Raw genomic sequence first — 144179 nt, 5'->3', positions numbered from 1 at the left:
AGAACTGTGCCTTCACTGCATTTGAAACTTTGGCGTAGAATCTTGAATGTGATTAAGTCGTTTACTGGGAGGCAGTGTAGGCTTCTGAAATTGGGTGCTATAGGTTATATTCCTTAGCCAAAAATCAGTCTTTGTTCTCCATTTTGTACTTCTTGTATACATTCAGTAATTTCGTAGACTTAATTTAACCGCATGCGCGCTGCAGCGATTTCCGCGCTGCGCTGCTTTTTTCAAAAAGCCGCGTTACATGACGAGCTCAGCTCGTCATCAGCGTGCGAGCGGCGCAACTGATGACGAGCTCAGCTCGTCATCAGCGCCGAAGGGGTTAAGAAGCAGCCGGTATCCAGTTTTGAGTTGATAAGGGCCCCACTGCCAGGGGTGATGTTGGAGAAACTCAACATGTTGTTGGAGTTGGCTATTGCAAGGAAATGCCTCTTTTTGTAAGGTTAGTCCCAAAATTTTGGACAGATGCTGCTGGTTTTTCGACTTCAAAAGTGCAGTGCTGCTTGCTAACCAGACCTCTGTACCAGTGCCCTAATCCTTAAACATGTATGTTTGATTGGCTCATACCCAATTTTCACCACCTAACTTACTCCTAAGATCTTAGTACATGGCACCAGGGGTACCTATGGCCTATACGTTAGAGGGTCTCTTAAAAAATGTTGTCTAATTTGCTAGTGCTGGGTTACGATTAAGTGATAAATCCGGATTTGTTGTTTCTTGTCAAATCTATTTCTCTGATGGATCTTTTTCATTTTGGTGTCCATAAATTTAGTAAAATCTAATCTATTTTTTTATAAATTGGTGTCTGATTTTGTAAGTATTGAGTTTCTATCTTTTTCAATTGTTTTGGTGCGGTTTCTAAATGTTTAACACTTTTTCCTTTCTGTACGCCTGACTGCTCACAGCATAGCTACCCAGGGTTGGCCTAAGTTTTAACAGTTGTAACCCTAAAGGGGTTGGTAGTGTATGCATGGTGAGGTCACACAATATAACTATATAATACACCCAACCCAGTATTAAATTTGAGCCGATGGTTGCCAGTGGGGGGCACAAGCACTTATTTTTGGGGATCGGCACTTACTTCGCCACATCACATTTCCCGAGGCCAACAGAGGGGAAAAACAAACTAAACAAAAGACGGAGGAAAAGAAACACCGAAAATCCATCACCAAGGAAGAAAACGGACACCTTTAACAGTGCGATAAAGTGGCAGGGAGTGACTGTCGGTGAATTAAAGTAACCTGAGGTGGATTCGGGAATGTGCACCCTTGCTGTTCACGCACTGACATTGTATAATGCCAGCCGCTGGTGTCCGAGCAGAGCTTTGCGCACCAACACCTATAATTTGAAAAATAAAGCACTGACTACACCCCATTTCTTCACAGCTATAAACATCAAACTGTGGAAAATGTTTGGAGGTAGCAGCACCGCCACACCATAACATCATGAAACGGCATCGAAGATGCTGACACTGCACAACACCAAGGCACTTCAAATGTGTTCAAGCCACAATAGCAGGGCTCTGTGTCAAGTTCCTTTGTGTTGCTGCCACATTAAGCCATTGTATTAGATTCCTCGCGTCATTCACACCATTAAGGCACTATATCAAGATACTTGACCGCTGCAGCTTGAAGGAATGTGATGAGGCGGCTTGATATCAGTTTTTCGGAGGGGATAAATGCAGCTATGTGTTTTGGCACAGTAGTTTCACATCACAGCAGCATGTGCAGGCTTGATGCCGGTGATGGACAGCTTAGTGGTTTGAAGTAATTTGTTTGGATGCCTTGAGGTTTCAGCAGCATTGAGGCCTGCCAACAACTTTCGCTCTATGGCCTAATGGGGTAAGTATTGTAAAGTACTGTGCAGCTGCTTTATAGCACAGATGAAAAGAATGTTGCTCACCTGCAGCATCAAGTAGATGCATCAAACTCCTTCCCAACCCTCCTGCTTTAAACTAATCGGATAAAGTTCTCTTCACTTTAAAACCTCAAGCTGAAGCATCAGATTCCCTTGCTCCTGTAATGGCAACATGATGATCCAAATTACTAACCTGCTGTTGCAGAGTCATGTGCTTGCGCCAAACTCGTGCACACACTTCAGTGACACGAAACCAGTGCACCAGATTCATTCTCAATAGGCCCCGGATCCCCCAGCATGCTCCACACCCGCCTCCCCACCAAACAAGCACTTGAGAACTGGTGGGTTTAAAAAGGCCATGTTTAATTACACTTCATAAACATGACATGTAAATAATTTATACATCCCTCAAATTATGAGCAACATCCCTCCTTTATTATCAACTCTTCTTCATCAACTTTATTATACGTTTCAGCTTGCATTTATTTTGCTCATAACTTCTTGCTTCCCCCAGCACCAAGGGGCCTTCAGGTTCGCATCCCCCAAGTAAAGATGCCCGCGCCAGGTGCAACCCACCTGCGCCCCCCGAGCGATGGGCCCCAGCCCTCGGGTCCTTGTCCGCCATTTCCAGGGCCCCACCTCTCATCCACCATGCTGCTAGGAGGCTCGTACCGGACGCCCTTGCCTCCCCAGCCGGTGGTCTCCATCCCCCTGCGGAGAGCTTACCCTCTCTCCCCTCAGTGCTGGCCTAGGGAGTGCGCAAGGCGGACTCCACTCCATTTTTCCAGTCTATCAGTGTTCAAATGTCTCTTTTCCGCAACACACACCTCCAAATCACAGCCTTAAGGGACGGGTGGGTGGGAGATTGAAGCTGGTTAACTAACGGACAGGGAGTGGGTGAGCAGGTCCGGCGCTGGCGGGGAAAGAGGCCGAGTTGCCCGTGACCCAGACCTAAATAGGTCATGGCCTCTGCCCCACGCCCCCCGGACGTGCGTCACCCCTCCCCTGACCCGGAAGTACTCCCCAGGCTGGCTGCCCATAGGGCAGCCTCCTGGGACCTACGGCCAATAGCGGCGTGGTGTGGGCCGGGGGGCCGGGCCCTAAAGGCGGGCTCGTCTAGCCTCGCCCTTGGTAGTTGCAACGCCAAGCTGCACTTTCAATGTAGTTTGTTTCAGGGGCTTCGTATCATTGGGATGCAAATTCACCTGACACAGTGCAAAGGAGCTTACCGCCTGATTCATCAAGCTAAATTGCACTCGCAAAGGGCAAGATTCTCAGAATCTTGCCTTTTGCGAGTGCAATTTTTGCATTTGGGATTCATCATCCCAAATGCAAAATTCGCTATTTAAGAATTCGCACATTTGCGAAGAATTGAATTTAAGGAATCTCTATTTGAGATTCCTTAAATGCAATTCATGAAGCATTTTAAAATTGCGAAAATGCAATTTTGGGCCGCTATTTACCGAGAGGTCAGACCTCTCGGTAAATAGCAAACACTTAGAAAAATGCTTTTAAAAGCATTTTTCTAAGTTGCATGTTGCGCACACACACATGTCCTTTGGACATGTGTGTGCGCAACACCTGTTTCAATTTGTATTTAAGGGGTGCTACAGGGTGTCCTTTGGACACCCCTGGCACCCTTTAAATCGCTATCTTATTTGCGATTAGCTAATTGCTAATCGCAAATAAGGAATACTCCCCATTCATTCCTATGGGCCTTTTGGCCCATAGGAATGAATGGGGAGTTATTCCTTATTTGCGATTAGCAATTTGCTACTCGCAAATAAGGAATGTGTAGGAATCGCTATTTATTTAGCAATTCCTACATGAATACCGTTTTGCGAGTCCTTAATAGCGATTCGCTATGAATCGCTATTAGGGGCTCGCAAAACGGCCCGTTGATGAATAAGGCTGTTAATGCCGTCACTTGATTTCACAGAGCTACCACGTATTTTGATACAGCTATTTAAAGAAAGCAGTTCTAAGGAATGTGTAGCAGTTTGATGATTTAGTGGTGGAAAGGACTTCGACACTGGTTTCCGTCTGGAGAAACGACGGTTTATCTCCCGATCTCGCCCTTGATCGCTCTTCTGTGAGCCAGAGCGACGCGTTGGGGCAGCTGCCGTCCAAGCCACGCCCCCCTTGACACTCGTTTGATATTTTAGCAGAACGTTTGTCACAGCAACTTGAATTTGCAGTGTACAAATAAGTTTGACACCGTTGCTTGATGCCACAGCAGTAGTAATGCATATAAGCAGTGGTTTGTTCCAGTGCTATATAAGAGTTTGACTCGGCATTTTGGTGTTGTAGTAGCAAAGAGGAGTTTGAAAGGGCAACTTGATGCACCAGTAGAACACTGGAGTTTAATGCAGCAGATTAATGCTACAGTAGTTACACGGAGTTTGATGCAGTGACTTGAAACACCAGTTGAACAGTGGAGTTTGATGCTTTGACATGAAGCACCGATAGAATGGAGTTTGATGCAGAGGTAGAACAGTGGATTTACACATAATATCTTGATGCTGCAGTAGATCAATGGAGTTTGAAATGGTGGTTTGAGGGCTGTAGCATTGGAAAAGGTTTTGATGCAGTGGCTGTGACAGTGCAGCAGTGCAAGGAGTTTGGCTCAACAGTTGATGTCCTAGAGGTAAAAAGAGTTTTTCAGTACAAGGAATTAGATGCAGCACGCAGAGCCAGGGACATCTTGAAGATTTTGAGGGCCATATGCCACACATGTTTTGCGGCCTTCCTGCTCGGAACAACTCTGAATTTATTATCCCTTTTAGGCTCCTTCGCGCTCTCCGCGACTGTGGCCTGATCATGGAGAGCCCTCTTCTTTGGCCTGCGCTGGTCGTGGCCCAACCTTGGAGCAAACAGCGTTTCTCAGCACCAGAAGCAGGAAGACTAGTGGTGTAAACAAGCCTGCTGCAAGTGGTGCGCGGTGCAGTGGCCGGGTGTTTCACCCTTTTGGACTGTGGATATGGAGGGTGCTGTTTTTGTTAACTGAACTTTAGTCCCTGCTCCGTGAGGAACAGGGACTCTGAGCCAGGTGACACTAGGCTGAGTCCACCAGCTTCTTCATGCGGACAGTGCAGTCTCGGAGGGGGCAAATTATGCCCCTCTGTACTGCACAACGGCTGATGGTCTGTCCTCCAGTAAAGCAGAAATACTTTTGATCCGACCAAGCTTTCTACCTTCAATGTGTGTTGTAGTTCGTGTGACATCACCATGTGGGCGTACAGTGCTGATGGGTATTTTGTTTACTGCACTGCCCGTGCTGCGTGAGACGTGTATTCAGACTCCGAAGGCAGCAGGCTGCGATTGAAACTGGTGGCAGCAGCTTCACGAGGATGATGGGAGCACACAGTGCACGCATATCTTTACTTTACGCACTTGGCACATGCTGAATAAAGGCAAAGGCCGGTGCAGCTGGATTCGGCCTGTGCAGCTGGACTGGGCCTGTGCACTGTAAAAGGTTGGAGTACTTGCTGAATAGAACCAGATCAAACGGATATTTTCCTTGAACTCCCTTTAGCTCTCAGGCAAGGGGGTACCTGACCAGAGCCTACATTTTTTCGAAAGTAAGTAAACAAACGGGTTATTTTTAAAATTCTCGACGGTCTAGGACATACCTAAAGGCATCCGTGAGGGGGAGGGGGCGCTTGAAATTGTGGGGCCCTGCGCCAGAACCCACTTTGCCCGTCCGTGCCTTTAACAGTCTCTGGCAGCGGCTTGACTTTACTCCAGCGCAAATAAATTAGAGCTCGGAGCGGCGGTGCGAAGGAATTTCACGTTGACGGAGAAGGGTGTTTTGTGCCCCTGTGACTGCAAAGGAGCCATCTGTGCAAGAGAAAGGGATTAGAGGGCGTGCGCGAGGGTGTGCGCGGATTACTGCCAGCCGGGGTGTGCTGGCCCCCGGGATGCAGCCAGCCGAGACCGAAAAAAGACGCGCATAATTGCACTAATGAGGAAGGCCTGAAGTGGGACCCACCCAGGCCACAGCCGGCTTACCTCTAACACCGAGGCATCCTTGGAAGTAATCCTCTCAGCTCCCCGCACATTCCCCGCCGGCTGCCTTCACAGACAGGCCTCCGCCATGTTAGCTGACCACAGAGCCCCTGACTCAGCCAGGGCTGGTCTGACGGGGCCTGCTGGAATTTCTTTTAGTTGAGGCGATTATCCCGTCTTTGAACCGTCTGACCTGGACTACAGGAATGACCTCTATTTCTGTGTCCTGGCAGGAATGTTGCATTCACCTCTTGGCGGTCTGACCTGGGTGGTAACGAGGAGATTGCCTACATTCTGGTGCCACGGACAGGCCTGGGGGGCCGAGGTAGAGTCGCTACAGTACCTCGCAGGAGCTGGAGGAGTCCTTTACATATGTGACTTATTGTCCCCCCTCACCGGCCGCTGGCAGGCCTGCTGTGACATTAGCGATATGGAGCCTTTAGGTTTTATCAGCCCTCGCAGTGCATCACCTGAAACGCGTACTATACGGACCAATGATAGACCCCCTTTTGTAGGGAAAAAAAACATCGGCCATTTGTTTAGTTTTTGCTGCTGTGGAAGGGGCAAGAACTAGCTGGTAAAAAAACTAGGTATGTAAAGTTTTCCGTATTTCGTGATATGGCAATTATCTCTCTGCTTGCTTTAATAATAATATAAATCATTTAGACATCTGAAATTATCTCTCTGCTTGCTTTAATAATAATATAAATCATTTAGACATCTGACGCATTTGTATAGGTGTCTTTGTATTATAAGAGGCCATTTTTTAGGTCTCGGGCTATAACGCGCTTGAAAGCGCGTTCTCGCCAGAGAACTATAGTCGGCGTCTCAGCAGTCTGAGAACGCCGAAGGGAGACGAGACCTGGCCGCGCGCAGCGGTTTCCCATAGGATAACGTTGTGCGCGCGGCCAGGTCTTTTCTCCACGGTATTGCAGGGCAGACAGGATCGCGTCGTGCGCCTCTCTGGAATGCAGGGGGAGTCTGCAGAGAGGCGCGCGGCGCTGATAAACAGCCATGTTTTTTTTTGTTTTTCCGTCCCGTGTGTGAGCTTGGAATGCGGCTACATTCAAATTACAAAACATGCTGGCAAGACTCGTATCAAAAATGCAGAGACATAAAGCTGTTCTGGAGGATAAATAAGACCTGGCTCCTCAAACAATTTTATAAGTAAGATAAAGCGATTCATTGCAAGTTATACGGACGGCAGATTGCCCGGAAAGCTTAGCCTTCTAACTGCGACCTGCCAATCACCCGTAGAAGAAAATGACTTAGGAGGGCGACTGTAGGAATCGGACTATAGAAATAAATCAATTTAATGAAATATCGAGGACGCATGGTGACAATCACGTGCAGTAATAACCACGATAAAAGCCGTTGCCAAGTGCAGTTCGTTACACATGTGAACCTTGTGACGGTGACGAGCCGAGTCAGCATAACGGTCCCGGGCCTGCAGGTTACACACAGATCTTTGAAACCTGTTTGTTGATTGGCATCTCATCTTGATTAAAACTTGTTACCTGTGGAATAAACGTGCTCTTTCTCGTCCCCCTCACACATGCCATCTCACACATCTTCTACTTCAGGAACTCCTACTTCATGAACCCCTGCTAACTGCCTAAGTGCTAAAGGGATTCCAAAGTGGGATCAAGTCACCCCGTCGCTACTGACCTCTGCCCTCCTTTTACAGCGCTTACCTCACTTCAAGATGTGCTGCAGCCTCCTCCACTTAGCATTAAATGGTGCTATATATGCTCTGGTCAGAGAGGTACACAATCGGGAATGTTCCCCATAGCGCTGCTTTGTTTCCCAGCCTCTCTGCAAGCTAACCACGGCTCACGCCGCTGGTGCATGGGCCCGCTGTGCGCTGCATTAGCAACTGCTTCCTTTCCACCAGCACAATCTGAGTATTAATACTTTGCCCCCAGCTCCCTCACTCCTCGAGTTTGCACCGACCTCTGTTGGGTTCACTCACAGTTTTAAGCAACGCAGCTTTGAATGTAACATAACCACTGTTACACTGATGCGTATAGCGTAAAACAGATACCACATTCACAGGGTCTAGTCCTGATCGAATCCTGCCTGATAGGTCACCTGTATGAGGCAAGGACAGACGGGGGGCGGGGATTCAACGGTTAGAATACTGCCACCCGGTGCGCGAGCCCTTACATAGTGGCGGGACAAATTAAAATAGAAGTGCTTGGACCACCGCCTAGAGTGTAGCCACGGCAAGCGATTTCACAGCCTTAGTTGGCAGTTCTATAGCACATGTACTGCCATTAACATGGTGTCGGGTACATTTGATAGTCGGGGCGGGGCGGCGCAATCATACCTCCCGCCTTAACAATGTGCTTAAGACCGCACACACATGCAAGCACCCACAATAACACATTTCTATATTGCCATGCAAGTACACAAGCAAACCCAAATATAAGCCCACAGATGCATACACACATATATAGGCACTCACGCAGGCGACACAATTGCAAATGGTTACAATCCGCTATATAAAAACGCACACTCAATGCCACACAGAAACACGTAAAAGTTTGTTTAGATATGCCACGTGGATCCATGCACACACGAGGCATACACGGTCTCAAGCCAACACACACATCCAAACGCGCAGACATGGATCCGTGCACAATGTGTCACACACACACATGCACGGGCAAACACGACCACCTGTTCACACATTCATCACTGCTCTTGTGCTGCATGGAATATTACAGTTGGTGTTGCAATATTTAGCAATGCCAATAGCTCAAACTTAATTAACCCGAGACCTATTGCATTGCAAATGCTTGTTTATCCTAACATTGACAAACAATTTCAGACTGGGCTTGTAAAATACCCGGCGGGTGTGCCATACCAGACATAAAAGTGAGCTGGGGCATAGGGGCACATTGCCTCGTGTTTAGACACATTCAGCTGACCCTCTCTAATCGTGCCATGCAGTTCTGGGCAATAGTGTTTTACTGCTCACCTTTGTTTTGGGAGAAATGTTTACATTAGTGAATTGACATTGGACAAAGGCACCCAGAAATCTGCCTTTCTGCTCTTTTCAGTGCACTAACCTTAAATTGTTTGCAAAAATAAAAGGAGAAAAAGGAACCTGATTTTAAATCTTGCTTTTCACAAAGAAGCTTAGGTGGTGGATGACGTGATTCTATCAGCAGGCAGTGTTTTTCAAGTAACAGCATATTGCATTGTGGGGCTTGTAGGTTTGCTTTTTAGCATTAGGCTAAAACGCTAGAATTGGTTGACTCTATAACTCGACTTGGACCAACTTGACAGCTATGTTTCTACAGTTATACATATTGTTCTAGTGTGCTTCATTCAAGGAAGATGTGCTGACATTTTGTGAGGGTTCACCCTTTCATTCATGGCATTCGTTGAAACAAGTATTGACAATGGCGTTTTTGGCTCTTTTACAGTGAAAAAGGTTTATATGAAGCTTCACTAGCACCCATCAAATACAATATAGCCAGCAGCAGTGCAGCCTTCCCTATCACAAAGGATAGTTAAATGGCAGGAGAAGCAGCACAATATTTTGCCGCATCCGAAGGACAAGTGCAACCCAGGTAGCAACTGTGCAAGCTTCCTCTCTTCACAGAATAGGTACAACTGGAGCAACATTGCAATTGCCTCTTCCTTAAAGAGCAGGTACAGATTGTGCAGAAGCAGTGGAAACCCAGCTTTTTGCAGCGTGAATCTTTTATGGATTCACATGATAATCAATATATTCCGCCATCTTGTGGTTAAGTCTGGAATTCTCGAATATACTAGAAGTTCTTTTTTTGTTGTTGTTTCTGGGAGTCAGGCGCGCAACACCCATTGGACTCACCGGGCTTCAGCCCCCCCCCCGTCGTGTGTGTCAGCCCGGGATGAGACAGATCCCGGGCACACACACAGCCACACTCGAACGTTTCACAGGTCTTTAAAAGACCGTTTGAATGTTAATTAGGCCTTGTTGTTGTTTCACCCCTTGTTGGAGGCCCTGCAGCTCCACTCTGCCTACTGATTAAAGGTTCAGCCCCCCTGAAATTTGTTCTCCCCCCCCCCCCCCAATTTGGCTCTAGTTGCGCCTCTGCTGGGAGTCAATGGTCCCACCATTTGGTGCCCTATCCAGCCTCCTCTGACGTAATACTGAGCCTGTAAGCATAGCTAAAGGCTCTCCAAAGGCTCTCCAATCTGCAAAAAACAAGAAATATGGACAAAATTTGTCGGTGAAAATTTAGAAGAACAACACCGGCAAGAGATGCCAGAGGGGATTTATATTGGCAATTGAAGATTTTTAGACTATTTCGAGGAATGAAAGAATAGGAGGCTACTGTTCCGCATGATGGAGAAGACTCCTTTCCAGTTCTGCTCGAAGTGCCTCCATGAGTTTTCTCAGACAGGTCAACATCAGATGTGTAACCTCTGTCTACCACTCAACCATAGGAGTGATGACTGCGAAGCCTGTGTGGGATTCAAGATGAAATCGCTGAGGGCAAGAGACCAGTAGAGACCAGCACACTAAGCCACTCTGGGACAGAAGCAAACTCCATTGCTAAAAGACCTGGGTTTGTCGAGGGACGATGAAAATAACATCACCGAAGGGACTGAAGAAAGCTGGGTCGAGGGAATTGCACAAGCAAAAAATATCCCATGTAACTCCTAAAAAACATTAATGGAAAGTCTCAAAACACAGAAAGGGGCCTAGACGTCACAGACTGCTGATCAAAGACAAATCAAACCAAACAATCAGTTGGCAGGGACACTGCAGGAGGCAAAGCCTCCGAAATGATGACAATGTCAAAAGACGATCATCGTCGAATGAGTCCTCGTCATGGAATAGGAATAAATAGAATGAATAAAAGCTGGTATTACTCCAAAAATGCTGGTATTACTCCAATAATAGTCTGAAAAGAGGTGAACAGGCCGGATCTGAAGAGTTAAAAAAAAAGTGAGCAAGGCCCTCCTTAGCGGACGCATCAAATATTTAGTGAATTCTCCAATATGGAGTGGGAGATTCGTGTTTAGCAGTGAGTGAATCTTACTTGCGGTTCTCACCTGCAATTCGAAGGTCTCTCAAGCTGATGTGACTTGAAACAATAGTGCTTTGAGTCTGCTTAGCTTATTGAAATCTGTTTTCGAAGTCTGAATGGAAGGCCAAAGCGAACTATCTACAATCCCATGCGGGGGTGGAAACAGGATATTGCTGCAACATGTAACACGTTGTGAAACCGTTATATATACAGGATGCCTGCTCATAAGCAGCAGCAGTCCTGGTTATTTAGAATAAGATAAGTGCCATTAGAAAGCAAAGTCAGTGCAGGAATATTCGGTAGCACCGGGGTCCCTTAAAAAAAAAAAACAGCTAAATTAGGGACCTAAATGTTGCAGGCACCGTGAAGCTTTGCTTGTTTGCAGACTAGGGAGTTTCCTACTGTGGAATCACAATCCTCCCTGTAAGGAAAATCTCCTTATCAGCTCGCTGACATTGAAAGGTGAAAGGCAACATCCGTAATTGATCAATATAGCTACTGCAGAGGGGCTCCTATCTACCAACCAGATAGGGTTTCTTGCAGGCCGTGAACTGAAAGAGTGAGCTGGGCAGTGAAATGACCCCATGGATTAACCACACAGCTGAATCCGCCTATGCCACAAAAAATGGTAACTGTTCTAGTTGTTCAATGTGTAACATTTTTAATGTTTTCTGTCATTGACATCAATTTCTGTTTATTTGTCAAATTAAATGGCAAAACCAGTCAAGAAGCATTCAGGTAATCCCATGGTACTTTTCCACTTTTGAGTGTTTGCAAGGTCCAACCAAATTGCATTACAGAACGTAACTGATTTTGACCATGGTACAAAGTAGCCACTTAATTTTGAACAATGTCAATGACTGATGATACAATATTATCTAAAGAATATATATGAGAAGACATTGTATTTATGCTCTTGACTACTGCAAGAACGTTTTCCAAATTATCCTGGTCAATTTGGCACAGGCTTACCACAGCTTCCATTTGCAATAGTTTATTAAAATTCATTATACGCTGCATAAACAAAACCTTTTGTGCGAGGGGACTTTGGACCTAAAAGAAAACCAGTAAGATCTAGGTTACCGGACAACAGGAACAGATACTCTTTTACAAATGACAATGTGGAACGTTCCAACCACTGTTGACATAATTTACCTACAGAATATGTTTTAACTGATGGGAATGTGCAAACCGGGGATTCGGTTTAGACTGGGTAAACCCTTTTGTAGTATTCAAAAAGTGTAATTGACATGCTTTAGAGCTCGTTGACCACATCACCTATCCCAAAGGGGTCAATATTCGAAGAGTCGAGTGAGCCGTTCTGAAACTTGACAGTTAAGTCTTCAATTGTGTAGTTCGTATGCGTTTGCCACGTGTCTTAAGCGTCCAGTAACGGAATGGAGGGAGTATTTAGATTTCTGACCGTGGCTAAACGATAACAAGTGCTCTTATGTACCGTTTCATGTAAAAATATGAGCTGAGACTGTATCAGACATGCACAATGCAATGATTCAGTGCCCTGCATTTGCCGATCTTTGGTACCCCAAATGGATTTTAAATCAACTGTGTCCTTCCAGTAATTCTAACCTTTCACGGACACATCATATATGGAAGACAAGGAGTAGACTAATTTAGTATGGGTCAGCATAAATTTGGTTCGGGTGGGTATTTTCAATTTGCAAAAATAGGACACAGGGTTATAAAGATTGTAACTAGTAAAACACATAAATTTACTTTGTTAGGTCTTTGAGCTTCCCGGATAACGGGGTTGGGCAATGTTCCCGCTGGGTATAATTAAACAATGGTCTCAGACTATTGGTTTTGTGTACAAAAATTACGGCCATAATGCTGGTAACAGAATAAATCTGCAGAATTCAAATACAAATAGTCAGTGTCAAAAGCAGTGTAATATTTCAAATCTGAAAACCATGAATAAACAGCGTTAACATCCCAGTCATCAGAGTGTATTCCAGGCAAAACCACATATCCTAAAGAAACCGGGAATACATATGGAATGTTTAAAGTCTTGATCGGGCCATGGATAGCTAATGGTACTTTATCCCAAGCAATGCCATCAACAATTGAGAATGCTGAAATATTAACTAGGGCTTGATCTCGTTTCTTTTTATGAGATGACTCCATTAACCAAGTTCACCGCAGAGCGTTCAGGTAGGTAATGGTCACTACACAGTAAAAACAGTCACAAACCCAATCCACATGAAGAGGAACACCATCATCATCAGCACCATCCAGATGTATGTCCAGGGTGGGACCACGTAAGTATTTTTAAACCAGGAGATAAAAACACTACGGATACGTGTAGGGGGTTCTGTGACAGACTATGACAACGAAGATCTATTAGACAAAAAGCTATTACGGTCCATATAGTAATCACTGGACCCCAGCTGAAACAACGGGGGTTGTTCTTCATTGAAAGGTGAATGTATCGTACTTTCAGGAATGTCAATTATAACTTCAACTGGTGGAGAAGAATACTCATTATCCGCAGTTGTAGATGTTGAAGTCAAAACAGGCAACAAATCAATTGAAAATTCCACCTCCCCCTTCATATGTTGGGGATTTGTCGTGAAAAGGGAAGCCATAGGATTCAGTGAAACATCCCAGTGCGGAATGCTTGTGGGCCTACTATTCAGAATCGGTCATGGTGTAACTTGACATGTTCGATTGAAATTTATAGATTCTCCTTACGACCAGACTGTAGAGGCAGGATCACAGTACGGATGCCTTTCAAACCAAGGACTCTGACTGGAGCATGGTATGATGGACCACATTCTTTTTTGTTCTCCACTTTCTCCTATGCCAGATCTCCATTTTTAGGAAGCCAGCCAAAACCGGAATCCTCACAGCCACATTCATTGAAGAGGGCAAATGGGCTTTTGCTTGTGTATCGCCAGCCTTTTAGATCCTGTAACATAGCACAAAGCTTATCTACGTCAAACGATGTGGCAGCCACCAGAACGTCTAGACCATAGAGGTCTGGCACCAACATTTTAATGCCAAAGAGCATTTCGTATGGGGTCCGCCCACCCAGAGATCTAGGGAGATTAAGTGCATGTTGGACTCCATAAAGATGAGTAAGCCAGCCCCTGCCAGTACCTAATACTCTTACTGTTAAAGATTGCTTTAATTCACGCTTCGTCCGCTCCATACTAGAATTTCCCTCAGGCCGATCTCGAGATGAAAATTGCACCTGCTCCCCCAGAGACTTCATCACATCCCTGTAAGCCTTAGAGGCAAAAACAGGACCGTGGTCAGGCTGGAAGGTGCCAAGGGCAAATGTCCATACATCGACATGCAAATCTTTTATATAACAGTTCGAGCCTCAGCACTACATTGCGGCCAAACCCAAAGGAATCTCATGCACAAATCTACTGCAACCAAGATATACTTAAAAGCATTATCAGATGTTAACGGGTCGCAGTGATCAAGATAAATACAGGTAAACAGTTGATTTGAAAAGTACAGTTGAGTGTGGTGTGGACATGAAACAGTTGAGGGCCTAATCTGTTGTCCCCTTCATTGAAAGTCACATAAGTGAACCCTAATGCTTCTGGTACAATCCTTATGACCAAATTAGTACTAATATCTCTTGTTAACAAGAATTGATTCACAAGTAGATCAGACTGCTAAGGCCGCAGGACTGCTGTGTGTTCCGGAAACAAACTGGAAGTCATAAAAGAAGGTTGTATCAACTCATATAGCGGCTTGATACAGTGGGAATAATCAAGAATGTAAGTCCTGCCAAAATAAAGAAATGGTATCAAAAACAATGGTCCCTGACCAAAAGTAGATTTTTGATTCAATCAAACTTGTAATTGTGATTTCCTAAATATGAGCTAGCCTCATTTGCTCATAGCATTCAATACACAAAATTAAAAATGCAACAACCCAAAAAAGTCATAGTGGAGAATAAACATTTTTATTCTACCATCTTCCAGAAATCCTATTTTTTCAATGGTTCTAATTATTTAGGTACATAGAGAGGATGCTCAAGAGAACGTGCAGAAAAGAGGGTGCTCAAGAGTTGGAAGGTGAATAGACGGGAGCAATAAAAAGTGACAATTTTAAAAACATGGAAAAAACATGGACTGGTTTACTGATTCCAGTCTACTAGGTCCTGGCTACAAATACTATTAACACATAGTACAATTACAATAGGAATTTGTATTTTATGCACGTCTTTGATTAGGACTATGTGTGGTCCAAGATGGTATAGGAGGGGCGTCGACGTTTCGACCCGGCTTAGTGCTTGGGGGATAAATGGAAACCTCAGCTTGCGGGTCTTCTTCAGGACGTGGGGGCAACCTCTGTACCAGACTGCTATCAATTACCCATATGGAGGTCAGGGTAGTCGAGGTACTTAATAATCCAAGTTGTACATCCTATGTAGTCAGTTCAGTTCATAAGTCTTTATTTCGATAATAAAATCATAAAAGACAGAGATCAGGGACATGGAAAGAAGAAAATTTGATAAAAACCATCATTACAATCATCTCTAAAAGATATATTAAACTGTATAATAAGACTTTGTAAATATAATACCACATAGATCATTTCCATATTAAAATACGTTTGGATTCCTGGTGCGAATAACCCATGCCCACCCAAGGAATTTTGCAACACCAACCACTACCAACTCAGAAGTATTGGTGCGAAATATCTTCATGGCTTCAGTGCTCCCTTTGATTTCTAACCTACAGCAAATAGGTCTAATCCATTTCAATCTTGGGGCATGATATGCAGGGCAGGCGAAAAGGAAATGGCCCGCACTCTCCAAATAGTCTGAACAGAAGGGGCAAGTATCATTTGAATTAGCAGACCACTTTTTTGTAAAAGAGTTAATGGGTAGAGACCCAACTCGGAACTGGTGGTATAATTTCCGGTCGAGAGTCTTAGTGATCACGTCCCAGTAGATCTCTAGGGAAGGGGTCACTTTATGGGCCAGAAAAAGACGTGTTAGACTAGTAGCATCTGACTGAGCAACAGCTGAGTGTTTAACTGAAGCCCAATACAGATCTTTAAAGTCCTGTTTAGAGGGGAATGTGGAAGTCCCCGGGGAGACCCAAAGCTGGTTTAGACCCATCTCTTCCAACACCAATTTCACTTCCCTCAGCCATGCAATATTTGATGCGCCCCATAATGATTTTACCTCGGCTAGTTCGTTGGCAAAGAGGCTAAGTTCTGAAGAAGTCCAGATCCGTCGCCACAGCGCCACCAAACGATACCGAGCCAACTCATTGATGGGCTTACAGCCCAAATCTAGCAACAGAGGTTTGATAGGTGTGGATTGAGGAAGACCTATCAAATTCCGCAAGAATTTGTTTTGGGCTTTGACCAAAGCGGTTAGATCTTTAAAACCCCAAAGGTCGGCACCATACAGAGTGGCTGCATTTATTTTTGCTTCGTAGATCTTGAGTACTGGGGCAATACGTTTGGTGAAGGACTTCTTGTGATCCTGGTTTAAACAACCCGTGAGGCGTGCAAATTTAAGATATAATGCCTCAACCTGGGGTTTCCAGCAGAGGCGGTAGTCTAGTGTCACGCCCAAATAAGTCATTACCTCCACTTGTTCGATACAGGCACCATTTAAACTAACCGAACTTTTAATGGGGCGGTTTTTGCTGAAGACCATGAATTTAGTCTTACCAATATTAATTTGCAGATCGTTTACCCTGCAAAACTCATCAAATCTGTTGAGTGCTAACTGTAGCCCCCTCCGAGTTTTCGAGAGAAGCAAGGTATCGTCCGCAAAAATTAACATCGAATAATTTGTCCCATCCAGGGTTGGGGCATCAGTCGGGGTGTCAGCAAAAAACTTAACTACCTGATTAATAAACAAAAGGAAAAGGGTAGGGGCCAACACACACCCCTGACGGACGCCGCGTGTTACTGGAAAGCTGTCCGTCACCTGCCCTTGTTTTCCCCATCTCAGCCTGGCAAAATTATCCTCATGTAGCCTAACCACCATGTCCAGGAGTTCTGGCGGCAGGCCCATAGATCTAAAAGCATCCCACATTTTCTCCCTGGGCACAAGGTCGAAAGCCGACTTGAGATCCACAAAGACGGCATAGATTGCACCTCCTCCCACCAGGACAACCTTCCAGTACAACATGGTTAGTCTGAAGACCTGATCTATTGTGCTGGTGCCTGATCTAAATCCGGCTTGCATTGGGGAGAGTATGTTATCCTGTTCCATCCACCCCTGAATTCTTGCAAGGACCATCCTAGCGGCTATTTTTTGGATTGAGTTGATTAAACTTATCGGCGGTAATTTGCCAGGGCTGATCGGTCCCCTTTTTTAAAAAATTGGTAAAATTTCCGCCCCTTTCCAAGAATCCGGGATCCTTGCCCCTTTAGCAATGGCATTAATGAGCATGGTTATGTAGGGAACCCAGATGTGAGTGTTAGTTTTAAAAAGGTCTGCCGGTATTGCATCCATTCCTGGGGCTTTCCCAGATTGTACTACTCTGAGGGCCTGCTCTGTATCGGAAGGGGTAAAAACAAGCGTGAGGCAAGAGTTAGAGGGTGAGTATGCTCCCTTCATCTGCTCAGTGTGATGATCTTTTTTTAAAGCCCTGAACTGAGATGAGTAAAAGGCCGCCCAGTCGTCAGGGGAGACATGATTAACCGGAATTCGAGAGTCTGGGTTCATACCCCACTTTACGAGTTCCCAAAACTTAGTTTGGTTAGATGATTGACACGCCGATAGAAGCTCGGACCAGTGGTGCTCATCCCACTCTTTCTTCGCGGCCCATTTGGCTCTTTTATATGTTTTTCGCGCTATTTTGATGTCACCAGTGACTCGAGATTTAATCGCCCTGATCAGACTACAGTGCGCTACCCTACAGCTCTTGTTATACCATTTATTTTGGAGACCTGGTGCCTTTTATTTCCTTAGGTTTAACGGTTGCATTAGAAGGGTTTTAAGTTTCGAGAAGCACTGGTCATGCAAGTCACTAATCTGAGGGAAACCCCCCGAGAAGGATGGAGAGCTTTCATGTCATTCAGTGTTTCTGAAACTTCCTTGTCTATGTCATTTATTAGGGAAGGGTCTTCGACTACCCTGGACCATCTAACTCTTCTTCTATCGTTTGTCAAAATAGCCTCAGACGTTAGACAAGGGGTTTTAGGAGGCCCACCACTATCACCTTGGAGCTTCAAACCTAACGAAAGGGGGTTGTTACCGCTCTCTGGGCGAACCACAACCTCCATGTCAATCACCATAGACCAAAATTCTATTTTAACTAAGATGTAATCTATTCGGCTCATACTGACCCCATTATTGAAGGTGGGATGCCCTACCTTGTCGGAGGTCGTGCGCCCATTTACTGCTCGCAGACCCCTCTCCAAACACAGCCCTAGCCAGAGAAGTGCCGCTTCAGTAGCCTTTACACCCTTGTTTAATAATAAAGGCGGGATATCCAAGACAGCGTCTTCCGCTACCCCCAAATCCTTACCCACACTAAGCAATGGTTCAAATGAGCAATTTAAATCCCCGGCTACGAGGATAAATTTGTCCCTACCTATTGCCTCAAGAAGCAGATCTAGATCATCCATAATGACCGGCCTATGACCACCTGGACGTCCACGGGCATACATATTTATGATTACTATGTCCTGTTCATTAGCCCTACTAAGCTTTATTCCTAATAGGTCAGGGTTGGTGTTGGAAAACGAGGCAGCATCTGTGAGGCCTGCACAAATAACATGACACATTTGTCCTTCACTGGGAACCAAACACCCTAGGGCAGCGCCTGACTCTCAGAGGGTAGCGTTGCAGAGCAGTCTGAGGCTTACTCAAGGGAGGTAGTGTGGGCTAGTAATCGCCATTTGCAGGTGTGCAAAAATAACACTCAATAATTGATTGTCCAGTCTGTACTTTGCTTTATAAAAGTAAGAGTACATTTATTAAACACACACATCACTCAATACTATACACCAATTTACAAATATACATAAGCTGTTGGAATTACTTTGTGACATTGCATAACATCTCCATCCCTCCAGCAGGGGGGGTGGGGGTCTAGTACCACCACTCCCATGTATGCACATCATCTTGCCCCCAATGCAATTAGTGGAACCTATCCTGGAGCGAGGGCCCTGCGCACTGGCACCATCCCAATGGCGTCCCCCTCCCATTACTTCAACAAGCATTAAACAGGGATACACCTGCCTTGGTGACGCATGACCCTGACCAAGCATCTCCTACTGACCCTAAAGTATACACCTCTACATCTTAAGGGCTAACAGTCTGGGGTCTTCACCTAAGTGCAGCAGCAAGACTACATGTTTACGCACACTTTAGAATGACAGTACTCAGCACATTTGGATATCATTAAAAATGCATTGCAATTACAGCCCCGAAAGGCATCACAGATGATCACAGGATTAAGTTGTAAATACCGTCAGACACCCTAGCAGGAGTGTCTAGCCACTTAAATCCACTTTGCTTGTGACATCACCTTACACCAGTACTTCACATTGAACATCAGTCCCTCTAAAAGAAATAACCATTAATAAATGCATTTCAGTGCAATTACGCCATTTCACCTCCAGGGGATGCCCTTCTCGAGACATCTCCAACTCAGCCCTTCAATCTTTGATGCACTTCTCAATGAACCCCCAGCTGTAGAACAAAAGTTCCAGCCTAGGAGATGATGCAATCTTCGCTGAGAGTTGAGGGGTTATTCTTTTTAAATCCTCAAGAAACTTAGGGTGGAGCTTAGCTTTGTGCTGGGGGAGAGACAGCGCTGCTCCAGCAGCTCCCCCCAGCACCTTTTCACACTCAAGGGTGACTCCTCTCCTCTGGGGGCCACCAAAACGCCAAAAACAATCTGTTCCTCAGGCCTTGCAAGGCATCATGCGGCGCTTCGAGCTCCTGCTGCTTTCTGGGGCCTCGGTGGGGGGCCCGGTCCCACCTGGACCCCCGGGTAAGGGTATGCGGCGCAGGGAGCCCACACCCGGCCGCTCCGCGCTTTGGTCTGGGGCCCGGTCCCACTCAGGCCCCTGGCTCCTCCTTCCTTGTTCGTGGCTCCGGTCCCACCCGGGACCCCCGCAGGCTCTCCACGTTGGAGGGCAGTCCCCGGGACCTGACCCACCCCGGGGGCCTTTCCTGGACCAGCGGCAGAGCCTCACGCGCTTCACCGCCAGGGGGCCACAGATCCAAGGTCGCTCACCTTCTGGGGGCCATATCTCAGCCCCTGGAGGTCCGATCTGCCCCATTTTCGCATCTTCTTGCTCCTGGCGGCGCCCCCAGCCACTGGAAGCACTCTCCTTCACTCTCCGGGTCTCCAAGAGGGTGCACTCTGCAGGGAGCGGTCTGCACTGGCTCCCTTCGCCAGCCTTTTGCCTGGCTCTCCTCCTACGCCTCTCTTCTCCCTGCGCAGAGGCCCCTGCTTCTGCGCACCGGTCCTGGGCGCTTCTTCTGGTGCTGTTAGGGGCCTGGGTGACAGTCAGGGGGTCTCTCCTTCCAACTGCCCATTGCCAGGCTCCAGCACCTTCCACCTCAGCAGACCACACCCCAGAGAGAGCTTCTCTTCCTGTGCAAGTACTTTTTAAAAGTTGAGTAGGGGGCTGGCAGAAAGTCTCTGTGGGTCCTATCAAACAGCGACACATCACTTCCCTGCCCCCTCCTTCTTGTCCAGCCTCTGGGTTTGTTCAAAATGGAGTCCTCCAGTGTCTCTGGCCACATGGCCTCTGAAACCCAACTCCTTCCCCCCTTCACTGCCTTCTCTCCTGGGTGCAAACTGGTGCCTGGCACCCAGTGACAGCTGCTAATGGATGAGCCTGTAGCCCCACCCATCTTCTTCTTTGTGGAGAGGAGGCCTTAGCTTGTGGAAGAAAGGTTATGAATCCATCCAGCTGAGGTCAACCCTCAGCCTCGGTCTGGTCATGGCTGGCTCAGAGAAATATGACAGTTCTGTATGACCCAAAAGCAGTACAAATATGAATTTGGACTCTGCAGAATACTTATTTTCACCTACTCTACAATGGACTTTAGTGCATGTCTGGAATCTGTAGGCTTTGTGGAAGTCATTTTAGCCATGGGCCCCACATCCCCATTGGGGAATAATGAAGTGAAAACACGGTAAAACACACTGACTTTCCCTGGCATGTTCCTTCCCAGGGTATAAAGCCTATTCCATGTCACCGCCCAATTGTGCATAAGTCCTGCCACACCATTCACTCTGTAGCTGCTCCTGGACTGCGCACGCTAGGAATCTCCCCTGCGCAGCTCCTACACGTGTGCACACGTATGTACACCCGTGTCTGCATGTAACCAGCACGGTGTCCCATACTCCAGCTGCTGCGCAGCGGCCTAGTCAAGCCAGGCGGACACCAGTAAAATCTCCATGCAGTCTCCTTCATTATGAGTTCACTGTGGATGAGTCCCAGATTATGAGTCTCCCCCACAGTAAAAGCTCCATAATTAGGTGCTCAAAAAGCAAAAAATCTGGGCGGCCCTAGTGTCAGAACCACCTTCTAACAGTTGGCCACTGTAATTTCTGTCGGTCTATATCCAGTGGACTGCCTCACCCAAACCACTAGACCTCCTGAGGCTCTGCCCTTAGGGCCCTGGATCGCTGGCTTGAAAAAATTAAGGTACCCTACTCGATATATAGGGTCAGGGGCCCAGCTCTCCTGAAGGATGACGATATCAAAGGCATCGATAAAAACTGCCCAATCCTCTGAATCGATTCGACCCTTTAATCCCGCAATATTCCAGGATACAACCTTGAGCGACCCAACCTGTCTAGGAGATGTGTTAGACTCTAATACGCACAATTCCTCCTCTGTAGTTACAGCCATTCTAGGAGGGGAGCTAAATATGTGGTTAAAATCATTTGGGCTAGCAATATCACTCACTTTCCCTATGAAGCCCTCATTATTACGCTGTTCTGGGTTGTAAATCACCAAGTTGGTACCATCAACTTCTCTACATATATTTTCTAACCCTTTGTCTGATTCCAGTCAGTCAATGCCCTCAAGACCGGACAGAGATTCAAACCGGTTTGACAGACAGGGATAGAAGGGGGAGTGGGGTATCCTCTCTACCATGTTCCTCCCTACAGGTCGGTGCATTGGAAAACAATTATGGCGAGGTACACCAGGTCTTTTGGGATAAAAATAATTCAAGCCCAAGGATTGCACATCCCCCAACCTCCCAAACCTGGCCTCTCTGCGAATATGTTCTACCACCCAGGGGTCCCGAAAATTTATAAGGATGCAGTCGCCTTCTAAATCCTTCGTGCAATAACCCACCCAATCAACTCTGCGAACGGTCAGAATCTTAGTTGGAGAGGAAGGTGGGAGAGAACGTTTTTTATTTAACCAGAAGGCGACCTTATTCATAAGATCGCCATGGGATTCAGAGTGACCCTCCCTTAGGGGAGCGACCCCTGTGAGAACAATTGTATAGGGCGTAGCATCTATTGGTAGGTCCGCTGGCGGGGGACCCCTTTTAAAAGCTTTCCTTGGAAGTTGAGTAATATTAGCCTTAGCACACCCAGCAGCAACACCAGAATTCCCTGTGGGATGGGAGGAGGGTTTAGGCTCACCCTTCTTAGAGGTCTGGGCCTGCGTGTTAGTTGCTGGTTTAGAGGAGCTTGGCTGTGGCAAGTTATTGGATTTGAAGGTTGCCTTCTTATGATTTGGAGCATGAACTACAGTGGACGGTGATAGGTTGGGGGCAATATTTGATATTAAATTCCCACCATTAAGATCCACCCCATTGGGATTAGTATGGGACTGCCTGACAGATGGGGGAGCCTGGGTGGAAGTAAGTTTTTTTCCCTGGGGCTTAGTGATGACAGGAGCCAGCGGTACTGCTGGATCGTTCACCAGTTTTTTGAGTAAACAGGAATTGGCAGTTACAAGATTCTCAAGACAGTCTAATTTTAAATTCATCAACCTGGTTCTTTCTAACACCGGCAACAGGAGTGTCTTAAATAAGATTTCCATTTTTGCAAGTATGTCAATGTCACTACTACTCATACTTATTGGGCAAAGATTCGGGACCCCTGATGGAACAATGGGAGAAGTGGCATGGTCACTAGGAAGCAGGAGGTTTTGAGAGCCACTAGTTATATCGTGGTTGTTAGCTGGCAGGGATTGACAAGCCGTTTTTGGTACTTTTGACACACCCCCTCTCTGACGTCTCTTATTTCGCTTCCTTTTACCAGCGAAATTACTTTTCGGGAATTCCCCTTCAGAGGACGAGACTAGCAGAGAAGGGCTGGCTGACAGCGCACTACCTTCCACCCTACTCCCTATTGTATCGACATTATCAGAGTCGATACTACAATGCAACAAGGAAGGACTTTCAGCTTCACGGTGTACATCTACTAAGACAGGAATCAAATTAGGACTTGGAGAAAGTAATGGTGGGGGTAACGGGCTGATTACAGAAGCAATAGGCCCCAAGGACGACCGTTTCCCACTAATCGGGTCTAGTGATAGCCTTTTCTCTACGAAGGCTATCTCCTTCTCCAAAATTCCCGTGGCTTTGGTGATGAAAGCATCCAAAGGACCAGAAACCACCCCCTTAGAAGTCTGCAGTGTAACAGAGCGGTCCTTACCAGAGCGTAGGGGCATGCTTGGGGCGGATCAGGCTATAAAAACAGTTAGTTAACACAACACAACACGTTTAGGTAAGAAGAATAAAAAGGATGAGTAAACCGCCAACCCACTGTACCTAGTAACAAGTGTAGAGAAAGACGAAAAGTCCCGTGTCCAAGGCCCAAAGGGGGTGGCCCAACCCAACCACGGCCGACCCCGGACGGCCACAGACGGCCCCGCCCTTGTCCCGGGCGCGCTCTCGCGCAGCGAGAGGGCCTTCTTGAAAATATAGGGGTTGGGTGAAGTTAGAGGGCGGAGCAGAGCAAGCAGGGAGAGTGGCTCAGGTGCCGGTGATGATGGCTGGCGGGTGCTCCTGGGATTTGAAGTCCAGGGCCCGCTGGTCACTCGCAGCCCTGCCTGCTGTTGCAGCACACCCTCATTTGATGTCCTGTGGGCGCCTCCAGTAATATTTTCAAGTCCAGCCGTGCACTAGGGATTTCCCACGAAGCGAAGCGGGTACCGCGAGGAGTGGTGAGACAAAGCCAATAGCGCAGAGTCCCAGCAGATGTCCGGTTTAGCAACACAGCGTCCCAAGTTGTGTCCGGTGACTGGGGGTTTTACACGATTTCAGAGGGCGGAGCAAGCAGGGAGAGTGGCCCAGGTGCCGGTGATGATGGCAGGCGGGTGCTCCTGGGATTTGAAGTCCAGGGCCCGCTGGTCACTCGCAGCCCTGCCTGCTGTTGCAGCACACCCTCAGTCGATGTCCTGTGGGCGCCTACAGTAATATTTTCAAGTCCAGCCATGCACTAGGGATTTCCCGCGAAGCGGGTACCGCAAGGAGTGGTGAGACAAAGCCAATAGCGCCGAGTCCCAGCAGATGTCCGGTTTAGCAACACAGCGTCCCAAGTTGTGTCCGGTGACTGGGGGTTTTACACGATTTCAGAGGGCGGAGCAAGCAGGGAGAGTGGCCCAGGTGCCGGTGATGATGGCTGGCGGGTGCTCCTGGGATTTGAAGTCCAGGGCCCGCTGGTCACTCGCAGCCCTGCCTGCTGTTGCAGCACACCCTCAGTCGATGACCTGTGGGCGCCTCCAGTAATATTTTCAAGTCCAGCCGTGCACTAGGGATTTCCCACGAAGCGAAGCGGGATCCGCGAAGCGGGTACTGCGAGGAGTGGTGAGACAAAGCCAATAGCGCCGAGTCCCAGCAGATGTCCGGTTTAGCAACACAGCGTAGTCTCACAGGAATGTCATTTGTCAAAGTCCATGTATATGACTATGGTTCTTTATCCAATTCCAGTGAATCCAACCCTTCTTGTTTGGGTGTGCGATACGTTTACAGCAATAATCTTTCGTGCCCAAAAATTTATGGAGAGTGGCGTGGGGCAGGATCCTCACCCCAATAAGAAGAGGTGATGGCTTCCTCCTCGCTGCGAGTGCCGGGTGTGGTCACTATTAGAGACAATGTCTCCACTCTGTTTGCAATTTAGGATACGAGAAAAGATAAAGAAACAGCAAAGACTTCAATTTTTTAAGGGGAGAGGGAGGCTACAATTGAGCACATTTCTCCAAAAAATGGGGGCCAATCTCCTACCTTTGTTATGGAGTTTATAACTAAGTAAAAGCACTGCCAGAAAGGCAATGCGTGATTTAGCAAAATTACATTTGTGACGTAACTTCGCAAAATGAGTGACAATGTGATCAACGTGCATCAGATGAGGAGTCATCTCATCATCAGCCAAATAAATGTCACTGAAGTACGAAAATCTATCCGGTCAATCTCATGTAAAATTGAAACTGTGTGCCGCAAACACGTCTGGGCTATTCTTATATGCCAAAGGCAATCTTGCATATCGGCGCTGATTGCCTAATGTACTGAATGCGGTCAAACCGCGGTTCTTGGAAGACAAAGAGTGGCTGAAGAAGCCGTTGGAAATATCCAAAGTGGTTTTATTCTTTATTCGAACAATGTTGTATACTAACGCAGAGCTATGTATGTTCTGTACTGCAGAGGTAGGAACATGACTGTTCAAATGTCTGTAATCTAAAACTAGACAATAGGAATTGTCCGGTTTCAATATCGGAAAAAGAGGATTATTCATTGATGAAACGCATAGTTTAATCACAACTTGATATTCCATTTGAGTCAAGATGTCACTTACAGATGCCTTAGCGTTCTCGTTTTGGATGCTGTGGTGTAGAACGCTAATGAATCACATGAACCGGGAAATCCTTGTCCCAACCTGCCTCATTGTGATATAATGCTCGAGCTAGGGACAATGCCCACTTCGAGGCATAAGCCATTTTGTCGTTATCAGGAACATATTGCAAAATAACATCTTCCCCTCTGGAGGAAACTAAGACAAAAGGGGGTGGTCAATCAACCTCTGCCAACAAAATATCATGAGAAGAAGTTAGATTCTCTCAAAAGACTGCTTTAATTGGTTGTTTTATATCTCCTTCAATTTGGAGGCTCATTTCATAAAGCCTATATGGAGGGGCAACTCGGAGTATCAGCTGTCTCTACGGTAATGAAAGTGTCTGTTGCTTTCGCCTTCAGATGCTGGTGGAGTGTCTGCCGCACTACGGTAACCTCCGCCGTGCTGTTGAGGAGGGTTACCGCCCAACTCCCGTCGAAGAGCAGGGTTCTCACCATCTGAGGCATACTTTGCAAACTAAGCGGCAACGTTTTTCTTCTGAAATGGGGGATGATATTGAGGTGGTTCCTCCTGCTTGACTTTCCCATCAAACTAGCGCTGCGAGTCATGTCTTGCTTGCAGAGCCTCGCCTTGTCTGCGATCCTGATGCCCTCCTCTGCCAAATTGTTGATCCAACGATTCCTGAAAGGAACGAGGAGAACAAGGATCAGGAACCTGGAATCTCTCGGGGTTCTTAATTTTTGAGCGGTCATGCAAATCGGATCTACTTTCAGAAGTGTCTGGTGAAGGCGAACCTGCACGTGAACCAGACTTCTGTTGCCACTGGATCTTGTTCCAAGCCTTTTTAGGAAAGACTGGATGACCCTCCTTATCAGGAGGGGGTTTAACTTGTGGCTGTGTAAATGGTCAATACCCCAAGCTATTGCGGCTTAAAGATGTATACACATCCGAAATAATAATCGGGAACTGTCTCTGCCGATCTCCGTCCGACACCGCCGCTAGTCGTTGACAAACTTGTAGGCAAACTGCCTCACCTTTAATTTTGGCCAGAATCATATTGGAGACAATAGGAAATATTTCCGCTAGCTTCATCCCCAAATCCAGAGCTGGACCAGCCCTGTGCTCATCCTGTACCTTATCCTGTACCTTCTTCAGGAGTAGGTGCCAAAGCACAGTGTATACACTGAAGCAAATACCGTCCCCAAGGTGGTGCAGTCAGCCAAAGCAGGAATTAGACCACTAGGCATACTCATGGTAAGGGTTCTATGTTTTTCTATAGGAGTCGTGTGGGGAAAAACTGCCTCCAGCTGCTCAAATTTTAGTGTCCGGCAAAATGGCAAGTCATCTTGATTCTGAGGACATTTGCCCATCACCAAGTGACTGGACTAATCACAAGCCCACCTCCAAGTCCTGGTGTCAGGGGAGCGGCTCCAGCTGGAGCAAGTTGTAGGGCATGTGACACAAACTGTATGACACGTCTATGAAGATGAACCAATTGTGGGTGCAATATACGTAGGTCTGCGACTGTCTGCTCTGCGACAATAATATATCATTTGGATGCGGTGTAAAACCAGCCAAAACAGGCCATGTGGCCCCATCGATGGACAAGTGGCCAATTTGAACAAAAGAAACACGATGAAGCAGGGTTCCATTGGTTTTTTCCCAGGATGTCCGCGCAACTTTAATCAATGCATAAGGATGATACGCTGCTGGAGGAGCAGCGGGCACATAGTCATGAAATAAATCCCAAGAATAAAATACTTCAAAGCAGTATGCTGGATCAGTCTCAACTAAGAAAATAATGTTTGCCCCTGCATTGGGGACTCCGTGTGCGGCAGTTACAGTAAGCTGTATCTGCCGCACTGTAATGTGCCGCAATAGCAGCAGGTTGTGACTTGTCCATAAAGAAAGCAACTAGTAAAACGGCAAATCAAAACTGGGTCAAAAAAACCTTTTAAAATCCAAGCTTGAAAAAACTTATTGAAATAGGAATACCCTACAAATACAGGAGGCTAAGTCCCCCCCACCACGGACGTCTCTGGAAACTGATGAGAGGGTATTGTGGACAAGCACAATCGCTACTCAGTGGTCTTGCGAATAAGTACCAGTACCAGACCAAGTGTTGGCTGCGCCATGTTGCAGGGATTCTGCCCAAAAAGAGAACTATGCGCAGGATTATAGGACCTTGGTGTATCGGGACTGAGTCATCCTACCACCTTAGTACCCATAAGCCCAGGACTGACTTACTATAGTTTCTCACTTGCTCTCCTACTCGCTCACAGAGAAACAAATGCTTAGATAACCCAGAACACAATACTTCCAGATCTCTCAGGAATCGCGGTAAGAAGGCACACCCTTTCGCTCGCTCTCTTGTACTTGTCCACAATAAGATCTGACAGAGACACGGAAAAATTTAAAATATTTATTTTAACGTGCCCGAACAGGCAGTATACGTACAACAAGCAGAAAAATGCATAATACAAATACAGTCGGCATAGCAGCTGATCCATAAATCATAAAGGGAGATATCATGGAAAGGCGATAGAGCCTAACCTCCCTCCCCTTGCTAAGAAGTAGTATTTTTATATATTAGAAGATCTCTGGGCTTTGTCAGCAGACCCCATACCTTAGCCTATAGATGGTCCCTCTCCAAGTGTGTGTTACACATTCATGTATTCCAATAAAACCAAAGTACATTGTCCAAACAGCTGCATCTGTATGTTTTGTCTAGGTGCTAAGGCCTGGCCAGAACAAAATAACAAGGGGCATTGTTGTTCGACCTTGCTCACAATGTTCAGTCAAAATCCCAGGAACCTGCGGAGAGTGAATCCAGCAATGAGTTCTCATGTGAAAACAGCCATAGAAATTATTGCAAAAATAAAGTTGTGTAGTAACTTATGCAAAGCGGCAGGCCTGCAGCGTGCTCATGCTAACTTAGACAAAACGACAATGTCCCCATGGCCCAGGTGACAGTCTGAGGATTCAGAGTCTGCAGAAACACAGTGACAGGATCTGGAATCCGATTCCCCGAAGGAGGGGATTGACTTTTATCTCTTCACCCCTGATTGTATCCAGGTGTATGGGGGTGAGGGGAATACTGCTTCTGGGCTGAGTAAGTTGAAGAGCCAGGTCTTTCTTGAGCTCTTATAGTGTGGATGAAGTGTGGAGGGTGTTCCAGGACCTGGCTGCCAGGTGTGGCTTCTGCTTTTGTGAATGCAGGCGGAGTGGGACAGGAAGACGGAAGAGGAACAAAGGATGTGGATAGGTTGGTGGAAGTTTAACCTGTGGCTGAGGTTGGCTGGACCCTTGCTGTAGAGGTCTTTGAAGGCGTGGGTGAGTAGCTTGAACTGGCTTGGTTTGCGATGGGGAGCCAGGGTAGAGTTTTTAGGTAAAGGGAGATGTGGGCCTGCTTCAGGAGGCCGTGGATAAGCATGCCTGCTGCTCTCTGGATGGTCTGGAGTCTATTGAGTAGTTGGGCGGTGATTCTAACTTAGAGGGATTTGCCTTAGTCCATGCGGCTGGTGATAAAGGCCTGGGCCACTGTGCGTCTGATGTCGAAGGGAAGCCATTTAATGATTTTTCTGAGCAGGAGCAGGGTGAGAAACCAGGCGTAGGACACATTGTTGATCTGCTACCTCATGGAGAGCTTTCTGTCGAATTATTCTGCAGTTCCTTGCATGCTTTGTGGATGCAGATGCTTGGCCAAGCTCTGTTGGTCACCAGGAGTTGTTCCATAGGGTTTTGCTGTGTCCAAAGATGACACTTTCTGTTTTGTATGAGGCATCTACTGTGCATCGAACTGGGAATGCTGATCATGCACCTGTGGAAGTTCTTTAGTATTAGTTAGGTCTGCAGAGAGTGAGAGGATGATCTGGCTGTCATCTGCGTAGGAAATTATGCTCATGTCATTGGATCTGACCAGGGTGGCCATGGAAGCCATGTACATGTTAAAGAGGGTTGAGCTTAGGGAGGGTCCTTGTGGGACACCGCTGATTATGCTTTTTGGTTCCAAGCAAAAAGGGCTGAGAACAACACTTTGACTACTACCGGAGCGGAAGGAAGCGATCCATTTGGTGGAAGCCTTGCAGGAGGGTGTGGTAGGAGACAGTGTTGAATGCAGCAGAGAGATCAAGGAGGATCAGGGCAGCGATTTCACTCCTGTCTAGAAGGATCCTGATGTTGTCTGTGGCGGCGATCAGGGCGGTCTTGGTGCGTTCGCAAACAAAGAACGAGTTCCTCCCAAGGGTGTCCAGTATCTTGGATCAAGGAAGAGCGGTATTCAAGGAGCCTGCAAAGTGTAGAGCTGTGACACCGGGGGCAGAAAAGAAATACAGACATTCATCCAAAAGCTCCTCTATATATAAGGGGAACAGTACCAACTGATTCCATCATTCCATACTTGGCAATGAAAAGAGTAAATATTCCTACAAGCACTGGAACCCTGCCAGACAATGAAAGGAAAAGGTGATTTATGGGCAGAAAATTTTAGAGAAGCGTGGCAAATCAGTGGAGAAATGCCAACTCTAACGCTCTTCTAAATAGATAGGCTTACCAATGTTGGGAAGAGATCATGAAGCACCTGACAGACCAGGCCAAAAAGTGAGTGGTAAGTCTTGCAGAAGAAGGCAAGAACATTGACAATACATGCCTGAAGTCTGCTTTAGGTGCAGCAGACGCTGCTAGTGACCATATAATTGCAGGACCTACACTAAGGCATCACTCTTGGTTATGAATCTCTGGTTTCAAACCAGAAGTACAAACAAGCATCATAAATAGTTTAACGTAGGACAACTTTTTGGCAGCACGGTGTAGGAAACCCTGCAGCAGCTCAAGAAGGATAATGAGACTGCCAAGTCAATAGGAGCACTGCAATTCAGAAGAAACATGCAGGGAGGAACAGCACCACCACGAAGACCGGCAGGAAGAGGCAGTTTCCCTAGTACCACATCACATCAAGGGTTTCAAGGTACAAGTCAATCACAAGCACTACCAACAACTCTTTTGGGAATGTGCACGAGGAAGAACTCAGCTTCACATGATAGGTGCAGACCCCACCAGTAAGAGACCTATAAAACCGCCAAAATCTCTCACACACAACACCAGTGGCAGGCAGAATAAAAGTTTCCTCCAGCAGTAGAGGAAGGTGATGTCAGACAAATGGATGTTGAACTTTATAAAATTTGGATACTACTTAGAACTTGCCGAGTCACCACCAGCAATAAGAGAAGAAAAAAGGTCCACTCAAAAGAGGAAACATCCTGTCTACTCAAGGAAATAGAGGAGTTGCTGGGAAAGAGGGCAGTAGTAGAAAGGGTACTCAGGAAAGAGATCAAGCAGAGAAATTATTCAACATATTTCTTAATTCCAAAACCAGAAAGAACTCTATTTATTTATTTATTTATTTAAACTTATAAGGCGCACAGCTACCCGCAATAGGTTTCCCGGCGCCAAGGGACAGACTGAAGAAGAAAGAACTGCCAAGCAAACAGTCAAAAGAACTACTAAAGAAGACTGCTTCAAATTACTGCTGGAAAAGCCAGGTTTTTAAACCCCTACGGAAGGAAAGAAGATCCGTCTCCAACTTCAAGGTCACGGGCAGGGCATTCCAAGATTTAGTGCCTAGATGAGAAAAGGAGCTACGGCCTATACATGCCCTCCGGTTTATAAAGACGCAACAATTCAAGATGACAACACTAAAAGAAGTCCGTACCCAATTACAACAAGCATTTGCAATGCAATAGGTCTCACATTTGCGAGACTTTGAGCTACTGGCATGAAAAAACTTTTATCTATGTGTTGGTTTTGAAAACATATAAATAAAAGGCATTGTCATTTACAATAACAATAGCTAAAAATTTCGCTAATGCGAGACCTATTGCATTGCAAATGTTTGTTAATTTTGGCATACAAATAAAACTTCAACTAAGCAAAGGCTTTTATTTGTATTAGGCTGAGCTGTTCACAGGTAGCTGGAGAGCTATTGGTAGCTCACGAGCTATAGCAGAATCTGAATGGTGTCAGCTTGATACATGTCTACTTGCCAACCCTCCTGATTTAGTAAGATGATAGCAGTTAAATCCGCCCCACATGATGCAACTTTTGTCCTTGTACCCGATTCCTATGTCAGCAGTGTGTGTAGATTATAGTGTCGGCATCCTTTTTAAAAACTGATCTGAAATAACATTTTGCACTAGTTTTAAATACAGTTTGTGGCTGGGTGCACCAAATTTTAGGTCAGCTTTTTTTTAGTGGTCATGTGCAGGATCCCTACCATCAATATGCAAGTTAAAACTATAGCGCGCTCCTGTGAGAAGTTGGCCTGATATGCAGTGCTCACTATTCTAGTGATCACTATGTATCAGTCCAAACGACCCTTATTGATGATTGGTTGTAAGTCAACCTGATAGACCAGTTATCCTAGTAGCATGGACAAGAGCAGTCTTTAGGCTAAACTCTAGAGGGCGTGTTAAGCCAGCTGTTTTACCATCACATTTACCACTTGAACACCAAGTGACAGGACACCACACAAGTTGTTATGAAAATAAAAGTATATTTATTTATAACAGTACTACCCTGAACTCTTTATGAGTCAGGGAGCTAAGCACAATACAAAACTCTTAAAGAAATACTGAAAGTCGCACAATTTACACAAATGCCCGAGGGGCACGAAAAACCATATACAACAAAAGCGGAATGCAAAATTACTAGCAGGTAAGTACTACTCTCAGAGACTTTAGAAACGCTGGGCCTACAATGCTGAACCTTTGGATTAGAAGCAGGAGGCCTAGGGACGTCGTGTGCAGAGTGGAAACTCTCACGCGTAATGCGGGACAAAGCCTATGGATACTAGTAAATGCAAAAGTTAGCGTTCTCGGGCGAACCCGACTAGGTAGGTCAAAAACGAAAGTGGATCTAGACACTTAGAGAGTGGATCTACGCTGGAGCACCGTAGTACTCGGTTTACCTAGCCCAGGGGCTGCGGCTGCATAGGGTTCAAGTGTCGTCGGGAATCCTCGTTGACGAACCAGGAGCCTGAAGTAAGAGTTGCTGGCAGGCGACCAGTGAAGATGTTCCGGGCTGATCCAAGGACTGGATCGGTTGAAGAAGAGTACCTGTAAGCAGAGGGGACCAAGTTCTGAATCACTAGCCAGTGATTAGGTGGGCACCAGGATGGCACCGGACGAGGTCACTCAGCCAGGCGAAGAGGTGACACTGGATTCTGCTGCTGCACGGACCAGGGTGCTGATGTCGACCAGGCTGGAGGTCTGTGAGCTGTCCCACGTCGGATGTCTGCTGCTGGCGGTGCTGGATCCGTTGAAGGAGGCAACAAGCCTTGGCTAAGGCAAGCCCACGTGGCGACACAAAATGGCGTCTGGGGTGGACCAGGAGGGTCCGCGGAAGTTCCCCTTCAAGAGGAGACAAGGGCCAGTCTAGAGGAGCTAGACCAGCGGTGAAACAAACGTAGGACGTCGTCTGGAGGGTCACTAGCCAACGGGCAAGTGACCGGACAACGTGGCAAGCAACACAGAAGCAAAAGGGGCCCCACGCAGATCTGGTGGATGCTGGGGGGCTGGACTTCGGTGCTCGTACTGCTTGGGGTTGGGGCTTCTCTTACCCCAGTGCACCCACTCGAGGGTCCCTCGGTGGTCGTGCTGGTTCAGTGTCGTGCTGGTTCTGATGGTCGCCGGGTCCTCTGGTCTCGTCGCACCCACGGTTCTCAGCTGGGCTGTAGAGGCAGGTTGAGGTCAGGGAGGGCAGGGAGTCCGGGTCTCGTCGTGCTGGTCAGTCTGGTTCCGGAGGAAGGACGTCTTAGCAAACCGCAAGATACTTAGTTGGTGCCTGCTGCTGCAGGGTGACTACTCCTTAGTCACAAGGGAGAAATCTTGAGAAGAAGTCTTGAGTTCCTTTCGTAGAAAGTAGTTTCAGGATTCAAAGATGATCTGATTTGGAAGGGGGCCTGCTCCTACCTTTATCCTGAGAAAAGGGTCTGGCACGCGACTAAGTCCTGCCCTATGGGTGGGACTAGGAGGGGGGTGGTTACACCCCTCTCCTTTGTCCGGTCTCTGCCCAGCTCAGGGGCTGGTGTGCCCCAGGAACTGGTTTGAGCCGGCATATGCACAGTGAGCAACGGGGTGCCACTTGCAGTCACCTTCCTTTCAGCCCTGCCTACCTGGGATACACAAAATCCTGTCTGGGATGGTGCTAGCACCACCCCTGACAGGAAACCCTTTGTCCAGGCCTCCGTTTGCTGGAAGGACTCTCAGCAGCAGGAGGGCAGACTGGTGTCTCGGTGGCAGCATCCATTTTGTGGAGCTGAGGCTGTGTTTAGCTTTAACCGGGGTTACAGCTACCAACATGTCTTCTCCCTCTAGAGGGGTGGAATGCTACCCCCGTCGCCAGAACTGGTGAGGGGGTAGTATTCCAAAGCGTATGACACCTTACACGACATGTTTAGATAATGTCAGACCAAAGTTACCATAACCGCGAGGATTATAAGGCACTTAAGAGTATATGGTCTGACGCTATCATGGAAACGGCTAAGGGATAGATCCCGAAGGCCGCAGACAGGCTCAGCTCATGCCAGAGCACTATCTCACACGATTCCAAGCACTCTGCCTCCAGGATTGCTAAGGCCTGCCATAGGAGTGACTGATAGGAGATCTGTGTGCCCATTCTAGGTTTAGATATAGGTATACTATATCTAAAGAAAAGGGTGATTACACCACCTTGCTCCCAGCTGTCAAGCAGCCAGTTGTGTCTGTTTAGTTAGTCAGCCCAGGGGTGGCATAATACATGCTGCAGCCCCTGGGAGACCTCTGGGTGCACCTCTGCCCTGGGTGCAGGGACTCAAGAGAGGGCCCAGTGCCAATTCAGTACCTGGGTACAATTTGGAATATAGAGAACAGCTAGGCTGTGGGTCTGATTAGCAGGCCCACAGCCAGGGAAAGTCGTAAACCAGTGAAGCAAAAAGCAAAAATCTGGGTGATCATAGGATTGCAGACCCTACTCTCCTACATGACCCCCCCCCCCAAAACTTTGGGACAATAAGCTAACCTTGACCAGGTGAGTCTTCTTGCTCTAAGTGGAAATACCTGGAGAGCCCATCAGCATTGCCATGATCAGTACCAGGTCTATGCTCCACTGTAAAATCCATCCCCTGTAGGGAAATGGACCACCTAAGTAGTTTGGGGTTTTCACCCTTCATCTGATTTAGCCACAAGAGGGGCTTATGGTCGGTCTGAATTTTGAAGTGAGTGCCAAACAAGTATGACCTCAACTTCTTCAGGGCCCAAACCACAGCAAAGGCCTCCCTCTCAATAGCTGACCAATGTTTCTCTCTGGGGGTCAGCCTTCTGCTAATAAAAGCAATGGGCTGGTCGTTACCATCAAAATTCAGCTGAGATAGAACAGCTCCCACACCCAACTCAGAAGCATCTGTTTGGACAAAGGCCTTGGAGTAGTCGGGACTCTTTAGGATAGGTGCTGTGCACATGGCCTGCTTTAGGTCATCAAATGCTTTCTGACAGCTTGCTGTCCACTGAACTTTCTTTGGCATCTTTTTACTTGTCAGGTCATTAAGTGGAGTCACAATGGACCCATAATTCTTGACAAATTTTCTATAGTAACCAGTCAGGCCCAAGAAAGCTCGAACCTGAGTCTGGGTGGTTGGAGGAGCCCAGTCCTGGATGGCCTGTATCTTGCTCTCCAATGGCTGAACCTGGCCTCCACCTACAAGGTGGCCCAGGTATACAACCTGTGTCTGCCCTATCTGGCACTTGGTGGCCTTGATAGTGAGACCTGCCTTTTGCAGTGCCTCTAACACTTTCCTCAGGTGGACCAGGTGATCCTCCCAGGTGGAGCTAAAGACAGCTATATCATCAAGATATGCTGCACAGAAGTCATCCAACCCAGTGAGAACTTGATTCACCAGCCTTTGGAAGGTGGCAGGTGCATTTTTCAAACCAAAGGGCATTACCACAAACTGATAATGCCCACCAGGGGTAGAAAATGCTGTTTTGGGTTTGGCCTCCTCAGCTAACCTGATTTGCCAATACCCAGCTGTCAGGTCAAATGTACTTAAGTAGTTGGCAGAAGCCAATCTATCTATAAGTTCATCTGCTCTTGGTATGGGGTGGGCATCAGTCTTAGTGACTGCATTGAGGCCTCTGTAGTCTACGCAAAACCTCATCTCTTTCTTACCACCCTGGGTGTGAGGCTTTGGCACTAGAACTACTGGGCTAGCCCAAGGGCTATCTGAGGGCTCAATGACTCCCAGCTCCAACATTTTCTGCACTTCTGTCTTGATGCAGTCTCTGACATGTTCAGGCTGTCTGTAGATTTTACTCTTGACAGGCAGACTGTCTCCAGTGTCAACCTCATGGATACACCAATTAGTTTGACTGGGTGTCAGAGAGAACATATGTCTAAAGGATTGCAGAACCTGTCTACAATCCTGTTGCTGATGTTCAGAGAGGCTGCCACAAAAGACAACACCATCTACTGATCCATCATCAGGATTCTGAGTGAGCAGGTCTGGGAGAGGGTCACTCTCTTCCTCCTGTCCCTCATCTGTGGCCATGAGCAAGCCCATGTCCTTCCTGTTGACATATGCCTTGAGCCTGTTTACATGGAGCACCCTGAGGGGGCTCCTGGGAGTTCCAAGGTCCACCAGGTAGGTGACCTCTCCCTTTTGCTCAATGATTGTGTGGGGCCCAGACCATTTGTCTTTGAGTGCTGCTGGGGCCACTGGCTCCAGCACCCACACCTTCTGTCCAGGCTTGTACACAGTCAGGACAGCCTTTTGGTCATGCCAAGCTTTTTGGAGTTCTTGGCTTGCCTCAAGGTTTTTCGATGCCTTTTCCATGTACTCAGCCATCCTGGAGCGGAGACCAAGTACGTAGTCCACAATGTTTGTTCCAGGCTTTTTGAGAGGTCTCTCCCATCCTTCCTTTACCAAACAAAGGGGTCCTCTTACAGGATGCCCAAACAGAAGTTCAAAAGGGCTGTAGCCAATCCCCTTCTGTGGGACCTCTCTGTAAGCAAACAAGAGGTAGGGTATCAGGACATCCCATCTCCGCCTGAGTGGTTCAGGTAGTCCATGAATCATCCCTTTGAGGGTTCTGTTGAATCTCTCAACAAGCCCATTGCACTGTGGGTGATAGGGTGTGGTGAACTTGTAGTTGACACCACATTCCTTCCACATTGCAGTCAGATATCCTGGCATGAAGTTTGCACCTCTGTCAGAGACGACCTCCTTAGGGAAACCCACTCTGGAGAACACTCCAATTAGGGCTCTTGCCACAACAGGTGCTGTAGTGGTCCTAAGGGGTATAGCTTCAGGATACCTGGTGGCATGATCCACTACCACCAGTATAAACTTGTGCCCTGATGCTGTCTGGGGTTCCATTGGACCAACAATGTCAATCCCCACTCTCTCAAAGGGTACCCCCACCACAGGTAGTGGTATGAAGGGGGCCTTTGTTGTGCCAACTGACTTACCACTGGCTTGGCAAGTGACACAGGAGCGACAAAACTCCTTGGTATCTTCATTCATGTGCGGCCAGTGAAAGTGTGTGACAAGCCTGTCCCACGTCTTGTTCTGGCCTAAGTGACCTGCAAGCGGAATTTCATGGGCCAAGGTAAGAAGGAAACCTCTCTGAGACAAGGGGATGACCAGCCTCCTGGTTGCACCAGGCTTGGGGTCTCTTGACTCAGAGTACATGAGTCCATCATCCCAGTATACCTTGTGGGTACCTGTGGCATTCCCTGCAGCCTCAGCAGCAGCCTGCTGTCTGAGGGGTTCAAGTGAGGGGCAGTCCAACTGTGCCTTTCCCAGGTCTTCCCTGGAGGGTCCCCCTAAGCCCAGAAACTCAACCTGATCAGGTTCAAGTTCTTTAGGCTCAGTTTCCCTCAGTTCTTTGAGATCAGCCTCCTCAGAGACTTGATCCACAACCTGGGGCAAGGGGGAAGGCAATACCTTAACCTACTGCTCCTCTTCTTGGGAGGTGTCTGGTCCATAGTTCCAGGATCCAGCACCTGTTCAGTGGGGCATCTTTTGGCCTGTGACCTGGTCACAGCAAGGACATGTGCTGGCAAGCCTAACATTTCCATGTGAGTCCTCTGCTCCACTTCTGACCATAGGGATGTTTCCAAATCATTGCCCAACAGACATTCTACTGGGAGGTCTGAACTAACCACAACCTTCTTTGGGCCACTTACCCCTCCCCAGGAGAAATCAACAACTGCCATACTATGATTGGTAGTGACCTTGCTGGCATTGGTCACCAGGTAGTCTGCACCTGGCATGATCTGTCCAGGGAACACAAAGTTAGGTTTCACCATTGTGACACTGGCACAAGTGTCCCTGTAGGCCTGAGCCATTTTTCCATTAATTAAAGGTGTCTGCCTGTATTTTCCCAAAGTATTGGGACTGGCATCAGGGGATATATCCACATCCCCTGTACAGACAAGGACAGCCTGAGTGAGTGTGCCAACTAAGTTGTCAGACCCCTCAGTTCCCAAGGTTAACCCAACTATTCCCTTGGGAGGTGCACTACCACTACTGACTGTACTAGGGGGTGCAGTTGCCTTAGGGGCTGTAGTGGTAGGAGTTTGCCCTCCTCTCTTGGTGCACTCACTAAACCAGTGAGTCTTACTTTTACAGTATTGGCACCACCTTTTTGACTGGCCTTCTTGAGTCTTCTTTTTCTGCTGTGAAGCCTGACCCCCACCCTCTTTGGTTTGTTGGGGACCTGTTGAAGACTTCTGGTCATTTTGCTCACTCTTGTTACTACCCTTTTGGTCTGCTTTCTTCTGACCACCCTGGTTCTGAGTCTGGTTCTGCTTGACCCTTGTTCTGACCCATCTGTCTGCCTTCTTTCCCAATTCTAGGGGAGAGGTCAGATCTGAATCAACAAGGTGCTGATGCAACAACTGGTTCTGACAGTTATTTAAAATCTGTTCTCTCATGATCAGATTATACAACCCTGTGTAATCAGTAACCTTGCTGCCCAGCAACCAGCCTTCCAAAGCCTTAGTGGCACAATCAACAAAGTCATTCCAATCCTGAGACTGAGTTTTCTGGGTGTCTCTGAACAGCAACCTGTACTGTTCAGTGGTTAAGCCAAACCCATCAACCAGTGTGTTCTTCAGGACTTGGTAGTTGTTAGCATCCTCAACTCTAGTAGTGAGGAGCTTATCTCTACCTTTGCCTTCAAAGGAGAGCCACAGTATAGCTGCCCACTGACTCTGGGGGATGCACTGGACAGTGCAGGCCCTCTCCAAAGCAGCCATCCATTTGTGGATGTCATCCCCTTGTTTAAAGGGGGCACTATCTTACTCAGGTGTTTAGTGTCTAAACTCCTTTCTTTATCTCTAGGGATATTGATGCCACCAGTGGGGACTACCCCACTCATCTGCTGCTCTCTAGCAAAGGCAAGCTTCTCTTTGGCCAGGGCAAGTTCTTCCCTTTCAATCCTTAGATTAGCCTGTTTCATCCTTGCTTCATGTTCTCTTCTCTGAGGGGAAGTCAATCTCCTCTGGGGAGAAATCCTTCTCCTTTTAGAAGAGGCATTAGAGTGCAGAGATCTATTGGAGTCCCTAGAAGGAGATCTATCTCTTCTAACTCCAAGGTTAGGCCTCATTAGGTTCAGTACCGGGGGTCCCCCAGATCCTTCCCTAAGTAGGTCTAAGTTGGCCCTTGTAAGTCTGCTGACTAGCTCAGGCCTGTTGTCTGCCTCATCCCCAGAGAGCTCCTCTTCTTCCTCCTCCTCAACTGCATTTTCAGTGTCAAGGAGGTCTGGATCACCAAGGGTATCCTCTAAGGCTGGCATATTCCCATCTGTATGAGAAGCTTTCTTAGCATCATATGTCTCTAAGAGACCTATCAGAAAGGGAATGGTGGGGTTAGACCCCTGTTTCAGTTTCCTGGAGGTACACACTTGTCTCATCTCCTGGAAACTGAGAGCTGCATATCTTGAGATGACCTGTGGAGGGTCACTAGCCACTAGGGGAGTCTCTGAAGACTCTCCATGGGTAGACATGCTTGTAGTGTGGTGTAAGTGATGCACCTACCTACACTATGGGTTTACCTACTGATCCCTTGCTAGAGTTGTAGTTTAGGGTGTGCTAAGCCCTAACACACTACAACAGCGCTACGGGTGACCGCCCGGACTCGTTCCTGACCGGTTGCTCCCTCCTCGCTCCTCTCCCATTGCTGCTGCCTGCCCTTGGTGAACTTCGCACCCCTAACTGGACACTACGGTATCGCCTGCGCTTTGTAATATTAGCGTATTGATATTTTAGAAGCTGATAAACATAACGTAGGCTCCGCATTGTAATTGTATTGTTATCATAGCGCATGGAATTGTAGCGCCGCCCGCCCTGCTTTGTGCACAGTGCATTGTGTACGCGACTTTGTGTGTTTACTTTTACCAGCAACTGCAAGTAGTTCGATTGCACTCTCGGTGCCACAGGCGATTTGCTGCCCCTACCTCGCCTCCCCTTTGACCTCCATTTTGTTCTGTCTTGTTGTTCCCAGGCACGCCCCTCCTCCCCGCTACCGCCTCCCAGCTGCTGACCCTCCCACGCTCCGCCCCCTCCACCATCCATTAAATGCCAGATGTCCCAACGCGCAGCGTCCACGCGCAGCGTCCACGCCGAAGGTGCGCCAAAGGTAAGCCCGTCTACGCCCGTCCGTGCCTGGACCGCGCCCAGCGCCCGTCCCCCTGCTCTTTGCCGCCCCCAACCCCCCAGAGTAACTTATGATGCCGCTACTCTCCTCGCCCTCAACCCCGGACGCACCCCACTTTGCTGCGAAGCTACCCCAGGACGTACCCACGGCCCATTCGCCTGCCTCTCCTGTAAGTTCAACTGCTTCAGGACCCTCACCAAACACACTTCCTCCACGCACAGCTCCGAACCCAACGACTTGAAATGCATCCTACTGAACACCCGCTCGGTCCACAGACATGCAACCGAACTCTGGGACCTAATCGACACTGCGTCACCTGACATAGCCTTCCTTACTGAAACATGGATGAATGCTTCTTCTACCCCCGACATCGCCATAGCCATACCGGACACTTACAAGATCATTCGAAAAGACCGCACCGATCAAACTGGAGGAGGCATCGCCATCGTCCATAGAAACACCATCAAAATTACATCCAGCTCTGACGACAATCTTGCAACCGCCGAACACCTCCACTTTCAGATCCACACCGACCCCAGGACCACACTTAGAGGAACCCTCATTTACAGGCCCCCAGGCACCCGATCTCAATTCAGCGACGACATCACTGACTTCGTCAGCCCGCACGCCCTCGCCTCCGAGAACTACATTCTTCTAGGAGACCTCAACTACCACCTTGACAACATTCTCGACAACAACACCACCACCCTTCTGGACAACCTGTCCAATCTCGGACTCAAACAACTTGTTGACACCCCCACTCACATAGCCGGACACACGCTCGACCCTATCTTCACCTCCAGCAAGCACATCTCCTTCGATCACACTACAGCTCTCCACTGGACGGATCACAGCTGTGTTCACTTCAGCTACAAAACAACCCTGACCCACAACCGTCCACAACCCATTCCCCGAAGAAAATGGAACAAAATCACCACCGACCAACTCCTCACATCACTCAGCCAAAACACTCCCACCCTAGCAACGGACCCAGACCTAGCGGCCACCAACCTCAGGCATTGGATTACCCACAGTGCGGACAAACTAGCACCCCTGAAAAAACACCAGTCGAAATCATCCAGCAAAAAATCTCCCTGGTTCAATGACGACCTTAAAAAATCCAAGAAGACATGCCGCACCCTGGAGAAGAATTGGAGAAAAGAACCAACCTCAGACAACATGGCCTCCCTCAAGACAGCAACCCGCAAACACCACCAACTGATTCGATCCGCCAAGAAATCAGCATTAAAGGACCGTCTCGACAACAATTCTCATAACAGCAAGGAACTCTTCAACATCGTCAAAGAATTCACCAACCCCCCCGCAGCATCCAACGACATCACTAACTCCCAAGACCTCTGCGATGCGCTATCCTCCTTCTTCTACAACAAAATTGCCGACATCCACAACAGCTTCAAGAATACTCCCAATGACCAACTCACCCCACCCCCTTCAGATCCCACCCCTCCAACTAACTACCTCAACTCCTGGAACCCTATCACCATTGAAGACACCATTCGCCTCATGAACTCAATCCACTCTGGCTCACCTTCTGACCCCTGTCCCCACTACATCTTCAACAAAGCTGACTCCATCATCGCTCCCCAACTCCGCGATGTCATCAACTGCTCCTTCAACTCCGCCACCTTTCCAGAAATATGGAAACACGCCGAACTCAGCGCCCTTCTGAAAAAACCAACAGCAGACCCCTCAGAACTGAAAAACTACCGACCCATTTCCCTCCTCCCTTACCCGGCCAAAGTCATCGAGAAAGCCGTCAATAGCCAACTCGCAGCCTTCCTTGAATCCAACAACTCCCTAGATCCCTCACAGAACGGCTTTCGAGCCAAACACAGCACTGAAACCGCCCTCATTGCGGCGACCGACGACATCCGAACACTCCTGGACAGCGGTGAAACAGTGGCCCTCATTCTACTCGACCTCTCCGCCGCCTTCGACACGGTCTGTCACAACACCCTCATACAACGCCTCAACAACATCGGCATACAAGGAAAAGCCTTGGACTGGATCATCTCTCTCGTTCCTAGCCAGGAGAACCCAGAGAGTCCGACTCCCCCCTTTCTACTCAGAGCCCACCGAAGTCATCTGCGGCGTACCTCAAGGCTCCTCACTCAGTCCCACCCTCTTCAACGTCTACATGAGTCCCCTCGCCTCCATCGCACGTCAACACAATCTCAACATCATCTCCTACGCCGACGACACCCAGCTAATCCTCTCCCTCACCAAAGACCCCAACACCGCCAAAAACAACCTTCACGAAGGTATGAAAGAAGTAGCCGAATGGATGAAACAGCCGCTTAAAACTCAACTCTGACAAAACGGAGGTGCTCATCCTAGGATCCTCCCCCTCAGCTTGGGACGACTCCTGGTGGCCTTCCGCTTTGGGATCTGCGCCCACACCCACAGACCATGCACGTAACCTTGGCTTCATTCTAGACTCCTCCCTCTCAATGTCCAGACAAGTCAACGCCGTATCGTCCTCCTGCTTCAACGTCCTCCGCATTCTCAAAAAGATCTTCCGCTGGATCCCCCTCGAAACAAGAAAGACTGTTACCGATGCACTGGTCACGAGTCGACTAGACTATGGCAACACACTCTACGCCGGAATTACAACAAAATTGCAGAAAAAGCTCCAGCGCATCCAAAACGCATCAGCGAGACTCATATTAGACATCCCGCGCCGAGAGCACATCTCCGGTCACTTAAAAAACCTCCACTGGCTTCCCGTCAACAAAAGAATTACCTTTCGCCTTCTTACCCACGCACACAAGGCCCTCTATAAGCTAGGACCCGAATGCCTCAACACCCGACTGTCCTTCTACAATCCCATCCGCCAACTAAGATCATCCAATCAAGCCCTCGCCGCAGTCCCGCGCATCCGAAAAACCACCATGGGTGGCAGATCCTTCTCCTTCCTGGCTGCCAAGACCTGGAACTCACTCCCCACCCACCTCCGCCTTACTCAGAATCACATCTCCTTCAGAAAAGAACTGAAAACATGGCTATTCGATAAACAGTAAACCCCTCCCTCCAGCGCCTTGAGACTTGAACTTGAACAGCTGGTTCAGTAGAACTCAGAGTATTCTAAGTTAAGTTATATGTACCTATGTACCTATGTGATCTTTCAAATGATATTCTTAGGATACGTGTGTGGTAAAACAACAGCAAGCTCAAATCCCAACCGCTGCTCACCAATGTGAGAAGTTGGCCTGATATGCAGTGCTCACTATTCTAGTGATCACTATGTATCAGTCCAAACGACCCTTATTGATGATTGGTTGTAAGTCAACCTGATAGACCAGCTATCCTAGTAGCATGGACAAGAGCAGTCTTTAGGCTAAACTCTAGAGGGCGTGTTAAGCCAGCTGTTTTACCATCACATTTACCCCTTGAACACCAAGTTGTTATGAAAATAAAAGTATATTTATTTATAACAGTACTACCCTGAACTCTTTATGAGTCAGGGAGCTAAGCACAATACAAAACTCTTAAAGAAATACTGAAAGTCGCACAATATACACAAATGCCCGAGGGGCACGAAAAACCATATACTACAAAAGTGGAATGCGAAATTACTAGCAGGTAAGTACTACTCTCAGAGACTTTAGAAACGCTGGGCCTACAATGCTGAACCTTTGGATTAGAAGCAGGAGGCCTAGGGACGTCGTGTGCAGAGTGGAAACTCTCACGCGTAATGCGGGACAAAGCCTATGGATACTAGTAAATGCAAAAGTTAGCGTTTTCGGGCGAACCCGACTAGGTAGGTAAAAAACGAAAGTGGATCTAGACACTTAGAGAGTGGATCTACGCTGGAGCACCGTGGTGCTCGGTTTACCTAGCCCAGGGGCTGCGGCTGCATAGGGTTCAAGTGTCGTCGGGAATCCTCGTTGACGAACCAGGAGCCTGAAGTAAGAGTTGCTGACAGGCGACCAGTGAAGATGTTCCGGGCTGATCCAAGGACTGGATGAGTTGAAGAAGAGTACCTCTAAGCAGAGGGGACCAAGTTCTGAATCACTAGCCAGTGATTAGGTGGGCACCAGGATGGCACCGGACGAGGTCACTCAGCCAGGCGAAGAGGTGACACTGGATTCTGCTGCTGCACGGACCAGGGTGCTGATGTCGACCAGGCTGGAGGTCTGTGAGCTGTCGGATGTCTGCTGCTGGCGGTGCTGGATACGTTGAAGGAGGCAACAAGCCTTGGCTAAGGCAAGCCCACGTGGTGACACAAAATAGCGTCTGGGGTGGACCAGGAGGGTCCGCGGAAGTTTCCCTTCAAGAGGAGACAAGGGCCAGTCTAGAGGAGCTAGACCAGCGGTGAAACAAACGTAGGACGTCGTCTGGAGGGTCACTAGCCAACGGGCAAGTGACCGGACAACGTGGCAAGCAACACAGAAGCAAAAGGGGCCCCACGCAGATCTGGTGGATGCTGGGGGGCTGGACTTCGGTGCTCGTACTGCTTGGGGTTGGGGCTTCTCTTACCCCAGTGCACCCACTCGAGGGTCACTCGGTGGTCGTGCTTGTTCAGTGTCGTGCTGGTTCTGATGGTCGCCGGGTCCTCTGGTCTCGTCGCACCCACGGTTCTCAGCTGGGCTGTAGAGGCAGGTTGAGGTCAGAGAGGGCAGGGAGTCCGGGTCTCGTCGTGCTGGTCAGTCTGGTTCCGGAGGAAGGACGTCTTAGCAAACCGCAAGATACTTAGTTGGTGCCTGCTGCTGCAGGGTGACTACTCCTTAGTCACAAGGGAGAAATCTTGAGAAGAAGTCTTGAGTTCCTTTTGTAGAAAGTAGTTTCAGGATTCAAAGATGATCTGATTTGGAAGGGGGCCTGCTCCTACCTTTATCCTGAGAAAAGGGGCTGGCACGCGACTAAGTCCTGCCCTATGGGTGGGACTAGGAGGGGGGTGGTTACACCCCTCTCCTTTGTCCGGTCTCTCCCCAGCTCAGGGGCTGGTGTGCCCCAGGAACTGGTTTGAGCCGGCATATGCACAGTGAGCACCGGGGTGCCACTTGCAGTCACCTTCCTTTCAGCCCTGCCTACCTGGGATACACAAAATCCTGTCTGGGATGGTGCTAGCACCACCCCTGACAGGAAACCCTTTGTCCAGGCCTCCGTTTGCTGGAAGGACTCCCAGCAGCAGGAGGGCAGACTGGTGTCTCGGTGGCAGCATCCATTTTGTGGAGCTGAGGCTGTGTTTAGCTTTAACCGGGGTTACAGCTACCAACATGTCTTCTCCCTCTAGAGGGGTGGAATGCTACCCCCGTCGCCAGAACTGGCGAGGGGGTAGTATTCCAAAGCGTATGACACCTTACACAACATGTTTAGATAATGTCAGACCAAAGTTACCATAACCGCGAGGATTATAAGGCACTTAAGAGTATATGGTCTGACGCTTTCATGGAAACGGCTAAGGATAGATCCCGAAGGCCGCAGACAGGCTCAGCTCATGCCAGAGCACTATCTCACACGATTCCAAGCACTCTGCCTCCAGGATTGCTAAGGCCTGCCATAGGAGTGACTGATAGGAGATCTGTGTGCCCATTCTAGGTTTAGATATAGGTATACTATATCTAAAGCAAAGGGTGATTACACCACCTTGCTCCCAGCTGTCAAGCAGCCAGTTGTGTCTGTTTAGTTAGTCAGCCCAGGGGTGGCATAATACATGCTGCAGCCCCTGGGAGACCTCTGGGTGCACCTCTGTCCTGGGTACAGGGACTCAAGAGAGGGCCCAGTGCCAATTCAGTACCTGGGTACCATTTGGAATAGAGAGAACAGCTAGGCTGTGGGTCTGATTAGCAGGCCCACAGCCAGGGAAAGTCGTAAACCAGTGAAGCAAAAAGCAAAAATCTGGGTGATCATAGGATTGCAGACCCTACTCTCCTACAGCTCCTAAAAATGTTATACTCGCTAACTACTCCAGAAATTGTGCAGTTTAAAGGTGTCAGCTTCAAAACGCAAGAACAGGTGGCAGAAAACTCAACACTATAAACACGTTTAAATATGCTGTCTTTCTCGTTTCTCTTTAGAACAAAATTACAAAAAACCTTCCTACTACATTCCAAGAAAAAGAAGCCAAAAACGCTGACCAAGCTAAAAGGCTGGCAGTGTACGCCAGACCAATGGTTTAGCCAATTAATATCTTTTGTTAATTAAAGAACCTTCTATAAAATCAACATGAATGTAAGAGCAAATTTGCAAAGGAACATAAGTATGTTCGTATTTTGTGCACACTGCAGAAAAGAAGTACCCCTGTTTTGGAACTAAAAGGTGGGTCTCGTTTATTCAGCACCATCCAGATATTTTTTATATAAAACTTGGGTATAGTTTCAGGTCTACTCTGTCCATGCTGGAGGGTCTGTAAGCATCACTTTCCATTTAGAATACGAAAAAGGCCTGCAATACTATGCAATTTATTTTCAGTATGCCAGTGTCTCACTAGGGACCGCTTTAGGAGCCAATACTTTGAAATAAAAGACAGATAGATGCAAGTTGTTTTGGGTTTTGTCATTGAGGAAAACCGAAGCCTCTGTTACACCTTTCTGCTGCTCTGGAGAAAAACCAGGTATGCACCTCTTGCAATAACAGTGCATTTAAATATTTGATTAATATTGTTGTGATTTGTGTTTTCTTCTATGTACATACGAGTAATCACTAGTCTGATGAACTCACCATACAGAACTAATTGTATATCTATAGTACTTTCAGCGTATCTGCACATAATTGAGATGTACCCAATGTATGTACGTGTCCGCTGCAAAGTCTTTCACGCCCAAATCGGGATCTCTGTTGGAAGCAAGAGAGGACGTATTTGCTTCTCATTGGTCAACAGTTTTTGATAAAGGTATTGGCCAGGTCGTTTCTGCCTTGTTCTAACCTGTCCTGCATCCCCACCACCAATCAGGTTTGTTAGCTTGCGCAACACACCATTGTTCAAAATATGGATCGTACTACTGTCTATCCCGCGGCGCTCAGACATGAGAAAAGTGTGATGCAAAAATATTATTGACACAAACATAATTCTAGGGAACACTGCAGATCAACAGTGTGTTGCAACAGAGGCAGTGAGGAGTCCGTGACAAGCAGCTCAACGAACTGTGTGTGTTTTTGAGAGGAGCGACGAGTCCATGCAAAACATCACTGCTGGCCAAGCCTGCCCGTCTGTAGAAACAGCAAGCCCTCGCCTCCTTGTAAGCACGTATCTCACGGTGCAAGCGGACGCAAGTGGGACCCATGAGAGCCCCTTTTAGTTCTCAGCAGCTCTCTGATGTGTGCATCCCTGAGCCAGGAAGGGGTGTCCTGACCTTCTCAGAGTAGGAAAACGGCGCTTCCTTCCTTACTGCCTCTTCGGCGGGCAGGGCAGTGCCAGGAGATGTTATGATATGAAGAGGATTTCCACTTCCGCCGTAATGCCTTGGGCAGGGGTGCAAGTCTGCTCCTTGGCCTAGTCTCCAAGGCTTAGTGATGTGAACATCTCGGCGAAGCCACTTCAAAGAAGCATTGGCCGCGCGTTTGAAACAAAAGACTCGTTCCCATCCTTCAGTGATAATCGCTGGTGGGGGCACAGCAGGGCTGTCAAAAAGTCAATAACAATAAATTAAGTAAATAACGAGATGTTTCAAAAGTGGCATGCTTTGGGGTGGGACACTTCTTTTGGCTTGCGGTTATGGTTGGAGTGTGGTTGGTGTTTTTAAAGCGACCTGCAGAAGACAGACAAGCGCAAGTCTCTTGCGGCAGCAGGAGAGGGGGGGCCTGTGCGATTCCCTTGCGGGAGCGTGCCACCATATGGCACCGCACGCTCCCTCAAGGAAATCTCCAAAATGTGCATGCGTTGCATTGCAAGCAATGCAACCCGTGCACGTTTTTGTCCCAAAAGCTGTGGCACTAGCTATATGTCTCTTTCCTAAGCAGCGCATGCGCGCTGCATAGGTGAGACCTAAAAAGGGGATTTACATGGTAAGTATAGATCTAAAGCAGTGGTCTTCAAACTTCTTAATACTTCCTCCCCATAAAAAAAAGAATTTCTTGGCCCCCCTCAATTTGGTTTACAATTATTCTGCTAAATTGGCAATGTTTAAATATATTTAAACATTGCAGTTAAGCTCTTTGACCCCTTTTTGCGCATACTCCCCTCCCAGTCAGGATATGAATGACAAAAGTTGTTAGTCATGGTCCATTACGTGGTGGCTAGCTTCAGATCATGTTTTTAACCCTGAAGTCAAAGCATGATGCTTCTCTTGGCCAGAGACTGGCGTTCTCCCTGAGTTCACTTCAGGTCTCGCCCACCAGTTTGAAGACCTCTGATCTAAAGGATGCTTCCTAGCACATCCCAATGAATTCCAAACACAAATACTTGCAATTTGTAGTGGACGTCACACACTATCAATTCAGAGTGCTGGCCTTCTAGATAAAGTCTGCACCAAGAGTGTTTACAAAATGCAGCAGTGGTTGCACAGGTGAGATGGCAGGGGATGCATGTTTATCCTTAACTAGACAACTGGCTGGTGAAAGCAAACTCGCTAAACAAATGCAAAGGAGACATACAAGAAGTAATAACTCTTTACAGGCTGGGATTCTCAATAACGAATAACACAAACCGTTAGGGAAGGGTCCTAGGGAATGTTTAGAGACCTTGCATGGACACAGCCCCCAAATTCTGACTATACTACACAAAAATGCCCATAGGTCTAGAGAAAAACGACAAATCTACCTCAAAGATACACTAATCCAAAAAACCTGAAAGAGTCTGTGTATATGTGAAAAAGAATCTCCTCAAGAGTAAGGATACCCATCAGTCACCGCTCGGTGCCGCCCTAGTCATCATCTGGGCCTCCTCTTTGTACTTCCATTGTGAAACATAAATGAGGGACCTGGTGGTTATGTCCACCACCAAATTATGAGTCACTGGATAGCCCCTAGATGTCAACTGATAGTGATTCGTGATGGGTGAAAAAATTATTTTGCAGTGCAGAATTTTTTTATCAAAAAGTGACTTAAAATTGGGTAAATGAGAGAAACATTATGTTTATTGGTAAACACTGTGCAAATGAGGCAGTTTTAACAAATACCTTCCAGAATGGTTAATAGGTCGACATGTTTCGGCAGTACATATGGACTGTTGGACCTGGCCCTTTTCTGGCAGGTTCACCCCGAAACTTTTTGCTTTTTGCTAGCCTGTTTCTGGAACCTGGTGTTGGTGATTTTAGGCCTTTGCGCACTTTTTCACTGTGGTACAGTGTAAAGTGTGTGAGCTCTCTGTGTATGTGTGGTGAGTGACCTGCCCTCCCATAGGAATACATGGGGAATATGTGTGACCATGGTAGTTCCTGATGTGTGGGGAGTGCAGGGTCGACTTTGGTATGTGCGAACTCGTGAGATTGAATGCTGCGTAATGATGTATGTGGCATGAGTGTGTCTAGTGTGGAAATGCCACTTCTAGAAATGGGTGTGGGTGTGTAGTGAGTCTGCTGGCACGTGATTGGCTCGAGCCTGGCCCCAGGAGTGCCTGGGCCTGCTTGTGGATCAGTCTGGTTTGAGGGTGACAGGGGCTGGGGAGCCCCCAGGAGGTTGTCTGAGTCAGCCCTTGGTTGAATGACTGCATCTGCAACTAGAGTGGTGGGAGGAGATAGCACCTGGGGGTGAATAGGGCTGTGCCTGCCTGCCACAATGCTGGCTCCACCTCCTGCTGGGCGGCTGTCGCCTCTGCCTCTCACACTGAAAGGAGTTCCCTATAACCAGTTGTAGCTGGTTCTCACACTGCCTGCACCCTGCTAGACAAAGGATGTTATGGTATAAAAAGGGGCTGTGTCCACTTCCAAAATGTTCTTGTTCCCAACTTGAATCCTGCCAGGGGCGTGCTGCTGCTTGGGCCCAGGGGAAGGCTTGCCTCCCTGGGCCCTGCCCAGCCCCTGGATACCTGTTGGACTTTTCTTGGACATGTTGCTTTATCTTTGAGGTTGCCAAGACTTTGTTACAGCCTGCCTGCGTGCTATTTGCAGGCTGAGCTCTTTTATTTGATTTCCCCAGGAAAAGGAGAGCCTGGGAGCTGAGCAGCTCGGTGCTGCAGCTCTTCCCCAGGGAATCCCCCTCGTAGGGATTCCCCCCTCCTCCTTGTGCCTTGCGGGTGCCACCTCGCTTATGGGATCGTTTTATGGGGCGCAGGTGTCTACCCTGCATGATGCCCGTGTTTCTGTCATTTCTAATTACGGGTGCCACCCCGTTTATTTAATTATTTTATCCTTCGAGGGTGCCCACCCCTCATTGTTATCGCCGAGAAATCACCGCCGCGGCACCGAGGAGAATGCCGCCCAACCTGGAAGTCCGGCCCATGCCCGCCTGACTAGGGGCGGGGCCCGGCGAGCGTGATTTCTGCTTCCCCCTTGCCTGGGGGAAGCCTGTGCCCGTTTTGCCGGTCTCCCGTGTGAAGAGGGAGACTGGAGATGCTGCCCGCCGCGCTGAGAGTGAAGAGTCCCCGAAATTAGGTGGGGGCTAGCCCGCGGGTCCCGCCGCAGGCAGCACAGACTGAGAGAAGGAAGAAGTCCAGCAAGGCGGCCATTGCGGGGCTCCCGGGAGCCGGGGAGAGCCCCGAGGCTGTGGTGAGCAGAGGCGGAGGGGGCGCGAGGCTGCCCCCACCGCGAGCAGCAGATGTCTTGCTGCCTACCCGGAGGAGCCCCGCCGGAAGAGAACAGACCGGTGAGTGCGGGAGGGGGCTCCGATTGAGGAGCGGCCCCGGATGGCAGCGGGTCGCTCCTCTGCTAAGTGGGGCATTGTGTTAATTAGAGCCCACGGGAGGCTCCTGAGCATTTTGGCATTTTGAGTCCCCAGCGAGGGACTCCAGCAGCTCAGGAGTATTCCTTTCGAGCCCACGAGAGGCTCCAGAGCTGGGGGCATGTTTCTTTTCAGAGCCCCGTGGCTCCCACGATGGCCATTAGTTGTCCAAAGTCCCTGTGAGGGGCTTGGGGCCCCCTTGGTGTTAAAGAGCCCGAGAGATGCCTTCAGGGCGGCCCCGTTTGGCAGTGGGTCGCCCCAGCATGTTAATGGCAATGTCCAGAGCCTGTGTGGCTCCAGCAGTGGGCGCAGTTTGCTTCTAGGGGCTAGAGAGAGCCCCTGTCGCCGTTTGTCACAGCTGCCCAGCAATTAGTGGGCAGCTGCACCGTGTAGGCCCTTGTGATTGTTCCCAGGTGCCCAGCAAGTAATGGGCACCTGCAACGTTTATGTTTTGCGCTTGTGGCGCACCCCTGACTGGCGCAGCTTTGGCAGCGCGCCCTGACATTCTGGACACAGGGCTTTTTGAGTCCCCTTGTTGGATGGCCAGTTGGCCAGGGGGCTGGTATGTGGGTAGGGCGCAAGGCCCTAATGTGATTTCTGCGCAATGTGATTTCGCTATGTTTTTGATAGTAATTGCCTAAGGTGATGTTTTGCGCAATTGTGTTTTCTTGCACCTCTGAATGTTTCAGGCATCATGTGTTTTCCTTCCCTGCACCTCTGAATGTGTTTTGATGATGCATCATGTGTAATGTGTCCTTGCTGATACCCATAAATGTATTTTATTCTTAGGTGGTTGGGTTTTGCCTAGTATAGTTTATACTAGAGAGGTTATGTGTCCATGTGTGATCTAGGCCTATGGTTAGTAGTATTGCGTAGTATGTACCTACCTTTACCAGTAGTTACTGGTTGTGACCTATGATTGTTCTTTTGTGTTACCCTTATTCTATGATCTACAAATTGCTATTTCTAAAAGTGTTGATTCCTGACAGTGGCCCATGTGGCCCTGTCTTGTACATAATCCCTTGTGAATATTGCCCGTGCCAGTTGGCACAATGTACATGTGTGATTTCTATCTGATGTGTTTTGACAATACAGAAGTTATTTTTATATACCCTTGTGTGGAGTTCCTTTTGTGGTGTGCCTAGGATGTTGTTGCTGTTGTGTACTTGCGCAAATGCTTTACACATTGCCTCCGGGGGAAGCCTGTCTGCTCGTGCCAAGCTACCAAGGGGGTGAGCAGGGGTTATCTTGGCGTGTGACTCCCTTGCCCTGACTAGAATGGTGGTTTCTGCTTGGCTTTGGAGTCAGCCTTAGCCTACCAGAAATCCCAGTACTAACATTGTTGGACAGCGGTGAGGATTAGGACTTGTGTTTGCGCAGTGCCACAGCGACAACTGGCTACATTACAAAACTCTGCATTTTTTTAGATAGTCACATGTTTGGGATTATTGTTTGTGATTTTGTTTTTCCTCAAGAGTGTCATTTTCAAATGGTGTTCCTGCGCTTTTATGTTTAGTGGCAGAAGAGAGAAAATGACAGGGCGGGACGCCAGTAGAGGGGGAGGTTCCCATAGATTAGGAATTCCTTGCTGGGTCCAGTGCCCAATCCCTGTTCCTGTCCCTGTGTGGGTAGATGGAAGAGAGGGAGTGTGGAGGAGAAATGGCTTGCTCAGGAGGGTGGTTATCCCCTGAGTGTAGTGTGTGTGTGTCTGGATTCCCCAGTATGGTAGGATCCAGTGGTGGCAGCTAAAATGTGTCCAGTGCTTGAAGTCCCATTCCCAGTTCCCAGAGTAGGGTGCCTGGTGCTCAGTAAGAGGGGTACAGGTTGAGAGTCAGGGACAGTGAGGAACTGTCTCACCAGTCTGGAGGGGGAGTGTGTGGATGAGTGGTGTGTTGAACTGGAGGAGTTGGTGTGAGTTTTTTTAAAGGAGCTTGCACGGGAGGTGTACCTCTGGTGGTGTGCAGGAGGTCCTGCAGAGGCACTGGACAAGAAGGTGGATGTCTGGCGGTGTGCTAGATGTCTTGCAGAGGCATTGGGGAGTGATTCTAAAAGTAATGGCTTGTGTATCTGATGATCCTGTGTAGGGGAAGAGGTTCATGTGTAGCCCAGCTAGGTCCCAGTAGGATGGTAGGGGTGTAGGGGCTCACGTCCTGTCTCAGTGGAGGCGGAGTGAGTGTGGGACGGTGTGTCCCACGTTGGCCCTAAACCCTGTCTCAGGGCCTGGAGGGTTCCCTAAGGGAGCGCCAGGTCAGGGGCCTAGGCTGTACTTACAAGTCATTTGAGGAGGATCTTCCTGTGTCTAGAGGATGGGGAGTGTCTATCCTTCGTCCCTCATTCCGGACTTAATAAATTTGAACTCTACAATGATGTTATGTGTTTTTTCCGTAAAATCCGTCTCAAAAATTATTTTTCAGATAAAGGACACATAACAACTGAAGACAATAGGTCAGGTCTAGCCCCTAAATCAGTCTTTACACCTACGCTAGACCAAGTGGCCCCTGAAATACGGATCTTTGAACAGGTAGTTATGAATAAACTACAGACAGCAACCAAATACATACCCAATACTCCCTATAATATCAACAGAGAGGAGTACAGTGCGTTGCAACAGTTAAAAAATCTATCTGAAATCACCATAAAGAGTTGCGATAAGGGAGGCGGGATTGCAATCCTCGATACACAAAAATACACAGAAAAAATTGAAGAGATGCTCAGTGACAACAATTTTTATTGCAAAATACTGAGAGATCCCACTCCAAAAATCAGAAGCAAAATCCATAAATTGACAACAAAAGCTCTGCAGAATGGAGATATCTGTAGAAAGGAGTACGAATACCTAAATATAGACAATCCTAGAATGGCGAGTCTGTATGGTACTCCCAAAGTACATAAAAACGAATTTGATCCCCCTTTCAGACCCATTGTCACTACCATCGGTAGCATAACAGAACCCATATCAAAGTACCTTGATGCCATCTTGCGTCCACATATCTCTAAAATACCTGGATATATACAAGATACTCGACAGATCATCAACCAATTGGAAGGAACAGCTTTTAACACCCATAGACAATGGATGGTAACTCTTGATGTTGAGAGTCTATACTCTAACATCCCTTGCCTAGGTGCTATTGATGCCACGCAATGGTTTATTGAAACATACAATATCGCCTGCAATACTGAATTTATCTTGGACTGTCTCAAAATTGTCCTAGATGACAACGTATTTGAGTTCAGAGGCACCCTTTATAAACAGACCAAGGGGGTCAGTATGGGCGCGGCCTGCGCACCGACCATCGCCAATATCTATGTTGCCTTTTTTGAGAAAACGAACATTTTTAACGAAATGGCTCCGTTTTTCGAATCAGTTTTTTATTGGTCGCGATATATTGACGACGTCATCTTTATCTGGGATGACACAGAAGATACCCTGGCTGAATTTGTTCTTTGGCTAAATGCTTGTGATCCAAACTTGAAGTTCACCGCACAAATCAATAACAATGAAATAGAATTCCTTGATGTCACGATAAAACATGACCAGGGTCAGCTATTCGTGGACCTTTTTGTAAAACCCACAGCCCGCAATACAATCCTCCATTATGATAGCTTTCATCCGTCTAACCAAAAAAACAGTATCCCTTTCAGCCAATTTTTAAGGCTGAGAAGGAACTGTTCTAGACTCAAAGATTTTGATGAACGAGCAATCACGATGAGAAAAAAGTTCGAGGAGCGGGGTTACCCTCATCGATTAGTACGTGAATCCTTTAAAAGGGCACGGTTTTACGATCGGCAACATCTACTGCAAGGCACAAAACCTAAACAAATCTCGAACTTGGTGTTTGTTTCAAGACATTCCTGTCTTAACAACCAAGTACGCCAGATAATCTATTCTAACTGGCACATTTTGAATACAAATAAGACTACCAACGAAAATCTGCCTAAACCACTTTTTGCATATCGCAAAAATAAAAATCTTAAAGATATAGTGGTCAGGTCACGCATGCCCCCACCGGTAAAACTTACCCAAAGAAGTCTAACCAATTTAGATCCAGTCACCGGAAACTATAAATGCGGAACATGCAAAGTATGTCCCCAGGCGATTGAAACAAAGGAAATGGAACACAACGGAGTAAAAATCCAAATTGCAGGTATGGTGAATTGCAAAACAAAAAATATTGTATATTTGCTCCTATGCCCTTGCGATTTGGGTTATGTTGGTGAGTCCTCGAGGTCCTTATACACGAGGCTCACAGAACATAAATCTGCAATCAGAACCCAGAAATTGAATGCACCCATGGTGAGTCATTATGTTGAACAGAATCACAAACCAGAAGATATACGTTGGATCATCCTGGAACGTATTGAGACACGTGAAGGCCTATGTCCAGACAAAGTCCGCAAAAAACGGGAGGTATTCTGGATTTTTTCTTTGAATACATTTACACGAGGCCTTAACCAGGACATTCCATGGGAACAAGCGATTCTGTAAGATTGGAGATTCCCTTCACTATAAGAGATATGCATCAAAGCTGTATCTAGACATATCTATACATTAAGAACTCTATGCTTCTTGAATATCCCGCAAGTGGTAACTTTAATTCCTATCTCTGCCTGGGATATTCGTTTAACATCCTGCTCTGATGCTGGTACATCTATTAGTATGGTCACCCTGGTTACAACTATCATATCTGTGCCCATCTGCCATCTATTAGTATGGTCACCCTGGTTACAACTATTATATCTGTGCCCATATATACGGCTTATATGTACCGTCGCTTATATCCTTTTTTTACATACCATTTTTACTTATATATATATATATAGATATGGGTTGACGCGCTAAATACATTCCTATGTATTAATGTCCTAATAGTACCTGCTATCCAATCTTTATATGAGCAGGGCATTACAACTTTACATGTACAGCCATGCGAAGTATAACGAGAGAGTGCAGCCTCTAAGGATTGGGCTATACTAACTATACTCATGACTATCCATATGTGAAGGTGTTCCTATTCTTTTTAAATCCATTGGGCTAATTCCATACATATAGGCCGTCTTTGTATTCGTTCTAACTAGAATTTGGTCGTAGAAGAGTCCGCGAGAGTCCGTTGTTTATTTTTATGACACCTAGACCCAGGATTACTACGTCTCTGAATATGCGCCATTGGGCAATATCTAAATATATAGGCCGTCTCTGTATATCGTTCAACTAGAATTTGGTCTTAGACGAGTCCGCGAGAGTCCGTTGTTTATTTTTATGACACCTAGTCCCAGAGTTACTACGTCTGAATATGCGCCAGGTATTCACCGGCGTCAGGTGCAATCAATCGTACCTCTTTTTGGTGGGCCGTTGTGAGTATATATCGCCGGCTTAGTACCTCTATTGTCCTGGAACCACCGGCACGTCGAGGGGAGGTCTGGCCACAGCATACTAGCCTGCAAAACTAAGGTAAGCAAATCACGGCGACCACCCTCGTGAGCACCATCTTTGTGCACTGTAGACGCTCTATGGCTGATTTCGAGCTGGCGTTTAATCTGCCGCCTTACATCTTTTTTCTTCTAGCACGGTTTGCCCACTAAATTTAAATGATGCACGTCATCCTTTGCTTGAAATACGAAGAGACTGCTCTCTTTCATCTCGTTTAAGGTAATACCCTATTCGGATATTTTTGAGGCTTTATCTTTACTCCATTTATATCGAGTGGCTTTTGATATTCCAGGGAGATATATATTTGTCTGTTCTTATCTCTAACAGAAAAAGAAGAGATTATAAAATTATATTTGCCGGCCTCCAAATACGACGTTTCAAGCCCTCTTTTTCGTATCTAGGAAAAGGTAACCCTTTCCAATCATACCTTTTGAATCCAAGAAATGCAAAATATATGATGCAGACTGCAGACATACAAACATTATGTATATGTATTTATATTTCCCTTGTGACATAGACATTGTTACCACTCATGGGCCACTGAGCACAGGCCTTGAATCTTTTTAGAACAAGCATCTCGACCACAGATTGGTCCCAGAACCATGTACTCTCAGTACAAACAACTATGAAAACGGTAACCATTTACGTGGATTTTATATAATTCGCATGTTTAAGTAAAACAGTGACTAATGGCTAAATTCATTTACTATCCAGACCTAATATTCTACAGCACAGATAGATATATTCCATTAGTATTTAAAGGCAATAAATGGAAGGATTAAAATTATCTACTAGGATTATATCCACTCGTAGACCTAAATTCTAAGACTATAACGTGAAGTATAAAGTTTCTTTAAATAGGACACGTCAATAATTATGTATCCGCTGTTTCACTTCATTTAGAAACTAGTACGAGTACTTTATTGATGAAAATAGATGTGGACCCTCAAACAAATCTCACCACCATCTACATACCGATATTATAAAAGGTTGGTGATTCCTTTAAATGACTCTATTATATATACTGATGTTACTGCTTTTAGTGACTTGTCCATACCTTAAAAATATGAGAAGACAATAACAACGTGGAAGTCCTTAATCACCAATAATACATATACCCATTCTAGTTATATACAGGGAACTATATCTTTTGGTTTTGTCCTATACAATGGTCTGATATGAAATGTGCCCAAATTTAGAATTTGGATTGTTAAAGAAAGAGATATAGCATGTTTTCTTTCATTAGGATCGCTTAGACTTGACTATGTGCCATACAAAATATGTTTCAATAAATAAATGTGTCCTAATGTAGATCTTATTACTGAATATATAGAGACATTTTTTGAGCTGCATGCAAGACCGGGGAAATAAATATGGAATGTGGGCTGACCCTAACCTAAAATGTTATATCTGTGCTACCATCTGTATGGGTATAAAACGTAGGGCTAGCCAATAAAGAACCAAGACTCCAATATATGAACAATATGTTTCATGCTAAGTCTACATGCTAACTGTCTCATGTTATCTGTTGGACAAACAACAATTAGTTACATCTGTCATGTTGAGATGGTCCCTAATGATTGATGGCGAACGTAGATACCAGATCGATTGACATTCATGTATAGAAGTAGATAGCAACACTGTCTCACACTGGAGCATACATAAGGGCAAATTCAATTCATGTTATGAGCTGCTGCATGTAAATAATGTATATTCTTGTATGTAAATAATGACCTACACCCTCTCGAAATAGAAATTGTAAATACCATTATGCTACGACTTTTTAAATTTCTAATATAATTATATGTATGCTTTGTATATTTTTTATAGTTTTTGTTGTCCTGTACAGTATACACGCGAATGACGGTCACCTGATGAAGGCAGAATGCCGAAACGCGCGTAGTCAAAATTCACCGCTTTTGCCTACTACAATAGACCATTGACCGACTTGTCTTTTTGTGATATGTGTTTATGTTTTCATGTTTTCTTTAAATGTGTATACCATTATCAAATGTAATATTGAATTTTGTATTATAATCATCTATTTATAGAGTCTATATAGGACATTCAAAATAATCAGACAATTATTGTTATAAAATAAAATAAAAAGGTTTTTGAAAATCAAAATATACATCTCTTTGTTACCATAAACATATAGGATTATGTGAATGTCGTAGCTTTATACACACTAGTGGTTGAATGAGAGGTTTTGGCATGTTATTATCTGTTTGCTATAATTTCTTTTCAAAACTGGGGAGTGTCTGTAACCAGAACTCCGGCGGTCCTGGTGTTGGGCTGTACCGCTCCTAAGTGGAAGGTGCAGAAGTCCTGGTTCGCTGGGCATTTGACCGTCCAGAGTGCTTGACCATTTGTGGGGCCTCTGGAGGTCATTCCCCGAGGAGTGGGGAGGCCAGGTTAAGGTTCAGCCTGACCTGGAGGGAAGGGCATCTGTAATCAGTGTCCTGACCGGTTTGGCTTCCCGGGGTACCGCTCCAAGGTGGGAGGGTGCAGAACTCTGGAAGGGGTTGCAGAGGGACGGTGTCCTTGTCTCTGACCCCGGTGCAACCTGAGGGTTTAGACCCTAGGTTGGGAGATTAGGAAACTTCCAGGTCAAGGAGGAATCTCTGCCAAAGTAGATCAGCTGAAGAGACTGAGGGGGCTGCCCTTGCTGTGTGATCTGGGGCTCACCTGCAGTTTGTTGTTTCTACTAAGGTAGAGGAAAGGGGACTTTGCTATGTGCTGTGTAATGTAAATGTAAATGTAAAAAGATTTCTAAAGCGCATGGTTGCCCTTAAGCGTCCCAGCGCTGACAGAAGATCAGGCGAGAACAAGAGAAGGAGGTTACGGGAAGAGCCAGGTCTTTAGAAGTTTACGGAAAAGCAAGAGGTTGGGTTGGGCACGAAGGTCATACGGGAGTGAGTTCCACAATTTAGAAGCGTTATAGGAAAAACGCCGGCCTCCAGAGCGCGACTTCCTGACCCTAGGTATCATGGTTAGGTGGGTATTGGAGGACCGGAGGGTTCTGGAGGTAGTATAGGGAACGATGAGGTCTTTAAGGATAGGAGGGGCTTTCCCATGGAGAATTTTATGTGTCAGGCAGAGGGACTTGAACTGCACTCTCTGCAAAACGGGCAACCAGTGCAGTGCTCTGATGGCTGGTTTGGCCGTACAGCGATTCTTGGTGTCAGTAAGAATCCGGGCAGCAGCAATTTGCACTACCTGAAGCCTTGTTATCACCTTCTTCGGAGTGCCAAGATACAGGGAGTTTCCATAGTCCAATCTGGACAGAATGAGGCCCTGTATAAGAAGCTTTCTAGATTGACAAGGGAGAAGCGGTAAGATCTTACGGGCGGTGCGCAAGAGACCAAAGCAGACTCCTGCCGTTTTCCTTGCTTGGGTGTTCAAAGTGAGATTTTGGTCAAGCCAAATCCCGAGGCTTTTGATATCAGATTTGGGGATTGGAGGCGGGCCCATACACGGGGGCCACAAGGATTCCGGGCGGAAATGAGACTGATTGCCCATCACCAGTATCTCCGTTTTATCGCTGTTAAGTTTCAGGTGGGACCTATCCATCCAACTGACTATATCTCCCAGACAGGAGTACAAATCGATGGTAGAATTTTCCTGCTGACTGAGAGATACAACCAGCTGGGTGTCATCCGCATAGGTCAGAAGTTTAATTCCATGGGTGGTGACAAGCCCCTCAAGAGGTGACATGCATACATTGAAGAGCGTGGGGCTCAACGAAGAGCCCTGCGGCACTTCGCAGCGCAATGGGGTTTCTTTGGAAATGTAATCACCCTCCGCCACCTGGAAGGAGCGACTGTGAAGAAAAGATTTTAGCCAAGACAGGGCAGTCCCGGAGATACCAAGGTCACTGAGCCGCTGAGCTAAAATATGGTGGTTGACGGTGTCGAAAGCCGCACTGAGGTCCAGGAGGATCACTGCCACTGATCCTCCTGCATCGACGATCTTCCTAGCCTCTTCGACAACCGCCACCATCGCTGTTTCAGTACCCTGGCCCGGACGAAAACCTGTCTGAGAATGTGTGAGCAGTTCATTGGATTCCAGGTAGTTGGACAGCTCGACGTTAATAAATCTCTCAACTATCTTGCTGGTGCAAGGAAGGAGAGAGAGCAGTCTGAAGTTAGTCAGGTTAGGTTTTTTGAGCACGGCCCTGACCACCGCCTTCTTCCAACTGGGGGGAACCGTTCCGTCTGCTAGTGAGGCATTGATCAGGTTCACCATCGAAGGAAGAATGATGGGAGCAACCTGCTTTAAGGTCTTGACTGGGACTGGGTCGCGCGGGGAGCCACTCTTAAGTAATTGGAGAATAGGCGTTAAGGTGTCCTCACTGATGGGAGTGAACATGTCTAGTCCATTATTCGAATTCTGGGCCTGTATCCGGCAGAAATGTGAGAGGTCCACAGGGGTGAGAGGAGGGAGTTGGAGGAGTATATTTTGGATCTTTTGATCGAAAAATGTGGCTACCTCATTGCAATGAATGTCCGAGAGATCACTCTTGCAAACTGGCTCCGGGGTTTTTAACAGTTTTTTTACAATTTGAAAGGTTTCTCTGGACGAGCAGGATGCAGTACTGATTTTTTCATTGAAGAAAGCTGTTTGTGCAGCTTTCAGAGCTTTTTTATAAGTGAGGATAGCCAGTTTATAATCCCTTTTGTGGTTAGGGTCAAAGTCTTTCCTCCACACTCTTTCAGATCTCTTACAGAGTTTTTTTAGCAGGCGGACCTCGTGTGTAAATCATGAGGTAGGCTTTTTTCGGGGTTTCAGATAAGGTTTTTTGGGGAGGACGATATCAAGGGAGTTTTCCATCCAAGAAGAAAACTCGACATCGGCTAGTTCGGGGTCGGTTTCATAGTTAGGCCTAGAATGCTCCAGAGCCTGCTTCCATTTGTCAATATCTAATTTGGCCCATGGATGAGAGAGTCTACCCGGTGCTTGGTTGGGGGGTGGAGTGATAGAAATCAACCAGCTGAAGGGGATAAGCAGGTGGTCAGACGAAGGCAGTGGAATGGGTGCTCTTACTTTGAGGTCAGGAATGTTGCAGAAGATGGGATCAAGCAGGTGCCCCTGATTGTGTGTGGGTAGGTCGTTCTGTAGATAGAGTTGATTGGCTGTCAGGTCTAAAAGCAGTTCTGAGGCCGTGTTGTCCTTGCTACCATCGAAGTGGATATTAATGTCCCCTACGATTATAAAGTTGGGCAGGGTACAGGCCATGGCTAAGGAGGATTCCAGAAGTGAGCTGCAAAACTGTCCCAGAGCCCCTGGGGGCCGATGGATGAGAAATCCCGAGAGGGAGTTATGTGGGGATATTTGGATGGTAAAGTGCACATTTTCACAGTCCGAGAGGGGACTGTCTTGCAATCTGCACGATAGATGGTCTCTGTGAATAATGGCTATCTCTCCTCCCCTGCCCTTGGCTCGGTCCAGGTGCTGTATGAGGAAGCCATAGGGCAGCGCTTATACAATATCTGAGTCAGAATCAGGGGCGAGCCATGTCTCCGTGAGAAACAGGATGTCCAGTTGCAGCTCTTCTAGGAGCATATGAATTTCTTGGGCATGTTTGGGCAAGGATCTACAATTAATCAGGGCCATGTTAATGACCATCTGTGTAGAGTGTCCGGTCTTAGCCGGAGATCAGCTTAAATGAGCAATGGGGGCAGGGGGAGCGAGGACACTCACCTCTAATGGATTGGGAGCATAGGGACTGAAGGGGCCGATTAAGTTGGCATAGGCGTTCCCTGGAATAAGATAGCCTCATCTGATGGATGAATTTCGAGGTGCCTGGCCCTGGGCCCGTCCTGGCGCGGACGGGCGCAGACGGGCTTACCTCTGGCGCACCTCTGGCGCGCCAACGGTGCGCCCGCTGCGCTTGTCCGCTGCGCGTCCGGCGGGGAGGAGACATTTTGTAGTGTGAGGGCCTAAATCGCCCACAACACTAGAGCGCCAACCGGACTTCCCAAGATGGCGGCTGTGAAAAGCGCTGTTTTTGCCTGCCTAGTACGCGGTCCAAGAGACCCTAAATCGGCCACCAGCGGAGCGCGGGATATCGAGGGAGTCACGAGGAGGCTGGGGGAAGGAATAAGCTTTTTAAAAGAAACTGTGTCTGGCTTTTAAAATACTGTGTCTAACTCACACAGCGTTCGAAGTGAGTGTCAGAAAAAGTAAAAATAGGTCACAAGGAAAACAAGAATAACAGTGCAAACAATTTAAAAAATAAAGCCCTTGGCTCCCGGCTTCCGCCTCAGGAGTTGCAAATTCTGTCATTGAGTCTTACCTGCTTGACGAGGGACTGTGCTGTGTGCTTTGTACAAGTTTCAAAAGAGAGAGTTACCCAGAGTACCAGAAAGGACTGGGTGAAAAGCAAACAAAAAAAGAGAATTCCTTTCTGTGTAACTAGCTTTTAGTTTGTGACCAAAAGGTCTACACACTAATATGACCTTTTTAGTGTTGTAACGTGGCACGGATAATTATATCTGCACAAAACTAAGGTATCTTTTTTGTCTCACAAAGTTTATTTTTAGTTGTGTTAAAAACATGTGAATTCATTTTTTACATAGCATTTTCTAAAAACATTACATCAATCAAGGTTCATCCAATGCCCTGTGCCCACTAATTGTATTATGTTGGGTAGCCACATTTATTTATTTATTTATTTATTTATTTATTTATTTATTTGCATGTTTGTATGGCGCTGTGAATCGACTCCCAAGGGAGTATCTCCGCGCCTTTGGCAGCAACTAAAGGACAGAAAGCTAGTCATGATTTAGTAAATAGCCCTAGGATCAACTAATAATTAAAGAGGAAGGTTTTGAGTTTTTTCCTAAAAGGGAAATGTTCCCTGCATACTCTAATATCCTTCGGAAGTTGGTTCCACAACTTGGGGCCAGCTACTGATAAGGCCCGTCCCCCCTTTCTTGCCTTCAGGGCCCTTGGAACACATAGCAATTCCTGATCTCCCGATCTCAGAGATCTAGATAGAACATAGGGGATGAATTTTTCAGTGAGGTAACCAGGACCCTTTCCAATGGGGCATTTGTGGATGACACAGCAGATCTTAAACATCACCCTCTGCCTTACTGGAAGCCAGTGGAGTTTGGCCAACAATGGTTTTGAGGGAGTACGAGGCGGGACATTTAGAACCAGTCGCGCAGCAGTGTTTTGCACAACCTGCAATCTGGCAAAGACACTCTCATTGGAAGCTAACATCCACCCGTTGCAATAGTCCAGCCTACTTAACACTAGAGACTGGACCAACGTTCTCCTGGTGGTATCCGGTAACAGAGGGAATACTCTCCTGAGAAGCCCAATAACCTGGAAACATGAGCCTACCACTTGATTAGTTTGTTGTGTTAGGGTAAGCTCATGGTCCAGTTTCACTCCCAGGTCTTTTACCACCATTTTGGGCTCAGGGACGGGGCCAAGATCTTGAGGCCACCAGTCCGGAGTCCATAAGCGTTTGGCCTCTCCAAAGAGCATAACCTCGGTCTTGGAGACGTTGCACTGCAGGAAGTTAGCTGCCATCCACCGTGCCACCTCCTTCATCCCCCGGGCAAAGGAGTCACGCACCTCAGGAGTCATGATTTTAAAAGGGAAGAGGAGTTGGGTATCATCCGCGTATGATACTGGAATGAACCCGTGGGATCTCATGATGTTAGCTAGGGGCGCCACATAGATATTAAATAACGTAGGGCTCAAACAAGAGCCCTGTGGCACCCCCTTCGAGATCGCCACCACCTCTGATTGGTATGGTCCCAAGATGACTCTCTGGGTGCGTTTGATGAAAAAGCTCCTTAGCCAGGCCAGAGCCTTGCCTTCCAGACCGATGTCAACTAGTCTGGAGGTCATGATGTCATGTGACACAGTGTCAAACGCCGCTGACAAATCTAAAAGTACCAGGACAACGGAATAGCCCTTGTCCTGTAACATCTGAAGATTGTCAGCGACGGACAGCAAGGCGGTCTCAGTACTGTGCCTGGGCCTGAAACCCGACTGGGAGGGGTCGAGTCCACCCGCATGTTCAATAAATTTAGACAAATGCTGATTCACGTGTCTCTCAACAAGCTTCCCTATAAAAGGGAGAAGAGAGATTGGTCTCAGATTTGTCAAATCAGACCAGGGGATCGAATTGTTTTTTCGCAGAGGTCTCACAAGAGCCTGTTTCCAGTCTAAAGGGACTTCCCCAGTACACAAAGACAGATTGACTACATGTTGCATTCCAACCCCCAAATCCTCCAGCAGAAGTGGCATAATACGTGCCGGGATGATGTCTGTGGGGCACCCACTCTTTGCTTGCGTGACAAGAACAGTCAATTCTTCAATGGAGATGGGTGGGAAAACGGCAAGCTTCTTAGCCTCATTATCTGTAGTCATAATATGTGGCTGGATTAGACAGTCAGTTGTTACTGGATTGTTAGAGATGGAGTTGGACGTTAGTATCTTAGTATAGATGGCTTCAATTTTCCTAACAAAAAACTGTGAGATATTATCACAGAGTTCTTGGGATTCGATCCCCTCCGTGTCACAGGCAGGGGGCTTAGTGAACGTCTGCAGAATTTGATACAAGGTTTTTACATTAGTGCCAGCAGCTGATAATTGAGCTGCTATATGTTGTTTCCTAGCAGCTCGGATTGCTTTATGGTAACCTTTGAATGATCTCCTAAAGTCCTCCTTATCATCTGCCTTTCGCGTGACTCTCCATTTTTTCTCTAACTTTCTCATGGTCGTTTTTAATTGTCTGAGGTCCCCAGTGAACCAGACTTCTTGTTTTGGGGCAGGTCGGGGTTTATAAGTTCTGAGCGGGACCACATGATTGATGGTTGTTAACGCAGCTTCACTAAATGCGCTTAGGGCTAAAGTGGCATTTTCTCCGCATGCTTCCCATTTAGGTTCAGAGTAATTTTCCCTAAAGTCTACTGGGGTTAATTTGTTCCAGGGCCTTCTAACGTCAGCCATAGTCCTCTGGATAACTTTAACTTTATAGTTAGAGCGAGTGTAAAACATAATAACAGAGTGGTCTGTCCAATCAACTTGGTTTGGAGTAAGACAATTAATAGCTGTTGAGTTACAGAACACCAGGTCTAAAGTGTGGCCCGCAGAATGGGTAGGCCCCTGATTCTTTTTATTAAGTCCAAGTGTGGCCAAGTCTGTTAACACAATCTGTGCATCCGTGCACGTGGTATTCTCACTGTGGATATTGAAGTCCCCCACCAGAATAAACTCAGAATTAACTTGCATGTGAGGTGCCAAAATTTCCAGTAATTTTATTGAGAAGGTCCCACACGGGCCAGGAGGTCGATACACAAGTGCACCCTTCCTGGTTTCCCTAGAAGTAGGGTTGATCGTAAAAATCATGAGCTCCATTTCTGGGGTACACACAGTTTCAATGACTGCAATCTCCATCTCTTGTTTGAACACAATAGCTAGCCCTCCTCCCGTTTTAATCGGGCGATCCAACCTTACTATTTTGTACCCTGTCGGTACCCCCAATGTTATGGCTGGAACTGTGTGAGGCTTAAGCCAGGTCTCCGTTAAGAAACACAGCTGAGGTCTCTCTGTTGTTATAAGGTCCCAGACCTGTGTAGCATGGTAGACAAGGGAGCGGACATTGCACAAAAGGTTTTTACACGTTAGGGGCGGATCATTAGGGGCATTGGTAATTGATGTTGCAGAATTGGTGCTCAGAGCTGGCCTGGCACACTTTAGATGACAGGGAGTGATTACCGCAGTACTGGTAAATTGCGTGTGACAAACCGAACAAGAGAAAGGTCCCCCCACACTGGAACGGGTCCCATAGGGACACAGTGTGGTAACATACCTGCCTATTTCCAATAGAGTCTGGCGTGAATAAGAGTGAGGAGTACAATGACCCTTCTCTGCTGGGAGGGTACAGCCCGTCATGGCCCCCTGCCCCTAGCCCCGTCCTGTCGCGGACGGGCGCAGACGGGCTGGTCTTTGGCTCGTCTTAGGCGCAGGCTTAGGCGCCACACTGCGCGTCAACACTGCGCGTTGTGCCGACGAGTTGCTTTATAGCCCTTGAGTTGGGAGAGCTAGAGCGCTAACCGCTCGCCTCCCTAGATGTTCCTGGCTGTGCCCCGCCTTCCGCACCCGTGATAGGCTGGAGGGTCGGACTGGGCGTGCAGGCACAGATCGACTATCAACAAGAGCTGGTCCCTCAGTGCGTGTGGGTAAGCGGTATTTTAACAATGTGCAAACTAGTTTTCAGTTCTCAGACAAACAGGCAGTACTTTCCCAAAAGCAGTGCTTTCACAAAGTAAAAATGATCACAGGCTCACGGAGCTACTTTCTTCAGTTCAACAGTTTTAACAGTTTTTAAAATAATGACGAGCAATAATGCTCTAAAATTGGCGCCAAGCGGGTTCAAGGAAAGCTGCCACCGTCCCCCTTACCGCGCTGGCGAGTGCCTCCTCGCTACCTTTATAGCCCTTGAGTTGGGAGAGCTAGAGCGCTAACCGCTCGCCTCCCTAGATGTTCCTGGCTGTGCCCCGCCTTCCGCACCCGTGATAGGCTGGAGGGTCGGACTGGGCGTGCAGGCACAGATCGACTATCAACAAGAGCTGGTCCCTCAGTGCGTGTGGGTAAGCGGTATTTTAACAATGTGCAAACTAGTTTTCAGTTCTCACACAAACAGGCAGTACTTTCCCAAAAGCAGTGCTTTCACAAAGTAAAAATGATCACAGGCTCACGGAGCTACTTTCTTCAGTTCAACAGTTTTAACAGTTTTTAAAATAATGACGAGCAATAATGCTCTAAAATTGGCGCCAAGCGGGTTCAAGGAAAGCTGCCACCGTCCCCCTTACCGCGCTGGCGAGTGCCTCCTCGCTACCTTTATAGCCCTTGAGTTGGGAGAGCTAGAGCGCTAACCGCTCGCCTCCCTAGATGTTCCTGGCTGTGCCCCGCCTTCCGCACCCGTGATAGGCTGGAGGGTCGGACTGGGCGTGCAGGCACAGATCGACTATCAACAAGAGCTGGTCCCTCAGTGCGTGTGGGTAAGCGGTATTTTAACAATGTGCAAACTAGTTTTCAGTTCTCACACAAACAGGCAGTACTTTCCCAAAAGCAGTGCTTTCACAAAGTAAAAATGATCACAGGCTCACGGAGCTACTTTCTTCAGTTCAACAGTTTTAACAGTTTTTAAAATAATGACGAGCAATAGTGCTCTAAAATTGGCGCCAAGCGGGTTCAAGGAAAGCTGCCACCGTCCCCCTTACCGCGCTGGCGAGTGCCTCCTCGCTACCTTTATAGCCCTTGAGTTGGGAGAGCTAGAGCGCTAACCGCTCGCCTCCCTAGATGTTCCTGGCTGTGCCCCGCCTTCCGCACCCGTGATAGGCTGGAGGGTCGGACTGGGCGTGCAGGCACAGATCGACTATCAACAAGAGCTGGTCCCTCAGTGCGTGTGGGTAAGCGGTATTTTAACAATGTGCAAACTAGTTTTCAGTTCTCACACAAACAGGCAGTACTTTCCCAAAAGCAGTGCTTTCACAAAGTAAAAATTATCACAGGCTCACGGAGCTACTTTCTTCAGTTCAACAGTTTTAACAGTTTTTAAAATAATGACGAGCAATAATGCTCTAAAATTGGCGCCAAGCGGGTTCAAGGAAAGCTGCCACCGTCCCCCTTACCGCGGACGGACATTTGCGCCCCCAATTTGTGCACTGGATGTAGATATAATCTCCTCCCCGAAATATTACATGGCTGCGCTGATAAATACCGTTTGGCTTTACTTAACTGTCGCTCCCTACCTAAACATGCGACTGAGCTCGCTATGTTGGTGGAGGAACGAGATTTAGACGTACTCTTCCTCACAGAAACTTGGACAAATGACTGTTCTCAACCGGATATTGTTCGGGCTCTACCTCCCAATTACGCCCTACATAGAGTAGACCGTCTTCATGATCGGGGGGGTGTGATTGCCATTATCTATAGGAATATCTTTGGATGTCGATTTGAAAATCTTTCCATCTCTGGGGCTGAAAGCATTAAATTTGCCATTTCCTTCTCTCCCATTAACACCTTTTCTGGAATTCTGCTCTATAGACCTCCTGGCCCATATGGTCAATTCTGTGAAGATCTTGCCTGCGTAGCTAGTAATTACTGTACCATCCACGCTAATTTTACCATCTTGGGAGATTTCAACATCCATGCAGAGGAAGTTGATGCACCGGCCTCTATTAAATTGAGCACCGGTCTTGAAGTTCTCCACCTGAAACAACTAGTCACGGACCCAACACACTCAGCAGGACATATTATTGATCATTGCTATACCAATGTCGAGCTCCTGAGTTATGATAATGCGATCAGGATCCCGTGGTCCGATCACTTATTAATATTGTTCTCTATGCCCTCGCAGAACTTACCTGAACCTGCTAAACGCATAAAAAAATTCTGTCGGATCTGGTCCAAACTACCTATTGAAACTTGGGATGCCAAACTGAAGAACACACGACCCGAAATCCCCTCTGATCCTTTACAAGCTGATATGTCCCTCAATCTGTGGCTGGAGACCTCTTTGAATTATGCCCTACCAAAGACAGAATTATCTCATAGAAGTGGCAAGAACAAGAAAGCCTGGTACACGCCTGACCTGAAAGTACTAAAACTTGCATGCAAGCGACAGGAAAGACAGTGGAGGAAGCATTACTCCGAAAGTGACAAGGCCAAATACAAACTTGCCCTGAAAAAGTATAAGGATGAGATTAAAATCACCCAATCTAATTACTATCAGACTAAGATTAGTATGGCTGCCAATTCCCCAAAAGAAATCTTTAAAATTTTTAAAGCTTTGGTCACTACTCCTGCCCCACCTGAAGATTCAGGATTGGCTCAGGTACGTTTTGAGGAATTGGCTAAATTCTTCCTCAATAAAGTAGACACCATATACTCTTCCTTCCAGATTTTGCCCACTGGACCCCCCCTGGTCCTTCATAATGACCTAATTCTACTCAATGAGTTTTGTCCGATAGACCTCCCCACAACTCAGTGTCTTTTAAAGAACCTAAAATCAGGCTCCCCGAACGACCCCGCACCCCCCACAATACTTAACCTGGTATCTGATACGGTGGCCCCAGTCATCCAAGAGGTGATCAACGCCTCTCTGACTTCAGGCCAGGTACCATTAACCTGGAAGCAGGCTAAAGTCAAGGCCCTGTTAAAAAAAGCAATCTTAACCCCGAGGATTGGGCCAACTATCGCCCTATCTCTCTTCTGCCCACTGTCAGTAAACTGACTGAGAAGTATGTCAATTCTTTATTGGCTACCTTCTTGGAGGATAATAATCTCTTCCATACTACGCAGACAGGGTTTAGGAGAAATCAAGGCACTGAAACTGCATTGATCACAGTGACTGAGGAAGCAAGGAAGATCGCTGACAGTGGGAATCATGCGGCCATATTATTATTAGATCTTAGCGCGGCCTTTGACACCGTGAACCACTCCATTCTACTTCATAGGCTGGAGGAAGTTGGTGTCTCAGGCCACGCTCTACAGTGGCTGCACTCCTTTCTGTCTAACAGGACCTTTGTAGTCTTTGAAAACGATGCATCCTCTTCCCAAATGTGTCTTAACTGCGGTGTACCCCAGGGCTCATCCCTCAGCCCTACCTTATTTAATATCTACATGAGGCCTTTGGCTGAGGTGGTGCTTCCCTGGGGAGTACAACTTGTTACATACGCAGATGACACGCAACTAATCATCTCACTATCTACCCAGGAGGCTTCTTTTGAGAGACTTTCCAGCTGTCTCAATAAAGTCCGGGAATGGATGGATGAATCCTTCCTGGAACTAAACGGGTCAAAAACGGAGGTGATGATGTTGGGTTATAAGGCTCCAACTACAGTGGAGGGCTGGTGGCCAGACAAGCTGGGTCAACCTCCCAAGCCGAAGACCCAAATTAAGAGCCTTGGGGTATGGATGGACCCTGCTCTTAATTTCTCAGTCCACGCCCGTAAGGTAGCTGCTACATGCTACGCACTTATTAGGCTACTGAGAAAGATTATCAGTCTTCTTCCCTTTGAAGCCAGAAGGATATTAGTACAGGCGTTGATTTTATCACGCCTGGATTACTCCAATGCGATGTATCTAGGCTCCCCCAAGGTACAATCAAGATACTGCAGACTGTTCAGAATTGTGCAGCACGCACGCTTCTGAACATACCGCGAAGGACATCAGCCAAACCTGCACTCCGTCAACTGCACTGGCTTCCAGTGCAGCAGAGAATTGAATTTAAAACCCTGGTTACGGTCCATAAAGTAATCCACAAAAAAGCCCCTTTACTCATGCAGTCACTATTCTGTCCCTACCTCCCGAAGCGGGAACTAACATCCTCTAATAAGAATCTCCTCGCAATTCCAAAAACTAGGAAAGTGCGTATGGGGGGCAGACGCTTCTCCCTTCAGGCTTCCAGACTCTGGAACAATCTTCCACTCTATCTTAGAATGGAAAGTAACCATCTTAGTTTCAGGAAGTCACTGAAAACCCTCCTGTTTGTTTGATCCTGTTGAGTTAACGTTGTCTCAGCGCTGGGATGCCTTCGGGTAGCCATGCGCGGTATAAATACGTAATCATTCATTCATTCATTCAATGCATACAGTTTAAGTAATTCTACTACAATAAAAACAATCAATACAAAATACTATTCACATATGTAGAAGTTTTAACAAAACATTATAACATTAAACAGAAGAAAGTCCTTTGTTGACGCGTTTCGGTGCCTTAAAGAGTTCTAATACCTTCTTCAGGACAGACTTTTAATTAAAAAACAAACTTCTTCAATCTAAAAAGAAATGCATACAGTTAATATCATATATTTCTGTGAGTACAAAATACATTACATTAGTGCGCATGGTTGCCCATGTGTCACGGTATCAGCAAAGAGAGATTGTCTTACTTGGAAATATGTTCTTGTGGATCTTTATATCTTATGGGATTCCACACACTAGAGGACAAGATGTCTCTAAATCCTCTGTGTAATATATGTTTCTTTTTTATTCAGTTTCTCTAGGAATAGAGAAATGCCTTAATTAGTTATGTATGGCAAGTTGGAGTTTAAGGCTACATAACTGGATTATCCTTTCGTCTTGGTAATAATTTTGCTTCATACCATAGTACCCGGATGCCTCTGTATTTCTTTGGTAGGGTATCCTGGATAAAAATATTGATATCAGTATACTGTGATTCCCTTATGCCTGTTTTTTTTACAACACTGTTTTTGTGATGATCGAATATGAGTGAGCTACCGCCTAAATTTGGAGCCCACTAGTTTAAATTAATCTACATTCTTGACTTGGCTACTGGCTCAATATAGCCAGACATCTCATGTCTTATTGGGGTGTATGAAATTGATATATTTCACCAAACCTCCCTCCAATAGGACAGCACTTTTTATCAAATGCAGGGGATGACAAGTGAATTTGGCAGTTATTTACAAGAAGGAACACAACTATGTATTGATTTACAAATAGCGTTTCCATTACATTGCTATTAGTCGATAAGCCTTGCTCAACAGTAGTCTGTCCAGCTTGCGCACCCTCCCCGGAAGTGCCTGGCCCCTTACCTCGTAGTCACGAATGCCGTAGCGATGGACACGTCCTCTCTCCCGTGAATGAAATGAGAGAGGGACGCGTGCTACGTTTATTTATACTCGCGGCCCTCAAGCCTAATTAGTTAATTGGTTATTCTAATTGTTAAAACATTCGCCGAGGACGTGGTTACCGTCGGCCATGTTTGTAGTTTATGGGCATATTTGTATTTTCATGCGGTGAGGGTGTAGATCGCATATTTCGATCTTGGATTCAATGAATATCTGTTGTTTTTTTCACAATACAATCCTAGATTTGGCCATTGGTGCCCCCAGTTGTTTGTGGCCATGTCTTAAGCAGTAATGCCTGCTGTTCTAGTTTCGTATTATTCATTATCGGCACCATATTTGTAGTTTATTTACATTATGTGAACTACAAAAACGTAGGACGGGTTTACCTAAATGTATGTCGCCGTCACGCCTATACATGGTCAAGCTAAGTTATATAAATTGCTTGTCTCCGTATATTTCACACTATGCGCCCCTATGTGTGCTGCTCGTATTACCTCTAGTTCGCTCACAGTGCCATGTTTGTAGTTTATTTATCTCGTGAGAACTACAGATTCTCAATGCAAGATTGACTTCGATTTGTATCCATGTCAAGCACATACATAATCCCTTCAACTTATGCTTGTATTTTTTCAATATACTATATTGTCAGCCCCCACATGAACGCCAGGACAGAAAGCTGATGTCTTAGTATGAGTCCGTCTATCAGTATACACACGGTACTACATGTCCCTGTTCAAGATACCTAAATGTTCGGCCTTTCCTAACATTTGGATCACATCATTTTTCATGACATAAACTATATAAAGTTGAGAATAACAACATAAAGTAACAACACAGAAAGTCCCATTTCAATATATATACATTTCCCACAACGATCTCAATAACATATCAGAAAATTTATGTAATATATAGGGATTACAGGAGGTATTTACATTATGAGAAGATCTATTACCGTATTAATACATTTTCATTGATAGACGGGATGATACATGCTGCTTTATCGTGTTGCCATTCTTAACATTCATGCTGGATTATTTTCTAAAAAGTAAAAACCTCTCGTGTTAATAGGGAAGGTTTATCCAAAACATTCCCACATATTCATTGGTGGGTAAGGTATTTGCATGCTATTTGGTCACTGTGATATTCCTAACAAACATACTAAACTGTTTTTTAGAAAAGAGAAACCTCCCATTTTAGTAAGAAGGGTTATCTAAACATGTTTAAACCGACTGTCACTGATCTTAGGCTGTTTCCTGTTGATGTTTATCTTGATATTCTCGACCCCTCTTACAGCTAGATTTCTATTCTGGGGGGTCCACTATGTGACAAGTTGAGGGGAGTGGAGTTTTACCTAATTATTCTCTCCCACTCTTCTCTACAGTTCAGCCCTGAGTAGTATGTTTTGAATTTGGACATAAAAAATTGTTCTCTTTGTTTACGTTTTTTATTTATGTCTCCTCCACGGACTGAGATTCTGATTTTCTCGAGAATGAACCATTTGATGTCATTAATGTCATGTTTTTCCGCAATCCAATGCTCCACGAGTGGTGCATTCTTTTTAAGGTTTTTTATTGCGGAACGATGTTCAGTTAGTCGCTGGTGCATTTCTCGCCCTGTCTCGCCTACATAACACTTATTACAGGGACAGATCAAGTGATACACCACATTGGTGGTTCGGCAGTTAACATGGTCATTCATCCAGTGGGAGATGCCGTTGATCTCTAGCCTGTCTGTTTTCACAATGTTCTTATAGTGTGAGCAGGTGCCACACGGTAAATTTCCTCTGATGGGATTGTTGTTAATTACATTTCTCAAGCTAGAAGGTTTAGGTTCCCTAAAAGTTTGTACTAAATGATTCCGGATGGTTTTATTTCTTCTATAGGCATAGATTGGTTTAGGTATAGGTGCTTTCCCTATTTTATTCAGTAAGGACCAATTTTTGTTTATAAGGTTCTTGACCTTATTACTGAAGCCATTAAAGTCAGAAACCATCACAATTTCATTTTTAGATTGTTTTGATCTTTCGTTGGTTTCGAAGAGGCTGTCTCTGTTATAGTATTTGGCGCGTTTGTATGCTTGCTTTATTAATCGCTTGGGATAACCTCTCTGAGCCAACTTTATCTTTAGTGCTTCTGCGTGTTTCTCAAAGGTTTGTCTATCACTACAATTGCATCTAATCCGCAAGAATTGGCTAAAGGGTATTCCATCTTTTTGGCATTTCGGGTGATAGCTGGTGTGGTGAAGGAGGGTGTTTCTGTCTGAAGGCTTGACAAACAGTTCAACATTCAAAACACCCTCCTTCTCTCTGATCTTTATGTCTAGGAAATCTACGGCCTGTTGGCTTTTGGTCGATGTAAACCTTAGGTTTTGATCTCCACAGTTTAGCCACTCCAAAAAACTATTGAGATACTCTTCACTGCCTTCCCATATAAAGAAAATATCGTCTATGAACCTAGACCAATTTTTGACACTTTCATAAAAGGGACTCATTTCATTGTAGATGTGGCGTTGCTTAAATTTTCCAACATATAGACATGCCAGGCTGGGAGCACATGTGGCTCCCATACTGGTGCCCTTGATCTGACAATAGTAGTCCTGTTTAAATAGGAAGATATTATTTTTCAGAATGATCTCAATGCATTCAATGATGAAGGTGTTCTGAGGTGTCAGTTCTCCCTCATCATTTTTAAGACTGTCTTCCATCATCCGCACTGTGTCTTGCTGCGGAATATTTGTATAAAGAGATTCAATATCTAAACACACGAGCCATTGAGTGTTAGTATTGAACTCTATCCCTTCTACCTTAGAGATCATGTGGGTCGTGTCTTTTATATATGAAGGTAAAAGGGCCACTAATGGTTGAATAAAATGGTCTACGTATTTGCTTAAAGCTTCTGTTAGTGACTCCATGTTTGATGATATTGGACGCATCGGTGGGTCCATCATATCCTTGTGGACCTTCGGAAGCCCATATAGGGCTGGTATTTTGGGGTGGTCGTTTATTAGGAACCGGTACTCCTCTTCACTAATGATGTTATCTTCTTTGGCATAACTGACTACATCCCTAACTTTCTTTTTAAGGTCTTCCCATTCTCTAGCACGCGACGATCTATAGTGTGATTTATTTTCTAACAACGTAAGCATTTTTTGGTCATAATCTTCAGTTTTTAGAATCACTATACTACCCCCCTTGTCACCCGGCTTAATTGTTATGTCATTACACTTTGACAAATTTTTTGGGCCTCCCTTTCGATTTTTGACAAGTTGTTTTCTGTCCATACTTTTTTGTTCAAAAGTTTTTCTAGACCACTTATAACTACCTTCTCGAAGGTGTCAACTTCCTGACCGACCATGCCTATATTAGGTGTCCATGTTGATGGGGGTTTTAGGCCTGATTTATTGTCGGATATTCTCTCTTCTTTACCTTCAAAGAATTTTTTTATTCTAATTTTTCTGAATAAGTCTCTAACATCTCTTTCTATTGCATATCTACATCCCTGTGTGCTTGGGGCAAATCCTAATCCCTTTTCTAAAACACTAACATCATATGTGGACAAGGTTTTGTCTGAGAGATTGATGATTGGGGCTTTAAAGTTTCCAGTCTCTATTCCCAGTCCTTGTGACTGCGGGTTCTCATGTATGGTCTCCTCATCGTTTGTGTATTGCCAGGACGGCCGCTCCCCTGTGTTCTGAAACCCCTGGTTTGGCGCCTCTGTTGTTGGCCTAAAAAAGCAGGTGTATATTCCCTACTGTTACCGGCTTCATCGTCTCGCTGGTCTTTTTTGTTTCTATTGTCCCCGTTTCTCTCTCCCTCTGAGTCTGAGCTGGTATACGAGGTATCTGAGAAAGTTACATTCTTTTTATGGAATCTGTTTCTATTGTAATGAAACTGTTAGCCTCCATATTCAGTAGTGGCTGGTTGGTCATAATAGTCTTTCTGAATATAGGGGTAAACAGTCTCCACCTTATAGTTGGCTATGTCCTTTCTTAGTTTATTGGATTTTTTATTAATCATATATTCCTGATAGCCAGTGATGTCTTCTTTAATCTCATCTAATTTTTTCTTGGCATCATCGAGGGCTGTGTTGTCATTAAGCTCCTTCTCTAGTTTTTCAATTTCCTCTCTTTCAATTATTATTATATCTTGAGCTGTTTCGATTATAAGTAACATCCAATCGTGACTGCATCGGTTCGCGATGAGTGTCCAGTTTTCCTTAAACTTTTCGTTGTTAACAAATAATCCTGGCTCATTTTTTATTTGAAGACCCACAGGTATGATTCCTTTTCTACAATATTGGATGATAAACTCCGAATGTAATTCGGTTCGAATAATCTTTTTCTTCAAATTCCACAGTTTATTCCATCTTTCTTCATCGTCTCTAGATAGAGTCAACGAGTTAATAGTTTTCAAACTACCTCCCGTGAGTTTCTTAAATTGGTCTTCGGAGAAGCCGAAGGTCCGTAAAGTATCCATAGTTTTAACTCAAGCGTACCTAACTCTCCAGCTACTAGAGCTGTAGAACAAGTTTCAAAACAGAGAGTTACCCAGAGTACCAGAAAGGACTGGGTGAAAAGCAAACAAAAACAAGAGAATTCCTTTCTGTGTAACTAGCTTTTAGTTTGTGACCAAAAGGTCTACACACTAATATGACCTTTTTAGTGTTGTAACGTGGCACGGATAATTATATCTGCACAAAACTAAGGTATCTTTTTTGTCTCACAAAGTTTATTTTTAGTTGTGTTAAAAACATGTGAATTCATTTTTTACATAGCATTTTCTAAAAACATTACATCAATCAAGGTTCATCCAATGCATACAGTTTAAGTAATTCTACTACAATATAAACAATCAATACAAAATATTATTCACATATGTAGAAGTTTTAACAAAACATTATAACATTAAAACAGAAGAAAGTCCTTTGTCGACGCGTTTCGGTGCCTTAAAGAGTTCTAACACCTTCTTCAGGACAGACTTTTAATTAAAAAACAAACTTCTTCAATCTAAAAACAAATGCATACAGTTAATATCATATATTTCTGTGAGTACAAAATACATTACATTAGTGCGCATGGTTGCCCAGGTGTCACGGTATCAGCAAAGAGAGATTGTCTTACTTGCAAATATGTTCTTGTGGATCTTTATATCTTATGGGATTCCACACACTAGAGGACAAGATGTCTCTAAATCCTCTGTCTAATATATGTTTCTTTTTTATTCAGTTTCTCTAGGAATAGAGAAATGCCTTAATTAGTTATGTATGGCAAGTTGGAGTTTAAGGCTACATAACTGGATTCTACCCCATTACACTTACTTTGGACTGGGAGAATAATATCATTTGTGTCTTTTTCCGGATTTGCGGCTTTAAATCAGCGCCTGGTCATATGGAATTTATTGACTTCGGTTCAGTCTGAAAAAAGAGCGTTTATATTTATGCATCTCTTTTTTTATATATACATTTTATGAATAAGTGTCTACAATGTCAGCAAAACACTGGTTCATCACATACCTTCGAATTTTATCGGTACTTTAAGACGGATTATCCTTTCGTCTTGGTAATAATTTTGCTTCATACCATAGTACCCGGATGCCTCTGTATTTCTTTGGTAGGGTATCCTGGATAAAAATATTGATATCAGTATACTGTGATTCCCTTATGCCTGGTTTTTTTACAACACTGTTTTTGTGATGATCGAATATGAGTGAGCTACCGCCTAAATTTGGAGCCCGCTAGTTTAAATTAATCTACATTCTTGACTTGGCTACTGGCTCAATATAGCCAGACATCTCATGTCTTATTGGGGTGTATGAAATTGATATATTTCACCAAACCTCCCTCCAATAGGACAGCACTTTTTATCAAATGCAGGGGATGACAAGTGAATTTGGCAGTTATTTACAAGAAGGAACACAACTATGTATTGATTTACAAATAGCGTTTCCATTACATTGCTATTAGTCGATAAGTCTTGCTCAACAGTAGTCTGTCCAGCTTGCGCACCCTCCCCGGAAGTGCCTGGCCCCTTACCTCGTAGTCACGAATGCCGTAGCGATGGACACGTCCTCTCTCCCGTGAATGAAATGAGAGAGGGAGGCGTGCTACGTTTATTTATACTCGCGGCCCTCAAACCTAATTAGTTAATTGGTTATTCTAATTGTTAAAACATTCGCCGAGGACGTGGTTACCGTCGGCCATGTTTGTAGTTTATGGGCATATTTGTATTTTCATGCGGTGAGGGGATAGATCGCATATTTCGATCTTGGATTCAATGAATATCTGTTGTTTTTTTCACAATACAATCCTAGATTTGGCCATTGGTGCCCCTAGTTGTTTGTGGCCATGTCTTAAGCAGTAATGCCTGCTGTTCTAGTTTCCTATTATTCATTATCGGCGCCATATTTGTAGTTTATTTACATTATGTGAACTACAAAAACGTAGGACGGGTTTACCTAAATGTATGTCGCTGTCACGCCTATACATGGTCAAGCTAAGTCATATAAATTGCTTGTCTCCGTATATTTCACACTATGCGCCCCTATGTGTGCTGCTCGTATTACCTCTAGTTTGCTCATAGCGCCTTGTTTGTAGTTTATTTATCTCGTGAGAACTACAGATTCTCAATGCAAGATTGACTTCAATCTATATCCATGTCAAGCACATACATAATCCCTTCAATTTATGCTTGTATTTTTTCAATATACTATATTGCCAGCCCCCACATGAACGCCAGGACAGAAAGCTGATGTCTTAGTATGAGTCCGTCTATTAGTATACACGCGGTACTACATGTCCCTGTTCAAGATACCTAAGTCTTTAACATGAATGTTCGGCCTTTCCTAACATTTGGATAACATCATTTTTCATGACATAAAATATATAAAGTTGAGAATAACAACATAAAGTAACAACACAGAAAGTCCCATTTCAATATATATACATTTCCCACAACGATCTCAATAACGTATCAGAAAATGTATGTAATATATAGGGATTATAGGAGGTATTTACATTATGAGAAGATCTATTACCGTATTAATACATTTTCATTGATAGACGGGATGATACATGCTGGTTTATCGTGTTGCCATTCTTAACAATCATGCTGGATTATTTTCTAAAAAGTAAAAACCTCTCCTGTTAATAGGGAAGGTTTATCCAAAACATTCCCACATATTCATTGGTGGGTAAGGTATTTGCATGCTATTTGGTCACTGTGATATTCCTAACAAACATAGTAAACTGTTTTTTAGAAAAGAGAAACCTCCCATTTTAGTAAGAAGGGTTTCTAAACATGTTTAAACCTACTAGTGTGTGGAATCCCATAAGATATAAGATATAACGATCCACATGAACATAATTGCAAGTAAGACAATCTCTCTTTGCTGATACCGTGACACGTGGGCAACCATGCGCACTAATGTAATGTATTTTGTACTCACAGAAATATATGATATTAACTGTATGCATTTGTTTTTAGATTGAAGAAGTTTGGTTTTTAATGAAAAGTCTGTCCTGAAGAAGGTGTTAGAACTCTTTAAGGCACCGAAACGCGTTGACAAAGGACTTTCTTCTGTTTTAATGTTATAATGTTTTGTTAAAACTTCTACATATGTGAATAGTATTTTGTATTGATTGTTTTTATTGTAGTAGAATTACTTAAACTGTATGCATTGGATGAACCTTGATTGATGTAATGTTTTTAGAAAATGCTATGTAAAAAATGAATTCACATGTTTTTAACACAACTAAAAATAAACTTTGTGAGACAAAAAAGATACCTTAGTTTTGTGCAGATATAATTATCCGTGCCACGTTACAACACTAAAAAGGTCATATTAGTGTGTAGACCTTTTGGTCACAAACTAAAAGCTAGTAACACAGAAAGGAATTCTCTTTTTTTGTCTGTGTGCTTTGTACCTCTGAAGTGAAATAGTTTCCAGATCCCAGGTGGTAGACCAGCTGATGGAGAGAGGTCCTGATCTGGTGGGAGAGATGTGTTCTGGTGGGTGCTTCCCTGGGAGAGTGCGGAACCCCAGACTTCTGGTCAGCCTGAGGGTATGGACCCTAGGTTGAAGGATCAGTGGTAGTTGTAGCTACACTGAGAGGGAGAGTGGAGATTGGCTATTGTGTGCCAGGGGTTACTGCCCCCTACTCTGTGGATTGGTCAGGACCTGTGACATTTGGATGGCCTAGGGCCTGGTCCTGGCCTTGGATGACTAGAGAGTACCAGTGGGGTATCCTAGTTGGGACAGAGAGCTCTTGTTGAGAGAAATCTATGTGGGTTCAGAGTGGCGCAAAACCGGAGGGTGTCCCTGCCGTGCGGGCCCGTGTCCGTGTTTTGTCGCCCAAAGCAGGGAAGCCCATCAGTGGAGTGATTGGTCTACCCTGCGTTTTGGCTGGAAGGGGGTTGTGTTGGACCTGGCCCTTTTCTGGCAGGTTCACCCCGAAACTTTTTGCTTTTTCCTAGCCTGTTTTTGGAACCTGGTGTTGGTGATTTTAGGCCTTTGCGCACCTTTTCACTGTGGTACAGTGTAAAGTGCGTGAGCTCTCTGTGTATGTGTGGTGAGTGACCTGCCCTCCCATAGGAATACATGGGGAATATGTGTGACCATGGTAGTTCCTGATGTGTGGGGGTGCAGGGTCGAGTTTGGTATGTGCAAACTCGTGAGATTGAATGCTGCGTAATGATGTATGTGGCATGAGTGTGTCTAGAGTGGAAGTGCCACTTCTAGACATGGGTGTGCGTGTGTAGAGAGTCTGCTGGCACGTGATTGGCTGGAGCCTAGCCCCAGGAGTGCCTGGGCCTGCTTGTGGATTGACTGTCTGGTTTGAGGGTGACAGGGGCTGGGGAGCCCCAGGAGGTTGTCTGAGTCAGCCCTTGGTTGAATGACTGCATCTGCAACTAGAGTGGTGGGAGGAGATATCACCTGGGGGTGAATAGGGCTGTGCCTGCCTGCCACAATGCTGGCTTCACCTCCTGCTGGGCGGCTGTCGCCTCTGCCCCTCACACTGAAAGGAGTTCCCTATAACTAGTTGTAGCTGGTTCTCACACTGCCTGCACCCTGCTAGACAAAGGATTTTATAGTATAAAAAGGGGCTGTGTCCCCTTCCAAAATATTCTTGTTCCCAACTTGAATCCTGCCAGGGGCGTGCTGCTGCTTGGGCCCAGGGGATGGCTTGCCTCCCTGGGCCCTGCCCAGCCCCTGGATACCTGATGGACTTTTCTTGGACATGTTGCTTTATCTTTTAGGTTGCCAAGGCTTTGTTACAGCCTGCCTGCGTGCTATTTGCAGGCTGAGCTCTTTTATTTGATTTCCCCAGGAAAAGGAGAGCCTGGGAGCTGAGCAGTGCGGTGCTGCAGCTCTTCCCCAGGGAATCCCCCTCGTAGGGATTCCCCCCTCCTCCTTGTGCCTTGCGGGTGCCACCCCGCTTATGGGATCGTTTTATGGGGCGCAGGTGTCTACCCTGCATGATGCCCGTGTTTCTGTCATTTCTAATTACGGGTGCCACCCCGTTTATTTAATTATTTTATTCCTCGAGGGTGCCCACCCCTCATTGTTATCACCGAGAAATCACCGCCGCGGCACCGAGGAGAATGCCGCCCAACCCGGAAGTCTGGCCCACGCCCGCCTGACTAGGGGCGGGGCCTGGCGAGCATGATTTCCGCTTCCCCCTTGCCTGGGGGAAGCCAGTGCCCGTTTTGCCAGTCTCCCGTGTGAAGAGGGAGACCGGAGATGCTGCCCGCCGCGCCGAGAGTGAATAGTCCCCGAAATTAGGTGGGGGCTAGCCCGCGGGTCCCCGCGAGATCCCCCGCAGGCAACACAGACCGAGAGAAGGAAGAAGTCCAGCGAGGCGGCCATTGCGGGGCTCCCGGGAGCCGGGGAGAGCCCCGAGGCTGTGGTGAGCAGAGGCAGAGGGGGCGCGAGGCTGCCCCCACCGTGAGCAGCAGATGTCTTGCCGCCTACCCGGAGGAGCCCCGTCAGAGTAGAGAACAGACCGGTGAGTGCGGGAGGGGGCTCCGATTGAGGAGCGGCCCCGGATGGCAGCGGGTCGCTCCTGTGCTAAGTGGGGCATTGTGGTAATTAGAGCCCACGGGAGGCTCCTGAGCATTTTGGCATTTTGAGTCCCCAGCGAGGGACTCCAGCAGCTCAGGAGTTTTCCTTTCAAGCCCACGAGAGGCTCCAGAGCTGGGGGCATGTTCCTTTTCAGAGCCCGTGGCTCCCACGATGGCCATTAGTTGTCCAAAGTCCCTGTGAGGGGCTTGGGGCCCCCTTGGTGTTAAAGAGCCCGAGAGATGCCTACAGGGCAGCCCCGTTTGGCAGTGGGTCGCCCCAGCATGTTAATGGTGATGTCCAGAGCCTGTGTGGCTCCAGCAGTGGGCGCAGTTTGATTCTAGGGGCTAGAGAGAGCCCCTGTCACCATTGTCACAGCTGCCCAGCAATTAGTGGGCAGGTGCACCGTTTAGGCCCTTGTGATTGTTCCCAGGTGCCCAGCAAGTAGTGGGCACCTGCAACGTTTAGGTTTTGCGCCGGTTGTGCACCCCTGACTGACGCTGCTTTGGCAGCGCGCCCTGACATTCTGGACACAGGGCTTTTTGAGTCCCATTGTTGGATGGCCAGTTGGCCAGGGGGCTGGTATGTGGGTAGGGCGCAAGGCCCTAATGTGATTTCTGCGCAATGTGATTTCGCTATGTTTTGGATAGTAATTGCCTAAGGTGATGTTTTGCGCAATTGTGTTTTCTTGCACCTCTGAATGTTTTAGGCATCATGTGTTTTCCTTCCCTGCACCTCTGAATGTGTTTTGATGCATCATGTGTAATGTGTCCTTGCTGATACCCTAAATGTATTTTATTCTTAGGTGGTTGGGTTTTGCCTAGTATAGTTTATACTAGAGAGGTTATGTGTCCATGCGTGATCTAGGCCTATGGTTAGTAGTATTGCGTAGTGTGTACCTACCTTTACCAGTTCTTACTGGTTGTGACCTATGATTGTTCTTTTGTGTTACCCTTATTCTATGATCTACAAAGTGCTATTTCTAAAAGTGTTGATTCCTGACAGTGGCCCATGTGGCCCTGTCTTGTACATAATCCCTTGTGAATATTGCCCGTGCCAGTTGGCACAATGTACATGTGTGATTTCTATCTGATGTGGTTTGACAATACAGAAGTTATTTTTATATACCCTTGTGTGGAGTTCCTTTTGTGGTGTGCCTAGGATGTTGTTGCTGTTGTGTGCTTTGCCAAATGCTTTACACATTGCCTCCGGGATAAGCCTGTCTGCTCGTGCCAAGCTACCAAGGGGGTGAGCAGGGGTTATCTTGGCGTGTGACTCCCTTGCCCTGACTAGAATGGTGGTTTCTGCCTGGCTTTGGCGTCAGCCTTTTCCTACCAGAAATCCCAGTTCTAACATGGACACTTATATCCTCTGCCTTCCTCAGGACCTCAAATGGGATTGCTACTGCAATGTGCAACATAAACAACTAAAAGTGTCAGAAAAGAAGAAATAACCATATCACCTGGAATCCTAAGTATATAGCGAAGTGCTCTGCATATGGGCTGATTGGCCACTATAATTAACACAGAATACCATTATTCAGGCTAAATGGTTGCATATCTAAAAAGGTAGAAAAAACATCAGGTGTCTGCAGCTATCGACATGTCAATATGGCTGAATTACCATCTACTCCAATATTTCATAACTAATAACATCAAGTATGGCTATATTCATTGATGTCTTTGTACTCCTAGCTTACCTATTCAGCAGGAGGTTTGAGCCCCACCTCGCCTGGCTGCGGCTCAGGGAGACGAAGCACTGCTCTATAGAAATCGGAGAAAACATACATAGAACCATAGTTAAATGCCCTGTTTCCTCCAATATGCCTCTATAAGTCCAAATGTACATTCCCTGCCACGTGACATAATCTTTATTCACTCGTAGTCAGACTTGTTGTCATAAATTGTCATGACCACTAAGATCTCAAAATGACTGTTTTGTTTAGTCCAATGGTGTATTTACAAATATGTCAACCGGCACAACTCTCGCGCCAATCTGTTTCTCTCAAACATTCTTATGGAACAATCAGGCTGTTTTCTAGAGAACCACCCAACCCATGTTATAGGCGGGCGACGCTCTAGCTTGTAAGGTAGCGCTCGCTGAAAAACCACGAGTGTTCCATTATGCCGTTTATCGGCAAAATAGATTAAAAAAAGTGCAACATGCGCCGTGGTTGTGACCTGCTCTCTCATAAATCGTCATGACCACTACAATCTCAAGATTTCTGTTATGTTTTAGCCCCATGGTGTATTAACAAACATAACGCCAGACGGCACATCTCTCGCGCCATTCCGTTTCTCTAAGATGCTCTTGTGGAACAAACAGGCTGTTTTCTTGAGAACCACCAAGCCAATGCTATAGGCGGGCACGCTCTAGTTTGTAAAGTAGCGCTCGCTGAAAAACCACAAGTATTCCATTATGCCGCTTATCGGCAAAAGAGCCCCTGTCCGCATTCAAATAAAATGAAAAAGTGCAACATGCGCCGTATTTGTGTCCCGCTCTCACCTATCCGTCGGTACTCCAGACGATTTTTCAAGCAGTCTTGGGGAGGTACCGGACAGCGTATCTCCACCATATTGATCACCGCGCTCCCGACTCGTTTGGCGCGGAGCACGTGAGCAGGTCATGTGATCAAATCACGTGATCGGAAGGAACCTGGGTAATGTTGTTCTTCCCTACTTAATGGACCCGTTTTTGTGTCTCGTTTTACATCAGATTGCGCATCAATAACAGTTCGCTCGTCAGAACCATAGTTCCCAGGCAATTTTAACAACCATACTTTTTTAAGTTTTGGCCGGGGACGATCCAGAGGAAGGAGACTGAACCATTAGGCCCAGGTGCATTGGAGCCCTCCCCCATGGCCCAGGAGCCTGAGGAGCAACAAGAAGAAGACTCTAGGCCAACCAGGGACCAGCACCGAGACAGGCTTGTAATGAATCTGAGCTCAAGGTCATTGGCAGCTATCGAAGAAACTGTTTTGAATAGAGGTTTGGGGTTTGTGTCAACCTTTGAAGGTGACACCTTTCAAACACATGTGGAAATGGCTAAGTTAATTTGCAAAATCAGTTTGCACTTTTTCTTTCTAAAAACATTAGAGACATGAACGAACCATTTGATGCCAATACGGGTTTAAAAAGGCAATCTACTTTCAATCCACCCACACATTAAATGCCTGCGAAAGTATTGACATTTGACCAGGTGGTGGAAAAAGACATCATAACTCTATGTCAAAAAAAGAACAGATCTTTTTGCAATCTACCAAAAGTTGAACAACAGGCTCTCCGCAGTCTTAGATCAGACGATGGATTGACAATCAAACCAGTCGAGAAGGGTGGTGCGATCGTCCTGTTAGACACTAGCACTTATCGTGCAGAATGTCTCAGACAATTGAATGATAGGAAAGCATATCGTCCCTTGAAAGCGGACCCAACAGCAAGAATAAGAACAACTTTTGCTCATATGGTGGAAGAAGCTGTGGCAGAAGGATGGATTACTGCATAAGAGGCTGGCTTCTTATGAACAGAACACCCAGTCATGCCTTATTTCTACGTCCTGCCGAAGGTGCATAAGACACAGAGACCACCTCTGGGGGTTCCAATCATCTCAGGACTGGGGTCTATTTTAGAACCCTTGTCTTCTTTTGTAGACTATTTCTTACGGCCTGTGGTGAGCGAGATGCCAACCTTCTTGCAGGATACTAAAACGGTCATTACCAGAGATCGAATTTGACACAACAGACAATTTAGTATCATTTGATGTAGAATCATTATATACATCTATTCCTCGGGATGAAACCTTAGAGGCCATCACTACCTTATTGATGGAAAGGAACCTGGACTCTATTACTCCGGTCCAGTTCATCATGGCGTGTGCAAACCTTGCTATGAAGGAGAATTCTTCAGGTTTGAGGATACGATCTATTTACAGATCTCGGGCACGAGCATTAGGAGCGTTTTTGCTCCAAGCCTAGCGAATCTGTACATCCATGGCTTCGAGCATGAACATGTATTAACATCAGTCAATCCCTTCCGTGACTCAGTGCGATTGTGGAAACGTTATATAGACGATATCCTCGTCATTTGGCAAGGAAGCGTTGACAATTTACATCTTTTTTTGACTTGGCCTTACAGTAGAAACGACTTCCTGCGGTCACGGTTGAGTATGATAAAAAGCAACTAGCCTTTTTGGATTTGTTGATTCTAGTAACTCCTTCAGGCCTCCAATCTGAACTGTATAGGAAACCTATGTCACGAAACTCTCTGTTATGTTACGACAGCTACCATCCCAAGTCCTTGAGGGATAATCTCCCATATGGACAGTTCCTAAGGGTTCAAAGGAACTGTTCTACAAAAGATGGATTCAAAGAACATTCTGCTTTACTCTCAAAACAACTGAGTATGAGGAAGTATCCAAAAAAGCTGGTGCGCCGTTCTCTAAAACGTGCGGCGAACAATCGCCGTGAAGCTCTTTTGGAACCTCCAGCGCCGAAACAAAATCTGCAAAGACTGACTTTTGTGAATACATACAGCACAATGTCTCATGACACCCAGAAGATTATCAGAAAACACTGGTCCATATTCAATACGAGTCAAGATTCCATTCTACCCCCTCTTTTTTCATTTAAAAGGGGACCAAATTTGAAAGACCAGTTGGTCCACACAAGACCTAAAAGTAAAACACTGCATTCAGTAGGCACCATATGGGATTTGCCTGCTGTACAGGGCCACCATCCATGCGGCACATGTGCAGCTTGCCCACAAACACAAAAATCACTGACTATTGACATTGGTACTAGTCGTCCGTGGCATAAAAAAAAGTTCACAAATTGCAACAGCGACAGACTAATATACATGATCACCTGTCCATGCTAGTTAAGATATGTGGGCATGACAGCCCATAAAGTTAAATTGAGAATCTCAGAGCACAAAAGCACTGTGCGGTGCAAAAAACAAGCAACAAGAATGACAATCCACTTTTTGGAGGCTAACCATGGTCCAACCGACTTTCAATGGACAGTGTTAGAGCAACCCTTCATTCCAGACCATATCACTGATATTTCGAAAATTCTGCTGATTAAGGAGCAGAAATGGGTTTTCAGACTAGGATGTGACAAACTGTTCTGAATGATGACATTCCCTGGGTGATACTCTAATGGTCTGCCCCTGTCACTATTCGAATGTCTGAATATACATGGTACATTTACATCAGAAGAGGATGCCTACAAGACCTCTGTAGTCTTGTTACTTTCTATTAGGGGGTCTTCAGATTAAGCCCCTTTTCCCTTTTCTCTATTCACTTTTCTGAACATACATATTGTTGTCAATAAAGTTTTGTTGGAGAAATCTGTTTTTTGGATTAGGAGGATTCAGCTAACCCATATGGGAGATCTGAATATATGGCCTGTTCCTCCTTTCCATGTAAGATTTAATACAAAACCCCTGCTTATGCTGCTTAGATTAAAACATAATGGGCAATCATGGCAAGTATATGCAACAGGGATCTCCCTCATTTAAGGATTAAGACACAAGAATCTGTTGTGTTTACAGAGATGACTGTTTGACGAGTCTGGCAGACAGGATGCGCTTCAGATTAGTTTAATCTTTACCAACTCGTTCTGACGAGCGATCTGTTATTGATGCGCAATCTGATATAAAACGAGACACAAAAACGGGTCCGTGGAGTAGCGAAGAACTACATCACCCAGGTTCCTTCCGATCACGTGATACGATCACATGGCCCGCTCACGTGCTCTGCGCCAAACGAGTCGGGAGCGCGGTGATAAATATGGTGGAGATACGCCGTCCGGTACCTCCCCAAGACGGCTTGGAAGACTGTCTGGAGTACCGACGGATAGGTGAGAGCGGGACACAACCGTGGCGCATATTGCACTTTTTCATTTTATTTGAATACGGATGGGGGCTCTTTTGCCGATAAGCGGCATAATGGAATACTTGTGGTTTTTCAGCGAGCGCTACCTTACAAACTAGAGCGCTGCCCGCCTATAATATTGGCTTGGTGGTTCTCTAGAAAACAGCCTGTTTGTTCCATAAGAGCATCTTAGAGAAACGGAGTGGCGCGAGAGATGTGCCGTCTGGCATTATGTTTGTTAATACACCATGGGGCTAAAACATAACAGAAATCTTGAGATCGTAGTGGTCATTGCGATTTATGAGAGAGCGGGACACAACCACGGCGCATGTTGCACTTTTTCATCTCTTTTACCGATGAGCAGCATAATGGAACACTTGTGTTTTCAGCGAGCGCTACCTTACAAGCTAGAGCGCCGCCCGCCTATAACATGGGTTGGGTGGTTCTCTAGAAAACAGCCTGATTGTATCCTAAGAATGTTTGAGAGAAACAGAGTGGCGCGAGAGTTGTGCCGGTTGACATAATGTTTGTACACCATTGGACTAAACACAACAGTAATTTTGGAATCGTAGTGGTCATGACAATTTAGGACAACAAGTCTGACCACGAGTGAATGAAGATCATGTCATTAACACATGGCAGGGAATGTACATTTGGACTTATATAGGCATATCGGAGGAAACACCATTTAACTATGGTTCTATGTATGTTTTCTCCGATTTCTATAGAGCAGTGCTTCGTCTCCCTGAGCCGCAGCCAGGCAAGGTGGGGCTCAATCCTCCTGCTGAATAGGTAAGCTAGGAGTACAAATACATCAATGAATATAGCCGTGCTTGATGTTATGACTTCTGAAATATTGGAGTAGATGGTAATTCAGCCACATTGGGATGTCGATAGCTGCAGACACCTGACGTTTTTTCTACCTTTTTCGATATGCAACCATTTAGCCTGAATAATGGTATTCTGTGTTAATTACAGTGGCCAATCAGCCCATATGTAGAGGAGTTCACTATATACCTAGGATTCCAGGTGATATGGTTATTTCTTCTTTTCTGACACTTTTCGTTGTTTATGTTGCACATTGCAGTAGCAATACCATTTGAGGTCCTGAGGAAGGCAGAGGATATAAGTATCCATATGCACTGCCGAAACATATCAACCTATTAACCATTCTGGCAGGTATTTGTTAAAACTGCCTCATTTGCACTGTTTTTAACCTTGGGCATTTGAGTGATACCTATAAACATAATGTGTCTCTCATTTACCCAATTTTAAGTCACTTTTTGATAAAAAAAATTCTGCACTGCTATATAATTTTTTCACCCATCACAAATCACTACCAGTTATCTAGTGATTTATAATTTGGTGTTGGACATAACCACCTGATCCCTACGTTCATCATTTATGTTTCACGATGGAAATGCCAAGAGGAGGCCCAGATGATGACTAGGGCGGCACCGATTGGTGACTGATGGGTATCCTTACTCTTGAGGAATTTTTTTTTCACATATACACAGAATCTTTCAGTTTTTTTGGATTAGTGTATCTTTGAGGTAGATTTGTCGTTTTTCTCTAGACCCATGGACATTTTTGTGTAGTATTGGGATTCTCAATAACCATAGAAAAATCATTGCCAAAATCAGGACCAAAAACTGGGAGCAAGAATCTGCTCAATAGAAGCAAAAGCGTGTCCCTACGAGAAGAGAATAGCATCAGTACTTCAAGAAACTCGCCTTGACCAGAGGGGGAAGTCTGTGACCGCAAGGACTGTAGGGAAAGGTTTTGGAGAAGATGGCCTCATGCATCCCTCTTATTCCATATGAAAGGCTACATATGGGAACCAATTCAACAATGGCTACAAGACCAATGGTCACAAGCTACGGAGAGTTGGGAAGATCTAGTGGTTGTCAAACAAAAAATATAGAAGGAAATGGTGTGCTGGAACACATCACATTTAACAGCGGGAAGACGATTTACTGAACCAACTCCAACAGTAACCATTACTACAGATGCCGCTCATATGAGTTGGGGAGCTCATATGGGCTCGGTCTGAGGTATATGGAAGGAACAATGGCAGTCCAGCATATCAATATCCTTGAACTAAAAACTATGTCCCTATCACTAAAAGCCAAACAGACAATAGTACAACAATATTTTATATAAACAAACTGGGTGGAACGCAATCCTTTGTTCCATTAAGACTAGCTCAGGAAATCTGGAAGCTGCCAGCAGTTTAAAGACAAATAGACCTAGCAGCAATTCATCTACAAGGGAAGGACACTATCTGAAAGAGACTATTAGTTATAGATTCCTTACCGTATAATTATACCCAGGCGTCAGACTGGATCCGTAGAATTCTTTTAGTCGGTAGGTGGCATTGGTCGACTCTACGTTCGGAGTCTGGGTCGCCAGGATGATGTTGCAGAGCCTACTTAGATGCCCCCCTTGCGCACTCACGTCAGTTCTTTCTTTTTCCGTGCCGGCCTAGCTTGCCCCTTAGTCACTTTTTACTAAATTGTTTTCGACTTTTGTCAACTTCCTTTTTTTAGTCTTCGACTCCTGGTGTTCAAGATTGTCAGACTGCCTCAAGCCCTGCAAGGTCTGTCACAAACTGAAGTGACGGACCCGCACATAGTGTGCCTTTGGTGCCTGGAGCGCGACCACGACCCAAAGTCGTGCTCCGACTGTTGGACCATGAATCCAAAGTCTTTGTGGGAGCGGTCCTGAAAGCTTTTGGAGGCTTGGCAGTCGGCTCCGTGTTACTCGTTAGAGGGAAAGGTCTCGAGACAGGTCACGGAGCCACCACACCTCGTCTAAGTCGCAGCAGAAGGAGAAGGCGAAGAAGAACTGTCGCTCTTTGCCTTCTTCCTGATGGTTGCCTGCTGCGATGCAGGACCCAAAGCGCCGTCTCTCTAAGTCTCCATCTCCGGTGCCTGACTCGGGGACGACTCTGCGCCTCGCCCTGTTTCTGAGACCCGGATCTTCCCCTGCCCAGGTTTGTACATTCCACAAAGCCCTCTACCTGACTTTGCTGGTGCACCTTCAGACCCCGCGGAGCTGGTCGGGGGCTCTAGGCCTTCGATGCTGGTGGTTCCGGCCCCAGATCCGGAGGGCCTCTGTGGATCCAGGCCTGGATCTAAATTGGTTGTACTTACTCGACCTTCCCTGGCACCGATCCCGTTTGCAACTCCCCCGGCATTGGCCATGCCCCCGGCAGACACCATCCCCATCCTCACCCCCAAGATGGACCTGGAGCCGGACCGACGTCGGCTGATGTCTGATTCGATGCCGTAGGGTACGTTTGTTCCCTTTTTCATCCCAGGTGTTACCTATCACCTGAATGGTGGTGATGAGGACTGGGAGGGGTCGCTGGACCCTTTGGCAGACTGGCTGGAAGAACCAGACTGGAGAGAGGAATTGGGTGGCCTCAGTGGTCTGGACACTTCCCCAGACCGTGGCATACTTTCTCCCCCCACCGTGGCTATGGAGGAGGGAGCATCCTATGCTGTGGTGGTGGCGTAGGGCAGCCAAGGCCTTGGGCCTGGAGCTCCCTACCGTTGCAGTCAGGACTAATCTTCAACCTGCTGCAACTTCCTTAGAACCCCTCTTGCCCTTCAATGAAGCCCTCACGGATGTCCTTCTGGGCACTTGGTCCAAGCCCAGCACAGCTCTGCCACTGCCCAGCCCCGGGCGATTTCCATTTTCCTCACCCAACACCCTTCCCCTGAGAGCTTGGGGATCCAAGCTTCTTCTTCCAAGGGCGCATTCCCTTCTGCTCCTCCAGGCAGAATTATGATTATGAGATTTATTAAGCACGCGGCTACCCCCAATGGGGGTTTCCCGGCGCTGAGGACAGCAGCGGCAGAGACCATAAGGAGCTAGTAGCTGGAGAACAGCCATGTCTTCAGTTTACACCTGAACAGAGATCCTGATTCGATCAGTCGGAGGTTTAACGGAAGGGAATTCCATAGCTTTGCGGTGACCACCACAAAAGCTGTGCCTTCTTTTCTTGATCGATGGAAGCGGGGGGGGGGGGAGCAGGAGACGGAGGTGGTTGGATCTGAGAGCTCGAGATGAGTGGACTTGCTTCAGCCTAAGTCTGAGATACCATGGTCCCTTTCCATTCAGAGCCCTGAAAGTCAGAACCAGGGCTTTAAACTGGATGCGAGAACATATCGGGCGCCAGTGAAGGTTCTTTAAGTGAGGGGAGATAGAGTGGCGATAGGGGATGTTACATATCAGCCTGGCCGCAGCATTCTGAACAATCTGCAACCGGTGTAGAAGATACGCTGGAGCTCCTACGTATAGGCTGTTAGAATAGTCCAGATGGGAGGTAATGAGGGCATGCACGATAGTCCTCAAAGAATCCATGGGCAGGTAGGGGGAGATCTTTTTTATGATGCGCAATTTGCCAAAGCAGGCAGAGGTGACTTTATGGATTTGGGTTTTGCATGATAACTCGTTGTCAATTTGAAAGCCCAGACTGCGAGCAGCTTTAACGGGAGACGGGGGAGGGTTCAGCTCGGACGGCAACCACATAGATGGCAGCAATGGGGATTTTTGGTTGAAGAACAGCACCTCGGTTTTATCAGTGTTTAACTTCAGGGTATTCGAAGACATCCATGATACAATGTTAGAGAGGCAGGCTTTGAGGTTAGAGAGTCCGTTGTCAGAGTTCAAGTTCAAGTTCAAGTTCTAGCATTTATATAGCGCACTACTCACCCAGCGCTTGGGGAGGGGGTTCATTATTTGTCGAATAGCCAGGTTTTAAGTTCTTTTCTGAAGGAGAAGTGGTTTTGAGTAAGGCGGAGGTGAGAGGGGAGTGAGTTCCAGGTCTTGGCAGCCAGGAAGGAGAAGGATCTGCCACCCATGGTGGATTTTCGGATGCGCGGGACTGTGGCGAGGGCTTGATTGGACGATCTTAGTTGGCGGGTGGGTTTGTAGAAGGATAGTCGCGAGTTGAGGCATTCGGGTCCTAGGTTGTAGAGGGCCTTGTGTGCGTGGGTGAGAAGACGGAACGTAATTCTTTTGTTGACGGGAAGCCAGTGGAGGTTCTTTAGGTGTCCGGTGATGTGTTCTCGGCGAGGGATGTCCAATATGAGTCTTGCTGATGAGTTTTGGATGCGTTGGAGTTTTTTCTGTAATTTTGCTGTGATTCCGGCGTATAGTGTGTTACCGTAATCTAGTCGACTCGTGACCAGTGCGTGGGTCACAGTCTTTCTTGTTTCGAGGGGGATCCAGCGGAAGATCTTTTTGAGGATGCGAAGTACGTTGAAGCAGGAGGATGAGACTGCGTTAACTTGTCTGGACATCGAGAGAGAGGAGTCTAGGATGAAGCCCAGGTTACGTGCGTGGTCAGTGGGTGTGGGTGCTGAGCCTAGAGCGGAAGGCCACCAAGAGTCGTCCCAGGCCGAGGGTGAGGGTGAGGATCCTAGGATGAGCACTTCAGTTTTGTCTGAGTGGTCTCTGTCTGAATGAAAACATTAGCTGCGTATCATCAGCATAAGATACCACTCTGGGGGGAGGAGCTTCGCGCGCAACCGAGATGGTCGCGTGAGCACAGTGTTCCCGGACCTTCGCCACCTCCGGCACTTATCCTGAATATAATCCTGGTCTGACGACGGATCATTGAAGATGCAACCCGGCTGATCTGCCAGCTGCTTTCAAAAATTGATTTGGTCAAAGGGAACCGATTTTATGACAATCTGAACTTTCCTGGCCTGCTCCACGGATATGCCCCGGGCTCGAGTTGATATCTGCCTGGGCGGCAATTGAACAACAGCGGTTGCCCCTGATGCGATTCCCGACCCTGCAAGTGGCTTTCGGTTTCGTTTTTGGTCCGGATCCTTTTACGCCGCGGATTTGACCCCGCTGCCTGGGGACTGCTTTACTTTGTTGTCCTACTCCAGGGCCGGGACCGTACATCATCGCTTGGTGTGTGGCGTGAGACACATCGTCCTTTGGATAAGCATCTGTGAGTGATTTTGATGTAGCCATTTTCACCAGATCTCAGGGTCCCCTCGGGGACATATCTTCCAAGATGGCCGGCAAGCCCGAGGTTGAAAGGCGAAAGACCAAGACCGTTCACCGTGGGGGCTCCATACAATCTAATGTCATGGATCGATACACCCATCCTAAGGGATCCCCCGGTGGAACGGGCAAGCATCCGGTGGACAAGGGAGATGATTCCACGGTGGAAGACGACCTGACTCTGCACGATGTTATGGGCGCCATTGCGAGCATGAAGACCTTAATCGGTGTGCAGTACGAAACCCTGGCTCAAAAACTGGACACAGTGGCGATTGATGTCAACATGATAAGGGCGGATTTAGCTAAAACAAATGAAAAAGTTAAATCCCTGGACTTGAAGGCTTCTAGCCTCACGACGGATGTCTCCGACCTACAGACGGAGGTCCATAATTTACGGTCCTCTAATGATTCCTTCTCCCGCCATCTGGAGGATTTTGAAAGCCGTGCTAGGCGGAACAACGTCCGTATTGTGGGTGTCCCTGAGAATCCCGACAACTTAAATGTTGACCTCATCGTGGAGGACCTCCTCGTCAACCATCTGGAACCCAAAGGCCTGAGTAAATTCTTTGCGGTGGAGCGGGCGCTCAGAGTGCCGGGTGGTAAACCTAAGCTGGGTGCTACCCCGCGGCCCATAATTGCCAGGATATTCAATTTCCGTGATGGGGATGCTATCCTGCAAGCATCGCGGTTGGGTGGCCCCACGAAATTTGAGAATACGACGGTGAGTTTCTACCCGGACTTCACTCAGTTGGTGCAAAAACAAAGGATGGGGTTTCAGGGAGTGAATAGACGATTGAGAGACAGGGACAGGAAATACGCAATGCTATTTCCAGCCCGGCTACGTGTGGTACATGGAGATCGGACGTTCTTCTTTGATCACCCTGAGGCTGCAAGTGACTGGATCGATACGCTGCCAGGGGGGCAGGAACATCCTGCACACTCTGGTGGAGCTGGGGTGGCCCAATGGAGCAGGAATAGTAATGGGACTTGGTTCGCTGGACTTCGTATAGACCTTTCAGCCGTGGTTTGCGGATCCTTTAATTCGTTTAATTGAGCTGGTTTTCCAGGGGTGGCGGAGGTCGTGGGTCTTTTCCTCCTCGGGGGTTCTTTTCGTAGATTAGTTATTTACTTGGGCGACAGGTACACTGCAAGTTGGGGGGGCCTTCGAGTCTAACGCAGGGGTGCAGGGTGGGGGGTATTGTTTCTGGGGTTGACCGGGGGGAGGAGGGGGGAAGTTGTTTTTTGTTTGGTTCATTTCAAGGCACAATATTGATGGACTTTTGGACTTGGCTGTTGCGACTAATGTGGGGTGGATGCTGCGACCATGTTCAGGATGGGGGGTAGGGGGCTAAAATTGCTATGCTGGAATGTTAACGGGTTGGGGGACAGGATAAAACGTGGTGTGGTGTTCCAACTCTTGAGACGTCTCTCCCCATATATTGTGCTGTTGCAAGAGACACACTTGATAGGCAATACATGTCATGCTATGAATCGAAAGGGCTACCGTCTTCTTGCGCACTCCGGCTTCACCACTGGCTCTAGGGGGGCGGGTATCCTGGTCAGGGCCTCCCTCCCCCTCGAGATCGACGCCGTTATTCTTGACGACAGTGGGCGCTACGCCGCCATTGCTGGACGGTGGGAGGGGAAAGTCATCTCTCTACTCTCCGTTTACGTTCCACCTGGCCTTCAGGCTACGACCTTTGCTGATCTGGGGAAGGTGATATTGGGGCTCCCGGAGGGCATTCTTGTGGTGGGCGGCGATTTCAATTCAGTGTTCTCCAGGCATAGCGATCGCTACCCACCTAGGGATTTTGGGAGGTCCCAGTCTTGGCTGGGTGGCTTTCTTGACACTCTGGGATTGATAGACTGCTGGAGGCTGCTCCACCCTGGACAATTGCAATACACCTTCCACTCTGGTGCACACGGTAGCCTCTCGAGACTAGATTATATCCTGATGCCAGCAACACAGGCCCTGTTGGTTAAAGAAATCAGACACTTGGCTAGGGGTATCTCAGATCACTCCCCCTTATGGCTTGTAATGGAAACTGGGCCGGGAACTGAGGGACGGGTAGCCCCGATAAACCCTTGGTATCTCCGTGACCCTAAGATCCGAAAGGAACTGATCAAATCACTCTACCATTATTTTGAGGATAATGTGGGGTCTGTGTCATCGTCTGTCTCGCTATGGGAAGCCTATAAGACCGTCATCCGCGGTCACGCCTTATCGTTAATTAATAACGCTAAGAAGCGCAAGTGCAATGCAGTACTCCGACTTGAAACTGAGATATCAGACATAGAAAGAGACCTGGAATCTGATGTTACTCAGGACAAGTTGCACCTTCTCAGCCTCAAACAAACTGAGCACTGGTCACTGATGCCGCTAAGGTGATGAGTAGGGAGCAGCAAGGCCATTTGTATGACGTGGGTGATAAGGCCGGAAAGTTGATTGCTTGGTTGGACAAGAGGGAGAGGGCTAGTCGTGTGGTTCCTTTGATTGAGAAGGCGGATGGTGTGAGAGTGACTGACCCAGTTGAGATCGTGGAGTGTTTTTCTGAGTATTTCCAAACCATTTACTCCCCAGTATCGGATAGACCGGAACAGGACTCGCATCAGCTTCTTAGGGATATTGCTTTGCCCTGACTGTCGGATCTGGATAGGGAGCTGATGGACGCAACACTCTCCATCAAGGAGGTCGCGGCCGCGGTTCGCTCTGTGAGATCCGGGAAGGCCACGGGTCCGAATGGTCTTCCCATTGAACTTTATAAACTACGTCCAGATAAAATAGCACCGCATCTTCGCTCTATGTTTTTAGAAGCGCTAGAAGCTGGTACCCTCCCTTACGATCAACGACTTGCATCTATCGTTGTGATCCACAAGGAGGGGAAGCCACGCGATCGCTGCGCGTCGTACAGGCCCATCTCGCTCTTGAACGCCGAGCCTAAGATCCTCGCAAAAGTGCTTGCGAATCGCTTGATAACCGATGTCTGCGACCTGATCCATCCGGATCAGTCCGGGTTCATTCCGCACCGTAACACGGCACTTAACCTTCGGCATCTGCATGGCGCCCTTGCGAGAGCGTCCTCGTTGCGTGAAGCGGCCATTTTGGCCTCTTTGGACGCCACAATGGCGTTTGATACGCTGGAATGGCCATATCTTTGGGCCGCCCTCGCCAAGTTTGGTTTTGGCCCTGTTTTCATCAGTTGGGTGAAGTTACTATATCATGACCCCTTGGCTCAGGTGGTCGTTAATGGTCGTGTTTCTGGCTCGTTTTCTCTCGGGAGGGGCACTCGCCAGGGGTGCCCTTTGTCCCCGCTTTTTTTTGCCCTTGCTTTGGAACCCTTGGCGGCTTGGCTGAGGTGGGAACCGACGATGAAGGGTATACATTGGACCCCCGACTTCGAGGACAAAGTGTCGCTCTATGCTGACGACATCCTGCTATACCTCACGTCTCCTCGGAAGTCGTTAATAGTGCTATTCGATGTATTGACTTCCTTGGGTAAAAACTCTGGCCTTGTGATCAATTTATCCAAGTCCTGCGTGTACGTTCTCTCGGGAGATTCTCCTCTCTTGCCACGTGGGTGCTAATACAGGTGGCACACGCGGGTTTCAAGTACTTGGGGGTGTTTATCACCCTGGATCCTGTCGTTCGCTTCGAACGTAACTTGCTACCCCCGCTTCGGTGCCTGCGGTCTGATGTTGAGGCATGGCGTAGACTTCCGTTGTCCCCCCTCGGACGGGCGGCTTTATTCAAGATGATGTCACTGCCCCGATTTCTCTATGCCCTCCAGAATACTCTTGATGCCATCCCGGCCAGTTACTTTCGAGAGGTCGAAGGCTTGCAGAGACAACTTATCTGGGGGGGACGGTCCCGCATAGCCCTTGCCAAGTTAACACTTCCTTGGTATGACGGTGGAATCGATTTCCCGGATATTAAGCGCTACTATTGGGCCTCCCAGCTGGGGGCAATTACACTGCATGTACGGCCCTGCGTCGAATCCTGCGTTCGAAATGGACAGATGGTTGCTGCCTGGTGGAGACTACAACAGGGTGCTTTATACGAAATCCGCTGGGAGGACGCTTACTGGCCCTACCAGGGTAGCTGTACAGGTATGGCATCGTGCCAACGATGCAATGGGATGGAAGGATAGACTCACACGCGCAACCCCTCTTTACGCTTCCGAGAAGCTAGGCTCCCTGTGGAAGACGAAAGGTTTCAATAGATGGGACGTTATTGGTATAAGCAGGGTGAACAATGTATGGACCAGGGATCGGGTTAAAACCTTTGAGGAATTGAGACTGGAGTATGACTTGAGTGACAAGGAGTTTTTTAGATATGCTCAGATCCGACACGCGTTGACGAGGGTCTTTCCTCCGGGCACTATTGTTCCGGAGGCCTCGCCGCTTGAGGATCGGGTGCTTGACGGACATGTTCCCGACAGTACGATTTCGCTTATTTACAAGAAGTTGATAAACAATAGGGCCGACCTTCTACAGCGCCTCAGGGAAGCTTGGACCGGTGATGGCCTGGAGTTAGATGACGAGGACTGGCAGTCGGCCATATCCTCGCCGAAAGAGGTTGCAATTCCGGCTCGCCTCCGGTTTGTACAGCTTAAGATTCTTCATAGGATCTATGTTACCGGCGCACGATTGGTCAGTATGGGTTATGCTTCGGATGGGATGTGCAGGCGTGGTTGCGGCCTCTTGGGCACTTTTTTCCATATACTCTGGGAATGCCCGGAGGTTGCTCGTTTCTGGAATCGAGTGCATGCAGTGATGGAAGAGGTCACGGGTGTTGCGTTGTTGCCTGAAGCTAGACGATGTTTGTTGAATGTTTGGGAACCCAACGACTATGATTTGGCCCAGACCCAGTGGGTGACCCTTGGTAATATGATCGCAAAGAGGGATATCGCCCAGTTGTGGGGCTCTCAGAGGCCGCCCACAGCCCTGGCCTGGAAGGAAAATATGGACTGCTGCATGTTCAGAGAGAAGACGGTGTATGTTGCACGTGGCAGGCCCCGCAAGTGGGGCAAGATTTGGGGTCGATGGAACTCCTACCGGGGAGACATTTGTACACCTCCCTTCTCACACTTAGTGGCTGATCCTCCCTCCCCTTGACCCGACATTCCTCCTATTGTGTTGCTTGGATTGTCTCCGGACTTGCTATATCCCACTTTCCTCCCATTCTGTAATGTCAATGTTTGTATTATGATCTTATTCCTTCCCCCCCCGCAGGACGCTTCGCCATTTGATTGATTGTATTGCCTTGTCATTTTTTCTTGTTTATGTTGTTAAAAGTTTCAATAAAAAGAAATATAAAAAAAAAGATACCACTCTGACTCCATAGGCCTCTACTACCCTCGCCAGAGGTGACAGATAAACATTGAAGAAAAGGGGGCTGAGAGCCGACCCCTGAGGGACTCCACAACTAAGGGGTTTTTGATCTTTGGATAGATATGGTCGACACCACACCTGTTGCGTTCTATCAGTTAGCAATGATTTTATCCAGGCCAAGGGAGTGTCTTGTATCCCTATATTATGGAGTCTAACCAGCAGCATGGAGTGAGAGATGGTGTCGAAAGCCGCGGACAGATCGAGGAGCACCAACATGGCTACCTCGCCTCTGTCCACACTCTCCCTAATCGTCTCTGTAACCTCTTATAGCGCTGTCTCCGTACTATATCCAGATCTAAATCCGGATTGCGAATCATGAAGGAGATTTCTGTACTCCAAATAGTCAGCCAGCTGTTCTTGCACAACTATTTCCAATATCTTGGCAGGTTTGGGGAGGAGAGATATGGGCCGGTAGTTACTGTATACAGAATCCATCGCAGAATCCACGCAGCAATCGCAACCGTTGCTCTCAATTTACAAAGTCCAGCTCGTATTAATTGTCTAAGCGAACTTCGCAGGACGTCCCTTCGATCTGCTAGATAATTGGAAGGTGTCGTTCAATGTCTTTGCCCGCACTGCCCTATAGAGATTGTCGAGACATCCATTGGTCTACGACCGAAGTCTAGAGGGAATCCCGAGCGGTCCTGTTCACCTTGAAAGAGCAATCCATTTGTTTATCTCGTGCTGAGTCAGTTAATTAAATTGGGGCGGTTAGTGTTAATGCTCTGCAGGACCATCTGAATGGTCACCATTTTCTTTTTCTGTCCCAGATCAGCCATTCTAAAACTACCTTTACCAAATACCAGCGGGACACCAGAAGCCCTCACCTGGGCCACCTCATAGTAATAGAAAGAGGACTTTTAAGGGCTAATCTACTCGCTCTTTTTTGACGACCCCTTCTTCGACAGAGTTACACTTTTCCGACATGAGTACTGTACCTTTCAGACACGCTGGAGACGTGAGTCCTTTTTCAGTCATGCTGGATATTGTTTGTATCTCTCTTCCACCTACATTACCTTGACTTTCCCTGAATGGTTTGCTTTCTGTTTTTCTCCTAAAATGAAGTCCTTTCATCACAAATTCTCCAAAATGGATGACATCTCTTCAAACTCTACAAAATGGAGATGCCTCTGACCCCACACTATGTTGTCCCTCAACATATCTGCTTTGTGAATCTTATGTGACCCAATGCACTATTGCTAAACTTACTATCATGGTTTTTATACATACATTTCTCTCACTCTTTCTGTATTAATCTTTGTTTTTGTATTACTCATTTCTGACCTTCCTTGCCCTCGCAAGTATTGTTGTTGTTTCTATTGATTATTGACTCTATCTTCTTACTCTAACTTTTTACCACGTATTGTTTTGCTTTGTTCATTGATTTATCCATATGTCTCGCTAACTCTTCTCTATTTATGCTCTGTTTTTACTCTCTCTTCAGATATTCCTTTTCTAATTGTTTCTATTAATTGTTGACTCCATCTTCTTACTCAAACTTTTTTACTGCTTATTATTGTCTTGGCTCATTGATTTATCCATATGTCCCTTTAACTCTTTCTATACTTATGCTCTTGCATTACTCTATCTTCCGGTATTCCCTCTCTAATTTAGACATTCCACGCCCTCGCAAGCATTGTTTGTTGTCTTCTACTGATATGCTCTTATTTGCCGATTGTTTATCTATTTGATTTGCTCCATGTTGTCGAAATAATTTGTTTATCTATTTGATCTGCTCCATTTTGCAGATTATAATTCCTCGCTTGTCTAATGTAAATAGTGCCCCCCTTGGTTCCTAATCCTACTCTCTTGCTCTACCCCCATATCCTTAACTTCCCTCTCTCCACTCTCTCTTCCTCTCACGTCTACCCAAAATGCCCCTCACAGCATTGGCCATCACCCCCAGGGCCCTACTCTCTCCAAACATGGCCCCAACTCATGGACCATTCTCTACCCCCCATCTCTTCAAACATGCAAAGAAAAACCTCAAACATAAACTCCTTATCTGTAACCCTAAACACTCATTGTTGATAACTACCTCAGCCTCACCTCCCCCATTATAACCAACTCTATCCTTTACTCCTAACGTTCTTAAAAATGGAAAAGCAGCTTCCTACAACACCTCCCAATCTCTAAATCAACTAAAATACCATATGGATTCAAAATATCCACTGCTATCTCCCCAGCCTTTCATGGTGATATTGATATCTCCATCTTCAAAACAGATAACATCCTCATACAAGCCATGGTATCCCACCTTTCCATCTTCGAACACCACTTCAGCATTATGTCTCTCCTCCTTGATCACTCTGCGCCTAACACTCCTTGTCCCCAACTGAATAACGCCCCTCCAACCTCTCCCTCCCCGCTTCCCCCTTGCTCCACCTCCATTCTCAACCATCCAGCTAACACCATCCTCCAACAATTGTCTTTACCACCACCCTCCCTGGACCTCTCTACAGCGAACGGTATTTCCCAACCTTCACAACTAACCCAGACCACGCCCCCTTGGTACCTCCCTTCACCATAATTGCCCAGAGCCTACACAACATTAAACTTGACCTATCTAATTTGATTACTGAACTTTCTCAATTCAGGATAGATTTTATCTTCCTCAGCTTCAGAACCCTCCCTCACCATAAAATCTCCCCCCGTGCCCCCCTCAACAATCCCTAACACCAAACACAATCATTGGAGATCGACTCCTCTCCGCTGCCGTATAAATAGACCTTGCTGCACCTCGAACCATCTCTCCCCATCCAACCTATTCGACCTATGCAACTCTTACCTTCATAGTTTACCAACCACCAATCCTCCACTCCCCTACTCCCACACCCCTTCTAAAAGAGCAGCGTCATCCGCATATAATAATGCAGGCAATGAAAACTTCCCTGCCCTCGGTATGTCCTTGCAAGCTGCTCCTAGAACACCGCCCAAGTCGTTGATATATAATGTGAAAAGCAAGGGAGCTAAAATACATCCTTGCCTTACCCCATTGATGATGTTAATTTTACCCGTGCAATTACCTTTTCTATCATATCGCACCATAGCTGTGAGATCCCTGTGGAGGTCTGCTAAAAAGTGCACAATATTGGGATCTATTCCAATTCTAAGAAGCTGGCCCCATAACTTGGACCTATTTACTCGATCGAATGCCGAGGATAGGTCCATGAATGCAATGTACAGGGTTCCTGGCTTCGCTATTGTATATTTCCCAATGAGCAGTTGCAGATTTAGGTTTTGGTCAATGGTACTTCGCCCCTTTCTGAAACCATACTGTAGGGCCGAGAGGGTATTGGTGTCCTCGAGCCAATCGGTAAGTTTGCATAAAACCACTCTCCCTAGGACCTTTACAGCTGAATCGATAAGTGAAATTGGGCGGTAGTTGCCAGGGTCACCTCTATCACCTTTTTTATAGATAGGGACAATCACCGACTGGGACCATGTCTCCGGGATGCCTGTTTTTGCAATTCTATTAAAAACATTTGCTAATACTTTGGACCAAAATGCTATATTAGCTTTAAAAAGGTCAGAGGGAACTCCATCCGGCCCAGGCGCCTTATTGCTGGTCATTTTGCCAATAGCTTCGGCCACCTCACCCTCATCTACAGCTAGAGTATAAGGCAGACTGGAAAAGGTGGCCGAAGCCTCAGCCCCCGTGTTCTCCTGTTCGTAAACTGACTTAAAATGCAGGTGCCATTTATCTTCTTGTATTCCACAGTCCAGTTCATTGTTACGAGAGTCCGTAAAATAAGATTGATTGACCACAGCCCAGAACTTGGCGCCGCTTTTCAACACGTCGATTGACGTTAACTCTGCCCAGGCGTCCTCTCTAATCTCTCGCCGCCTCCTTTCAACAACTATCTTGTATTCTTTCCTGAGGGTAGCCACGAGCAATCTGTCCAATGGTCTGCCTTTAAGGGCCACTTTAAGTTTCTGATTAGCCACTGAGCAATTCTTATCAAACCAGCCTACCTTCCCATGCGCTTTGCCTTTGCCATGACGTGTTAGATTAGAGACAATGTCGAGGCAAACCTTTTGGTACGCCTCCACTACTACGCCTCCACTACTTCTTTGTCCCCTGCCTGAGCATCAATACAGAGCTTGAGTTCCTCCCGGCTACTATTGCAGAGATTTGAAAAGAACTCGTCTGGGACTAGCTTGCACCATTTAATTCTGCGGGCTTGGTCAGTCAACCGTATGTCGCATTTGTCCACCAGATTCGACCTACTCTCCGTAATTACGATTACATCTCTTACCCTTAATAAGACTGGGCTGTGATCGCTAAAATGAGACCGCACAGCGGAATAATTGATGATATGGCTACCGCAACTACTACTTAAAAAAATAAAATCTATTACAGACCCACTACCGTGTCCTTTAAATGTAGGGATGTCCTCACCGCCCCCAGTAGGTAACATTAACCCATTATCGGCCAGCATAGTTTCCAATAAAATGCCCTGGTCTGAGTGCTCGAAATGAATGTCCTCTTGATCCCGAGGACCAAATAGAACATTTGGTGGGCATTTATCCTGACAACCATGAATATTGAAGTCCCCCATTAACATAATGGTACATTCAGACTCCAACGACTCTTTAAATTTTAGGAGAAAAGAGTTTAACATTATCAGATTGCTAGTTGGATAAGCCCTATCAAAAGAATTATAGAAATTCACTACAAGGACATTATGGTAGCCCTTGCGGATTATTTGGACCGCAAGACAGTAAGGACAACCAGTGACTATTTCTTTATATGTGCCAGGAATTTTAGCAGATACCAGGGTAACCAAACCCCCCGCGCTCGCCCCCTTGTAGAGGTGACGGCTGGGAGAAAAAAGGTGGTAAAACCATCTACTGTAAGTATGTTTTGTGTATCCCAGGTTTCCTGTATACCTATTATATCCATAGCACCTATAAAGTCCCTCCATATAGGGTCATCAACTTTACTCCTGAGGCCAGCAATATTCCATGTAGCCACAATTAACTCCCCCTGCCCTGTTACTTTATCCTTTTTTCCAGATACTAAGTCACCACCTTCAACACCCCGAGTAATAATTGGGATGGACGGTCCCAGATCTATATTTGGCTCCTGCTCATTCTGAAGATTATTTGCCTTTTGTGATGGGGTTGGGTGGGTGTTTTCCATCAAACTAAGCGATGGACCCTGTGTTTGTCAATCAACCCAACCTAAGTTGGACAAACAATCATAGCGATTAGCCTCTGGGAAGTTGAGATAGTTTTCATGACCATTAACAGTCTGGGGGTAACTATAAAAATGGCCATTCTGTGTCCCTGCGCTAAACCCGCCTTGGGTAGATCTGCCTCTTCTTCTTTGAACCAGGTTCCAATCATCCTCTCCTCCCTCACCCCATCCATAGGGTTGCACATCCCATGGGGGGTTAAACCTCCGCCTACCCTTTCGGTCATTTGGATCCCTTAGCCAACTCCATCTATTATCTACTTGCTCCGCGGGCAAATAGAAATAAGAGAGTGGCCTGGCAGTGACAGTACTCGCTTGGTAGCGAGAGGTTCCTGTACAGATATGTTCTACCACCTGTGGGTTTTCAAAGGTTACCACAATACAATCCCCTTGTAAGTTTTTTCTATTTCCACCCACCCAGGGGGTTCTCTCCACCATTAAGATGTTACTGGGGATATTCATAGGTAGGGGATGATTATTGGATAGCCAGTGACACACCTTATTCTTCAATGTTTGGAAGGGTTCCACATAGGGTGATGTTAGTCCGTGACCCCGGTCAGGACCACTACATAAGGGCAGGCATCTGGGGGGAGGTGAACATTTCTTCGAGACTCCACCTTTTCTCTAGGGGCTGAATCCAGATTTGGGGTCAAAGGTACAGAATCTTTACATTTAACTTGAGGGGTTGTTTTAGGCTTGGCAGGAGTGGGTGTTCTTTTAGGGTCAGTGGACTTAACTTTTTCTCCTCCTGAATTTGAATTATTGGTCGGATTCTTTGGCACGGTGTTTTTTCCCAGGACTACATTTTTAGGGGCCGGTGGCTGTTTACGTGCTGTAGTCGTCACATGGGAGGCCATGTTATTCTGATTAAAACTAGGGGCACTTATGTCCTTGTGGATGTTTTTCAGCACTGTTTCTAAACAGCGTAGCCATGCCTCTATGGGTTCAAGAAGGGTCTTTAGAATTACTAAGATATCGCTATTCGTCAGATTTACCCCACCTCCTTCCTGACGAGTATCAGCCAAATTATCCTCTTCCCCAGTTACTTCCAAAATTTCCTCCAAGCTACTGTCTACAATCGTGTCATCAGGGAGACTCAATAATGGGCCAGCAGTTACTGGCTGTACTTCCCCTATATCTTCAACGCTTACAACCAGATTACCGCTCACAGCCACAGGCTGTAAGCTGGTTGTGATCTGGTTAGGGTTGATTTTAGCTTTCCTGGCTTTAAAGATGGTCGGTTTACTGGACCTATGTTTGGGAATTGCCCCCTCTGTCAGCCCTCTCTGGTTAATATCAGAGGTCGTCGGTTGGTTATTCGCCTTCGTGGCAACCGGATCACTGTCCACACGACCCTCTGACAGAGAGTTGGAATGAGGAGGAGCATCAGGCCCCTGTTGGGGACTTTGTGCATAATGACCATCATCGTTAACTGACCTAGCAGAGGTATTAGGACAGATCGTGGTGTCAGGCGTTCGTGCCTGAGCAATAAGGCCTAATGAAGATCTTCTAGCCGAGGCCAAATCTTGGGACACCCTTCTGGACATTAAAACAATCCCTTCATCAATTAATGAATTGGTACGTACTATGAAGTCATCCAGGGTGCCGGTCAACTTTTTTGCCCCCCCCTGCAGTCATACTTCTAGTCTCTCGACAATCCATGTCAATACCTACCCCTGAAAACTGAAATAGCTATCGGGTATAGGAACACAATATCATTGACCCCTGGTCGAAAGATTTTAAAACAACCAGCAGAAACGAACAAACAATGAATAGATGTACACACCCCTATTGATATTGCACGTAAACTTCTAGATATTACACCTATGCTTACAGTTCAGGTGTCCAAATGTCAGTACATTGATGTGATTGGTGCAGGGTGTATGGCCCAGTCCAGGCTCCTCAGGCCTCGGAGGGCCACAGAGGGCCTGCCCTTTGCCCGGGCTTAGCCCCGGGCTTGGTCCCGCGCGCGTCCCGCTACCGCGAGACTCAGAGGTTAAGATATAGGAGTTGGGGCGGGGAAGAGACACCAGGTGCGCTGGATGAAGAGGCGCAAAGCACCCTGGGTCTCGCAGTCCCTGCCCCAGTAGTCACCACAATAACTGCCTCAGCGTCCTTTCAAATCAGGGTCCGTGGAGGGCGTCAAACAGGGGATCACACATCCAGCAAGGGATCACAAATCCAGCAATACGATCGGCCAAATTGAACTGCCCAGGTCTCGGCTGCGAGCGGCACCCGTGGAGCGGGGGCCGCGAGCCGCTGATAAGCACACGGGAGTTGGGGCGGGGAAGAGACACCAGGTGCGCTGGATGAAGAGGCGCAAAGCACCCTGGGTCTCGCAGTCCCTGCCCCAGTAGTCACCACAATAACTGCCTCAGCGTCCTTTCAAATCAGGGTCCGTGGAGGGCGTCAAACAGGGGATCACACATCCAGCAAGGGATCACAAATCCAGCAATACGATCGGCCAAATTGAACTGCCCAGGTCTCGGCTGCGAGCGGCACCCCGTCAAATCTCTTGGTATTTCTATCGAAAACACCCTAACCCTTAGCGTCCACATCAAAAACTCTGCTAAAGGAGCCCTCTTCACTCTCCGTCACCTGAAGAAAATGAAATCCTTTATACCTACCGATGACTTTAAACTTGTACTTCAGTCACTTGTTCTTTCACGTATTGATTATGGTAACGCCATCCTCAACGGAATCCCCAAGATCCACCTCGCTCCAATCAAAGCTGTGGTCAACCTTGCAGCCAGGCTCATCACATACTGCAAACATTTTGATTATATATCCCCAGCTCTCAAATCTCTTAAATGGCTCCCTATTGAAGGCAGATCTGCCTACAAAACTGCCTGCATTACTCATAAAGTCCTCCACCAAAACACTCCGCAGTACCTCTCCAAGAAACTCCTCATTGCGGGCACCACACGTCCTCTGAGAAGCACCAACACAATCCTCCTAATCCCACCACTGCATAAAAAGAAATCCACACAATCACGCTCCTTCTCTGGTAATGCCCCTATCATCTGGAATGCCCTCCCAAAAAACCTGCGCTGTAACCCCTCCTATTTCAGCTTCAAAAAAGACCTCAAAATCCACCTCCTCAATTATTATTGGGGATCCTAACCTGAGACCAGCACTTGATCTCCACTCACCATGTTATATTAGTCCAGTAATATTTGTCCATGTCCTGACCATCATCTACCTAATTACCTGATATGTATAGCTCTTGCCCCTGTTTATCTATTTGATTTGTATATTTCAGATGTTGTTTTCATGACCTTTTACCTACTCGTATGCCAGGTTTGGCCCAATTATTTTTGGTCCTAATCTGTGACCTGCACCTGATCTCCAATCACCATGTTATATTTGTCCAGTAATATTTGTCCATTTCCTGAACATCATCTACCTAATTACTTGAAGTGTATAGCTCATGCACTTGTATATCTATTTTGATTTGTATATTTCACATGTTGTTTCATTATCTTTATATCTACTTGTATGCCATATTTGCTTTATATTATCTTCTCCTGTAAAGCGCTGTGATACCTCTGGAGCACAACCAGATAGCCTAAGGGGGAGCAGCATTAACTAACAGTGCATTTGTTTATGACTCATCCTCGTTTTGTTTGCATTCTGTTTAATGTCACCTTCTTCCCAAGTCAATTAATCAGGGGTTTGTAAGGCGCACTACTCACCCTTGAGAGTCTCAAGGTGCTGGGGATTAAGTGTTTCGGGCAGCTCTGGTTCATCCGAAGAGCCAGGTCTTGATGCTCTTCCTGAATGCTTGCAGTGTGGGGGTTCGCCTGATACTGAGGGGGAGTTCTTTCAAGGTGTTGGCTGCAATGTAGGAGAAGAATCTTCCTCCCATTCTGGTTCTGCGGATGCATGGGATTTCCGCCAGGGCAAGGTTGGCGGAGCAGAGGTTCCTCTTGGAGGCATAGAAGGAGATTCTATCATTGAAGTATTGGGGTCCGATGTTATTTTTTTTTGTGCAAAGTTTTATATAGCGCAAACTTGACCCGCAACTGAATCATGTATCAGAGCGCTTTACATAGCACCGGTTACGTTATATGAGGCCACACATTCATTTTTGTTAGGCACGGGGAGATTAAGTGATTTGCCCAGAATCGCAGGATGTTCAGCGTCGTTACCGAGACTTGAACCCAGATCCCCAGGTCCGGGGTCGAGCGCCCTAGCCTAGCCGTTAGGCCAACTCCTCTCCCCACCCTTGGTGAAAGAGGGAGAGCCGAGCCAAGGGTCTAGTTCATCTCCCAGAGCCCATGCACGAGCCAAACCCTGATAATGCATTAATCGTACCATTCAACAAACATCACATCAAATATCACTGTCTATAGTTCAAAAAGTGCATTACTTTAACATGTGAAGTCTTTGACATTAAAAGGGCACATCATACCACTGCACCAAGAAGTACTCGCTAAAAGGGATATTTTCGTACAAGTGGTGCTCATATACTTGAAAGTACTTTTGTATACAATAATGAAGAAGAAACCTTCACTGAAAAAAAGCAAGGTGCAACGTAGTCTGCTGTGAAGTGTTCTTAAATCCTGGGCCACAGTTTGTGCTATGTAAAACTGACAAAAATATAACATAGAATCTGCCTATCACCCATTCTGTAGTATCGTCCTTACTGAAGTTAGAACAACGCATGAATCTTTGATGTCAGAAGAGCTAACCGTTTAGGGACTGAATTGCAGTGTGAAATTGGGAAATCTACTATCAGATCTGGCTTCTGTGCATCACCAAATTGTGTGATCTTAGGCAAATGCTTAATTGGATCAAACCTCCTTTTTGTCGTTATCACACATGTACGCAAGCACTTTCCCATCAAAACATGATGTCCCCCTCCCCATGTGCTGCATTGTAAATAACAATGGCCATTTATGTTTTAAAAACCAAAACTTAAACAATAGGCATTGCCATTTACAATGCCAATAGCTCAAACTTGCGCCAATGCGAGACCTATTGCATTGCAAATGCTTGTTCTAGCTGCTGACCACTAAATGGCACTCTTCTCCATGTATTTGTCTCATACGTTTCTATCCTTGCCTCACTTAACATAGTGCTTGTTAATATTTTCATTGCTTATGCTGCTCCATTCATTAGCTCTCCCCCCTGATTTACCTTCCTATTTATTTTTTTATTATTTTTCCTATACCAAGACTTGCCTAACTATCTTGATTTGGCTTAATAGTTCGTTTTTCGATTAAGTCCGTCCTTCCTATATGGCGGATATATATTTCCCCCGTATGTGATCTATATACCGGTCTAGTATAGTTAGAAACGTGTCCGTCATCTCCGGTCTCTTACCTGATTGTCTCTGCTATTGATTTAATTGGGCCTCGGACAACGGTATTTAAGCCAGCCGGCTCACACCGGATGCTTATCGACCAAATCGAGGCCATGGAGGAGGCGTGATTGATATTCAACCAAATCAAGAGGTACCCTATTGCACGTAGGGGATAGGGTAAAACACTATTGCAACAAAAGAAGATCCCTTACTTAAAGACACGTATATAGGATCTGCTCAACCATAAGTCAGCTGATGTACCCCCAGAGATATATTACCACACTGAACTCATATATACACATATACATATATATACGTAAAAATTTCAAGTTTTTATTATCTTGGTTCCTGATACATGTACAAAAGTATATTTAAAAACGATTAAATAAGCAGCTTCACAGTACCATCAGTGCGAATATTCTTGAAATGATTAATCACTTTTATATTTAGATGGTAGAACACTATATCTACAGGGACATAAGAATGTTACATATACCCAAAAATATCTGACATTCACAAAGTACAGGTGAACATGAAAATGAACAATTACATCCAAATGTACATAAAACACATTTTTGCATAGAACAATTGAATATTAAATAAAGGTTGTCGACGGGGCGTTTCGGTGGACGAGAATCAATACACCTTCTTCAGCACTGTTACTTATTGACAATGGAGGGCTTTGCAGGCATGTGTGAGCAGCTTGAAAGTTACTTCTTTTTTGGACGGGGAGCCAGTGAAGGTCTCATAGGTGCTGTGTGATGTGGTCTTGTCATGGGATGTTGAGAACGAGTCTACCGGCGGTATTCTGGATGGTCTGGAGTTTGTGGAGTAGAGATTTGTTGATTCCGGCATAGAGGGCATTCCCGTAGTCCAGCCTGCTGGTTATGAGTCCTTGGGTGTTTGTCTTTCTGGATTCGGGGGGGGGGTCCATTTGAAGGTCTTGCGGAGGGCATTGGAGCATCTGGAAGATACAGCGTTAATCTGTTGGTTCATGGAGGGGAGGAGTCGAGTATGATTCTGAGGTTGAGGGCGTGGTCCGTAGGTGTTAGAGGGTTGCCAACAGCGGGGGGCCACCAGATATTGTCCCAGTTGGAGGGGTGGATCCGAAGACAAGGACTTCAATTTTCTCAGAGTTGAGCTTCAGGCAGCTGCTGCTCACCCAGGATGCGATGTCCTTCATTCCTTCCTGGAAACTGTCTGGTGATGTCCGGCTGCTTGGTGAGGGAGAGGAAGAGCTGTGTGTCAGGGTAGCATATTATGCTGAGTCCGTGTTTTCTGACTCTGGTTGCGAGTGGGGCCATGTAGATGTTGATGAACATGGGGCTGAGGGAGGAACCTTGAGGTACTTTGCACCCGATCTCTGGGTTTGGAGAGGAAGGACGGAAGTCTGATTCTTTGTGTTTGGCCGGCGAGCAAGGAGCAGATACAGTCTAGGGCAGTTCCCTGCATGCCAAAGTTGTGGAGTCTGGAGGCTAGTGTGTGGTGGGAGATGGTGTCGAAGACTGCTTAGAGGGTTAGTAGGAGGAGGGCTGCCATGTGGCCTTGGTCGAGGATAATGTGGATGGAAGCTAGGAGGTCGGTCTCTGTGCTGTGGTTGCTGCGGAATCTGGATTGAGATGTCTCGAGGATCGAGTTGAGTTCTATGAAGTTTGTGAGCTGGATGTTGAGGATCTTGGTGACTTTTGGTGGCGATGGAGAGGAGAAAGATGGGTCTCTAGTTCTTGAGGTCTGCCGGGCCTGCAGAGGGCTTCTTGAGGAGGGGTTTGACTTCTGCGCCTTTCCAGTCGTTGGGGAATGTGCCTGTTTCGAGGGTGCAGTTGATTGTGCGTTGGCTATGGCAGAGGCAGCCCTGTGGAAGATGTGCGGCAGGCAGGGGTCGATGGGAGCCCGAGAGTGTGTGCTCTTCATGCTCTTTGCGGTGTCTTCTGTGGTGACAGAGGTCCAGACGGCGATGGTCAGCTGTGTGGCGTTGCTGGTGGCCGGAAATGGCAGTTGTGAGTTCTTGTGTATGATGGCGAGGCCACCTCTAGGGTGCTTGGGGTGGTCTTTCCTTTGGATCTTGTACCCGTCAGGGATGGCACTTGCGACGTCTGGTGCGGGTTTGGCATTGGTCCAGGTCTCTGTGAGGAAGGCGACGTCGGGTGAGAGGGTGTTGAGGAGGTCCCAGATTTCTACTGTGTGTCTAAGCAGAGAGCGTACGTTGAGGAGGATGCAGCTCAGGGGTTGGGGTGTGCTTGCGTCCAGTGGGTTGGTGGTAGTTGTCGGGCTCCAGAGGTAGGGAAAGGTGTGGCGTGAGTATCAGCATGAGAAATGGCCTTGGACGGTGTTCATCGTCGATAGCTGGCAGTTGTAGTTTATTCCGGGGATGAGTGTGTAGAGGGTTGCTGAGTTGTAGCGGTGGGGCGGCGGAGGACAAGGATCCATGACGCTGGTTAGGTCGTGGGCGCACACAGACGGGCTTGCCTTTGGTGCGCCAGCGGCACAGCTGCACAGCAGCCACCAATAAGTAGGGGTCGGGGGAGGGAGAGTAGTTAGGAGGCGGGAGCGGGAACAGGCAGGGGGAGGGGCCACGGAGCAGCAGTGGCAGGAAAGGGAGCAAAAAAAGGGAAACAGGGAACAGTGAAAAAACGGTACAATGAGACAAATAGACAAATGGGCACAAAGAGAACAAATACACAAAAAGGCAGAAACTGCACAAACTAGGCAAAAAAAGTGCACAGAAAGACAAAGGGCAGAAAGACAAGGCTGAAAACTACAGAAAGGCTGGCCAAGCAGACCAGCAGAAGAGCAAGATCCTCCCACTGGACCACCAGAGATGAGGCGCAGGTAGGAACCTGCGGGAGGAGTTCCTCGAACACCTACCTGGAACCAGAGAAGTGCTGGGGGCAGCAGCGTAATGATGGAGCTGCGCGAGGGGAGAACACTTTCCCTGACCAGGAAGTAAGAGGTCTTGCTTCAGGAAAGCCAACGTAAGTCACTTGTTTTAAAATTGTACCAACTGGTGATTTATGCGCTTGCCTAAGTGCACATGTATGCGGTCTGTTAACAGTTCATAGGTTGTACGGCTCAATAACATGCCATACCATACTCCTACCATAATATACTATGCAACAACAGGCCATGACCTATCATACATAATAGACAATAACATACCATATTATGCTATAACAAAGTGGGGGACGCACGTCATTTTCTGTGCAACAGTAGCAGCCGGGTTGAGAGGGGGGCTAGGACTCAGTGCCCCAGAGTGCCCCGCGAGCTCTCCACCGTGTCAGCAGCCACGCCAGGAGGCGCCACCTACAAAGGCTCAAGCGGGCTCCCACAGCGCGGTACGCCCGTTATTTTCTGTGCAGCAGTAGCAGCCGGGTCCAGAGGGGGGCTAGGACTCAGTGCCCCAGAGTGCCCCGCGAGCTCTCCACTACGTCAGCAGCCGCGCCAGGAGGCGCCATCTACAAAGGCTCAAGCGAGCTCCCGCAGCACGGGACGCCCGTCATTTTCTGTGCAGCAGTAGCAGCCGGGTTGAGAGGGGGGCTAGGACTCAGTGCCCCCCGAGCTCTCCACCGCATCAGCAGCTGCGCCAAGAGGTGCCATCTACAAAGGCTCAAGCGGGCTCCCGTCCTTGCCCGTCACAGCCTGGAGAAGGCTGGGCTGGGCCACCAGAGGACTATCTTGTGCCCGCCAGAAGAACTTAAGGTACTGTGCCCCATTACTACATCTCGCTCCCGTGCCCCAGAATTCTGTTTTGTGAGCTGTAATTATTTCAACTTGGTTGTAGCGTGGGCAAAAGGAAGGCAATAGAGGGCTCATTTGCAAATAGTGGCTTGGAGGCAGGGGTAGGGTCTGGGAAGCGAGCCAAAAATTTAAATAAACGGGCTAAAAATAATTGTGTAATGGACAGGATTGATACCCTTATTGGTGAATGCGAAGACATCTTGAGTACTGAGACACCTGTACTAACTAGTAGTGCCCAATCACCACCCCACAGCCCCACCTCACGAGTTGAGTCCACCATTCCCTCGATGTTTAGTAGACAGCCCATAGGTAAAACAACTAAGCATAACAACGAAACACTGCATGCACCCAAGGGGGTACAAATAACAGAACCACAGAGCAAAAATAGTTCTTCCCCCTGCATAAAATCGCCATCTATAATTAGCCCACCTGAAACTCTAATCCAGTGCACAAACAGGTTCGCAGTCTTGGCTGACATTTCCGAGACTTCTGAGTCCAGGACTACTGTAATATTGTCAGGATCCGAAAGTGCAAGCAGTAAGGAGGTGGATAGCTCATCGCAGGGGCTATCCAGGCTTGTTGTCTTGCTTAGACAAGACATTGGGGCTTAGAGAGCGAAGATTAACGAATTAGTTGACACAATCAAAACCTTGACACCTAGACAAATTGCCCATAATCAGATCCCATGATCTACGATAGAAGAATGTATTCGCGCACAGAGACCTCTACCCTCCGCACAGGACAAAAGTACCCAAAGAGGCGGACGACCACTTGCACCTTCAGTTACAAAGAATGATATAGCACCCCCCCCCCCCAAAACAGACAGTACAGGCCCTTAAATCCGCGCACCCAAAATCTAGTCTCGCGGCAAACCCTTGTAACTAGCACTGTACCTAATAATGCATCAGCACCAATACATATAACAACCTCTAATACACCAACAGGGAACCATATCCCTCTAACTTCCCACTTAGAAGGGAACAAAGTTTATATGGTGAACGTTCCCTAATTAGATATTGCAGCAGATCATGAAAGCGAGGAGTCCCTAATAAACAAGTCAATACACTGGATTTGTCATGTTAGGGGGTGTCGTTCACTCATCAGGGTGGATATTGTTAGGGCAAGGGGGCACACGGCACGTACAAGATCATTTCAAGCTGACCCTAACTAGTACCATCCTGGCAGAGAAACTCGTTTCACTTCAATTTCGTACTTGCTCCCCCGATTCATCTCTATTAAAGCTTAGGCGGTTCCCACTACCTTCACCCATAGGAAGAGTTAATGATAGACATCAGGTAGGGATGGCAAGAGGCTCCTCATCTCTGGAAGCAAATGATTGACTACCAATTGATATTTGGACAGTGCAGCAACCGCAGACACCCCCGCCATCTATACATCTAACTCATACAAATGACCCAAACCTGAAGCAGACACCATTCACAGCCTTAACCTATGACATGCCGACTAATCTCCAGCAGAAATTTATATCATGGAACGTGGCTGGCCTTAGTAACAAGGTATCATTACCCCATTGGAATGATTTGGTAGGGGGTTATGATATTTGCGCCTTTCAAGAAACATGGGGCATGGCGCCCTTGCACAAATCGGGTTATAGCTGTTTTTGCACACCTGCTAGCACTAAAGAGAGGGGTCGCACTTCGGGAGAACTGATTATATGGGTTAGCATTGCCCTCAACTGTACTAAGCTCACTTGCCAAACCCTGAGCCCAGATATCATGAAACTTACCATCAAGAACAAAGGGCGGGGATTGTGCTGGATTTATTTAACGTTTACATAGGGGGATAAGAGGGGGTAAAACCTCACCTGCCCTTGCAGTACTTGAACAGGGCTTATCAGATTGTTTGCCCCATTCTAGATATATAGTCGCTGGTGGTTTAATACCACCTTAGTGTGGAGGACATAGCCGTGATAGAGGAGGAAGACAATGGTTGGGGTGTACCACCTCTGTCCATTGCCCCAGTAAAACCATGGACCCAGGCGGCCATCCAACTGTATGCACTTACTCTGGAATACGGTTTAAGGGCAGTGAATGGCATGACTAGATCCGATGCCCAAGGGGCTTCTACATATATTAGGGTTACTAGTCCTTCCCGAAGTGACTATATATTAGTGGATGTTAGGCTATGGGGCTTTGTCCTAGATATGAAGGTAGGTAACACAACCGACAGCAATCATAATCCCCTTTGTATGTCACTGAGGTCACCTTGGACACCAACTTGCTCCACACTACCCAACCACATTCACTCTGTGACTAAAGAGGTGATACCCTCAAACTCCAGAAGAGCCCTGAAATGGCAAAAGGTTGCTCTAGATGAAACAAAAATGGAGGCCATCAAGCGAGTTCTTTGCGAAAGCAGAACGAGTTAAGAGAGGGAATAGTAGTAGGGCCAACCCATGCTCTTAGTGTACACTCTTGTACCATTGAACAAATTAGTATTTATTTTCAAGCCCCGAACAGGCCCACTAAACTTGTTGCCCAAACTGGAAAAGGCAGAAAATGGTTCACAAAGGAGTGCAGACTCAAACGGAAGGCTCAGATAATTGCGATCAGAGACAAGAAGTGCCCAGCTATTAAAGTTGCAAGGCAGGAATATAGAAAGGCGCATCATCAAGCGAAGCTAAATTGGGATGAAAGCCGATGGGTTGACCTTAAAAACGCCAGCCTAGCAAGAGATACTAATCGCTTTTGGTTATTGGTCAGACAGGCAAATATGGGTGAGTTAGAACAAATCCCCACTCACATAACATCTCAGGTCTGGTATGACCATTTTCGTAATCTATATTTTGAGCCTAACAACCCAAATGCCGAAGTCCAACCCACATTAACTTCTGAAGAGGATGACTGTGACTTATTTACATTAAAAGAAGTAGAGTCAGCCATAAGTAAGATAGTTCCCGCAAATTCCCCAGGACCTGACAGTTTACCTGGGGATTTATTCCTCGCTGACCGGGACAATTGGGCTGAGTACGTTCTCCTCTTTATTATTTTCATAGTTGAAGGAGGCCCGGTCCCAGACTCATGGAAGGTAGCTGAGGTAGTCCCAATCTACAAAAAGGGGGCCAGAGACGACCCTTCCAACTATAGGCCAATCAGCCTTATTTATGCAATGCAGAAGCTGGCTGGCAGGGTCATATTGCAGAGGATCCAACTGTGGGCGGAGGAAGAAGACATACTTTCACAATACCAGGCAGGCTTTCGGACCAATATAGGAATGGTGGACCAGGTCTTTAGGCTTCTTATGATCCACTGGAAAGTGGTGGCACTTGGTAGGGGCAGCCTCTATGTCTCCTTCATTGATCTGAAAACTGCCTTCGACTTGGTCCCCAGAGATAAGCTATGGCTTGTATTGGAAGGTATGGGCTTCCCTCCCTTGATCCTTAATCTTCTCATAAGGCTACACGAGGGTAATTACGCGCAGATTAGGTGGGGGTCCCAGGGACAGCTTACTGACAGGATCCCAGTTAGAAGGGGAGCACGCCAGGGTTGTGTGATGGCACCCACCCTGTTCTCATTATATGTGAACGGGGTGGTTAAATTTCTGCAAGAAACACCAGCAGATGCCCCGACCCTGGCAGGCCATAAGGTGCCAACTCTCCTGTTTGCTGACGATACATTACTGATCTCGAAGACCCCGGCAGGTCTCCAGAAGCTTCTGAACAGGTTCCAGCTTTTCTGTAGTACTTGGGGACTAGTCATAAACACATCCAAACCTAAGCTTACGACTCTTAATCCCCATAAATCCTTCAAGAGTAACATCACTTTAGATGGAATCAGGTTCGAGAGAGAGTTAAGACCTTTGATTACCTTGGGATACGCCTCTCTGACGAAGCTCAATGGAAATGTCATTTGGACAAAATGCTTCTGAACCACACGCGCGCGGCTGGAGTGATAAGTAAAGAACATCGCATGTCACATAGCAGACCTATCGCTCCAGCCCTCGTTGTGCACGAAGCTAAGGCAGTCAGCTCGGCCCTTTATGGCACAGAACTATGGGGCTTTAATAATCTTGACGACCATGATAGATTGTGGAAATCGATAAACCTTAAGTATACATAAGCGGCGTTCATTTATGTTCACCACAGCCACTGTTAAGAGCAAAGTGAAGATCGTGAAACATTGCCAGCACCATCTTGCTTAGCGAGGGCCTCTGCGTGCGCGTAAGCAGCAACCATTTTAGATATCGCAGCCATTTCATTCACTGCTAGTCACCTATGATTCACCCTGACCTTGCAATCATCCCCAGCACCCTGACTACGCATGACCAAACGTACTGGGGTTGTAAAATCTTGTCCTCGTGACAAAGCCCCGGAGCCCCTTCCCGCCCTAAACCCATTTGTCCTTTCATCCTCCGCACATGAGCAAGGCCTCCTGATAATCTCCCTGACCGCACATGGCTGCTCAATCCGGTCTCAGGCACTAACCGACCCCTGCAGACATAGTTTATTGCCCCCACATGGCAGGACTTGTAGCACTAACAAGGAAGTCTGATTTCATCAATAGCACGAACCCTCAGATCTGACCGATCCCACACACTTTTAGATCCTGTCGGACTGTCCAACTGCAAGATAGCAGTCATCTGTTAGATTCGGGAGGGGGGACGACAGCTGCTGGGTCCGTGTGGGAACCTGCTGGAGGCAGGAATTCCAAGGATGTTTGACCACCAATAAACTGACTGAAATGTGTATAAAAGACTGAGCAGCGGAGAAGTTGTTAGAACACCTCCTTACGACATTCTGCGTTTCCAAGTTGATGTGTTCTTCTCTGGAGTTATAAACCTGTTCTTGCCTTCCAGTGTCCAGCGCCTGCCTCTTTATTTTGGTAACTATTATTGAAGGGAATTAGAGGCGTCTTGCGCCGGGCAGCCTTGTTATTCGTTAGAGATTGGCTGTTTTTCAACAAGATCAGAAAGTATGTTTCTCGGGGACCTCCTTATGTTACCACAGGGAACACCCTTAACCCCCCTGCTATATGACTTGGGGAGGCTTCATATCAAAGATCTGGCCAAACGTTGCCCCCTGCTGTACTGGGCAAACCTTAGGCGTACCCCAGAACTTATTAACTATGCCGAAGCTTTCGCAGAGGTAATGAGATTGGACACTGGTAAAAACATAGAATGGATTTCAAATGTCAAGGCACTGCTGTTAACCCTGGGTCTCAAAGAGTCTTAGGACTCCCAAAACCCCCCGACAAAAGCTGAGCTGAAACATACTTACTGGGATTGGAAAGGTGTCAGAGATCTCAGTAACCCAAATCTAGGAAGGCTCACCAAGGAGTTTTTTCATCATAAACCATCTAGAGCCTTTGAACCTTATCTAGATCTGATTAAGACCCCAAGAGACAGGACCCTATATATTCAATTCAGATTTGGCTCAATTCCTGTCGCCGAATTCACTATGAAGTGGCGCTCTCTTAACCAGATCGCCACAGAATGTCCATCTTGTGGGAATCCCAAAGAGAGCATTACACACTTTATGTTTGTCTGTCCTGCTTATGCCAGCACTAAGTCCTGCTGGCTTGTGCCAATCTGTAAACAACTAGGCACCACTGACCATCGAGATGCTCTTCGTATACTTAGAACAGACCCAAGAACCTTATATGTTTGTGCCGTTGCCAAGTTCTTGGAACGAGCCTGGTTAATCAGGCGCAGGGCTATACTAAGGGCCACCAAAAATTGGAATAGCGGTTAAGATCAAGACCACTGTAAAGTTGATGCTTGTAATGCTACCCTTTGATCTAGATAATGAATTTCTCATACCGTAAATCCAATTGCCCTCTTTGTTTTAAATCGATTTTTAACTAAATTGTTTATTTATAACATTGTCAAAAGCTTTCATTTTTATCGAACCAAGAAGAACTGTCGCATGTTTTTATCCACTTGATCAATTATATTTTAAAAGCTGTAAATGTTATCGAACAAATTAGAATTGGGTTGCTTGCTCTTATTTGTTAATGAATTAATTCCTATATTGAAACTTGTATTGCTTTTATCATATTTATATTGAAATAAAGCTTGATTGACTGACTGACTACTATAACAAATCGCTCTTACCCCACTTTACCCACCCCTGTACCCTAAAGTTGCCCTTGCCATCCCTGAACCCTTCAAATCACTTTTAAAAAACCTTAAAAGTATTTTATTTAAAAAAAAAATACCTGAGTTGGAAACTACATAGTAAAGGTCCTGCGTGGTAAATTTCCTTCTTGATAAAAGATGTTTCCACTCCGGCAAGACACAGATGTTTTTGGCGAGCTATTGGTTGTTTTATGCCCTGTAGTATGTTTGGTGGGCACCTTCGTCTCTTTGACAGTTTGCTCCCACACCCTAGAATTTAGGCCTCACCTAAGACTGAGCATGTGGTGTGCTTGTGCGATATTTAGTTTACTTAGAGCCTGCCCATTGCTTACATTTGGTTAGCTTCATCGTCCCTCTCCTTTCCTTGGTTCTCTTTGGTCAGCAAGTGCTGCCTTTACTTCCTCTTTGTGTGTTTGTCCCTACCCTGGAGCATGACCCAAGTACTGATTTCCTTGACCCGTGTCCTCACTGCTCTCCACTTTCAAAGGGACTTTTTTTTCCTTCTACTCGCATCCCCTTCAGCCCCTCTGCAATGTTGCCTGTCCTGCCCCCCAACCTCCGCCTGCATTGTTGCTTGTCCAAACTCTCCGTCCCTCATTGTTGCTTGTCTCTTCCCCCATCCGTTTCTGAGAGAGCACAAGTTTGAAAAAAATGTATAAGTGTACCATATTTACAAGCACGTAGTTAGTTAACATGTACTTTGCACCAGAGTGTTTATATTTAGAAGTGAAATACACAGAGTGTCTTATATTCAGTAGTGAAATGCATAGAATGTTTAAGTAGAGTAACAATAATCATAACTGTGTGAGACTAATGTAGAAATGTTTGGGATGAATATGAAAACCTCACGTTCTCATGTTAAAGGAATAATGTAAGAGTTTAATGTAACTCTAAAAACCAGTATATTGTGTAGGCCTCATGGCAATTCACAAGCAAATCTAAACGTGCTGCTAAAATAATGTGAGACAAGGTTGACATGGTTATTCTAAATGTACTATTGAACTTAGGGTTAAAAGTATATGCTTTATAGATGTGTTATTTTAGAAACGTATGCTAGTTAAGAATGTTTACTGTTTAAATCAAGTTAACGTTTTAAGAGTGCAGGGACCTGCTTCATGTAAATCAAGTAGGCCTGAACTGATAATGTCATCTCCTTTGATGTGCCATGTGCTCGTTAGAGGAGAAGTCGAGAGGTGCCAAGTACAGAGCTTCACTTATATTTTATGACCTATAGATATGGTGGAGTCTGGAATTTGAGGCCCACTGCAGGACGAGCTGTATGCAGGTGCGAGGGTCCTAATCAGCTCGAATGAAAGGGACTTTGTTCAGTGGCGCCTTGCGCAGGCCTGTAGGAGTTTCCAGGAATTTCAGGGGGTATCAGCGCACTGGAGAAGAAGCCTGGGAACCAAGGTCAACTTTAACAAAGGTCTTCAAGAGTACCATCATGGAGTTTACCGCGCAAAGATGTACCACGTGAGGGGCGTCCCAAGGGGCGTTTCTTTTGGAAATGTGATTTGGTATTAGGGAAAGAGACCCGGGAGGAGAGCAGAGCAGATGATTTTGGGAGCCTAAGGAAGCGGATGGGTAGGCAGATAGGCTGATCAGGAGAGACCCATTATCAGAGAAGAGACAAAGAGAAGTGCGTGATCTTCTTAGGAAGTCACCACGGCTGACACCTAGAGGGGTAAAGATCTTGCTAAGTAGGGATGTCACTTAGGATAGTGTAGGGACAGACTAACCTTAATTTTCTTTTCTGTAATGACTTTGAGGTTGCAACTTGTATCCATTTTGGCAACCCTTATGGTTTTTGAGCTTGTACTTATTATTCTGTTTTTCAGACTCAGACTATTCAAAAAGTTCATGTTCATAGTGATACCGATTTATCTTCTTAATCTCATTTTGAGAAGTTTGTATCTTCAGTTATCTTTGACTTTATATTAAATCTTTGAAACTTAAAATTTGGTCAGTGGTCATTTAGAGTGGTGTAAGTTCTTAAATTGATTGATCTATTGAAAGATTACCTTTTACTCAATGACAGGTACCAACGATTCAGTCGACATAGTATGGGATTTGGTAAGGTAACTAGTAACCAGTAATCCCGCGTTAGCAGTTGGTAGCAGAGGATGGTTATCTTCTTGAGGAAGGTAATCTAGAGAGGTTAGTTTACCCCAAGGCCCCTAGACGTCGAGAGACGAGCAGCGGAAGAATCGTGTGCCGAAAGGTGCAGACGGTGCGAGAAAAGCAGCAGTATCGGAGGAGAGTGAGTATAAAAAGGGTCATGCGTGAACAGATTGCGGTGTTTTGTGTTGTATTTGTATTGTAATGTCTTGCGGAGTTGAATGCCTGTAGTGTGAATGAGAGAAGGTTGTGAGCGCGCGCAACCTGGTAAGCTGGTTACCTGGTAAACGGGTGAACTGGTGAAATCTTAAGTTCAGGCCAGAGCTTAAGTGGTTTTGGGTGTATCGAACATCCAGGGTAGTTGTCGACCATAGTACGGAGGTCACGAGGTACCATTGACCGCCGTGGATCCAAGATAGGGGGAGTGTAAGAGTGGGTGTATGAGTAACGGACGCTGGTCGAAAGTTACTGTGTGTGAGTAACCTATCGGAGAGGGCGATTGTCTGGAAGTAAACGGAAAGACATTTCGCCAAGTTAAGGTGACAACTACAGAAAGACTGTGGGCGTACAGTCAAGAAAGGTGATCGCTTGGACGGAAGTAATCATTTTTCAGAGTATGAATGGGATGCGTGCATGACCGAGGAGACGAGCTGAGAAAGGAGGGGAACTGCTGCGAAGGGGGACGGGTGACGTCGGCTAGAGCCGCGCTGTGATTGAGCGGTTGGTGTGACGTTAGCTAGAGCCGCGCTCTGGTTGGGCGGCTAGAGTGACGTCGGAGGAAAGTCGCGTACGGATAGGCCAGTTAGTGAGAACGGCGCTGAGATTGGTGGAGTGTCATCAGGAAGTAAACAAACGCAGAGAAAAGAGAAATCATGAAGTGTTTTAAGTGTTTGAAAGGGATTTTTAAACGTAAACGAAGTGAACATTATTACGGGGAAGAGGCTCCGCCAGAGGGTACGCCAGCTCATTATATGGCAACGAATGTGGGGCTGCATACGATATTATGGATTGGGGCTTGGAATAAGCTTACGGAAGGGAATGAGGAAATGCAGTTCCCGAGGTACGGGACGTTTAAGTTAGAGGTGTTACATCGGCTAAAAGCAACCATGTCCTCATTGAAACCCTCGCCCAGACCAACACAGTTTGAGGCCCTTAATGCATGGATTAGGGCTGCACACGACAGAAATTTGAACAGGCGTCAACAAAGACTGACGCGATCGGTAAGAGCAGTGCGAGATTCTAAATGGGATGAGGAAGCAAAGCGGTGGAGGGTACAGGTTATTGAGGTGGAAAAAATGTATCCGATGAGGGAGGTGGCAGGAGGAGGAAACCTCATGGAAGAAGACGAGGAAAGCGAGTCGGAGGACAATCTGATAAACAGATTGTTAATGGATAGACCACCTCCGAGAGTGGGGGTGATAGAAGATAGAGGGCTCGCAAGGGAAGATGGGAATGGCTTAGAGGGGTATACACCACTCCCTATATCGGAATGGACACCTACCAAAGGTGGGGAGACACCTCAACCTAGTACAGCACAGAGTGTAGTGGGAAGGTTTGTGGTGCAGAAAACGCCAGCCACCGAAAGGGTTGAGTCCTTTGGATTGCCAGATGCTCTTCAAGTGCCTGTTACCATAGGACCTATAGTATCGATCTATAACCCAGAGAGAGATAGCGAGGAAGAACAGAGGCAATTAGATAGAGAAAGGATCGAGATGGAAAGGAGGAATAACGTGACAAATGCATGGAAGCAATTGCCAGGATCGGTAACATGGAATACCCCATTAGACACAACTGTCGGTCCCAATTCAGAACAGGGAGGTCCGAGAGGACCAATGGATCTAAGGGGACCGCGGCCAAGACCCTATTCAGAATTAAGAGCTGATTTGAGGGAATGGGACGGGTCCACAGTATCCCTGAGTAACAGGACAAGAACGGAACCAGAGTGGGAAAGCAGGGGTAACGGGACTGTATCTCACTGTGGGGCCAGCGAAAGCAGTCAGGGTCGGGAAGGCCGAAGTCCCGAGAATAGAGGGGATGCATGTCCTACAAACCAGAGAGAACAGCAGGAACAGAATACGAGGAATATGGAGTGTGAGGAAGTGTCTCGCCTCACGCAAACAGAGGGAGACCAAAGAACGCAAGAGTACAGAGATAGGTTTAGGTGCACTCATCACTCACACGCACCTGGGGAAAATGTACAGCACTGGCAAAGAGGGAACAGTGAAAGGTCACGTCGTACATCGAGTGATCGGAGGTCACAGATGCATGAGGAAGAAAGAGGGAGTAATGGAACATCTTGCCCTGCATCCCGTGAAACTAGCCAGGATGGGGAGAGAGAGGCTAGGAGGCATGAAGGAGTGTTTCACCACCCACCCCGAGAAGATGGAAAGGCATGGGACCTAGAGAGATGGGAACAAGGGAGGACTCCCTATAACTCACCAATACCTAAACGTAGATCTCGGAGCTGGGATGGGAGAGATGCGGATGGAGGAGCTAAATTGAGTGTCTTGAAAGCTGAAATTAAGGCAAAAAGGCTCGATGTTACTAGTTTAAAATCAGATGTTGATGAGATAATAGATGGAACATTGCCTTTGGAAAGGATAGAATTGTATGAACAGGATGAGTTATTGTTCATGGCAAAGGATATTACTAGGAAAGCTAGAGCGTTTCATGAGAAACTGACTGATTTGGCAGACAGGTATGCCGTGGATTTATCTAGGACAAGGGCATTACAGAGTAACCACAGATTACAGTACGCAGACCAGGATCTAGATGAGAAGAGAACTACTGGATTAAAAACACACATAAGAGAGCTGGTATCAGGGATAAGAGTGTGGAGAGAATTGGACAAATGGGAAGAAAGGTGGTCAAAAAAGGGCACAGTTAGACGAAGTGCAAATGTGATGACCCCCGAGGGAAGGGTAATGCATATGGAGGCATTCCCTTTGCGAGAAATATCAAACGGAAATTATGTACATGTACCCTGGAGTAGAGGAGATTTAGCTGCATTTACCAACTCATTTCCGAAGTTGAGGGACAATCCAGTAGAATGGTATAAACAGGTAGAGAGGTTTGTCAAAATCTCGAAAGTACTGTGGATAGATTTGAACACGTTGTTTGACATCGTGGTCCCATCTGATTTATGGACCCCGTGCAAGACTAGTGTTGAATGGCCAAATACTGAACCAGTGAGGGATGCTCGGACTAATGGACCGTCCGAGATTGTCATGCGAAAGTATGAAAGGGTAATAGCATGGCTGAAAGATAAGGTACCATCACAGGACATAGATTGGGTGAAAATAGACCGAACAAGGCAGGAACCCAAGGAGACAGTTCACGAGTTTTATGAAAGATTATTGAAAACATTCAAGCAATACAGTGGACTAGATGTAATGGATCCCAAAGATATAGGGCAGTTTGTGTCAAAGTTTGTCTTGGGGTTGAGACCTGATATTTGTTTGATGATACAGCAACATTTAATCTGTTGGCAGAACAAACCACTAGATGAGATTTTACGTTATGCGAGGTACTGCAGTGACGAGATAGATTCTAAAGCCAAGAATCTAAAGGAGAAATTGATGGTGGTGCAAATGCAGTCCGCTGGGAAGGGTGGCCAGCAGAAGCAGGGGATGGGACGAAAACCAAATGGTCAGAACAAAGATAATGAAGAAGGGCAGAGACCTAGGATAGACTTTGCCACTTTAAAGAAAACGACAAAGTGCCATCAGTGTCACCAGGTGGGGCATTGGCGACGCGAGTGTCCCTTTAACCCCGAAAATGGAGAGCTAGAAGTAGAAGAGCAGGTTCAAGAAGTCCCAACACCAAAGGTGACAGTTCCAGGAGGCAAGGTGGCCAAAGGGGGGACTTCGGCCCCACGGGCCCAGTTCCCACAGCCACCGAAGGTAGCGACAGGGAGTAAGGTCTTTAAGCAGATGCCTCTCTTCATCGAGGAAGAAAAGTGTTACTACATTGATCCATTGACAGGACAACGTGTGAGCAGTGAAGAGGACTGTACCCTCGGGGCAGTCCTAGAAGTGGATCAAAGAGGGCCATTTGTTGAGGCAGAAGTGGCAGGGTGTCCCACTACGTTCTTAGTGGATACTGGGGCTACTCGTTCGACTCTGAGATCAGCGGTGGTTCCAGACTTGCCAATGTCAGGGGAAACAATTCAGGTGGTAGGAGTCGCAAATAAAAGAATGACTAGTCCCTTGACAGAACCAGTGTCTGTGAAAATTGGAAACCACATGAACGAACATCAGTTTGTGGTTTGTGACTCGAGTCCGGTATGTCTGTTGGGAAGGGATTTGTTATGCAAATTGAATTGCACCATATACTGCACCCCACAAGGAGTGGAGGTACAGACTACCGACGATGATGCTACCTTTAAGGTGGCCAATTCAAAATTCTGTGTAGAACTATATCCTACTCTGACTGTAGAAGATCTTCCCCAAGATTTAAGAGATGCAGTGGCGTCAGAGGTGTGGGATTTCACAGGAGAAGATATAGGATTGATTAAAGGGGTAGAACCGGTAAAAATTTTGGTAAAACCAAATGTTGAGTTTCCAAGAACGCCTCAATACAAATTGTCCCAGGAAACGATTGCGGGAATAAAACCTGTGATCGAGTCAATGATACAACAGGGAATACTGAAAGAAATCGTGGGTAGTCCTTGTAACTCCCCGATTATGGGTTTGCAGAAACCTAGCGGGAAATTCAGGATAGTGCAGGATTTACGAAAAATTAACAACATAGTCGTTTCATGTTGTCCCGTGGTACCGAATCCTTCAGTGATATTGTTTCAAATACCATGTCAAGCAGAATGGTTTACAGTGATAGATCTTTGCCAGGCTTTCTTTTCAATCCCATTGGATGAAGAGAGCAGGTATCTTTTTGCTTTTAAAATGGAAGATCGCGTTTTAACATGGTGTCGAATCCCACAAGGATTCACAGACAGCCCATCCATCTTTAATCAGTTGTTGAAGAAGAATCTTGAGAATCTAGTACTGCCACAGAACTCGGTTCTGGTACAGTACATAGATGACCTACTTGTTGCGTCAGAAACAGAGGAAGCCTGTAAAGCAGACTCAATTGCCTTACTGAACCATTTAGCTGAAAATGGACATAAGGTATCTCCGAGCAAGTTGCAGTATTGTCTGACAGAAGTACAGTATCTAGGGCACAGGTTAGAAAAAGGGAAACGTAAGGTGTCCCCAGAGAGGATTGAGGCGATAATGAAAATGAATGCGCCTACAACACAGAGAGAAGTTAGAATGTTCCTAGGAATGGTGGGTTACTGCCGACAGTGGATAGTTAACTTTTCACTGAAAGCAAAGCCCTTACAGAAACTGACGCACAAGGAGGTGAGTGATCCGGTACCATGGGACGAAGAATGCTTGGTGGCGTTCTTGCAGCTGAGGGACGATTTATGTCGTGCTACGGCTCTGGGAATGCCCGATTACGAGAAGTAATTTTCACTCTATTGCTGTGAGAGAGAGGGATGTGCTTTGTCAGTCTTGGCACAGACCCACGGAAATGCCCGTAGACCAGTTGCATATTTTTCGGCTACATTAGATCCAGTAGCCGCAGCGTTGCCCGGATGTCTCAAATCCGTTGCTGCAACGGGTGTCAGCATTGAAAGGAGCGAGAGTATTGTGATGGGACATCCAGTGGTGGTGTATGTACCACATTCAGTTGAATTGCTAATGACCAGGACGAAGACGCAGCATCTGACCAATAGTAGGCTCACGCGCTACGAGCAAGTTATCCTTGCTGCGGAGAACGTGACTCTTAGGAGATGCTCTGTCTTGAATCCTGCTACTTTGATGCCATTACCTACTGTAATAGAAGGCGAAGGATGTGAAGACCACGATTGCCTTGATGTGACTGAACTATGCACGAAACCCAGACCAGATATTGTGTATGAGCCGTTGTCTGACCCCGATGAAATTTACTTTGTTGATGGCTCATGTTTAAGAGACGATACTGGTCGGTTGAGAGCAGCTTATGCTGTTTGTACTATTACTGGAGTTGTGGAAGCCGCTTGCCTGGAAGGAGTACATTCCGCACAGGTAGCAGAAATTATTGCCCTAACTCGTGCCTGCATAGCAGGAAACGGAAAGAGAGTCACCATCTACACGGACAGCCAATATGGTTTCGGTGTGGTTCACGATTTCGGGCAGTTGTGGTCTCAGAGGGGTTACATGACCTCCTCTGGTTCGCCCATTCGAAATGGAGAATTTGTGCGGCTGTTGTTAGAAGCATTACAAGGTCCAGTTGACATCGCAATAGTAAAGTGTGTAGCACATACTAAAAATACAGATTTTGTGTCACAAGGCAACAGATACGCTGATGAAGTCGCACGCTATTGTGCGGAACAAAATTATTCTTTCTCAAAGGTGGAAATAGAAGGTGCAGAAGAAAAGACTGAATTAAGCATGATGTTAGAAACTGTAGACACTTGGGAGGATTTAAGAATAATGCAAGAGAACGCACCTGAAACAGAGAAAAAGGCATGGGAAATAGCAGGTTGTGTGCGAAGCGAAATGGATTTTTGGGTTTCAGCAGATGGGAGGGCTGTGTTACCTGAAGAATTAGCAAATCCCATGGCGAGAGAAATACATGGTCCAGTACATCTAGGAAGGGATGCTATGATGAGAGTGTTTAGGCAAACTTGGTATTGCCCTAAATTTAGAATAGCAGCAGAATCAGTATGTAAGCGATGTGTCACCTGCCAACAACTGAACGTAGGCAAACGAACACCAGTCACACTGAGTCACATTGGGAGGTCGGGGGGGCCTTTCAATAGGATGCAACTAGATTTCATCGAAATGCCAAGAGTTAATCGCCTTCGGTATGTGTTGGTGATTGTATGCGTATTTTCCAGATGGGTTGAAGCGTACCCTACACGTAGGTGCGATACACTCACAGTGGCTAAATTGTTGCTCAAGGAGTTGATACCGCGCTTCGGGGTGCCTGCCTCTCTGGAATCGGACAGAGGAAAACATTTTAACAGCGAAATAGTGAAGATGTTGTGCTCCACACTGAATATCGATCAAAAGCTGCATTGTAGTTATCGACCAGAAGCTTCAGGAATTGTGGAACAAGTGAATGGCACATTGAAGAATAGATTGGCTAAAGTAGTGGCATCCACATCTTTGAGTTGGCCAGATGCTCTTCCTCTAGTGCTCATGAGCATGCGCAGCACACCTGACAGGAGGACAAGTCTCTCTCCCCACGAGATCCTGATGGGGAGGGCCATGAGACTTCCCACAGTTCCAACTACTGCCCTATTGAATATTACAGATGATCTGATCTTGGATTATTGTAAAGGACTGTCTGACGCCATCCATTCTGTGTCCCTTCAGGTGCATGCGGCTGAAGTTCCAGCATCGAGGAACCTGTGTCATGACCTGAACCCAGGGGACTGGGTGTTGGTTAAAAAACACGTCCGGAAGAACTGCCTAGATGTTCGCTGGCGTGGGCCCTTTCAGGTAATCCTGATAACGAACACCGCGGTGAAGTGCGGGGGGCTGCCAAATTGGATCCATGCATCCCATACTCGAAGAGTTCCAGCACCTCTAGAAGGAACAGCTCCTATCCCAGACGAAAGCCCGGAAGTGGAAGAAGGGTCGCAAGAAGGGATTGCAGCAGCTGAGGAGGTGTCGGAAGAAGTTGGGAACGCAACGGATTCAGAAGAAGAGCGAAGGCAGGACGGCAGTGAGACGGAAGACGCAACTGAAGGAGAGAGCAGAAGTGAATACGACTCAGACTCAGATCCGTATCAGAGCGACCAAGAACCAAGTGAGAGGACAAGGAATAGGAGAATAAGGCTTGGAGCTGCCACTTGGCCAGCAAGGAGAAGAAGGCTAAGTTTGAGGTCGGCCCAGGAAGAAACGCTTGCTCCTATATCCGAAGACTCAGATCCAGAAGAAGATATCCAGGATCAAGCCGAGGAGGGTCTTAGAAGATCAAGGAGGGTGCGAGTGCCTAGTAGAAGATACTCTACTCCCGACTGGACCTACCTCGTTGCAGATGTCTGGGGGGCACAGAACCGGGAGGATCCGGGAAGTGGACCTGGTCAGAACTGACCCGATCATCACAGTGCAAATAAGGTTTCTACTGCCAGGAGCGGAGACCGAAAGGTTGCTGACACTCAACATCGTTCATCCTGCTCTCCTGAGCGGAATACGAAAATTGATTTTAGAGACAGTTGAGTTTCCAGTTTGCTGTTCACGATATCCAATATTGGAGGGAACTCTTCTTCGTTTGGAAATGCTTGAGCGAGTAGTAGAAATTCTAGGAGCACTCATTGTTGTGGATTAATACCATATTGCGAATGTCTTCAAGGGGGCGCAGAACTGGAAAGGTGAAGAAAGTGATCCTGATTAGAACGGACCCCTTTGTAATTGTGGATGTAGAACTGATAGTACCAGGAGTAGAAATTGAAAAAACGCTAACTCTCAATTTCGTCCGTCCACTTGTCCAGAGCGAAATAAGGAGAATAATCCTAGAAACAGTTGACTTTCCATGTTGTGGTACGAACTGCCCAGAACCTGAGGGAATGATACTTCGGATGGACATTTATGAAGACGTAGTGTCACTCCTTGAACCATACATAACTTCAGACGGATATAAGACTCTTGAAAAGACTTTGTAAAAACTTGTTGCAAGATAACCTAGCGCCGAGTGGAAGAAGAAAAGTGATAGGGGTTTCCTTTTAGTGGATGGAGAAGGGCTAGGGTTGTCTAATTTCTACGGGACTTTGAACTGTTTTGCGGAAATAAATTGTCAAGCTTCCAAGTGTTCAAAAGAGAGACATTGCGAGAAAGAAAGACTTTTGGCTCAGGAAAGAGAAGAAGTGAATGCTGGAAGAAAGTCAAGAACTACACTGTTTGAGAACATGGAGGCTGGCAACCCGAACCGCAGGGCAAAATGTATAGTTGTTACATTTTTAGGAGTAGTGGTTTCTCTTATAATTTTAGTGGTAACTGTTTCATTCCTAGTGGGACACGAGAGGGATGAAACTGCAGTCAAGGAGGTCAAGGGAGTGTCAACACCGAAAACTACCATTATTAAGGAAAAGGGAAACATCAATGATAAAGACAAAGCGTTGTTAGATGCAGAAATAAAAAGGCTACATACAGATGAGTCACAGGGAAATTACAAGTCAAATGCTTATGCTAAATTGCTTTATGAATATGTTGATGCCATGGAAGTGAAGGATTGTTACGTTTGTATGCAATTACCAGCTTCTGTGGAGGAGGGTATCAGATACCATCATCTTCCATTGACATATGGAATCACATGCAGTTTGTTGTTGAGCATATTTTATGGACGAGATGGATTTGAGTATTATTTCTCGAATTTCGACTCGACATTGCCAGAGGTCCCGAATTTCAAGCATTTGAACAAATGGGACTATTACAAAAGCGAAGACAGATTACACAAATGGTTTATTCCATGGAAAACGTTAGATACTTCACATGCTCGAAGAAACAATCTGACTTGTCAAATATCAGAAGTTGAGAAAAAGTTTATAGGACAGGTAGATACTAGATACAGGAGGCAGAAGATTTTGAAGGCATCAGGACAATGGGAAACAGATTGGACCAAGGAGGAAAGGGCACATCAAAGGAAAGGTAGTATTGGTCCAATTGCTTTGGATAAGGAGAAACGGGGGAAACTGTGCATACACAGGAGTTACTCTTATTATGAAAACTTTTATGTAGGTCAAGTCAATTGTGAACATGCCTTTCAATTGGAGTACTACTCTAAGGACTTTTTGAAAGGGATGCAAGCAATTCCAAATGTATATTTTGTATGTGGAAGAAATGCCTATGTGAAGCTACCAGATAATTGGTACGGATCATGCTATCTGGCTGTTGTCTTCCCTAAAATATATCATGTTGAGAATTTAGACACGCCAAAGAAAGAAATACCAACTAGATGGAAGCGAGGGCTGGGTGCAGCAGAAGTAGTTGGAGATGTACTCGGTGCTGCATTCCCTTTCTTAGGACTGATATTGAATGACATTAAGATCAGGAGGTTAGCTACAGTCGTAGATAGGCTATCTGCCAGTACTGCAAGATCATTGATGCTGATAGAAGGGGAGATGCAATCGATTAGGGCAATGGTTCTTCAGAACCGACTTGCTTTAGATGTTCTGTTAGCTAAAGAGGGAGGAGTCTGTAAGGCTTTGAAGGTCCAGGAATGCTGCACTTACATTCCAGACAATTCAAAACCTCTAGAGAAGTATATACGAAACATCACTGCCATACACTACGAAATTGAGGACCTGGCAAAAGTAAATGTGTGGGAAAAAGTAGGTCATGGAATGGGTAAAGTTGGAAGTTGGTTTGCCAACTTAGGAAAGGGTATCGTTTGGTACATACTGAAACCCATCATCATAATTGTGATTTGCGTAATCACTTTGTGGGGATTGGTGCGTTTGTATCAGTGGTATAGAGCAAATAGGTTGCAGAGAACGATGAGGAAACAGGAGGAAGAGTTGACAGCGATGCAGGACACTCAATACAAGAGTCTGAAAGCATTAGAGAGTATGAAAAGAAGTGGCACAGCCATGTCTTCACTTTGAAGGGTTCTACATTTTTAGTGTCTTGATGGTGATGACCCCTGAAGGTCATCAAAGGGGGGACTGAGAGAGCACAAGTTTGAAAAAAAATGTATAAGTGTACCATATTTACAAGCACGTAGTTAGTTAACATGTACTTTGCACCAGAGTGTTTATATTTAGAAGTGAAATACACAGAGTGTCTTATATTCAGTAGTGAAATGCATAGAATGTTTAAGTAGAGTAACAATAATCATAACTGTGTGAGACTAATGTAGAAATGTTTGGGATGAATATGAAAACCTCACGTTCTCATGTTAAAGGAATAATGTAAGAGTTGAATGTAACTCTAAAAACCAGTATATTGTGTAGGCCTCATGGCAATTCACAAGCAAATCTAAACGTGCTGCTAAAATAATGTGAGACAAGGTTGACATGGTTCTTCTAAATGTACTATTGAACTTAGGGTTAAAAGTATATGCTTTATAGATGTGTTATTTTAGAAACGTATGCTAGTTAAGAATGTTTACTGTTTAAATCAAGTTAACGTTTTAAGAGTGCAGGGACCTGCTTCATGTAAATCAAGTAGGCCTGAACTGATAATGTCATCTCCTTTGATGTGCCATGTGCTCGTTAGAGGAGAAGTCGAGAGGTGCCAAGTACAGAGCTTCACTTATATTTTATGACCTATAGATATGGTGGAGTCTGGAATTTGAGGCCCACTGCAGGACGAGCTGTATGCAGGTGCGAGGGTCCTAATCAGCTCGAATGAAAGGGACTTTGTTCAGTGGCGCCTTGCGCAGGCCTGTAGGAGTTTCCAGGAATTTCAGGGGGTATCAGCGCACTGGAGAAGAAGCCTGGGAACCAAGGTCAACTTTAACAAGGGTCTTCAAGAGTACCATCATGGAGTTTACCGCGCAAAGATGTACCACGTGAGGGGCGTCCCAAGGGGCGTTTCTTTTGGAAATGTGATTTGGTATTAGGGAAAGAGACCCGGGAGGAGAGCAGAGCAGATGATTTTGGGAGCCTAAGGAAGCGGATGGGTAGGCAGATAGGCTGATCAGGAGAGACCCATTAGCAGAGAAGAGACAAAGAGAAGTGCGTGATCTTCTTAGGAAGTCACCACGGCTGACACCTAGAGGGGTAAAGATCTTGCTAAGTAGGGATGTCACTTAGGATAGTGTAGGGACAGACTAACCTTAATTTTCTTTTCTGTAATGACTTTGAGGTTGCAACTTGTATCCATTTTGGCAACCCTTATGGTTTTTGAGCTTGTACTTATTATTCTGTTTTTCAGACTCAGACTATTCAAAAAGTTCATGTTCATAGTGATACCGATTTATCTTCTTAATCTCATTTTGAGAAGTTTGTATCTTCAGTTATCTTTGACTTTATATTAAATCTTTGAAACTTAAAATTTGGTCAGTGGTCATTTAGAGTGGTGTAAGTTCTTAAATTGATTGATCTATTGAAAGATTACCTTTTACTCAATGACAGGTACCAACGATTCAGTCGACATAGTATGGGATTTGGTAAGGTAACTAGTAACCAGTAATCCCGCGTTAGCAGTTGCCAACCCTTTGTCCCTTTTATCTTGCCAGAAAAAAGCACCCAAAAAGTCACGCCAACTGGGATGCTACAGAGATGCACTCCCTGCTGTGTATGCCTTCTCGTGGGTCAAAACGACAATTTACTATTTCGCTGAAAGATAATCATATTTTCACTGGTGAAAACAAACCCGTGTTTCACAATTAGGCAATATCGATCTTTGAGGTCCTTCTGATAATATTTGAAGAAAAATAATACGCCTGAATATAAATAACCCAAAGCCAATTCAGTGATGGTTTGGTTTCCGTAGGAAACTTGGATATTTATTTGTGAAAAGTAACAAAGGTGTGAGGTTCTTTTACAAATTGCTGGACTTGCGGTGATTGTTTTGCACGTATTGGGCAGAGGCTGTAACCATATAGGAGGTGTCTGGGCTGCAACAAATGACCCCTGACCTAAGGGAAGGCGCTCGTGTCGGGTACACACCTGCGCACATCCTTGAAAACGGGTTGAACGCGCGCATTCCCGACTCTTGCAATTCCACTTAAGTGCTGCGCCTGTGAAATATCGAGAACCTCGCTCCCTGTGTAAAGGCTGGTCGGGCCGGGGCTGAGTCTGCCACCCGACAGGCCGATGAAAGACCGCAAGGGGGAGGGATCACCCTGTTGGTTATGTAGACCCTGGGTCTGCTTGCAGTATATTTTTGTTCTTTCACACATAAAGTGTGGGTTTCTGTGAGGTAGCATTCTGACGCCCCTTAGCACTAACATAACCCGGTTATTCTGACCCCCACTCCGGAAGTTCCCCATCCTGACAGTAAGGAGGCCTGAGGCCAGCACATTCCTGTGCAAGTGTTGCCCACTCACAGCCAGCAGCCGAGCGTTCATTAAACCCCACCGTGCCAAGCCGCTGCCTGCCCACGCCGCCCCGGGCAAGAACACGTTTACAAACCACATTAGTGGCGGGGCGCTCGCGCCGTGCCCGCCCGTGCACTTTGGCAGAACCTGAGCAGCAATTAGGTGAACACGGGCGAGAAAAACAAGATAGATGTGTGCCGCGGCCTTGGCACGGGCAGCTGGCATCGCGCGTCAGGTGGGCCTCGCAGCCTGTCTGCGGCCGGAGGGAGGGCTCGGCCGCTCCCGCCGCAGCCTGCTGACCCAGGGGTTCATCTGTTCTCCTGGCAGACGGGCGTGGTGCGGAGACCACCGCCACGACTCCTTAGCTCAGCACCCCGTACCCAGAGTACAGAAGCGGCTTCTGCAGGGCGGGAGGAGATCAAAAGAACGGGAACTAGAAGGAAGCGCAGGAATCCATCATCTCTGTGCAGTCCAAGAGAAGGCAGTCGGATTAACACTGGGAACAGCCAAATGAGAGAATTGCTTCATAAGACCTTTAGGACAATCTGGATTTTGTTAAGGATGGGAGTTCATGTTTATTGCCTCTACACGGTGGGTATTCTGAAACGCCTGTTAGGCTGAGGTAGAGTCAGGGGCCAGGGGCTCGAGCGAAAACGAGTTCAAGGCTTCCTTTCCTTTTATGCAGGAATGTGTGATGCAACATTGCATCTGAGGGCATGCACATAAGGGGACCAATTGGCATTAGTTGTGACTTGGGGTCAGCTGTGTCAAATTACAGTTATTACTCTCCTTTTATGAGGCAACCATCCCATATTCATGCATGCCAGAGAAACAAGCTTTGGTAAAGCCAATAGGTCTCACCTACGTGAGGTGTTAGGTTTGTTTACTTTTTTGTGAGTCATAGAGTACAGCTAATGCACAAAAGGGGAGGGAGGGTAGGCGGGGAGCTACTAGAAAAATATAGGTCCAGTACCCATGCTCCCAAGGTAATATGTGTAAGTCACTGGAGGGTCACTGTTCCCAATAGAGATGGCCAGCCCGATCGGCGGCTAGAGGTATAGGTAAAGAACCTATCTACATAAGTAATGAAAGGTTGGATACAAAAGGGGAATTCCTCCTATTTGGAGAGTTGCCCTCACACACCCTTGCAGGTGTCATGCTTCATTATTGTGCATTTTGCTCCTCGTGGGGGCGGCACTGCAGTCCCCCAAGAGGGCTCTTCATCAGAGTTCTTTTCAGTGGAACGCCACCGTGGTGAGTGTGGGTGTTGGAGGATAATGGGTTAAAAACACTGTGCTGGTACCTTCCAGAGTATTTATTCCTGGGTCCTTACAGTGTGGTTAAAAACAGGTGAAAAAGAGCACAGTACCCTGCTGTCAATGAAGAGGGTGTGTGCCTGTATTTAGTTCCTTGAGTGAGAAATAAAGGTGGTGACTTTAGGTCTAGTTAGGTCGACATGGTTCATGCCTAAATGGTTCCTAGTGGATCCTTTGCATTTCGTCAGTACTGTGGGTGTACAATAGTGTGAATAAATGATACAGGGGTTTGAGAAAGAAACACACAATACACCCTGTAGAATTGCCCTGATTCAGGTTTTGTGGTCTTGGCGACTCTGCACCCGCTTGTTAACGACCACCTTAATGAGTGAATGCAACCTAAAAAAAGAGAAAAGAAATAAACAAGAGGCATGTTGATTACATACTCGTGTGGTCTCGAGTGGTGAGTCAATGACTATATTTTGAATAGGGGTGTTGGCCTGCTTGTACATTTTATCCGTACTTGTGGTGGACTTTGTGCGGCTTAGTATGATTCAAAATGCACTTAGCAGTGAGTATGTATGTATGTATGTATGTATGTATGTATGTATTATACACTTATAAAGCGCACTGTAATCCTACGGGCATCCTGGCGCAAAGACACAGTAAAAAGAGGTAGAAAGCAGTTGCAAAGACTGACCAGCCAGCTGGTTATACTCTGGGAAAGAGCCAGATCTTGACTTTCTTTCGGAACAACAGCAGATCCTGAATTTGCCTCAATTCTGGAGGGAGGCTGTTCCATAAGCTGGCAGCTGCCACGCCGAAAGCTCGTCCTCCCATTGTAGATCTCTTGATCCTCTGAATGATTGCCAGATTAGCTGTCAAAGAACGCAAGCTACGTGCAGGTACGTACCATCCAAACCTAGCCTGAACGGTTTGGGTCCAAATCCGTGAAGCGCTCTAAAGGCAATGCACTAGGACTTGAACAATATCCTTTGTCTCACCGGGAGCCAATGCAGCTCAGCAAAAGCCTGAAATGTAGTAGACCCAAGCGACTCATAAGGAAAGCTTTGCTGCTGCCGCCTGGATACTCTGGAGTCATGAGACCAAATAACTCTGGTCCTCCAGTAACAGAGCATTACCGTAATCCAGGCGGCTGAGAACAACACTCCTAACCACTATGGCTCTGACCTGAGGCGGCAATAGTAGTGGTACCTTACGGAGTCCTCTGATGAGCATTTAACAGTACCTGACTAATTTGTTTACATGCGATTCCAGGTTAAGCTACTCATTGAAGCTAACCCCCAGATTGCATACCATGCTCACAGGGATCAGAGGTGTGTCTGTAGGGATAGGCCTGAAGTCAGATGGCAAAGCTGTCATCACTCTGCCCACCCCAGAGTGCAAAATCTTCGTCTTGTCATTATTAAATTGCAAAGCGTTGTTTCTCAGCCATGACACCATTTCACGCATACACTTATGGAATGTTTCTTGAGAGTCCGCATGGTCACCATCCAAGGACACAATCAATTGAGTGTCGACAGCGTAATTAACCACACTTATATTGTTGGCTTTAATGACATGCATCAATGGCTGCATATAGACATTAAATAAGATGGGACTGATTGAGGACCCTTGAGGGACTCCATGCTTACTGACAGAAAAATCAGATTGAAAAGGAGCCAAAGCGACGGCCTGCCGTCTACCTACCAGATAAGACTGAAACCATCGCAAGGCCACTTTTGTCACCCCAACATCTTCTAGTCTTGCCAGTAATCTATGACAAGTGATCATAGTGTACAGCAGCATGGCTGAAAGTTAAAATAAAAAAATGCTACAACGTGGCCAGCGCTGGCTGCATCATAGTCCATTTTTTCCTTCCTCACGGAGATTGGAGGGGGCGCAACACAGAAAGAGGGTGCGGAGCAAAAGAGCGCAATGGCGACGAACGCATTCATTTTTTGGTAGGAACGGCGAGATTAAAGGGCATATGTATGAAGAAGTGGTGGAGTGAGGTGTTAGCTGTCATGGCTGAACGCCTCACTCCGCCACCTCTGAAACGCCAGGCTGCATCATATTTACAAGCATATGGTGCAGCCTTGCGCTTCCCCTGCGCTGGCGTTACACTTAGCAGTGTGATGCCAACACAGGCACCCTTACATAATAGTGCAAGGGTGTCTGCATGCAGGGGAGGATTGTTTATGTGTAGGAAGGTGTCCCTTCCCTGCAGATAAGCAATCTTAAAATGCCATTTTGTCACTTTTATGTGTGCTGCTTCATGCAGCACACATGAAAGTCACAAAATGGCACTTTTTTGCACAGATTGTTCATGTACAGGAAGGAGGACCTTCCTGTACATAAACAATCCATGGCAGTTTGCTTTTTCCATGTGTGCTGCACAAGGCAGCACACATAGAAAAAGCAAAAACCAGGAGAAATAATGAATTTCTCCTAGTTTCGCCAAGTTAAGAGCAGGTTTTCCCTCGTCTTAATTTTGGCACTGCTTCCTATGTACGCTACCCTTGTAGATATGGGGCAGCGTCAAAATCAATGGGTGTTGTGGTGGAATGCCCATCGCAACACCCCCCGCCCGCCCCTTTTACGCTACCCATAGCGTGAAAGGAGGCCTTATTTACAAGGTAACGTTAAGCCACATTAAGTGGCTTAACGCTGCCTTGTAATAAAGGCTAAGCCCCTATCACCATCACACCGTCGGAAAAAGTGATGTTGTGATGGCGATAGGGGGTTATACATATGCCCATTTATTTGCCTGCCCAGCCTACACAGCCCCGCGTCACAGGTGGTTGTCTCCAATTTGTAGAGCTCTGGGTACTAGAAGAAACGATATAGCTCTCAGACTACTGCGATCATCAGAAACTATGGCACCAATTGTCATTGCCCTGGGAAAATTCTTAGGACGGGCATGGACTATTAGATGTCAGGCAATCTCTGTTGTATAGTGTTTTGTATCTGCGTTAACTACATGCTTCTAGCTTTTTAGCCGCCATTTTGACTCTTAGATCTATTTCCTTTATACTGTGGTTAAGAAATAGTATGGCAAGGTAAAGGTATGATATTAATGAATCTCTCTGTAAATTGCACAATAAGTGGCACAAGGATCCATATATGCAATTAGTATCTATATGCGTTTAATAGCCTGATGCTTTTTAACTGTTTTTTAACGGATTTTACAGTTTTATTGGAAAGTCCTATTTTAATGGCTTATAAACTATCAGTTATGAGTTTTCTTTTTGTACATTTGCTTTGATGACTAAAATTGTCGAATAAAGCTAATATGACTGACTGACTGACATATGTCCCTAAGTGATTTGCCTAGAATCACAGGTAGTTGAGTGTCCACTTGGCTCCCCAACTTCGAGGATGAGCGCCCTAGCCGTTAGACCACATGCTGTCACGATTTTGATTTATGTGTTGTGTCTCCACAGTACTCATCCAGTCCGAGGCAACTCAAAGGAAGAGTCAAGTTTGTCCAGCTATTCACCATTGGAGGAGAGGGCCCTTGTTAGGGTGTTAGAAATGGTAATAGGCTTTTCCTGGTGAAATGTAGATACTATTTTGCTAATCGCTGCTTTGCTTGAAATATATGGATAATTCCACTAAAAGCTGTTTTGGGTAGAATGCAGAGGCTATCCTGTCAGGAGAGTGTGGTGTTTAGAATCATGGCAGAGAGAGGTTAGAGCAAAGCCAACCCAGATCCCAGAGGGAGGAAGTTGGAGGGCAAAGCCAACAAGGACAGTGGAAGGAAGGGGTCAAAGCCAACATGAACAGCGTGAGGGAGGCCAAAACCAACACAGACAGCAGTAGGGGAAAAGCCAGCATGGACAGTGGGATGCAGGATGGGGCAAAACCAGTATTGACAGCGGGAGGCAGGAGTAGGGGAAAAGCCAACATGGATAGCAGGGGGGAGGGTGGCAGCAAATCCAACCTGGTCAGAGGGAGGGGGAAGCAAAGCCAACAAAGACAGCGGCAGGAAGGGTTTGGGGCAAAGCCAACATGGACAACAGGAAGGAGGGTGGAGGCAAAGCCAACATAGACAGCAGGAAGGAGGGTGAAGGCAAAGCCAAGAAAGACAGTGGGAGGAAGGGTGGGGGCAAAGCCAATATGGACAGAGTAAGAAAGGGGGGAAGCAAAGCCAACATGGACAGTGTGAGGTAGGGTCCAAAGCTAAAACGGGCAGTTTGAGGACGTAGAGCAGGTGGGGGCAAGACAATATGGACGCGGAGGAACATCAAAGGGGGAGAAGTACATGAGAAAGCCCACTGAAAATGACATACTCTGATGGAGTACTTCAATCGAAAGAAAAAGTTGCCCCTAAGTGAGCAGTAGACGGACACAATTCGTCCATGCTACAGGGGCAGAACAAATAGTCGAAGAGGAAGGAAGCCTATAGCAGCTCACCAATAAGAAGCAAGGCCGTGAGAGTGACTATGAACCCAACTAAAAATAAGTAATGGGTGGTAAAGCCCATTGTATAGAAAACAAACATCTCACAAAAAACCACACATGTGCTGTCGTAGGCAAAGACATAAAAGGAAGAGGCAGCCCTTCAAATAATAGTTTTGACTGGAGTTTCCAACAAGTAGTGACTTCAGCTTGCAGAAAAGCTGTTTTTCAATGCCTTGAAGACTTTCAAAAAATGTAGGTAAACCAACAAAAGTTTGAAAGACAAACCAGAACAATTAGGTGCAACAATATTTTCTCTCTTTAAATGTTCTCTATTATTGCCTGCATATCACGGAGAGCGCACTTTGTAATAAAGGAATACTCTCGCCACACCATCTAAGAAACTCCTATTCTCCCCCAAACTACCCTGTGCTGCAGCGCCTGTGGTCCACACCACAATCTATCACGTTGGTCTATGTTTACTACCCCAGCCTACACTTTTTCCTTTTTTGCTGAATTTCTATTTGAAATGTTATGGCTCCTAATTAAACAAGCTCTTAACCATGATGTGTAATTCAAAGAGTTACTTACCTTTTTACACCGACAATTATGCGATCGGAAACCATGCTGTTCCTATTGCTCATATTTCGCTGATGCAAACCAATTAAAGGTGCAACTGCAGACATTTACATATTGTTATAATTAATACTGCATTCGTCAAATTGTAAACGTAAATTCATTTATTTAGTGTTGGCTTTCATATTCTTGATGGGTGCCAAATTGCTGCCAACTTTAAAATAATTAATGCGTATAATATATCTGCTCTCATACATGATGCCCAACATTAAGACTACATATGTAGCCTTTTTGGTACTTGAACATATATACAACAAATAACCTAGCATAAGAGCTCATAGCTTGCATCTAAGCACCGTAGTGGTCGCAAACAAATGAACCAAGGCCCAGTTAGATGAAGTGCTTTTCCCAGGGTCACACATGCTCAAGCCAGAAAGCCATAACTAGAACCGGAGCATTGGGTTTCTATGTTCTGTAAGCTTTCCATAAACCACAATGAGTCCCACAAACCTCAAATGCAGCAGTCTCAATATTAAATGTCCAACGACATGGTGTGTGCTAAAGACATGCTGAAGCTCAAACGCTCAGAGTACATCAGCTAGAGTGGAGGGCTTGTTTAGATTAAACAATAAAAATAAAAAATACAGTTTTGTGACCTTTGATGCTTTGACAGATCTATTTATTTATTTTGGAGATTTGTAAAGCAACATATTTTAAAAGAAGTAATAAATAACACTTAAACTTGTTACATTTGAAAAGTAAGGGGACATGAAATAAAGGGGGAATTTAAAATATTCCTTCATTTTTTTTTTTTTTACAAAAATGGTAGTTTGGAGTGGAGGGTGGGAGTGAGCGAGGCAAAAAGTGGATGAAATAGTCAATGATCTTCATAGAGAGTTGCCCCAAGAGCGGTATTGCGGTTTATGGGATGAATATGGGGCAGGCGAGGGGATATAGAGTGGTGCTCTAGGATGAAAGGTTTAGTAACCCCTCTTGTGGGTGTTTAGTGCGACATTTATTCTGATAAAGCTTGTTTCTATTAACCTCTTATTCTAATATACTGCATTTACACTTGTATTGTTCTGTACTGACTATTAATATTGGGGTTTCTGTGTCAAATGGATAGGGTTATTTCACATATCAGGATGTGCACGAATGGCATATCGGTTGAGTTCCAAGGGACATTTTTTAATGGACACACATTGTACCTACCTGGCGCATGCACAAGGCAGTTGTATGTAAATGCACGGAATGCATAGTACTTCTCAGACACTGCTGGCTGAGGGGTGTGTGCCCCGAAATAAAGCAGCAATAATCGATCCGCAAAAAGAACCCTTATTTTGGTCTTTCTATTCTGCTTCACTTCCAGCTTAAGTGTTCAGGTGCATCTTTGAACATTGTCTTCTCTGGGCTGACGACGCGAGGTCTGAAGGTGGTTTGTCACAGCAGCCCAGTCAGACACAACAATCATCATTCATTTTGGACTGTTGCTTTCTTTTCACCTTAAATCTAAATTTCTGTGACAGTACCCATTTCACAGACACTAGTGTCAGTAACATCTAGTAAAGCCCCTCTTTGTCTGACCACACACATCACTAGTTCGGAATGCATGAAATTAAATTCTATTGTGTATTTCTCGTTACAAAACATCACATAATTGTAAGAAAACATTCAAGCGTGTTCCCTGTGTCACCATGCTCTAATGATGGCTAATATAGCTTCTTTGACTCAAATATTGTTTACAGTCATTTGTTTGCATCTGTTCGCTCATCTCTTTAAAAATAAAACAGCAAAGTTGCCCTTCTTTGAAATAAAAAAATAACCATAGGTATGGCAATATTTTGTTAAAAACACTGTAATATTTGTCATTTCTATATTTTATGCCAGAAATGGAGTGACTCAAGGAAAACACGCATGGTGTGCCTGCATTGTTCATCGTTTGTGCCATTTACTACATATTTATCAATCACTGTAAGAAAATGGAGGTGTTGTAACCAAATGGAGGGGGAGGGGCAGCACCTCTAACAGCAATTCCATCTCACTGTATAGGAGTGGGAGCACTCTTATAATTACCAGCCAATTGGATCAGCTTCATACGGACACAAATCTGTTTTTGAAAAATTCCAAGAAATGGTTCATGAGTCAATATCGGAATGAAATTGTGTATTTCTTAAAATGGTGCCAGCTTGTGCAACAGAATTTTCCTTCAACACATCTCTGCTATTGTTGGGGCCACGGGAGGGGACACTTGATGGACTGCTCTTCCTAACTGCATTTAACAAGAAAAAAAACCACACTAATGAGGGAGCAGCGGGAGGGGGAAAGAAACAGACCTCAGTTACATTGGGAGCAGTGGACGGGCACTGATTAAGTTTAATCAATCCGTGCTTGGTCCTTTGCTCCACTGCAAGCACTGTAAGTGCCATTTTGGCAGGATTAGCCAATTAGGGACCTTGGAAAATAGAGTGACACTCAAGCGTGTAGTCTCTTGCATGTTTTATGACAGAACCCTTTTGACTCCAAACAGAATCTGTAGGGCCATGACGCAGGTGTTTGAGCGGAATGCAATGAAAGCTTGTTTTTGAATGTAGAGTTCGCGGTTACCCGTAGATGAGTAAAGACATGTGATATTAAGCTCCTTGTGTGGTGTAGTCGTTGGTGGGTACCCAGGCTGGGCAGGACGCTACAACTGGCGACAAAATAGGGGATAAGTAACCCAAAGAACGAGCATGCACTCCCAGAGAGTTTTCCGTGGTCCAAGCAAACTGCTTGTGCATGCCACATGTGTCGCTGTTGAAGTATGGAATTGATGTTTCATGCATGTGGAGTCAAAGCACAGTTCCAGCTGCTATAAAGCAAGTGAAGACAACGAAAACATTGATAAGAATCTACACATTGATGGCCAAGAACCTACTGTTCAGGCCATACATAAAGATACAGCGCTGCCACACAAGATAAAGTTGCAAATTATACGGAGTATTAACGTAGAAGGTAGATTCAACCTG

The sequence above is a fragment of the Lissotriton helveticus genome, chromosome 7 (assembly GCF_964261635.1).
Source record: "Lissotriton helveticus chromosome 7, aLisHel1.1, whole genome shotgun sequence".
Taxonomy (NCBI): Eukaryota; Metazoa; Chordata; class Amphibia; order Caudata; family Salamandridae; genus Lissotriton; species Lissotriton helveticus.
This window is presented reverse-complemented; position numbering follows the sequence as displayed.